Below are 114,336 nucleotides of genomic sequence, written 5' to 3' on the forward strand. Positions count from 1 at the left end.
TGGCATAGGAAGGCACTAAAGTGTAGACGCCAAGGTGGTGGCTTTCAGCACAGCCAACTCCCCAACTTACAACTCCAGCCTGGGTCCAAACACCTTTGAGCTGGCAAACCAAAGGTCCTCCAGAGTCACCCTGTGGAGAAAGAGATGGGAGATAGCAGAGGATCTACGGTGAACACTCTGACATCAGTTTCTGAATCCTGATTTGGTGAAGCATCTGGAATCAGTGCGATAATCAGGGACGGGGGACACTGTGGCCATTGCTGGACTCCACCTCCCAACAGTTCCAGCCTATGGTAAGGGGTGTTGGGAGTTGTAGCTGAGCAATATCTAGGCTCGTCCACCAACTAGGCTTGTCCCACTGCTCTCACCTAGGAAAACCTGCTGTTTACCACTGAATTGGAATGGACGTCCATTTTTTCCCCTGTGGATTGATGTTAGTGGTAAACAGTGGGACAGGGAAGATCAGAAACCAAGAAGACAATAAATTCAATAAAGAATGGGGCGAATTTATAAGTTACCTGGGAGAACACTGTGAAGGGAGGATTTTAACAACACTTGTAATGTAACAAGAATTATGGTAAGAATGAGATTTCAAGGAAAAATAGAGAACATTATACGATGCAGTTGAAAAAGATTAACAATGGAACCCATGGAGGGAAGTCCAAGTATTCAGGGAATCTGATATGTTTATGATTATGATTTTGGTTTGAATGTAAATGCTAATTGTAAAATTGAATAAACAACCTTGAGAAATGACAATAATTCTTTATCACCTCAAGCATGAATGGACAAGATAGTTCTAGTGATTTTGCCAGCCTCTGGCAGCTGCAATATTTGGGGTATTGCCCAAAGAAGCAGCATCACAATATTTAAGATGAAACAAAAGCAATAACTCTTTGAAAAATGGGAGAATCTGAAAAATTGTCAAGTACCATCTCTGTAGATGGAGCCAAATTAGTAAGCAATGGCTAAGTACTATGATCACACAGTATAAGTTCATACATAATAACATAAGGGATTTTAAAATGCCATCACGTCAGAGCCTGCCTTTGTCTGCCACCTGCAATGGCTGCATGAAGAACAGGTCATGGAAGAACCTACCTGGCAGGAATCTTTCCCACCTTCTGGGTAACCAGCACAGATCATATCCTGCTTGACAGGATCCCTGGCCAGGCCTGGCACTGGGCGACTGTTAAAGAGAATATTGCAGACTTCTCGAATTATGAGTGGCACCTTGACTTCCTGGAGGGTTCGTGGGTCTGGCAAAGGCACTGGAGGAGAGAGAGAGAGAGAGAGAGAGAGAGAGAGAGAGAGAAATGGAAAGCGCTCATGGAAGCCAGAGGCGGAATAATTCAAATGCATTCAGACAAACGCAATTTTAGAAGTGAGTGCATGGAGGGGGTGCATTCATCACACCTCAGAGCATGATATGGTGCTTTCTTTAGCATGCACAGTGGGATATCATATTCCACTCAGGGGTGGCATGCCCCAATTTGGCTCCTGAGGAAAAACCGGAACGTGCCAATGCTGCTGCCACCCCCCCACCAAATCCTCTGTTACCTGTGTAACAGCAGCGATGGCAGGTTTGGGTGAGATTTCATCAGATCTTATTGAAAGCTGTTGCCACCACTGCCACTGCTTCTCTGCCAGTGGTGGAGTCTGTGGGACACTTGCAGGGGTGCTACCTCTTAGTGTTCTGCTGCCCGAGGCTGGGCTTCCACTACACCACTACACCTAAGAGCAGCAGGCTAGCTTTGGATAAGATGGCTGTTCCACATCTCTCAGCACTTGCCAGCACTTTTCAGCACTGTGCCTAATCTTAGAGTTGGATCTGGGGAAATTTAAAAATTCGCATTAAAAAAAAACAAATTCTCATGAAAATCCATTTGCATCCCAGTGCAATTTTCTCCTAATATATGCATACATTTTCATTAACCTACTAGCTGGCCCGGCCACGTGTTGCTGTGGGTTTTTTTTAAAATATATATTTTTTTAAATTGTCCTGACCCTGAGAGTATTCTGGACGCTCCTGTTTTCATTTTTCCCTGTCCCTTTAGAGCAGGGGTCAGCAACCTTTTTCAGCCGTGGGCAGGTCCACTTTCCCTCAGACCATGTGGTAGGCCAGACTATATTTTTTTTTTTTTTGGGGGGGAATGAACTAATTCCTATGCCCCACAAAAAAAACCCAGAGATGCATTTTACATAAAAGAACACATTCTACTCATGTAAAAACTCCAGGCAGGCCCCACAAATAAATAAATAAATAAAATAAAAGGACACATTCTACTCTTTTAAATCACACCAATCCCCATTACATAAAAGAACACATTCTACACATGTAAAAACAGCATGGCGGCCATTTTAAGTGAGGGCACTGGGGACCTTAAAGAGCATTCTCTCCCACCCTAGTCCCAAAATTACACAGCCAAGCGGCACAATCCCCTCAGAGCTGGTCTTACTCAGTGCGACCTCTCAGGCATGCCTCCTGCACCATCTTTTTTTCCCCTTGGTGCATGCGAAGCTGCGGCGGCCATTTTAGGTGAGGGCACTGGGGACCACTCCCAGCCCCCACCCCACCCTAAATGCTCAAGAAGGATAATTATTATTATTATTATTATTATTATTATTATTATTATTATTTTATCCCGCCCATTTGGCTGGGTTTCCCCAGCCACTCTGGGCGGCTTCCAACAGAACACTAAAATTTAAATAATCTATTAAACATTAAAAGCCTCCCTAAACAGGGCTGCCTTCAGATGTCTTCTAAACGTCTGGTAGTTGTTTTTCTCTTTGACATCTGGTGGGAGGGCATTCCACAGGGCGGGTGTCACTACTGAGAAGGCCCTCTGCCTGGTTCCCTGTAACTTGGCTTCTCATAGTGAGGGAACCACCAGAAGGCCCTCGGCACTGGACCTCAGTGTCTGGGCAGAATGATGGGGGTGGAGATGCTCTTTCAGCTATACTGGACCGAGGCCATTTAGGGCTTCAAAGGTCAGCACCAACACTTTGAATTGTGCTCAGAAACGTACTGGGAGCCAATGTAGGTCTTTCAAGACCAGTGTTATGTGGTCTCAGCAGCTGCTCCCAGTCACCAGTCTAGCTGCTGCATTGTGGATTAGTTGTAGTTTCCAGGTCACCTTCAAAGGTAGCCCCACGTAGAGCGCATTGCAGTAATCCAAGTGACAGATAACTAGAGCATGCACCACTCTGACGAGACAGTCCACGGGCAGGTAGGGTCTCAGCCTGCATACCAGATGGAGCTGGTAGACAGCTGCCCTGGACACAGAATTAACCTGCACCTCCATGGACAGCTGTGAGTCCAAAATGACTCCCAGGCTGCGCACCTGGTCCTTCAGGGGCATAGTTACCCCATTCAGGACCAGGGAGTCCTCCACACCTTCCCGCCTCCTGTCCCCCAAAAACAGTACTTCTGTCTTGTCAGGATTCAAGCTCAATCTGTTAGCCGCCATCCATCCTCCAACCGCCTCCAGACACTAACACAGGACCTTCACCGCCTTCACTAGAATTGGGGTCTTCCAGTTATCATTTTTATTGTGCATTCCTGATGATTTGTGCTTGTGAAGGTCTTGGAGCAGTTTCAAGGGTTTCCATTTTCAATACTGCTCGTGCCTACAAAATTTTGGGATGAATCAGGATGAGTCCCAGAGTCTGAATGAGCCTTTTGAAGAACATTCCTCACCTGCAGATTCAATATCTCCCCATCCGGTCACCCAGCAGGATTCGTACAAAGGGAACTGTGTAGAGGACTCTGGCAGGCAGATGGGGAGGATGTAGTTGGTGAACTTTATAGGGGACTTCAGCTTAATTAAAGCAATATCTCCACTGGAGGTAGCTAGGCCATTGTAGTCAGGGTGGAGGATAATCTGCTGCACGTCAGATATCACTGCATTATCTGAGAGGTTTGAGAGCTGATAGGCACCTAGAAGGACATTGTATTGGAACATGGGCCCGATTCTGTGAATAGAAGGGGAAAAAATAATAATAAGAGGATCTGGCAATGCTGACCTTTGAGTTCCTGCTGCTCACCCTAACCCTGTATCCCCCAGATAAATTCACTTCCAAGAGCTCAATTCCCTAGGAAGTGGGATGGATTTTGAAACCATTCTGAGAACTGTAGCTCTGTGTGGGGAACATGAATCTCTTAACAACTCTGAGCACCTGTAACATACTATGGTCCCCAGGATTTTTTTGGGGGGAAGCCATGACTGTTTAAAGTGACATGGTTCTGCTTTAAATGCATTGTCCGCCTGAGACATCAGGTACTTGACAGGCAGGGCAAAGGATATTAGCTTGGCCTTGAGCCGTCTTTTGGGTGACGCTTGATAATGGCTGCACAGCAATACCTATCAGATACTCACCTGTTGAAGAAGCAGTGAGCTGCTGAGAGTACCCACTGCTCGGTTATGAGGGAGCCTCCACAAATAGGATAAAAGTTCTCTAAAATGCTGACCTGCCAGGGCCACGACCCTTTTGAGGCTGGTTGGCCACCAACAATTCGTGGAGAGGTTATTGGTTGCCCACACCCTGTGAAGGTTGAGAAGGAAATGAGAGGACTGGAATGGGAAAAGGCCAAGGATAAAACATAAAATACTTACAGATTTAAAAGAAAGAGGAAGCTTTTAAAAATTTACTATGAAGCAACATGTCTTACTTGGATTTGGGATTGGATAAAATTGGAAAAAAGAGGCAATAGAGTTGAAAGGACACAATGACAGATTTGGCTGGCATGCATATCTGTGGTATGGAAAAGCTAGAATACATACAGGATTCCACAATCATATAATAAGAAAATCTTTAATAAAGGTATGGGAAAAATATAAAGAACTACTGGAACCCAAAACTCTTCGCTGGCTATCACCTATTGAAGTATTATCAGTTAAAACGTCAACAATGAAAGAAACATGGCAAACATACAGAGACTTACTAACAGAAAAACAAGGAAAGTTAAAATTGAAAGGCTATGATGAGATAAAGGAAGATCTCCAGAGTTGGTTGCAACACAGGCAACTAAATGAAATTTTCAAAGAAGATAATAAGAAAGGATTTACTTATACAGTTTCAAAATTCCAAAAGGATATTATAGATGATAATTCCAAACTATTAAAGAAGGTGTATAATATACTGTTGGAATGGGAAACCAAAGATGAGGAAGTCAAATCAGTAATGATTAAGTGGGCACAGGATGTAGGTCACAACATACAATTCGAGGACTGGATAAGATTTTGGAAAGTGAATTTGAAATTTACGGACTGTATATTGTTTTTTAAAAAATATTTTTATTAAAGATTTTCTTGGTTTACAGAGGTAGTGCAATGTCTCTCTCGTATTCTTCCATATAACATTTTTACAAATTGGTTGTTGTTGTTGAGATATTAGGGAGAGAAGGGGGAGAGAGGTGGGTGGGATGGAGAGATGGGGTAGGGTGGGGTAGGGTGACGATGTTTGTTTTATTTAATATGTGTAGGGTTTGGTGTCAGCGTTGTCTGTGTAGGTTCTCTGTTGTTCGTTTGCGCTCCTTTGGTGGTGAGAGAGGTTGGGGTTGGCGTGGGACGTGATTGTTCTTTTGTGGTTGGCTGTGGTGTTCTTTGGCCTCCTGTATGAGTGGGGTGGGTGGATGTTTCTGGTCAGGTTAGCCATATTGATTTGTATGCTGTTGTGTAGATTTTTGTCATTATCTTGTTGGGCTGTGTGTGTGATGAAGGGGGACTATACCGGGGTAAAGGTGTCTTCTTCCATTTGTCCCCGTGTCAGTTTCAGCTTACTGGTTAGTTTTTCTAATAGGGTTGTTTCCCATACCATTGGTCCATGCTTATTCCTGACAGGTCTTTCCAGTGTCTGGTTATGACGTTTCTGGCTGCTGAGAGTAGATGGGTTATGAGTTCTTTGTGGTGTACATGGGCATTATTGTCTTGGAAGATGTTTAGTAAGACCAATTCTGGGGTGATTTCTAGCACTTGCTTGTTTATCTTGCATATTTCTCGTGTGGTTGTTGTCCAGAATGTTTGGATTTTGGAGCACTCCCACCACATGTGGAGGTATGTGCTTGTGGTGTTGCATCCTCTCCAGCATTTTGGTGAGGTTCCTGGGTGTATTAACGCTAGTTTTCTTGGTGTTAGGTACCACCTGTGCATTAGTTTCAGGGCAAGTTCTTTTCTTTTCATTGATATGGATTTAAAGGGGGGTTTGGACCACATTTTGGTCCATTGGATGGGGTTGATTTCGTAACTTATGTCGGACTGTATATTGTTGAAGGAGAATTACATGAAAATGATGTACAGATGCTATATCATGCCAGTAAAATTGGCAAAAATGTATAAGAACTGTTGGAGGTGTAAAGAAGGGGAAGGTACATTTTATCATATGTGATGGGATTGCAAGATTATATAAAAAAATTGGGAAATGATATACAATGAACTGAAAAGAATGTTTAAAGTAACATTTGTTAAAAAAAACAGATTTTTGTTGTTGTTAGGTATTTTAGAACAAGAGCTGCTGAAAGAAAAACAGACATTATTTATGTATGGTACAACAGAAGCAAGAATTCTAATAACACAAAATTGGAAGACTGGAGAAGTACCATCTAAAGAACAATGGCAAGAAAAACTGATGAACTATGCAGTTAGCAAAGATAATGGATAAACTGTGAGAAAATGACAACAGGGACTTTCAAAAAGAATGGGAATCTTTTACAGAAGATATATTTACAGAAACACCAAAAACATGTACTTGTTGACAGAATTTAAATAAACATTTACAATCTTATTTTCATAAAACAATGAATATAACACTGTGATAACATAGTGTTGTATATAAACAGCAGAATGTATCATTTGATGTAATAAACCAGAAATGGAAACTGGGGGAAGTCAACGGGGTGTGTGTGTGTGTGAAAAAGCAAATGTTTAGTATTGATATTGGATATTTGTTTTGAAAATAGAAAATCATTAAAATCTTTAACACACACACATACACACCCAGAAATGAGAGGACTTGGTATTATGGTTTGCAGCACAGTCTTGATGGAGCTCTTTGAGCAGAACATGATGAGGACATGGGAATCAAAATTTCTGAATTTGAATTGGTTTTCCAGTCAGTGTTTGCAATTTTCAAAATAATATTTCCAGTTATTGATTCTGCTGGATTTAGTGAACATTTAATCTGGTAAGTAAAACTGACTTACTGTTTCTTTACACAACATTTATTGCCCAATAGTTTCTCCTGAGAACATGTTGGCCCTATGCTGTCCATGTTTATCACAAGTAAGTCTCATTTTCTTCAATGAGACCAAGGACCCAGCTACACGTGGTGTTAATTATGTGGTTTGCCATTGAGTGCAAGATCTTTCGTTCACAGATTTCCAATGTGGGCTCCAGGATCTGGATTGGGACCTTGATGTGTGCATTTGGGAACTTTAACCATTTAGCCTCACCACAGCCATGATCAGGATTAGGCCCTCCTCTGCATGGGGGAGAGGTTACCCTGAAGAACCAAAGTTGAGTGAAAAGTCTTATAATGCCCTTCCCTGCCACACTGGGGTCCCAATTAACACCACCTGTACTTTGGCCTTAATTGCCATGTAAGTGATCAGAGAACTTGAAAAAATTACTGAAGAAGTGAACAGCAAACAGATGTTTTATCTGATAAACCAATATTCACTAGAATATACAAATAAAAGCAAAATGTAAATCTTGAGAACACGGAACACTTAAAAATCTCTTTCCCCTAATCATAGGGCTACAGCCTGTGTGTGAGTGTTTCTGATTGCTAAATCTTGAATTTCTGAATTATTTCTGGAAACCCAGTTGGATTTTTCATTTTCCATTTTAGCATAAGAAGTGCCCATAGTTAGTCACAGACAGAGATGGGCAAATTTATCAATTTCAGTTTCAATTTCAGTTTCTTCCAGTCTTCTAAGTTCAGTTCCACACAACTTTGCACCCCCCCACAAAGGCCTTAATGAAAATTCACCAGCATTTTTGTACAATTTCCCCTAATGTAAACATTTTTGCAAAGCTATTTCCCCTACTTATAATACATCTTTGCATGTAATCAAATTCCCCACCCAGCTCTAGTCATAGATGTGGCAATGGACTCCCTGAGTTCTGGACTCCTGGCTCTCAGTCCAGAACTTTCCCCACTAACTCTACTGTCACCAGAGCCGGAAGCAGAACCTCCTAAAATATTGGGGTTTCAAGTTTCTATGGGTGAGGGATTAAGATTCTTTGTGTGAGAGGCTTGATGGGTGGGCCTTCATTTCTTTAGCTAAGCGGGTGGAGTTGCAGGCAAAGTGGGCAAAGGAATGGGTGAGACTGTTATCTTTGTGGAGAAAGGTACATTTCAGCCACACAAAAGTCCAGCGGTTTCTACACCCCCCCACCACATCTCTTCTGGCAAGGAAGAGGCACCAATATGGTTCAAGGATGCTTTCCAAGCAGACAGAACCACTCAAGGACAGCATGGAGCCTGGCTGGAGAGAGATGTGGCCTTTGGAGGGTACATGGGGAATGAGGAGAGCCTTGAGCCTAGCTTCCCCATCCCTGTTTGTGGCTTGGCTTAATGTCTTAAGGAAGTTGGTCATCTAGAAGACATTTCTTCTGAAAACCATGCAACAACACCTGGAATGGGAGAAACCTCTTGCTCTATTCTTGTAATGTTCTGGAACCAACTTGATTTGGATCTACTGTCTTCATATTAATGTGGCACATTATCTGAGGTGAGAAGATTGGATAACATGACCTCTGATTTTAGCAGCCCTCGTTTCGTTTTCATCAGATTAATTATGAAAAGTATGGAAGAAAGAATGAGAAAAGGAATGGAATGGGGAAAAAAATCAATGCAAAAAATAAAGGATATATTTAAAGAAGACAGAGGAAGGAAGATTGGAAGTCAAGGTTAGGGAATAAAGTGAATGTATTAACTGTAATATAATATGTGACATAATGTGTGTATATATGTATATACCTAAAATCAATAAAAATATATATATGGAAAAAGAAGTATCTTATCTGCTGTGAGGAGATTGGATAACATGATCTCTGATTTTAGCAGCCCTCATTTGGTTTTGATCTCCCCCTGGGTGAAACTCCTGTGCAGATATGCTTCCAATATATTGAATTGCTCTTACCTGCTGTTGAGTTGGCAGCACCTGAGGAAAATGAAAAAGCAGGTACTTCAGGTAAGAAATATTGTAGAAGAAAGGTATAGCATAGGATTGTATGTAGGAACAAGGGGAAGGGACCTGGTCAATGCAATGCAAGCCATAACCAAAGCAAGAAGCTCCCAATTAACTTTTTTTTTTTTTTAGATCCATGTTTTCATGTGAATGTGTCTGCACAAGATATATATCTTGTAAGGAAATGGGCTGGGGCAGAGGAACAGACTTCTAAAGAGGTTTGTGGGGACCTGATGTAACATCCTGATGTCACACACACAGTGTTGTGAGAAGCTAGGGAACAGAGCTGAACATCCTCTAAACATTGAGGGGCCCCACCCTCCTAAAAAGTTTTCCCCTCCACTCTTTCAGTTTAGAATGAGGGACACATGATGAAGCCAGGTAGACTTGAGTCTCAAAATCCTTTGCTCTTAGAAATAAGTATTCTGTGTTATGCTGAGCACTAGTGTAGGAGACGGGGGGACGACGAAGGGGGCGGTCTGCCCCGGGTACCACCCTAGAGGGGGTGACACTCTTGGTGCCCCACGTGACACCAAAGCCAAGCCCTGTGGCCGCCCGGTAAAAAGCCACGCTCAGTGGCGGGGCTCGCAAATCTGCTTAGTGTGCGCTTTGTTATTTCCGGCTCAGGTGGAGATGAGGGGGAGGGGGAAGGGGAGGGGGAGGGTGGAGGGTGGAGGGTGGAGGGTGGAGGGTGGAGGGTGGAGGGTGGAGGGTGGGCCCGCCCCCGCCCCCGCCCCCGCCCCCGCCCCCGCCCCTTGCCTCCGCCTCTGCTGGAAATAGTAAAGCGTGCGCGAAGCAGGTTAGCTGGCGCTGGCTTTGCTGCTTGGGCTCCGAAGGTGTGCTTGGGCTGTGGGCATTGGCGAGCCAGGGAGGGGCGTCAACGGACCCAGGGAAGCCCTCCACCCGCAGCCCAGCTGGAAGGAACGAAGCAAAGCGCTGAGCGGTGCTGCTCGGTACTTTGCATTGTTCCTTCCAGCTGGCCTGCGGGTGGAGGGGAGGGGCGTCGGGCTTCTCTTCGGCCGCTGATGCCCCTCCCTGATTCGCCTCTGCTCTGTAGTGCCCATGCATAGCATCACTACGTATGTGTCATACGTAGCGACGTTGCACATGCGCGCTACGGAGTGACTCTGCCCCCGGGTTTGCTGCTGCGGGTGGCGAAGTGGCTTCCTCCGCCCCGATGCTGAGCATGTGGTTTCCTTTCCTCGTCAAAGCAACAACAACTGCCTGTGATTTTGTGTGAAGGAGAAATGCTGTTTTGATAGCTTCCCACCTTTGCATTGCATGGCTTAAAGGTGCAAGATGCATCAACCTTGCTGAGGTTAAGATGTAGTTAATGTGAGATCACCTACAGAAGCTGCTTTGAGCTACGAGGAAGAAATGCAGTGGTGAGCTTTTTATTTAAAATATGTTTATAGCTCAAGATTTCCTTCCTATCCCTGAAATGAAGGCTGCATGGAGGGGATTTTTGCCTTTCCCAAACCCCATAAATCACCTTGTAGAATGGTCAGCTGCAGAAGCCCCACAGCCAGCACGAAAGACACAGTTGCCATGGCTGTCCCTCTTTGGAGTGGTTGAGCAGCAGTCGGTTCTGGATAAGAGACGTTTTATTTCAGTCTGAATGTCTTCTAGGATCAAATACAGCATCAAGGGTGAAAGGATAATGCTCCCTTCATTGAATCTGGAGATACAGCACACAAACCCCAAGTCCCTCAATCCTCTGGATCCTAGCAGCACCAGCACTCCAAATCGCTGCTGACCTCCTGAGACCTCCTGTCTCCATGCCTTGGGCTATGGTTGCTGAAATATACTCGGAGTCCAGAGTGACTTTCATGCTCTTTATTCAGCTCATAGTAGTGAGGAATACAGTTCCCCCAAAACGTTTGCTTTATATACACTATTTACACAATGGGCCCCACGTGATTGGCTAATTCCGGGATACTCCTGTATGCCAATCGGAATGCGGATTCACTTCCACCTGGAGCTGGATTGGGTGGCTCCTGCGGACCAATCAGACTGCTGCAATCTCAATCCTATTGTTCTGGGACTAGTCAGACTGCTGCAATCTCAATCCTATTGTTCTAGGACCAATCAGACTGGTGCATTTTGGATCCTATTCATCTCAGTACATAACAGTTGCCAAACTGTCTGGCAGTGCTTGAGTGCTATTATGGATTTGGAAGACTTAGATAGAAAGTAGTACGTAAGTGTTTTAAAATAAATCAATAAAAACAACCAATTACCAATTAATAACAGTGTAAAGTAGTTATTGGGGTGTATGGGGTATTAGGGGAGGAGTAATACCTCTGGTGGGGGACAGATGGATGCCAACAACAACAAAATAGTTATTGTTGTTATTATTGTTGTTATTTAGTGGTACTATTGGTGGTAGTTTATATATAGCCCCATTTATATGCATGGCATTTATGAAGAACAAAAGAGTAGGTCCTTGCCCTGAGCGGCTTACAGTCTAAAATTCAGCACAGAGGAGAAAAAAAGTACGGGGAGAAAAATGCAGGGCTAAATAGATGAATCATATTGATGCATACTTCTTGCTTTCCAAGACTGTAAGAGGCAGCACTCCTTTGAGTTTTTATTTCCTTTGGGGGAGAAAACCCTTTGTGTGTGTAATATTTAGCTGATTTACAGATATACAAGCTGAGCATAGTACACCCGCAACCTGAGGTTCCACTGTAGCCAGTCCAGGGGCTGGAAGTGCCTAGATCTCAGTGTTGCCCTTGTAGAACTCAGCAGGGAGGGTGATGGGGACAAAACTAGAATTATTTGGCCCTGCCTGTTATAGGATCTTGCTCCATCTAGTGTTGGTCTTCACCCTGACTTCCACTCTACTGTTACAATCAGCACCAGCTACCTCTGCCTACCCTAAGGCATGCTCTAAGGCAGAGGTAGGCAACCTAAGGTCTATCTCAATCGCCTTCTCAATCCGGCCCACGGACGGTTTGGGAATCAGTGTGCTTTTAAATGAGTAGAATGTGTGCTTTTATTTAAAATGCATCTCTGGGTTATTTGTGGGGCATAAGAATTTGTTCATTCCCTCCCCTAAAATATAGTCCAGCCCACCACATGGTCGGAGGGACAGTGGAACATGGCTGAAAAAGGTTGCCGACCCCCGCTCTAAGGGAAGCACATAATGCAGAAACTTTGGAGAAGGTAAGCAGTTTGGGAGGGAGACCACCAGTAAACCTTGTTCATGCAGTCTCCAGCTCCAAGGAAGGTGGGAGGAGAAATGAACAAACAAATGACCTCAAAAACAGAGGGGCACTCCCCTCCTTGCCTCTTTTAATCTACCAGAGGGAGAAAAATACTAGGTTAACAGAATAACACTGACTTTTCCATTTCCCAATTTCACACACAGAAGCACACCACCCCAGCTGCTAAGGTAGCTTTAGAAAGGATACAGTGGAACCTCGGTTTTTGAACGTAATCCATTCTGGAAGTCCATTCAGCTTCCAAAACCTTCCAAAACTGAGGATCAAAGGGCTGTCAGCAAGTTTAATAGGGGAAATAGAGAAACGTGCCTTGGAAGCCATTCAAATTCTGAGGCGCGTTTGAAAACAGAAGTATTCACATCTGGGTTTTCGGTGTTCGGCTTTCGAAACGTTCGGCAGCCGAGACATCTGAAAACCGAGGGTTGGCTATACACTTAAACTAGCTCTCAGCATAGTTTGGGGGGGGGGGGAAACCAGACACAGATTCCCAGCTCTGAATACAAATGTTTTGTAATGTAGCAAATTTGTGTCAAAACTAATGGGTTTTATCCAGTGCTTTTCTTCTAGGAAAAAAAAGTTGCCGGAACTGTGTACCCTTGAGTACCCCCAGAAAAAAAAGCACTGGTTGTATCTGGTGTCCACCTTACTCATAAGCCCATTGAAGTTAATGGAGATGACTGACTTAGATTCATTAATTTCAATGGGTCTGAGTAAACTGTAGTTGGATCCTACCCATAATCTGTGTCTCTCCATCCTTTCTTTTGAGAATGCCTCTCAGAATATTTAGGGTGTTTTCTGTCCTAGTGTTCAATAGCCACAATTGAACCACCCCCCTTTTAATTTGGAATAGTGAGGAAGGGAGAAGATGTGGCTCTCTGTAAACCCACACACTTTATTCTTGTACAAATTAATCCCATGAACATTGCAATGAGGGGTGGGGGTGTGATGCCTTTTTTTTAAAAAAAATTAAGTATTTATGCATCATACAAACAAGCATTAATTAAATCAAACAATTAATACAAAAACAGAAAAAATACAAAAGCAAAAATACAAGGATATAAACATAATAACATAAACCAAAATAAAATTTTTTATAAACATTATATTCTCCTAAAAAAAAGAAAAGAAGAAAAGAAAGAACATTAGAAAAAAGAAAAAAAAGGGGAAAAGTGACTTCCAACTAACTCCATGCAGATCTTTATTTCTCATATCACTGGTTATCTGTAATGATTAAATTTTTGGAGAGATATTCTAATTACCTGTGAGGTTTTTATTCTAAGCTAAACCACGTATGAATCTGGGAATTGGTTCTCTTCATATAATTTATAAAGACTTCCCACTCTCTCCTTATTTTCTCATTAGAATCATTTCTTATTAAACTTGTAAATTTGGCCAGTTCTAGATATTCTGACAATTTAAGGACCCATTCTTCTTTTGTTGATAATATATTACTTTTCCAATCTTTTGGGATTACTATTCTGGCTGCCATTACTGCATACAAAAATATTCCTATAGTTTCTTTTGATATGTCTATTGTTAAATAGACCCAATAAAAACATTTCTGTTTTTGGGGGGAAAGTGTGTTTTACATTTTTTTTTTAATGCTGATAGATCCTAAAATCTGGCATTCCAAACCCTCCTCTGTCTTTGGTTTCTGTTAATAATTTAAATTTAATTCTAGGTTTTTTGTCCTGCCAAATGTATTTAGCCAAGAACCTGTGCCATTCCTTAAAACAATTTAGGCCATTAAGAACCGGAATAGATTGAAAAACGAACAGCATTTTTGGTAAAATGACCATCTTGATTGTAAAAATTCTTCCCCACATCATAAGTTTTAATTTACTCCAAATTTCTAAATCTTTCTTAATTTTGTTCCATACCTTAACATAATTATCTTTATATAAATTAATATTTTTCATGGTGATCCAAATTCCTAAGTACTTTGCTCTGTTGGTGATCTTAAGTCTGTTTCTATTTCTAATTCTGCTTTTTCTTGTATATCTAAGTTTTTTACCAAGAGTTTTGTTTTTTCTTTATTAATTTTGAATCCTGATAGTTGTCTAAATTCCTTTGTTTTTTCCCAATGTTGCTGCAATACTCTCTAGTGGGTTTTCCGATTGTGATTATTAGGTCGTCTGCGAAGGCTTTAACTTTATAAGCCCTTTGTCCAAGTTTTATTTCTTCTATCTTAGGGTCTTCTCTTATTGCTTTCAAATATACTTCCAAAACTATGATAAAGAGGAGAGGCAAAAGAGGACAGCCCTGTCTTGTTCCCTTAGAAACACTAAAGTCTTCTGATGTTTCACCATTCATAATTAGTCTAGCCTTTCGGGAGTAATAAATCACTTTTATACCACGACATATTTTCTTGCCTATGTTCATCATTTCCAAAGTTTTCTGCATAAATACGCACAAAACATTATCAAAGGCTTTCTCTGTGTCGATGAGGATCAGTGCTGCCTTCTTGTCTGGTCTCATTTCTAAGTATTCTATTGTATTTATTACCAATCTTATGTTACTATAAATTGGTCTTCCCGGTAGGAAGCCTGATTGAATTTTATTTATTATTCTTGCCAATATCTTTTCCAATCTGTTAGCTAGAATTTTTGCAAATAATTTATAGTCTGAGTTTAGAAGGGAGATTGGTCTATAATTTTTAATTTCCTCTAAGTTGGATCCATGTTTTGGTATTAATGTAGTTAGGTGCTCTTGCGATGATTCTGGCACTTGACCTCCTTCTAAAATTTTGTTCATTATTACTTCTAACACTGCTTATATTGTCTCTTCCAATCATACATTATAGAAATACCATCTGGACCACTTTTAGTAGTTGTAATTCTTTCTTTTATTTCACGAATATTAATAGGGGGATTTAGGTATTTCTGTTCTTCCTCTGTTATTTTTGGCAATCTATTGTTTGTAAGAAATTTTCCTATTTTATTTTCGTCAATCTTTTCTGCTTTATATACATTTTTATAATAGTTCACGAAACACTTTTTAATTTTTTCTGAGTCATTTGTAGTTTCTCCTTTTTCTATTATACTGCTTATTATTTTGTCCTTCTGTTTCTTTTTTAGTAACCATGCTAACCATGCATTTTACCTGGTTTATTTGCAGATTCAAAAGTTTTTTGTTTGAGCCATTTAATTTTATTTACGACTTCTTTGTTTAGTAAATTCTCAAGTTGTGTTTGTAATATCCTAATCCTCACTTTGGCTTCCTCGTTTTTAGGATTTTTTGCCAATTCTTTTTCTTTCTGTCTTATTTCTTTAAGCATTAGGTTGAAGTTTTGATCTCTGTTTTTCTTTTTCATAGCAGATTGCTGGATGCAGATTCCCCCATATATGCTTTACTGGCATCTCAAATTATATTAATGTCTGTCCCTTGTTTGTTATTAATTTGAAAATATTCATCTAACGTATCTTTGGCTTTTTAAACTATATCTTCATCATTCAGAATACTCTCATTTAGTCTCCACCTTTTCATATTCTCCTTCTCTGTGTTATTTCCAGCATTGTCGGGTTATGGTCTGACATTACTTTGGGCAAAATTTCTGCTTTACTTGTTCTTAATACTATTTTCTTGGAAACCCAAATATTATCTATTCTACCTCCCGATTTTGAGATTCTGAGAAGTGTGTAATATCTTTCCCATTTGGGTGTTTAATCCACCATATATCGTAAAGATCCAAGATTCTCTACAAATTGGAAGAAGGTAAGAGGTAACTTCCCACCATTCATAACCCTGTCTCTTTCTGTTCTGTCCAAGTCTACAGAGGTCACACAATTAAAGTCTCATACGAGAATTATATTTTCATTATTATGATCCCAGATTTTTTCTTCTAAATTCTTATAAAATTCTGATTTCTAACTATTTGGGGGCATAAATTCCTCTTTTTAAGCCCTTGCCACAAACAATTTCCCCTCACAGGCAACCTGTTTATGGAGCATTCATCCTAATTTTTCGGCAGGGAGGTTCACTGTCACTGTGCTGAGCAGATATTCTCCCGCACTTCCTAGTGCATTTCTCTTCACTCTCATCACAAAAATATCTAATTTTGCTAGGAAGTGGGTTTGTTGCGCACAACCTGATTTTGCTGGTTATGTCATTGAATCCCCCTGCCCCGCAAAATAGTGACAGTCTAGAGCTGTCACTCTTTAAACCCGTCTCCTTTTTACACCCCTGAAAGGTGGGGAAAACTTGAGGGATTGATTCCCACTCACCAATCCATCACATTTTAGCACAATTAGTTGCAGCAGCTGCAGTACCAGTAAGGAGGGGAAAAAAACATGCTCCACTCACTTCTGATTCGGCAGTCCTTCTCTGAAGTATCTTCCGGATGGTTCTTTTCCAGCGAATGCCAGGAAAAGGTGTACTTCGATCTCTATTAACTGTGCTATATAATGTTCCATATTAAGGGGAAAGGGTGGTGCTTCTTAGCATTTCCTCCTCTTTGTGTTCTTGAGAGTCTCTATATGTCTGGAGTGGGGATGCAGCATATAAATCTCAGTTCTTTGAATACATACCCTCCAACATTTCTCTGATGAAAATAGGGATGTCCTTTTCCATAATAATAATTTTATTATTTATATCCCGTCCCTCTGACTGGGTTGCCCCAGCCACTCTGGGGAGCTTCCAACATATAGAAAAATATAATGAAATCAGGGCCTTTTTCAGCTGGAACCAGTGCTTTTTTCTGGGCGTACGCAGGGCTACGCATACCCCTAAACACTTCGTGAATCTAAGTTTGGCCCGTTGAGGGGCAGTGTTTCAATATGAGTAGGAAAATGAGAGGGCCCCTAAACATTTTTGTTGTTGTTGAAAAAAAGCACTGGCCAGAACCCACTGGAACTTAGTTCCGCCAACTTTCAAGTTGGCCCCATTTCAATGATAAGAGAACAAGGGAAGTGTTCATGGTGAGTTCCAGCACCTTTTTTTCTAGAAAAATAGCACTGAATAAAACAATAAACATTTTAAAAATACAGGTGTATGGGGTATTAGGGGTATTAGCCTTCAGATGCCTTCTAAAGATTATATTGTTACTTATCGCCTTGACTCAGAGTTCGCATGACTCCATACCTGCCAACATTTCTCCGATGAAAATAGAGACATCCTAAGGAAAAGTGGGACATTCTGGGATCAAATCAGAAACCAATATAATAATTCTTCCTATCTATGCCTCTCTCCACTGACATGTAAGGGGTATTCATATGGTGAGATTAATATGAATATATTTGGATGTTGAGTTCCCCCCTTTTTTCTGTAAGTACATTCATGCTGGACAGAATGGGCCCTTTGCCTGACCCAGCAGTTTCTTCTTACATTCTTATGGAAACTTCAGGTCAAGAGGCAGTCTATCTAGATTCCTTGGTCCCTTGAGGTATTTGGCAGCTAGACTCGTCTGATGTTCTTATGAGGGCACCATGTTGACAAAGGCTGAATTAGATACTGGAGGTGGGGAGAAGCTGTTCTCTGGCCCCACTCATTTTAGCTGTCCCTCTGTCATTGCTAGTGTTTGCTTTTAATTCATTGAAGACTCTTAGCAGACACATCCCCTCCTTTTGAAGTTATATATATGATGTTGGGAAAGATGGAGGGCACAAGGAGAAGGGGACGACGAGATGGTTGATCAGTGTTCTCGAGGCGACTGGCATGAGTTTGGCCAAACTGCGTGAGGCAGTGAAGGATAGGGGTGCCTGGTGTGCTCTGGTCCATGGGGCCACGAAGAGTTGGACATGACTGAACGACTGAACAACAACAACAACATCATATGAAAGCCTAGCAAGCAATGATTCCTTCCTCAAACATCCCCCCTCACCTTCTCCAACACCCACCCACACCCAATTCTGTTCCATGTTGTGATATTGGGCCTGCCCAACCCTGCAAGGGTGCTTCACCTAGAGAAGGGAATCCAATACAAGCGAGGAGAGCCCTGGGCTCAAGCCTGACTTCTTGGCCAATATGAGATTGGACAGCACCCCCTAGGGAAATCCAACATCACTATCTGCTTTGATCAGCAAGTAGATTATTTTTTATCACTCCCCTCAAATGTCACCAGAGTGCTCTGAGTGCTTCATGTCCATAATCTCTCTCCGCATGCTAGAACTCTATGAAGCTGAATGTTGGATGGTTCAGGACAGAGAAAAGAAAGGGCTCCTTCATAGTTAAACCATGAAACTTGCTCCTGCAGAAGACAGTGATGGCCACCAACTTGGGTAGCTTTAAAACAGGGCTGGACAAATTCATGGAGGAGAGGGCTACCAATGGTACTAGTCACATGCCCTCATGACTAATAATTTCAGTGTTGTCAGGGACAAGATCTTTCAGCCATCCATGATGGGATCCTTGCTATGCAACCTAAATGGTGCCTCTACGTTCGCCCTCTGCAGCTAATTGTAGCTGCAAGTGGATGGGGTTTGGACTTGGGGAATCAATGTAGGAGGAAATTCCACAGGGAGATACATAGATCTCCTATGTAATATCCACTTTGGCCCCCTCAAACAACATTGCCTGTGTATTCCAAACATACAAACATCCTGTCCTAGTTTTGCCATTCTTACCTGGTTCCTTCATAGCTGGGCGGAAAAGACTAAATATTCTAGGAATGGTGGCTAGTTATAGAGGGAAGGAGAAATCACCCTTTATAAATATACCAGATGTGTTATTTTATCATGCAGCATTATGTAGTAGTCTCACCAAACAAACGCATTAGTTTCCTGGTTTGAACAACAATAAACAAAATATTTTGATTTTTAAAAATAAATATAGAAAAACACTGTAAAGGGTGTGACTCTGCATGCAGCATGAGATGCAAAACAGACCACAGAGAAGGAAATGGTTAGAGCAATGCACAGAAGCCGTAACTGGGCAGGATATTGGGTGTGGTCACGTTGGTCATGCTCAAAGTAGATCCCCTGCAATCACAAAAAATAGTTAACATATTAATGTGCATTTTTGTAATTATGTATGCAATTCTACTTAATATGGATGTTTGCAAGCCTCCCAGAGTGGCTGGGGAAACCCAGCAAGATGGACGGGGTATAAATAAAAGTATTATTATTATTATTATTATTATTAGTAGTAGTAGTAGTAGTAATGTAACATATTTTTGCATGTCATTTTCACTAATATATCCACTTTTAATCACACTTCCTCCTAATGTATGTGTTCTTGTATGCATTATTTGTTTGGATAACTGCAGCACACAATTAGGAGGATTTCAAAGGATAGCTGTGTTTTTGTTTGCATGTAGTTTTGGAAGCGTGAATTATGTAGGTTTGCATTAAAATGGAAACTCAACAAAATTTATCCCCCGAACCTATTTTAAGGAGAGGGCACTTGTGAGGCAGTTGCATCAACTATCTGGGCTGTTTCCTCATTCCAAAGCTCAAACATTGTTTTACAGAATCCAGCACCAGCTATAAAGATTTGCATGTCGGTATCGCTGCCACACCTACTGCAATGAATACCAATAGGAGGAATTTATTTCTCTTGCTTTCATTCTTTTACTTCCATTTATTCCATTGTTATACTATCATTCGACGGCAACTATAGACTTACTTTGGTTGTATTCAAAGCACTATGTGTAGCCATCGATGGCTACACAAATAAAGTTCCAGTGTGGTTGGTAACCATACACACTCATTCACCCAGCGTTGTAAATCATGTCAGGACTTCTATTTAACAGGTTTAATGTTAATAATGCAATAGATGGACACAAACCACTCACACCCACTACCCACAGTGGAGGCACCAGGCGAAAACATTCCCCTTCAACCAGGCCTTGGGAAGATTAACATGCGATGCCCTTTTAATCATGGGTTTACTTTGGTTTTGTTCTTGTTTTTATTAAGCACTTTGTGATTCTATTTTGTATTTTTATGCTGTGATCTGCTCTGAGATCTTCGGATGAAGAGTGGTATGCAAACTTAATAAATAATAAAATTAAAAGAAAAGAAGAAGAAGGGAAGAGAAGAAGAAGAGAAGAAGAAGAAGAAGGGAAAAGAAGAGAAGAGAAGAGAAGAGAAGAGAAGAGAAGAGGAGAAGAAGAAGAAGAAGAAGGGAAGAGAAGAGAAGAAGAAGAGAAGAATCTGGTGCACCGGTTCTGTACATGCCAATGCTGTAAAAGGTAAAGGGACCCCTGACAGTTAAGTCCAGTCGCAGATGACCCTGGGGTTGCGGTGCTCATTTCGCTCTATAGGCTGAGGGAGCCGGCGTTTGTCTGCAGACAGTTTTTCCGGGTCATGTGGCCAGCATGACTAAGCCGCTTCTGGCGAAACCAGAGCAGCGCACGGAAATGCCATTTACCTTCCCGCCGGAGCGATACAAATTTATCTACTTGCACTTTGGGGTGTGCTTTCAAACTGCTAGGTTGGCAGGAGCTGGGACTGAGCAATGGGAGCTCACCCTGTCGCGGGGATTTGAACCACCAACTTTTTTTTTTTTTTTAAAAAAATATTGTTTATTGAAAACAAGATTAAAATCAATACAATTTGTCCATACTGACATTTTATCCCCCTTTTCCCCCTCCCCACACCCTCCCTCTCCCACCCTCCTCGGACTTCCCTCAGCTCCCTTTTCTGATTTATTTCCGCATGTTATAAAATTGTACATATCATTCCCCTGTTTATTCATGCTCTACTAATAAAAAAATTATGTATGTTTATTCAAAGCCTGCCAGTGAGTCTAAGTCTCTTTGTTGTCTTTTCATATAGTTTGTAAAAAGTTCCCATTCTTCCTTAAAGTCCCAATTGTCCTTTTCACGTAGTTTATATGTTAGCCAAGAGGCTCAGTGGTTTACACCACAGCGCCCCCCCCCCCACATCTCTCCTCCTCAGTACAGCCTAAAGCAACATTACAGGAGGAGCTAACATGGTGCCTATTAGAAGCTTTCGGTCTTCAGCCCTGATGTGTCACACACAGCCAATAGCCAGAGAGGCTGTAGTTTAATAGCATATGGAGGGCACCTCTTTGAATCCCCCACATCACCTCCAGAATCCCACATATCGTGTATTTCCTGTTCGTCATCCCCTCTTCTTTTGTGTTGAGCTTCTGGCAAGATGACAAGTCTATGGGCAGGGACTGTTTGTTTTTGGCTGTGGTACAGGACCATACCTACCAGGTAAGCAGCATGCCGCTTACAGACTCGGACGAATGTATTTGGTTCTTGAAACTGCACTTCTCAAATAGTCGCTGCTAACATAATTCAATACAGTTCAGCAGCTGAGGAAATTCCGAGACCTCCTGATCTCTGCTGGAAATTTGCAGCTCAAGGAATGGGATTCTAGTGTTTTGACAGCTGCTCTTTCAGGCGGGGGGTTCAATTTTGATGTTGCCCTTTATGCAGTGGAGGACCTTGGGGGGGGGGTCTCACATTTTAGTGGTGCCCTGTGCGATACCAAAATATGGTGGCCCCCGCCTCTTGCCTTTCATTCTACATCATAGTTGCAGCATTCCCTGCAGCGTCCCGAAGGCTTAGTGCCCAGTGCGACCAAAATTTGCCTCTGCTTTATGTAAAGGACTCAGTCTGTGGTTGAGTTCTTCCACCTTCTGTTTCTAGAAGGTTCCTGGCTGTCATCTGCAATAAGACAGTAGGGCTGATGTGACTGGACTGTGATTTCCATCCTGCCTGACTATTCATGTTGCTGTTGAAGCTGATGGAAGTTTTATTCCAACAATATCTGGAAGGCACAGTGTTGGCTACCCTTGAAATCAAAAAATTTCTGAACATAGTTCTTTTCTTCTTCTTCTTTTCAATATCATATTAACCCCCTCCCTCCCAGCATTTTCTGACTCAAAATGGACAGTCTTCATTTTTTAAAGTCCTTATCTTTCTCAAGATTGTTTGGTGGTGTTATGTACTGAGTTGAATAGGATCCAAACTGCAGCAGTCTGATTGGTCCTAGAACAATAGGATTGAGATTGCAGAAGCCTGATTGGTCCTAGAACAATAGGATTGAGATTGCAGCAGTCTGATTGGTCCCAGAACAATAGGATTGAGATTGCAGCAGTCTGATTGGTCCACAGGAGCCACCCAATCCAGCTCCAGGTGGAAGTGAATCCGCACTGCGATTGGCATACAGGAGTATCCCGGAATTAGCCAATCACGTGGGGCCCATCGTGTAAATAGTGTATATAAAGCAAACGTTTTGGGGGAACTGCATTCCTCACTACTATGAGCTGAATAAAGAGCATGAAATTCACACTTGACTCCGAGTATATTTCAGGTGGTATTGGTGTTCTGTCATAATAAGCCATAATTATTTATTTGTTACACAGATGTTTCATATACTTCTACTCTTTCATCCAGGAACTCAGTTACAGGTAGGTAGCCGTGTTGGTCTGCCATAGTCAAAACAAAATAAAAAATAAAAAAAATTCCTTCCAGTAGCACCTTAGATACCAACTAAGTTTGTTCTTGGTATGAGCTTTCGCGTGCATGAAGAAGTGTTCTGCAGAAGTGTGCATGCACACGAAAGCTCATACCAAGAACAAACTTACTTGGTCTCTAAGGTGCTACTGGAAGGATTTTTTAAAAAACTTTTTTTTTTTTTTTGGATCCAGGAACTCAGTTCAATTTACACAGGGCCTTGCTGCTCTCTCAATGATAATACAGCGGCTTAGCTATGCCAGCACAAAAGCATCATAGTTCCAAATAGTTTCGCAAGGTTGCTGTAAAGAACAACAGCTCCATCAACTATATTCTTTGTCAATGGTAAGAGATTTCATTCTATTACTATTCTGATCAAGGTTGAGGCTTTACTTTGGATCAGAGCAAGGAATAGGGAACATCATTCCCACTTAATATGATGGCATACTAATTTTAAAAGAGTGGAAAAAAGTAATCATACAAAGAATAAAAGCTGTAAAACGATTGCAAGCATTCTATAACAATTTATTGATGATTTTAAAATCATGAGTAAAACACAAAGCAATCTTATTGTATCCAGAAAATTGCAAATGGAAGACTTGAGTGAGCTGAAAAAATTCAATTTACTGTATAGTTCATTATGTTCCAGGTGATGAATTTATTCACCACTTGTTTTCATGTCATTTAAAAATGTCAATTTAATAAAAAAAAATAAAAAATAAAAAGGAATTGTGGACATTCAAGCATCACTTTCAGTATTACTATAAAAGTCTGAAGTATCATAGCTTGCAAATGAAGACCATGGATGAAAAAAGTCTCTGCTTTTTCTCCAATTCCAGGGCACTTTGGGTGTAACAGTGTAACAGTGAGGTGTTGTGGTCAGGGTGTTGGACTAGGACCTAGGAAACCAGAGTTCAAACTCCCACTCAGCCATGAAGCTCACTGGGTGACCTTGAGCCAGTCACACTCTCCCAGCCTAACTTGCCTCACAGAATTGTTATTGTGGGATAAATCAGCCTCATATAACCAACGTTGCTTAACTCTAATTCATGCAAGAAGGGGTTAAGACCATAGAGTAAGCTGTCCAGCCAGGTTTAGCTAGGTGACACCCCCTTACTCTGGGAGGAAGCGTTAACAAAGCCTTTGCTCTCTCTATCTTCTACCATTTACAGATGTCTGGGCTGGTTGCTGGTTGGTTAACCCACTATCAGATGTTTACAAAGCAGTTGAAATGTGATAAGGTAGACATGCTGAGATTAAATAGAGAGAAGTAAAGATAAGTATCCCAGAATCCCTACTACATGTGGTAATTTAAATGAGTCCAGCCAGCAGCCTAACTCACGATATTCCATACAATGAGTTGAAAAGGATGTTCAAAATAACTTTTATAAATATATAAAAAACCCAGAAGCTTTTCTTTTGGGAATTATAGGGACAGAACTACCTAAATTGTATAGAAATTTATTTATGTATGCTACTACAGCAGCAAGAATGCTACTTGCCCCAAAGTGTAAAGAAGCAGAAGTCCCAGCAAAGGAAGAATGGATACAAAAACTTTTGGAATATGCAGAAATGGCCACTTACCGGAAGAATAAGAAATCAAGATAACAAACTTTTTATAAAAGAATGGAAATGGTTTATTGAATATTTACAGATAAATTGTAAACAGATAAAAACATTGGCAGGATTATTGTAATAATCTGTCGTTTCATAAGAGTATTGAGCAAATTAATTTAATTAGGATATGCAGAAGATATTAAAAAAATAAATTTAAGGAACCATAGAAGGAGGGGGAAGGAAGTCATATTTCAAAATGTTAAATTGATTGTAAAACTAATGAAATGTATAAATTTGAAAAGTATAAATAAAAACTTTTTTTAAAAAAAATAAAAAGATATTATATACAACTGGTGGGCAGACTGGAAGCCAACAGATTGTTTTCTCACAAATAGGCCAGTACAAACGCCACTGAGGTGAATGTCACAACATTGGGTAGCCCGCCAATTCCCCCACCACCCCCATTTCTACCCTGTATTCTCTCTTGGATCCAGTTGGCATAGAAAGGCACTGAAATGTAGACACCTGGGCGGGCGGGTTGGGCACAGCCCCTTCCCCAGCTCACAACCCCAGCCTGCATCCAACTTTCTTTGAGCTGGCAAACTAAGGGTCCCCCGGAGTCACCCTGTGGAAAAAGAGATGGGAGATAGTACAGGATCTGTGGTGAGCACTCTGATTAGGAATACCGATTAGATGAGGGAGCTGGAATGAGGCCTATAACCAGGGATGGGGAACTTGTGGCCCTCCAGGTGCCCCTGAACTCCACCTGCCAACAGCTTCAGCCAGCATGGCTCATGGTCAGGGATGGCGGGAGTTGGATTCCAGCAACATCTGGAGGACAACAAGTTTCCAGCATCCGATTTAATCTTCATTTACCTCTGGCAGGTACTGACAAGACCGTGATCCTGTCAGCCTCAGCCCCCTTCCACTGCACCTGCAATACCAGGGGTAAAAATATTGCTCTACTTCATAGGGTTCGAAAGACTGCTGAAAAAATTAATAAGGATTATTCAATTAAACACCACCAACAACACAACTAATTTTAACAATTGTAGATGACATGGGCCACCTTAAAAGAGGCATTCAGGTCTGTGTGAGAGAGAAGGGGGGAAAGCATCATCTGTGTTGATATGTGTGGTGTCCATCTTTCAAAAACAATATAAGTAGACTTTCTTGCTTTTAGCACTGTTGGCTTTAATCTCAGATACAAATGTATGCGGATTTTACTGAGTTTCAACATTTGAGCCCCAGGCCATACAGTTAAATGACCAAGGCTGCAACCCTATACCCTATACCCATTGACCTGGAACTAAGCCTCATTGAAGTGAACAGGACTCATTGGGGGAACTAAGCCTCATTGAAGTGAACAGGACTCATTGGGAGTCCTTCAGAATCACCCTGTGGAGAAAGAGATGGGGAAAAAAACATGGAATCCATGGTGGAAAACTCTAGCAACAGATTCCAAATACTGATCAGCTGACGGGGCAGAAATAAGGTTTATAATAAGAGATGGGGAAACATGATGTTGTTGGTCTCTACATCCTAACAATTACAGGCAGCATGACCCATGGTCAGGGATCTGAGACTAACCCCACCAAACAGAAGAGGACTTGTTTCTCAGTTGACTTGTATGGGAAACTTTTATATAATATATATATAAAGAAAGGTGTGCTATACATATTTTTTAAACAGAGGAAGTATTTTTTTTAATTCTTTTGAGTCTGTTTTATTCTTGGTTTTGGTTATATGAAGCTTTTATATTTTTAGGTTTTATTGCTAAAACAAGCAGCACAGAAATATTTTTAAACAAAACAACAATAACTCTTGGGGAAACAGGTGAATCTGAAAAGCTGCAAGGTGCCATCTCCCAATGGTAGACCAAAATTAGGAAGAAATGGCTATGTTCACACAATGTGATCATTCATAGAATTGTGGATTTATAGAATTGTGGAGTTGGAAGGGGCCCCAAGAGTAATCTAGTCTAATGCGCAGCAATGCAGGAATCTCCACTAAAGCATTCTTGGCAGATGGGCATCCAACCTCTGCTTAAAAACCTCCGAGGAAGGAGAGCCCACTACCTTCAAAGGGGGTCTGTTCCACTGTTGAACAGCTCATACCATCAGGAAGTTTTTCCTGGTGTTCAGGCAGAATCTCTTTTCTTGTAAAATTTTCTTCATAAAGACATAAGGTATTTTTCTTTTTATATTGTGATCATACCAGTGTCTGCCTTAGTCTACGTTCTCTGGTGGCTGTGTGAAGAACAGGTCATGGAGCAACCTACCTGGCAGGAATCTTTCCCACCTTCTGGGTAACCAGCACAGATCATATCCTGCTTGACAGGATCCTTGCTTAAGCCCTGCTCTGAGACACTGTTAAAGAGAGCATTGCAGACTTCTCGGCTTATGAGCGGCACCTTCACTTGCTGGAGAGTTTGTGGGGCAGGTAAAGGCACTAGAAGAGGGAGAAAGGGGAAGTGTTCATGGAATGCCAGAGGCATTCAGTAGGACATAATTTTAGCACTGAGCACACCGTAGATATGTAGCTGCCACACTTTGGGACAACATCTCCTCCCTTATTTATTTCTAGGGAAACCTAAGTGCAGCCCAATACGTTTTGCTGTCTGAGGCAAAATACAAAATCCACCCCCCCCCCGAGATTCCATGAAGAATACTGGTGTTTTCTTTAACACTGTACTTGAGGGCACTGGGCTAGTTTGTGAATGCAAGGCAGATCACATGACGCCTACAGTTCTGACTGCTCCACACCCTTCAACACCTGAGTCACCTGTACCATTCTGCCTAATGGTAGGATCGGCCCTGGGGGGAAAATGTTCATTCTTTTTTAAAAATCCTCATGAAAACCCCCCAGCATTTTAATGCAAATTTCATTTTGGTATGCATTTTTCTGTGTTACTTTCGTGAGGGAAATGGATGGCGTATGCATGTGCATTCAACCACCTAATGGCATCCGCGCCGCCCAGGTGATCACAGCAACAGAGATAATAAAAGAAGAGTCTTTCTGTTGTCTGGAGAGGTCACTTCCTGGTTTGTATGGAGAAACAGTTTTCAACAGAGCCCAGTGACGGAAACGCACAGATGTATTGAGGCAGCGCTGGATGTTGAAATATTGTGTCCCTAACAATTTTGGGCCCAGGGCAACTGCCCCTGTGGACACCCCCCCCATGCCACGCCCCGGAACTGTTCATTTGGTTGAGTCACAGAGTCTGAAAAAGTGCTACGAAGAAAACCCCTCACCTCCAGTTTGAATATCTCCCCATCCAGTTACCCAGCAGTATTCTCCTGAAGAGAAGCGTGTAGAGGACCCTGGCAGGCGGATGGGGAGGATGTAGTCAGTGAAGTTCACAGGCGACTTCAGCTTGATTAAAGCAATATCTGCAGTGTAGCCAACGTCGCCATTGTAGTCAGGATGGAGGATAATCTGTTCCGCAGCAGATGCTACAGCATTATCAGAGAGGTTTGAGAGCTGATGGGCACCTAGGAAGACATTGTATTGGAACATGGGCCCGACTCTGTGAATACAAGGGCAAAAGATTTGGCTGACGTTTGATTTCCTGTGGCTCACCCTAACCGTATACCCCGCAAAGAGCTACAATTCCAAGAGTTCAATTCCCTGGGAAGAAGGATGGATTTTGAAACCACTATGAGAACTGTAGTTCTGTGTGAGGAGTAGGACTTTCTTAACAGCTCTCAGCAAACTACAGTCCCCAGGTTTTTGCGGGGGAAGCCATGGCTGTTTAAAGTGGTATGATAGTGTTTTAAATGTATGGTACAACCAAGGCCTAAGACAACAGGAAGCTGACTGGTAAGCAGCTGAAATTAGTCTGGCCTTGTATGGTGAAGCTTTATAATGGCTTCAAAGCAATACATACTGTATGACACTCACCCATAGAAGAAGCAGTGAGCTGCTGTCAGGACCCACTGCTCAGCTATGAGGGAGCCTCCACAAATAGGATAAGAAAACAGTGAAATGCTGACTTGCCAGGGCCACGACCCATCAGAGGCTGGTTGGCCCCCAACTATTCGTGGAGCATTTATCGGCTGCCCACTCTCTGTGGAAGAGGAAATAAGAGGATTTGCCATTATGGTTTGCAGCATACACATAACGGAAGTGATGTAGCAGAAGAGGTGGAGAACACTAGGAAACAAAATTTCTAAATTTGAATTAGTTTACAAGTAGGTTGTTTTTTTTTGCAGATTTTAAAACCATATTTCTTGTCATTGGTTCTCCTGGGTTTAATGGGCATTTCATCTGGTAAGTGAAATTGACTTTTTTATTTCTTAGCGCGTTTACAGCAGTTTTATTTCTGCAGTGCAAAATTAGGAAAAGGGTGAAGTTTGAAGGATGGCTGTATTTTGCTTTACATATACTGCTTCAGAAAGTGCAAACTAAGCCTTTAATTACCTTTAAATGTGAACCAAATTAAAATTCTTGCTCATCCTTACTCATACAGTATACGCGGTAGTGGAATCCATGAGTCCTGGACTCCTAGCTCTCAGTTTTGGCATCCCTTTCCCCCTTACGTCTTCCATCACCATAGCTAGAAGTAGAACCATGTAAAACCTTGGGGGTTTTGGTTTCCATTGGTCAGAGATTAAGATGACAAGAGTCATTTTAAGATTCTTTATGTGAGATGCTTGATGGGTGTGCCTTTCTTCCACAGCTTAGTGGGCAAAGGAAATGAGACTGTTACCTTTGTAAAGTAGAGCACATTGCAGCCACACAAAAGTCCAGAGGCTTCTGCATCCCCTCACTGACACCCCTCCATCCAGATAAGAAAAAGGTAGCAGCACAGTTGAAGGACACATTCCAAGCAGGCAGAAGAGCCCAAGGACAGTATGAATGGCTGCCTGGTGAGGGTGGGTGACATGGGGAAAGGAGTGGAGCCTTTGGAGGGAGCATGAACTGAGGAGAATCTTGAGGACTGAATATTTCCTTCCCCCTGGCATTACAGCGTGCAGCTTGGCACCATGGCTTAAGGAAGTTGGACACCTAAAATCAATTCTTACTGAAGACCATGCAACCACATATAGAATGCGATACCTTGTTTGCTCTACTCTTTACTTGTGGTGTGGCTACATCAGCTTGATGTGGGTTTATCTTCCTCATATCAATGTGACATATTAAGGAGTATCCTGTCTAAGGTTGAATTAGAAGACCTCTGGTTTTTAGGAGGCCTTTTCTTTAGTTTCCCCCACAGAGAGTCCTGTGCAAAACTCCTTCCAATGTATTGAACAACTCTTACCTGCTTTTGAACGTGTAGCACCTGGGGAAAATAAAGAAAGAAGATACCCCAGGTAAGAGTCATTATAGAAGAAAGACACAGTGTAGGATTGTATGTATGAACGAGGGAGAAGGAACCTGTTTAGCCTGGCCCACTTCAGACAAACATGTCTTGATTTAACAAGCCAAGAGCTATGCACAAATTCTTGTGAACAGAGCCCCTTCACTCCTCTCTGTGGGCATGCCACACTCAAAGCAAGGATTGAGGAAGCAAGCAAGAGAGTAAGTCCCCTGGCTCGTGCCCTGGTTTAAACGTGTCCCAGCCATGCCCCCCCAGCCAGCCGATTGGCCAGTTGCTGACGACATGGCCAGGATCCTCCGGGAAACGCAGGACAACGCCCCCCGCCCCCGGAGCGGACACTCCATGTTCTGAGAACCAGGGTAGTATGGTTATTCACTTTTAACTTTTAAACAAACCAGGTTATAAAAAAGTGGGTTGATATTGGTTTAATTGCCTGGCTAGTTCTGAATTTGGTAACCATAGTTCCCTGGTTGGGCAAAACATGAAACATGAAGATTCCTTAGAAGCTTCCTTCTTTAATCACAGCTTGCGGTGAGGGAAGGAGCAATTAGACTGTGTGGGGTGGGGGTGGGCAAAAGGCATCATGTTCATATGTCAGCTTAATAACCTGACAGATGATTGTCTGTCAATGCAGCCAACCTTTTCCCAATTAGTTGAAAAATTAACACCTTTGACAATTGTGCCACGAGTTCATTCTGAAACATGGTTCTTAGGGGATGTGTTCAGAACCACATTTAAACCTGGGCTCATAAGGACTTTAGCTCTTTTAATGTTATGGCTTTACCCTGGAACTATCTAAGTTGGGAAGAACAGACGTCCTAAGGAAAAGTGGGACCTTCCAGGATCAAATCAGAAACCGGTACAGCTTCTGTAAATCTGGGGCTGTCCCTGGAAAAATATGGGCACAGAGAAGGTATGATTTCCCAGGAGCCCTCACAACTTTTAATTTTTTTTAAAGAAATGAAACCTTGGAGTAACTGTTCTCCAAGCACTTCCCCAACTCCATCAGTCACCTTGTAGCATGGTCAGCTGCAGAAGCCACACAGTCAGTGCGGAAGTAACAATTGGCATTGCTGTCCTTCTGAAGTATTCTCTGAGTGGTTCAGCTCCAGTCAATTCCAGACAACAGATGTTTTATTTCAATCTGAATGTCCTCTAGGAGCCGTACTATTAAAACACAATATAAACAAGGAAAAGGTAATGTTCCTGTCATTGGACTGTCTGTTGCTGAGTCTGAAGCAGCAGCACAGAAGCCCCAAGTCCTGGCAACCTCTGGATCCCAGAAGAAGCAGCATCCGAAATCTCTGCCAACATCTGAGAATGGAATGCCCACAGGTGTGCAGGTTGTGCATAGGTGGAGGAAAGGCATATATGCACTTCTCCGTTTGATATCCACATCTGAACCAGCTCCCCACTTGTTTGGAATAGGGAGTCCTAAGTCTGAACAAAATGCTTGTGTAACATGAAGGCAGGCTGTCTGTGTACTGTTTTGTAATGAATTGTTGGGTCTCTGGACCATAATAAAGATTGTTGTTGTTGGAATAGGGAGAAGGGGGAGAAGATGAGACTCTCCAGAAGTCCCCACCCACCTTTTATCTTGCAAATTAAGTCCACAAACATGGAAATAAAGGTGGAGACCTCCTTCTTCATACTTGCCGCCAGCTATGGACACTTACAGACAACCTGTTTGTGGAGAAATAGTCCTAATTCTTATGGCTGGGAGGTTAGACGGCATTGTGAGAAGCAAATGTCACCCCACGCTTTGTAATGCATTTCCTTTCATTCTCCTTATCACAAAAACATCCAGTTTGGGGGGAGTGGGTTTATTATGTACAACCTGAATTTGCTGCTTATGCAATTGAATCCAGCCTGCAAAATAACAAGTGTAGCTGTTGGCCTCCATCCGTCTTGAGAGACAGCCCAGGACCCCTATCCACACTGCCAAGGCTTGCGCCCCAGGGAGGTCACTTTGGTGCTGCTATTGCAGTGGTTTGACTTCAACTTCATTGTCTCTGGAGACAGACAGGTGCCAACAATCTGCTTATGTATTTATTACTGCTAGATTGTACTCTCTATAAAGATTTGAGGAGTGAGGTTATTACCCCTCTACTACTACTCAAACCAGGTCGCTCAAGCACTGCTACTGTGTCTTTCTTCTGGTAGATCAAGATAACCAGGTGACAGCAAAAAACTGCAAAAAAATTTTAGCAGGGGAAATTAGAATAAGATCTATTATTTGATTAACTTTCTAACATTCCTCAGCTTGGGGGGGGGGAATAAAAAGAAAGCCTATTGGCTCACATGTTTTATCTGTGGGTAATGTATCAGTTCTGTCATTTGTACTGATGTAGACCTCCAGAAGGAGAGACAAGAGGGCCTTCTTAAACGAGCAATGCAAAGAAATGGAGGAAAACATCAGAATGGGGAAAAACCAGAGATCTGTTCAAGAAAATTGGAGATGTGAAAGGAACATTTCGTCCAAAGATTACCATAATAAAGGACAAAAGTGGGAAGGACCTAACAGAAGCAGAAGACATCAAGAAGAGGTGGCAAGAATACACAGAGGAATTATACCAGAAAGATATGGAGGTCTCGTACACCCTAGGTAGTGTGGTTGCTGACCTTGAGCCAGACATCCTGGAGAGTGAAGTCAAATGGGCCTTAGAAAGCACTGCTAATAACAAGGCCAGTGGAAGTGATGATATTCTGGCTGAATTATTTAAAATTTTAAAGGATGATGCTGTTAAGGTGCTACACTCAATATGCCAGCAAGTTTGGAAAACTCAGCAGTGGCCAGAGGACTGGAGAAGATCAGTCTACATCCCAATCCCAAAGAAGGGCAGTGCCAAAGAATGCTCCAACTACTGCACAATTGCGCTCATTTCACACGCTAGCAAGGTTATGCTTAAAATTCTACAAGGCAGGCTTAAGCAGTATGTGGACCAAGAACTCCCAGAAGTGCAAGCTGGATTTCGAAGGGGCAGAGGAACCAGAGACCAAATTGCGAACATGCGCTGGATTATGGAGAAAGCTAGAGAGTGCCAGAAAAACATCTACTTCTGCTTCATTGACTACGCAAAAGCATTTGACTGTGTCGACCACAGCAAACTATGGCAAGTTCTAAAGAAATGGGAGTGCCGGATCACCTCATTTGTCTCCTGAGAAATCTCTATGTGGGACAAGAAGCTACAGTTAGAACTGGATATGGAATAACTGATTGGTTCAAAATTGGGAAAGGAGTACGACAAGGCTGTATATTGTCTCCCTGCTTATTTAACTTATATGCAGAATTCATCATGCAAAAGGCTGGACTGGATGAATCCCAAACCGGAATTAAGATTGCCGGAAGAAATTTCAACAACCTCAGATATGCTGATGACACAACCTTGATAGCAGAAAGTGAGGAGGAATTAAAGAACCTTTTAATGAGGATGAAAGAGGAGAGCACAAAATATGGTCTGAAGCTCAACATCAAAAAAACTAAGACCGTGGCCACTGGTCCCATCACCTCCTGGCAAATAGAAGGGGAAGAAATGGAGGCAGTGAGGGATTTTACTTTCTTGGGGTCCATGATCACTGCAGATGGTAACAGCAGTCACGAAATTAAAAGACGCCTGCTTCTTGGGAGGAAAGCAATGACAAACCTAGACAGCATCATAAAAAGCAGAGACATCACCTTGCCGACAAAGGTCGGTATAGTTAAAGCTATGGTTTCCCCAGTAGTAATGTATGGAAGTGAGAGCTGGACCATAAAGAAGACTGATTGCCGAAGAATTGATGCTTTTGAATTATGGTGCTGGAGGAGACTCTTGAGAGTCCCATGGACTGCAAGAAGATCAAACCAATCCATTCTTAAAGAAATCAGCCCTGAGTGCTCACTAGAAGGACAGATCCTGAAGTTGAGGCTCCAGTACTTTGGCCACCTCATGAGAAGAGAAGACTCCCTAGAAAAGACCCTGATGTTGGGAAAGATGGAGGGCACAAGGAGAAGGGGACAGCAGAGGATGAGATGGTTAGACAGTGTTCTCGAAGCGACTGGCATGAGTTTGGCCAAACTGCGGGAGGCAGTGGAGGATAGGCGTGCCTGGTGTGCTCTGGTCCATGGGGTCACGAAGAGTCGGACATGACTGAATGACTGAACAACAACAAAGACCTCCAGCATGTATTTTGTATACCTAAATATTTAGTTCTATTCCCAGTATATTTTTTTGTTATTGCTTTGGCTAGTGGGTAATGCAAATAAAGTTTCTATCTATGCATGCTTTTATTAGTTATTTTAAAAGGGACCAGGGCAGCAAACACCCACAATAATGTTAATACAGTATAATGAAAATACAATACAAATAAAAAATAAAGTAAATGTATATTTAAAATGTTAAGAACAATGTAAAACATTTAAAAGGATCTAAAAAATACGAAAAAGGGTCTAAAACATTTAAAAGACAAATGCATATCATCACAGCTCCTAATTTCATGATTGCCAGGAACAATATATTTCAGCCATCCAGTACTGGATATTGCCATTTAACCCAAATTGTGCTCCTACTTTCACCCTCTGTAGCTTCAAGGCACTGTGGATTTGGATCTGGGGAATCAATTTGGGAGGAAATTATGCATGGAGAGACATGCATGGAGTCATAGATCTCCTACATAGCATCTAGTTTGGCCCTCTAACATGACTCTGCCATTGCGTTTCAAATATACAAACATCCTTTCCTAGTATTTATCATTCTTACCTAGCTTTTTCAGAGCTGGCCAGAAAAGACTCTGTATTTCTAGCAGAAGCAGTTAGTTTTGGAAGGAAGGAGAGATCACCCTTTTTAAATGCACCAAGTGCATTCTTCATGTGAAGTAGCACTATGTTCCGTCACTAAAACAAACATATTAGTTTCCTGGTTCCCCCCACTTTCTTTGTCACACACATGCCGTAAAGGGTGTGACTTTGTATGCAAAGTGAGAAGGTTGCAACAGTAGAGTTGATTCCAAGAAACAGACCATAGAGAAGGAAATGTCTAAAGCAATCCATACAGGCCATAACTGGGCTGAATATCAGGTGAGATCAACTGTTAGTCATACTCAATCTGAAAACGAGACCCTGCTTGTTCTCCTGGACTTCTTTGGTGCCTTTCAATACCAGGACTGGCCTAGGACATATTGTAGCCTGAGGGAAAGGAGAAGATGGTACCTTATCCCATGGGCAGAAACCAACTGGACAGACACTTGAATCTTTCTCAACAATGGTGATGGGGAATCATACAGTACTTCACTTTTTACAAGGGCAGCAGGCTAGCTTATGAGGTGTAGGCTGTGCTTTATTGATGAAAGTGCCATGGCTGTGTATGAGAAGTGCACCTGGAAAACAAAATGTATCCAGGAGTTATTGGTCTGACATGGAGCCCTTTCTGCCTCTGTCCCCCCCCCCCACTGAATGTCAATATGAATGTTTTGAGAACAGTCTTAAATGTTTTGGGAACATTGGGAGGAGGTGAAGCCCTCCCCAGCTCCCCACAGCTGCCTTATCAGTTGTAGACGATAGTGCTACTGGAGGTTACCACCCACGCACTTCCGCTGCGCCTTCTGCTTGTGTGGTGGCACCTCAGCAAAACCTCGTCTTACTGTTTGTAGCAGAGTATTTCCCTGGCGGCAGAACAGTAGCCATAGTCAAAGTCCCTAGTCAAGAGCTTCTTTATTGCTTGCATGGTTACACAAGCATTTCTATTACAAACATATACAAACTATTTACATCCCTTCTGTATCTCTCCAGCATAGTATGTATAAACTCAGTGTGTGTGTCTGTCTGCTTTCTTCGTGCCTCACATTGCAAACTCCTTTTTACTGCATCTTCAGCTGACTCCAATTAAACTGGCACTCCCACACATTGAAGAAACTTCTGGAAGGCTTTTTAAAGTTTAAAGGAACCTTATCTGTTTCTTTAAAGAATGCATTCCTAACAAGCACTGGGTACCTTCTTTCATGTTTTGAGAAAGTGAGGCTTTGGGAGGAGGTGGCTAATGGATGATTTGCACGTTGTTAGTCTTGGAAGCCACACAGGCTTTCTATAAAATTGGACAGTTTGGGCAGAGTTTCTTTGAAGCTCGTGCACAGACTGATCTGCTGCAGGGCCGTGCAAATTGAGGCTACCTGGGGGGAGTCGCTTCGCTGCTTCTTGAGAGCTTCCAAGTGGCAGACTGAAGTGCTTGCTTGTTATGTATACATTGCTTGCTGTTTTAGAATAAAATCTCTAATCTTCCCATTCACTTGTGTATTTTGTATTGCTTCTGAATCTCATTTTAAAAGAACCACCTTGCATTTGGCAAGACAGGCTGCCAGCACAAAATGGCTGCCATGGGCAGCAAGGAAAGGGGATGACAACAACAACAACAACAACAACAACAACAACAACAACAACAACAACAACAACAACAACAACAAATTTATACCCCGTCCATCTGGCCGGGATGGTTCACTATACCAGTGAATAGTGTCACAAAAAAACTCAGGGCTTTTTTTTGCAGCTGAAACTCGCAAGAACGCCGTTCCGGCACCTCTCAGGTGTGCACCATTGCCATTAAAAGAGAACAAGGGGGGAGTTCATGGTGAGTTTCAGCACCTCTTTCTATAGAAAAATAGCACAGGGTAGGACAGAAGATACAGCAGTGGGGGCTGGGGACTAGTGGGATAGGAGCAGGGAGCCCAAGCAGTCTGTGGAGCCTGAGTCAATGACTAACAGAGCCAACTAATTCTAAAGTTGTCCCCTGCTCCATGCTGAGTTCTATAAGACCAAGAGGCAGCTGACAGCCAGTGGCACCCCATGGACTGGTTGGAAGTAAGATGATAGGCATATGTGGGCTTGCTGAGGGCAGATTGAGGTTGGTGGGGCAATGGGCCATTTGGCGTAATGGACCAGCATCCACTGAGCTCTAGCCACTCCACACCCATCGGCATCTACCACCTGAATTGGCCACCTTACTCTGCCATGAGTACTTATTCCCAGGTAAGTCAAAGTAAGATTGCAGTGTTATTCAACCAAGAAAAAGAATACACATGCACATAGCTTAGACTCTGCAGAACAACTAATAGCCTTTCTTTGGTGCTGACCATTAGCCGTATTTGCATAGGTTTTTTTTGAGTGGGTAAATATGCATAAATAAATCATCAGCTTCGGCAACACCGGACAAAAGCTTTATTGATACTTTTGTACTGTATACTCAGTATGGCAAACAGGAAGAAAAATAAATCTAGTCTCTGTTTGGTAGAACAAAGAAATTGAAAGGAGGATAATACTGCACTTATGGTTCACTTCAGTGCATGACTGAACCCTACTTTTTATGGGAGTATCCAAATCAGTAACTCAATTAAAGGGCAGCATCAAAATTTAACAAATCAACCAATAATTAGAGGATTCCTCAAGGGTGCAGAAATATATTTATTGATTGATCAGACCCTTCATGGAAAGGTCCTCCAATGGTTAACAACAATACAGAGACACAATATTAAAGTCAGTTAAAGCAATTAGCAATCAGAGGAACAAGGTGGGTCCTGAAAATATATTTAGGTATCAGAGGCCAGGGCAGAGAGGTACATCTTTAGCGTATGAATTGTATGTGCAAATTGTGAACTTGGTGGCATCAAGCCTATCAGTGAAATAGACTAACCACAGGCAAAGTAGGGATTTTTACATACTTCCGAGATTCCCCCACTAAGCAGATAATTGTATGCATATGAAAATAAAAGGGCAGTATACCCTACCCTGAAGCAAAACAGCCACTTACTTACTTTCCTATTCTCCTTTCTTTCTCTTGGCATTTCTCTCTCTAACAATTGGTACCCAGCTTTATTGCAAGGGCTGGTAATATGCCTACTTGCCAGCCCAACATAAAAGAGTATGCCACAAACAACTGAGATCAATCACACAGGAATGGATTTGATGTGTAATATACAATGTATAGGTAAAGGTAAAGGGACCCCTGACCATTAGGTCCAGTCATGGACCACTTTGTGGTTGTGGAGCTTATCTCACTTTACTGGCCGAGGGAGCCGGTGTACAGCTTCCAGGTGATGTGGCCAGCATGACTAAGCCGCTTCTGGCGAACCAGAGCAGCGCAAACACAAACAACATAAAGTATCACTGTGGTGATAATATGAACCATAAACAACAAAACCACCACACAATGGCTGAAAATGTAACGAAAGATTTACTGTAACACTCTTCTAAAACGCCAATGTTCCTTCAACTAAGCCACATGATAAACAGGGCCATGTATAGGTCATATAACTGAATACATAATATAAGATAAAATGTTCATGCAACCGAACCATTCAGCAGTAGGTTGGGTATAGCAACAAAATCTTAATGCCACCAAAAAGTTCACAAATAGTTGATGGTGAGATGATGGTAGAATTCTTCAGAGGTTAGGAGTAGCGCACAGAAACACTGTTTACCTTCCCGCCGGAGCGGTACCAATTTATCTACTTGCACTTTGACGTGCTTTCAAACTGCTAGGTGGGCAGGAGCAGGGACCGAATGTAGAAAGTGCCAAAAGAAGGTACTTCCTCAAAAGCATGTGTGCACACCCCCGCCAATAGAAAGTTGGTCCAATTGCTCATTTTAATAATCCTGGGTATTTCTGGGTACTTCTTTCAACATGTTCAGCGAAGCAAAATGTACAGCAACTGTATATACAGAGTAACAGCAAGAAAATATTCACAAATATTTATAAATACCAATTATTTGATCAAGTACAAACAAGCAGAAGTATAAAATTATCTGAATTAATATTATAACATTGAACTGAAGATAAATTACAACCTCACTACTCCGGGCGCCATATTTATTTGCGGCTTCTTACCACATCGTTTAACTCTTTCAACAGATTAAAAGAATATTGAGCTTTGCATCCAAAAGCTCTTAGGTTCAGTCAGGGCCAGAATAAGGGGTGTGTGGTGGGGGTGGGCCGCCCTGGGTGTCACCACTGGGGTGTGTGTGACAAAATGGCAGGCGGCACTCACTGCAGGGCCTGCAGCGTGCCTGAGCCACATGTCTCTCCTGGGAGTGACGTGGTGGCTTGGGTGCCTGCAGGCTCTGTGCTTCCCCAAATGGTCCACCCGCCTCCTCCCCCTCAGCTGTAGCAGACTCCTTAGAGGCCTCATGGAGCGTCCTGCCCTGGCTGGCCCCGCTCTGTGGGCAGCTGACCCCACCCCCACAGGCGGCTGGCCCTGCCTCTGGGTACAGGGCATGTGAGCCGCCCCAGTCGCCCAATTGGTTTGCTGCCCGCTGGGTTCAATTCCCAGCATCTCCCAGTAGGGCTGGGAAAGGCTCCTGTCAGAACCTTGGAGAGCTACTGCCAGGCAGGGTATAAAACCCCAAACTTGATGAACTGGCAGTCTGTCTTGCTATAAGGCAGTGAGTGGCCTGTGTTCCGGCTGCGCCCCCAAACCAGACCCATTGGTCGAATAAATTGTCAGAGCATATAGGACTTAAATTACTACTGATCAGTAAAGCAATTTAAATGCGGCTGTGCCCAAATTCTGAACAAATTCCACATAGTTAGTAGATAGGCTGAAAGCAGAGAGAGGAGCATCTCACAGAAGGGTCAATGCAAGAAACACTAGGAGGAGTGTCACAGCAGGGGAATTCTGTTCTCTGCCATTCACCCCACCGTTCCTACACATCACAAAGGTCATATTGGGTACATGCTGGGAAATCCAAGTGGCATAAAAAGGGGTTGAAGAATAGACACCAGGGAGACCAGGGCGGCCACAGCCTATTCCCCAGCTCACAACCCCAGCCAGGACCCAATGTCCATCACATGGGCAAGCCAAGGGTCCCCCGGAGTCACCCTGTGGAGAGAGAAATAGGAGTCAATCCACGGTTGCAGGAAGAAGGTTTTGGAGACTGGTTTCAAAACAGATTATGTTTATTTACTTTACAGATCTGGTCCTGTCCTCATGTATAGTTCAGGAACCATCTCCCAGCTAGACTAAGGTAGTGAAGAAATGGCTAATGTATGGAGGAGAAATTATGCATAAGGCTGAAACGAACAAATTTGAATTTTTCAAAACAACATGGGAACTGAAACACAGCTATCAGTTGAAATTCGCACATATCTGAATTTTGTGATTCAGTTCCCCAACTAAACAATGTTAACAAAGATGCATATATTATTAAAATATTGCTTGCACAGATATGTATATGTATATTGTGTTTATTGGGAGAAATTCACACTAAAATGCTGAAAGCCGAAATTGACAGATCCTTCTATCCCTGGTCCAGACTTTCAGTTTTAGTTTAATGAATATATAATGCAGCTTTGTAAAGAAGTCTTCAAATGTTAAAGTTAAAGGTAAAGGGACCCCTGACCATTAGGTCCAGTCATGTCCGACTCTGGGGTTGCGGCACTCATCTTGCGTTACTGGCCGAGGGAGCTGGTGTACAGCTTCTGGGTCATGTGGCCAGCATGACAAAGCCGCTTCTGGTGAACCAGAGCAGCGCACGGAAATGCCGTTTACCTTCCCACTGGAGTGGTACCTATTTATCTACTTGCACTTTGACGTGCTTTCGAACTGCTAGGTGGGCAGGAGCTGTGACCGAGCAATGGGAGCTCACCCTGTCGCGGGGATCCGAACCACGACCCTAGGCTTTGGTTTAACCCACAGCACCTGGAAAAACATATGCTAGCTTGCTGTGGGCCTGCAAAAATGTATGCTTGCTGTAGGCCAGGAGAGGAGAGACAAACAGCTTAGTCCTTATCGCAGCAGGCCACTGCATTTTAATGCAGGGCCTGGAGCATGGAGACTGCCTCCTCCAGCAGACCTCTTGGCTTCTATGGTGGGCACAGATTAGAGATGGAACAGAGCACCCTGTCTCTCCTCTGCCAGCCTGCTCACTAGCTTGCATGTAATGCCTTGCCACCCATGTCTACCACCCCACTGCTAAAATACAAGCTGACATATTGCATTTTCATGTCAGGTCTATTTAAGAGTGAGTAGACCTGTACTCATCTTCTGAGAAGGCTATGTTTCTGAACTGCTGGCCCTGTGAATAAAACCAAGACAAAGGATGGAAAAATCTGTGGCCTCCCAGCTGTTGTTGGACTCCAACTCCCATCAGCCCCAGCCAGCAGAGCCAATGATTGGGGGGATGACAATGTCTAGAGGGCCACAGGTTCTCCATACCTGAGCTAGACCTTTGGAGCCAGTCCCCTCCTTTTCTGGGGTGCTCCTATCCACCACAGACAACCACACTTATGGAGCATCCTACCTGGCAGGAATCTTTGCCACCTTCTTGGTACCCAGCACAGATCATACCAGGGTCGACCGGATTAAGGAGTGGTAGTTCATGTTGGGCAGCGTTGAAGAGAGAATTGCATTTTTCTCGGTCTATGAGTGGCACTTTCACTTCCTGGAGGGTTAGTGGGGGTGGCAATGGCACTGTAAGAGGAAGAACATGTATCATTAGGGATGTGATCAGGTGGATAGCCACCCATCCCAATTATATCTCTTACCCCAATGTATACTCTAATAACTGCCTGTTTTACATTGTCCATTCTGCATTTATTACAGGCGGAGGAAGGCAAAAGCAAATAGTGACTGTGTCCATCTCCCCTGACCACTGGTTTCTGAGATTTCACAAAGCACTGCCCAGACATGTGCCAAACTTTACAGCATTAAGAGAAAGAAATCTGCATTTTAACATCAATTCCTGATTTAAAAAAAACCCAGGGACAATAATAAGATATGATTAAGTGGCCAGCTGATTGCCTTTTCCTTCTGCTCTGCTTATAGAATTGTATAAGAAGGTTCACTTTCACCATCTACTGGTGAGAAAAGTGGTAGCACTGTTAGCTTCCAGACTGTTGTGAAACTATGACTTGGAGAATGAGGAACCTGTGACCCTCTGGAAGTTGTTCCGACTACAACTTCCACCATCCCCTACCCTTGGCTTCATCCATTTTCCAAGGGGAGAAGTTGTGCTGGAAGTTACATGCTTGGATTTCAAACCTTGCCTCCTCATCTGTCCTATTCAGCTGTAGTTACTTTGAGGTTAATAAAAGCAGCAATAACACATTTATTATGGCATAAGCTTCTGTGGACAATTCCACAAAAGTTTATGCCATAAATATATTTGCTAGTTTTCAAAGTGCAAAACAACGAGCAAAGAAAATTCTTATGCAGAAAGAAACTAGATTTATTTTTCTACTTGACTCTTTGCATCACTCAGGTTTGAATACTGAAACTGATTATAGTTGATTTCTATGAGTCATTACTAATGCTTGTATGTATAACACTTGTGTATGGATAAAGTTTGTTTTACATTAGTTGTTTTAACCAGGCAGAGGGCCTTCTCGGTAGTGGCGCCTGCCCTGTGGAACGCCCTCCCATCAGAGGTCAAGGGAATAAACAACTACCTGACATTCAGAAAATACCCGAAGGCAGCCCTGTTTAGGGAAGTTTTTAAACTGTGATATTTTAAATGTATTTTAATATTTGATGGAAGCTGCCCAGAGTGGCTGGGGAGACCCAGCCAGATGGGTGGGGTACAATTAATAAATTATTATTATTATTATTATTATTATTATTATTATTATTATTATTATTTAAAGGGGTCACTTTAAGAAGAAAACCTTACAGCTGTAGATTCCTGTCACCTGTAACCAAAATCTATGCTGCGCCTGTCTATACAATCTTACATGGTAACAGTTGTTGTTCACTGCAGAAACCACTATGTTATAAGTTCTAGTATTTTGATACTTCATATATGGTATGTACTTCTGTAGCACAACTGTATATATAATTTCAGTTTGTTAAAATATGTTGAATTACGACATTATATTCATTTATATTACTTAGAATATGTACAACTGATGAAGCCCATGAGAGTGAAACAAGGCATTATTCCAGAAATCCTTGTCAACTCTGTGGAACTGTAGTGGGCTCCAATTTGGACTTTATGAACATATGTGGAACAGAAACTAGCAGATATTTGGTCTTTATGAATGAACTGATCTATTGGGACTTCCATCTATATTATTGCACTTTATGTGTTGTTTATGTGCAAGATACACATTTGATATTGTGTTAAGAATGTATGTAAGAGTATTTTTTATACGAATACACAGCCGGTTACGTCTTGTGTGTTTGTCGAAAGTTTTCAAAGTGCTGCACTTGGCTGGCTCTCTCTCTCTCTCTCTCTCTCTCTCTCTCTCTCTCTCTCTCTCTGTGTGTGTGTGTGCTGCAACAAAGTAACATGATTACACTCTCAAAAGGCACTGTCTGACAGACATTCTGTCTCACAGACATTCTTTCTAATGCATGGCTCTGAAGGCCATTTTTCTACCATTACAAGGCAGCCCAGAAGTTGAGCTCTGGCCTGGCCTGGCCTGGCTCAAATTCAGGCCTGTAGATACCACCCCACTGTTGCAATGACATACCCTCCAACGTGTTGAGTCCTAAAAGCAGGATATGTGTCTTGCCAGCTGTGCTCCTGTGCGAGACATGTGACTTGCGTGAGTCTTCCGGCGGCGACGCCATTGCGGGTGGTCGTGGGCTGCTTCGGCTGCGAAGCGCCCAGTCCATCCCGGGGGTTGGAGCCCCGCTACCGCAAAGCGGGGCTCCGGTGGGGTGCGGGAAGAGCGTCCCACACCCTGGGCTCCCCGGCTGTGCCCGTTGTGGCTCCGAACCCTTCCCTCGCTCCCCCTGTAAAGGGGGAGTGGGGGTGAAGGGACAACGGAGCCGGGCTATAGGGGACATGCCCCAACCGGGATGCAAATGCGGCGACAAATCCCGTGACGAGCGTCTAAGTTCTACCTGTCTTTAACGATCTGAAAGAACCCGGTGGTTGTGAGTATTTGACTGACTTTTATATTTTTGCAACGATCCGGGGAAAGAGGAAAGGGAGCCTGCCTCTTTCCCTTCGGGAGAAAGAAAGAAAATAACCAGTTTAAGTGACTGCTGCTACAATAATGGATACAAAGTGTTTGAGATTTAAAGACTGAGACTGCTGAGATTTCCCTCTGGGGATTAAGTGGGCAGAAAGTATCTCCGTATAAAGTTTTGGTCTTTACGCTCTGGCTTCAGAAAAATGGCGATGGAAAATTTGGACTGACGTGGGAAACAATTGAAACAAAGGAAGGAAGAGACAGGAACTGAAATTTGACACTCACCCCTTCCCCCAACATGCTGGACTTTGTGTTTGAACTTGTTTTGAACTCTGGACTAACGGAGGAAGAAATGCTTACTGTCTTGAGACTGGAACTGCTTAATCGGAAATTGAAAGTCTTGAGTGGGATAATAAATAAAAAAAATCTACTTTCCACAGAGGAGGCTTTTCAAAAGTTTTACACAATGGAAGAAAACCTTGGCAAAGAGTTAGAAGGGATGCTTGAAGGATGGTCTGAAATGGCTGGGCGACTCCGGGAAAAAGATCCGTTCTTTGGGGGTGGCAGCCCCGGAACGGTAAAATTTGCAATATCCAGACCCCGAGGTGGGAGCTCGGGGGCAAGGGACATGGAATTAAGATATTTACAAGAAGAAGAAGTATGGTACAAAGAAGCGGAGGAGCCCAGAAAAGAGGTGATGTGTATCCTGATGCTCGATGCAAGGTTTGTGGTGAACGTTGTCTGGATCTGTGGACAATTGGGAAAAGAAGATAAATGGAAGATTGGTTCCGGCGAAAGACAGAGAAAGACAATGGACAGAGGGGGTGTGGAGTGAAGTATTAAATGTAAAATTTAAATGGTCTGCTATGGTATCTGAAATCGGAGGGTGAAGGTTGTTAATTATAAGTTTATCTTGAATAAATAAGGAGATATTGAGATTTTATGTTAATAGCAGCATGATAAAGGACAGAAGAAATAAGTTTAGATTTTATAAGAAATTTTTTGTTAAGGTTTATGATAGAATATGATGATTAAGATAATTGTGTTATCTTTAATGGAAGTTAATATTTTTGGTTTTTTTAGAAAAAAAGTTGTTAAGAAAGTAAAATATGGATTTATAACCGAAGGGGAAAAGACAGGGGAAGTCAAACGTCAAGATTCGGAAATAGAATTTTTTTCTTTAGGTATACAAACAAGAAGAAGAATCCTGGCAATATATGTATTTGTTTAATATTTTGTTTAATATTTGTAGGTGTGGGTTTGGGTGTCTGTTGTGTTATGAAAATGCTAATAAATTCTTCATAAAAAAAAGAGACATGTGACTTGCGTGAGATCACGGAGCCCAAACGACATGCTTTATTCAGGGCTGTGCTGTCACACAATAGCCTGACACCCCAAAATGCATGTTTTGGGGCACTGCATGATATCACGGACCTGAAGAAGCACTTCTTTCGGGGATAGATCATGGCGCGAAATCGTGCAAGATTACGGCACCCAAAATGTGCTCTCGCAGGAAAAAAAGGAAGTACTGTTTTTCCCCCAGGACACTTGTCGGGTATGTAATGACTGCACCAGATAACATAGTGGTGGTCGGTGTGAGTTGCATTCTCGGCTTAGCCCCCTTTACTGCCTTCCTGTTCACTCTCAGCTCTAGCACAAACTCTTTGTCTTCATCTTCAAAGTAATCCATGGTCTTGTTGTCCTGCTTTTGATCTCTCTCTCCTCATACCCAGCCTGAGGCCCTAACTATTCATGGTTTGCAGGTATTTATAACCCTTAAGGGTAGGGTCTTTTTACAGTGGCCCCTTGTCTCTGCAATACTTTACCATCTAAGATCCATTAGGCCTCATCACTGGGCTGATTGGAGGTTGTGATGCCCTCCAGATGTTGTGGACTATAACTCCCATCCGCCCAATGGTCAATGGTCAGGGATGACAACTTCTGGAAGGCACCTCCTTGGCTACTCCTGGCTGCAAATCATACCCGCCTCCATCATCCAGCATCTTCCACCTGAGGCAGCTTGCCCTATAAAAGTGCAGTGTACATTGCTGGCATGAAAGTAAACAGAGCCTGAAGGAGAACTCGAAAAAGCACCTCTCCATTTCCTCACCTCCAGGTTGAATATCTCCCCATCCAGTCACATAGCAGCTTTCTTCCGCTGAGAACTGTGCAGAGGTCTCTGGCAAGCAGATGGGGAGAATGTGGCCGGTGAAACTCACAGGGGACTTCAGCTCTACTAAAGCAATATCCCCTCTGGATCTATCACTGTCATAGTTGGGGTGGAGGATAATCTGTTGGATATCAGATGTTACTGTGTTACTTGAAATGTTCAGGAGCTGATAGGCACCCAGCACCACATCAGAATGGGTAGTTTGGATCTTGATGCTGTAAGTGAAAAAAAAAAAAAACAAGAGCAAAATGCAACAAGATCTTTGCCAAACTGGTCTCCAAGAGGTGAGCGCCCTTAGACCTTGTAATTCAGTCTCATGTCAACATGTCTAGTTTAAAGGGGAGACTAGGGCCATAGCAACCCAGTGGAGAAAAGGCCATAGCTCTTTCCAAGCAGAAGATCCCAGGTTGACCCCTCCATGTCTCCAGACAAGTCATTAGCACCCATTCATTTTTGCTTTCCCTCTGGGTTTTTTTAAATTGTGCATAAGCATAAGTTCTTGCCATTTTTTTGCAACCAGCCTATAGGGCAGGGATGGGGGACCTTTGACCCTCCAGATGCTGGACTTAAACTCACAACATCTCTAGCCACTGACCACATGGGATGGGGCTGATGGGAGTAGGAGCCCAACAATATCTGCAGGGCCATTGGTTTACATCCCTGACCATTGGCAAGTCACCTTGCTCTCTTTACCACCAAGAGGGAGCTCCTGGCATCATTTCTGATGTGTTTTGTTATTTCAGTCCCCTCCCAAAGCAGGTCAGGTGACACAATAGTACAAAAATGGAGATGAGTGCCCCACCCCATAGTCGAATTTGACTGGATTTAACCGCCATGGGTTCCTTTACCTTTTACCATTAATGGCATTCAACTTGAGCCTATAAAGTTTGTGATTTGAGTTTGGCTCTGGAGTTTGAACAATTTACCACTCAGGCATAGACAGAACTACTCTGTGCATGCCTGTCTCCATTTGCATGTTTTAAAATATGCAATATGCATTCAGAGCTGCATGGCTTGAATGTAGCCTACTGTACAAAGGTGAGAGCTGCTGCTGTTGCTCCACTGACATTCGTCTCTGGCCCCAACCACCTTCAGGCTGAAAAAGATCCCCCAGCCCCTGTATACCTTCTGTCAGCTATCTGCTACCTTTAACTTTATTATTCATTGCTCTGTCAGGCTCTGCTTTGGCAAGGCCAAGGCACTGAGTAGCTGTTAGGCTAGCCGTGGGCCAATGGGCCCATTGGGAATGTTGAGCAAGTGCTTGGGTGCTAGTCACAAAATGGCTGCTCTGGGCTGTGAGGTACAAAACAAAATGGCCACCACATCTATAAGAGACAGGAGATGTTATTTGCTGAGACATTTTGTGGATGCCATAGGGCGTATTGGCAGGGACACTGGTGCCTGTGGGTGTCACATTGATGCCCTCTCTGTTAGGCATAAACTATTAGTTTGGTCTTGCAGCTGCCTCTAGGGTGAAATTGAATGATGCCTTCACAGCCAAGTACACCAGAAACTTACTTAGGGAAGCAGTGAGCTGCCGACAGGACCCACTTCTCGGCTATGAGCGCGCCTCCACAAATAGGTTGGTCCCGATATAAAATGCTGACTTGCCAGGGCCATGACAACCCATCAGAGGGAGCTGGTTGGCCCCCAATAATTCGTTGAGCTGGCTTCCCACAAACTGTGGAAGGAGGAAAGAGGGTTTTAAAAGATAGGTCACAATAACACCAGCACTGAAGCATACCAGGAAACAATCAAACATAAAAGCCTTGTCTGAAACAAAAAACAAATATTTGTATGCGGCCTTTTAAAGAACATTTCCAGTTGTTGATAATGGTTTCCAGCCAATCATATTTAGATCCTTAATGCCTCTAACTGCAGCAAGGCTGGCTCACCATATATTGAAGCAATATTCAGTTTGTATATATATTTATTAAGTATATTTCTAAATCCACCTGGAGGCTCCTGTTTGATCATTAGGTTTGTAGCAGCCCTACATTTTGATTACACTCCCCTTTGGTTCAGCCCACCCATGAGCCTATGAAATTGTTGAGTAAGAAAGTCAAAATATACAGGGGTTCCTACCTGCTTCAGAGCTGGCAGCATCTGTAGAAAACAAAAATGAAGGGAAAACATTTCAGTTTTTCATATACTGGTAAGAGACACAAATACTGAAAAATAGGTGACTATGTAGGAGAATGAGGAAGAGGCTCAGGTTACAATCTGTTACCAATGTTTTTCAGCTCTGTATTGTGACACATACCTGTATGTTATGAGTATATTTTCCTAGCCAAATTGGTAGAGCTTATTAGGTAAAGGTAAAGGGACCCCTGACCATTAGGTCCAGTCATGTCCGACTCTGGGGTTGCGGCACTCATCTCGCTTTATTGGCCAAGGGAGCCAGCATACAGCTTCCAGATCATGTGGCCAGCATGACAAAGCCACTTCTGGCGAACCAGAGCAGCGCATGGAAATCCCGTTTACCTTCCTGCCGGAGCGGTACCTATTTATCTATTTGCACTTTGACGTGCTTTCGAATTGCTAGGTGGGCAGGAGCTGGGACCGAGCAACGGGAGCTCACCCCGTTGCGGGGATTCGAACCGCCAACTTTCTGATCAGCAAGCCCTAGGCTCTGTGGTTTAACCCACAGCACCACCCGTATCCCTAGAGCTTATTACAGGGCTTCATTTGAACAGAGACTCATTGGGATTTTAGCTTTGGAGCATGTTTCTAACACCAAGACTCTACCCTGAAGCATGTTAAGTATTTTATGTATGTAAGTAAGTAAGTGTTTTGCATAGTTATCAAATGTCAGCCTCATGTGGTACATACTAGGGAGCAATAGCCCTCAACTCATTTACCTGAGATCCCACCTTCCAGCCCAACATTTTCCTCAACATTCCATATATGGAATAAGGAGGGGGCACCATCTTGTTTTTTGCCTCAGGTGGTTACATGTCTTGGGCCAACCTTGGGCCCAGTGAAGGCTAATTGTCTGTTGTCAAGTACTACTATGAGCAAAAACAAACAAACAAACAAACTTCCACACACATACACACATCAAGTCAGCTATAACACAGTGAAAGATGGGCCAGAACAACTAGAACTTTAATGAAAAAAGAGATTTGGATTTCAAATTCTGCTAGTCCAACTTGTCAAAGAGAAAGAGCCACAGGTAAGGCAAATGAGCACACCTTAGAGTAGAAGGGGGTGGGGGAGTGAGGACCAGCTTTGGTTAAGCAATCCTGTCATTTTTCAACCAAGAATCACTATCCAGGTTCACAAGTAATGCTAAACTAGTTAAGCCAACATCAAACCACAGTTTGCTAACAAACCATAGTTAACAAACCATAGTTTAACATTACATGAGATGAAGGCCACTATCTGCTGACATACCTTTGTCTCCCTAGCAGAAAAGAATATGAGTTCCACTTGAAAACCCAGTGTGTGAGAAGCTCCTTTGTTTGCATCTCCTTTTTTTTGGCTTAGTGCATCTCCCACTCCCATTTTAACTCCCCTGAGAAGCGACTGATTCTCTCATCCTCAATTACCTTCCCTCCATTGTCTCCCCACACCATAGAAGCCAACTCCTAGGGACCAGGGTCCCTTCAGCTCCCCCCCTAAAATATTTGAGGGGGCCACCTCGCTTCCCAAGTTGATGGGCATTGCCATGCAAATGGTGCCTGTGCACTGAGTCTTGTGATCGATTATGCAGGGTGGGGTTTACCTGGCTCCCCAATATTTTCAAGTTGGCACCCCTGCTCCACACCATCACTCACCTTGTAGCAACATAGGCAGTAGAAGCAGCCACACAGCTAACAAGAAGGGCACCGCTGACATTGTGGTCGCTGCTTCTGTAATCCTGCTCTGAAGTGTCCCCTAAGTAGTTCTGCTTCAAGTCCAAGCAACAAATCCTCTGCTTCAGTCTCAATTCTTTTGTTATCTGTGCCGCAAAATGTAATATCAATGGCAAAAAGTATTTCCACCCGAATCCACTTGGTATCAGCAGGATGGCAAATGCTTGATCTCTCTTTGTATCTGAGATCTTCTATCTTCACCAGCTGTTGTGTTGCTAGACTTGCTGGTATAGCTCAGGTGACCTGAATAGATGCACAGCAGGATGATGATGTTGATGACTTTGTTTCAGTTATCATTGATTATGATAATACGTATTTAGTGTTATCAATATGCACGACACTTTTACAAAGTGCAAGGCGGCATGTTTCTACCCCATGGAAACTATAGGGTGGCATTCAATCTTATGCTGGCAAATTTAAGTTGTACAATTAAAGTGGATTTGGAGGCCTTGTACAAAGAGCCACTGCCCTCCCAAAACAGAGCCCTTTTGCAGTAAGGAATGCAATGGGATAACATTTTTCTGGTGATAAAGGAAGTAACAGGATAGAAATGCCCTGGGAAGTGTGGGATAACAACTGCTTGATGCAACATTGTCTAACCTCCCCAGAAACAAATTTAGAACGAATGCTCAATAAGTAGCTGATGCCATCTAATCTCCTCCTCACAAACTTTGTTCAAATATATCAGGATGAATGCTCAAATAAACAGGTTGCCTCTGAAAGTGAGCTTAGCTGGGGAGGAACGTGAACACTGAAAGATTACAAAGCTAGCAACTCACTATAAAACTGTTAATATCCCCAAAGGCAAAAGCTAGAGGCACTGTTCCCCCCCCCCCCAGGGTAGATACAAGGAAAGAGAGTTGCCAGCCCTTTGCTTAAAGCAGAAGATACTGCTTCCCTCCCACAGCTGCAGTAGAACCCATGATCATATCTTAACACTCCTCTGACCATAAGAGCAATAAAGCTCTATGGAACTGCTTTACAACCCCTTTCTTGACTGTGGAGCAAGTCTGCGGTTTAATACTCAATCCGAAGATGCAGTTTCACCTTTATACAAATAGGTTTTTGGCTCACACTTTGAAGTGGTAGGAGTTGATTCTGGAATTAGTGCACACATCTGTTAATCACAACCCTGTTGAAACCTCTTAGACTATCCTCCCATCCCTCTGAATGTCCTGCTAGGGCAGGTGTGCTGAAGCTTTGGCCAACCAGATGTTGCTGAATAACAACTTCCACCATCCCTGGCCATTGACTGATGGGAGTTGTAGTTCAGCAACATCTGGAGGGCCAAAGACTCTCAACTCCTGTTCTAGGGCCTAAGCAGACATTACCTGGGAAACGCGGGATTGGATACTCTTGTGTATATTTAATAAATCCATATAGTAGAGATACATTTGACCCTCTCCAGCTAAGAGCAGCTTAGGAAGGGAGGAGTGATTTACAAAAGGGTAGCATAGAATGTTAGTGTTGGAAGGGACCGTGATGGTCTTGTAGTCTAACCCCCTATCCCAAAGCATAAAGCAGCTATAGGCTGTCACCCATCCCTGTATGAAACCTCCAGCAAAGAAGAGCCCGATCCCTCCCAAGGAAGTCTGCTCCACTGTAGAACAGGTCTTACTCTTAAGAAGTTGCAATTTCCACCCATTGGTTCTAGGCCTGTCCTCCTCGTCAGCAGAGAACAAATCTGGTCCAACTTCTTCATGATAACCCATGAGACATTTGAAGACCACCACCATGGCTCCCCTGAATCTTCTCTTCTCCAGGCTAAACATACCAAGCACTTCCAACCATTCCTCACAGGATTTGGTTTCCAAACATCTCACTATCCTCACTGTCCTCCTCTGGGCACCTGTTCTAGAACTGGTGGACGGGGAAACGGTTGGGCTCCACCTTCCCCATGCAGCGACTGCTTTTAGATGTGGGGAGACCCAAGCATAGACCTCCCATGTAATATTAGAATCATAAAATTGTAGAGTTGCAAGGCATCCCAAGCATCATCCAGTCCAACCCCATCCATTGCAGGAATCTCAGCGTAAGATGGCCATCTAACCTCTGCTTAAAAACCTCAAATGCAAGAGAGTACACCGCCTTCCTAGGGAGTCTGTTCCTCTGTCAGCTCACCTGTGGAACAACTCTTACTTTGGCCCTTGGTGCCACCTCTGAACTCTACCCATCTCTTATCTTCAAATATACAAGCATCCATTGCTGTTCCTACCTGGTTCTTTCTGGGTCCGTTCAAAAAGAGTCACGTATTTGACGATTTGCTCCTGCTTTTAAAGAGAAAAATCCTCTACACAAATCTCCCCGATGCATTCTTTCTGTGAGATAGCATTATGTCTTAATCACTCAAAATAAACACATTAGCTTCCTGGTTTCAACAAAGGTTCAATACCATCTTTTGATTTTTAAATTGTTTAAAACAGCTGTCTGTGAAAGATGTGACTCAACTTGCACAGAGTGATGTTTTTGCGAATGTGGGATTTGAAAAAGAAGAAGAGAAACTAAGGCAGAATGCCTCTGTGTATACACCATGCCTCCCTTCCCTGAAGGGAAACACGTAAAAGAGAGAGCGAGAGAGAGAGAGCCCCAAAGTAGGTTAAATAAATAACCACCTGAGAGTTGAATGGTGTCTACAGAACGTAGATTTTAAATGTGAACTGAATCAAAGTTCTTGCCCATTCTGAGTAATAATGCATGTTATATAATGCATCTAGTACTAACCTGCTAGATTCAATACTGTTTACCCCCACCAAACCCCAAACCGAACAGTTTCTATAAATACTAATATGGAAAAATCTTCTATTTTGGGAAAAAATGTATTGGGATATTTTAAAACCAAACATTATTCCTTATTATTTTGTTCCTGCTCTAGCTGAAATAGATTGAGACACTCTCCATTGAAGCTAGGGGTAATGAAGGCCAGAGGTTCCCAAGACTTCATATGAAAAGAAGAAATCAGCAGATTTTCTACAGTTTTTATTGCTTGAGGTTCTCAAAGTTCTGAGTTGTGCTTGTTGACTTACAATCATTCAATTAAGAGGCAAACATCCATGGATTAATGGCTGCCCCACATCAATGTGCATAGTGCCCACAGCTGGTCTAATTATTTTAGCAATAGAGGTACAAAATTCCATATATGGCTTAAGGTTTTGGTTTTTTTAGACAACAACAACAACATAAAAACCCCAAACCACCCAAGAGACACAGAGCCTAGGGCTTGTCGATCAGTAGGTCAGCGGTTTGAATCCCCGCAACAGGGTGAGCTCCTGTTGCTTGGTCCCTGCTCCTGCCCACCTAGCAGTTCAAAAGCACGTCAAAGTGCAAGTAGATAAATAGGTACTGCTCTGGTGGGAAGGTGAATGGTGTTTCTGTGTGCTGCTCTGGTTCGCCAGAAGCGGCTTAGTCATGCTGGCCACATGACCCGGAAGCTGTCTGTGGACAAACGCCGGCTCCCTCGGCCTATAGAGCGAGATGAGCGCCGCAACCCCAGAGTCGTCCGTGACTTGACCTAATGGTCAGGGGTCTCTTCACCTTTACCTTTTTAAAGATACAATCAAACAAGCTGTTAGTTCCTTGTTAGCCTTTGAACATAGTAAGAGCCCAGGTGTCATAGTAATATAAAATTTTTAATAGCCTTAGACAGAGAGGACTTTGTCAGGTTGGAAACAAGCTGGGAGGTTGATCTACATACTAAGCATGATGTAGCCAGATGGAATAATATGTGGTAAATTCCTCTCTCTGTTTTATGTAAGCTCATATACAGGAAACCATTAAAAAAAACTTCTTAATTTTTATTTTATTTTTGTAAATCCTTTTGTAGCCAAGGGCAATATAAATGTTGCGAAATACTTAAACTACAAGCACTATTTAAATGTCACCTTACCGTGACTGAGATTTCCTATTTTATCCTGAATTTCTCTTTTCAGTGTTGGTGCTGCAGATCCAGGAAAAGCCTATACTACCAGTTAAGGTGGGCCTGCCCTCCAGTGGCCAAATTTTGGGACCTGATTTTTATGAAAATAATTTAATTACAAAACAGTAAGTCTTTTCTTTGGGGTGTTTGGGACTGACCGAATTAAGACTGTTGTGACAATACTCTGGTCCAACACCTACTAGCTGCAGCACAAATGCTTTTAGCTAAAAGTTGGAAATATTTGGAGGGGATTAGAAAAGAGACCTGGTACAGACAGTTCTTTTTTTTTATAAAAAAAATAGTGATAATGGAAAAGAAAACAACAACAACAACAACAACAACCTCTATTAAAAGAGTTCCTCTTTTTTGGGGACTCCTATGACTGCACTGTATGGCTCAACTGCAAGGGAATTGCAGGCAAAAGAAATGGAAAAGATGGGGCACATAGGCCACGCCCACACTGTACTTTTAAAGCATGGGGCGCTCACAAAGGATCATGGGAGCTGTAGTTTGTTAAGGGTGCTGGGAATTGTTGCTCCGTGAGGAGTAAACAATAGGTCCCAGAATTCTTTGACGTAAGCCATATGCCTTAAATGTGCTTTAAGAATAGTTTAATGGAAATTTAATACTGAAATTGTCAAGGCCGATGGCTAGTACAGTTCAGCTGATAAAACATACCAGCACAGAGATTAAACTGGCATGCCTGTAATCTCCTCATTCTCAGTGACCTACTTTTTACGGTATTACCTCTTTGTCAGTTGTAAGGAGCCTTACCGTAGAGTCAAGATAATAAGAGTATTATTATTTTTTAAATCTCCAATAGGCGATATATGTATTTATTTATTTTTTAAATTGTGACACTGGAGTGACTCATTTTTTCAAGAAGACAAGCCTGGGAACTTCTGGTTGAGACAGTTTTTCAGAAACCTGCAGCAACTTCAATGATTTGGATAATGGTATCTTTCTCGCACTCACATTAATGAGGCCAATGCAAGGGATTTATTGGACTTACCTTCAGTTTCCTTGTCCCCCAGGGGATGGGCAAATCTGTACATTTTGGTTTCTGTCAGTTTCTCACTTTTCCAGTATTAAGTTCAGTTCTCCACATTTTTACACCAGTTTGCATTAAAAAAAAAAAAATGTTCTCAGGAAAATTCACCAGCATTTTTGTTAGAATTTCTCTTAAAATACATGTTTGTATGCAATTTTGCCCAATATACCCAATTTTGTAAAAAAAACAACAACACTTCCCCATATATAATGCATTTTTGTATACTCCCACCCCCTAATCTATGCATTCTGTGCACACTTTGCCAGAGTAGTTGCATTTTTGTACACATTGCTTGGTTGGAGAATTGCATTGCGAAATTCAGAGAAGCATGAATTTTGAAGTATGGGGCTGTGTTTGGGTTCACCTAGGGGCAAAGGGTGCAAGATTCCCACTGCCTTGTTATGATCCCTAGGGGAGAGCTCTGCTGCTAGGCAACTTCAGCCTATCTCCCCTCCTGCTTCTCTAGGCATGTTAGCAACCAGTAACGTAGCCCAACTGGTCTATGCAATTTGGGGGGGGGGGAGGACTGGGACAGGAAAACAAACCCTTGACTGTTCAGAAAACAGTATGTGCAGCCCAGAAATGCAAGTGAGCAGTTTATTTCAAAGGAGCACATAAAATACGGAAATGGGAGGGGGGGAATAGTGAGTATGTAGATCAACATGGAAATGAAGCACTGTGGAATGTTGGTCCAACTGTTCCTACACTGGAACAAATTCAACACAGGTAACCCTATTCTCAACTGCATTGGCTGTTTGTGATGTAAGTTTGTTTATTCATTTGATTCCATCTGACAAATCACTTCCCATAAAATATTTCAAAGTGATTTCAGAATTCCATATACAGTGGTACCTCAGGTTACGTCTGCTTCGGGTTGCGTTTTTTCGAGTTACAAACCCCGCAAACCCGGAAGTGAATTTTGCCACGCAGACGCTTCTGCGCATGTCTGCGCGGTCTGCGCATGCGCAGAAGCGTTCTGCACAGTTTGCGCGTGTGCAGAAGCATGATATCGCATTTTGTGCACGCGCAAAATGGATGCTCGGGTTACGTACTTTTTGGGGTGCGAACGGCACCCTGGAACGGATCGGGTACGTAACCCGAGGTACCCCTGTATTAAAACAATTGGGTATAAGCAAACAATTAAAAACAATTTGAAATCCAAATTGCATACAGACTGGCATAAAGAGCCATGCTGCTGGTTGATGAGGTCAAGAGGGATGAGGAAGTTGGCAGCAATCCCATTCCAAAGGCTCTTGGCCCTGTTGGGTTTTGAATGATTGACAGGGAGCTCTGTCTAGCCAATGGATTTGGGGTCTGGATCACAAGACAGAGTATGTCTGAGGGAAGCTTTTCATCCAACCTTTAAATTGGTGCCCTCCAGAAGTTTTGGACTAGAGCTGTCATCATCTCTGACCATTGGTCATGGTGACAGGAGCCAATGGTAATTGTGGACCTTGGCATTTGTACAGTTCCTAGTCAGGGAGGGCTGCTTTAATCCTTTGCCCTTCCTGGTCCTGATCAAACCGAGTATCCAGAGCCCTGAAATTTGCAGTAGGAGGAAACAGCTAGTTGGTGTTCCTTTCATTTACCTAATAACTTTTTAACGACCGCTAAGCAGAAGAAAGGTTAGCATTTATCCTGACGCTGAATTGTTTAATGTTTATACAAGGAGGGGGCTGAGACTGGTGAGAACTGGCTCCTGATGTGAGATGCATGAATAATTGCACACACTGCCCCTGGCACAGAGCACAGCAATGTAGGCCCATAAAAATAAGCACACCTATGGTTCCTATTTAGACCATCTCACCCCCTGCCACCCACAAACCCCCGCTCATAATTCTGCCAACGGGAATCCACCCAAACCCTCAGGCTTTTCCAGCCTAGTTTCCCTCTTGAGTCCCCTAATCCTTCTCCCCGCTATTAAGTCTAATCCAGGTGGTGACAAGGCTCTTCTTCTGTAAGATCATTGTTACCTCTTCTGGTTCTGTTCCCCACTGCAATATTTATATGGCTGAATGACAGGTGGAGGAGAGGTCTAGGGAGCAGAACACGTGTGGTGGTTATGTGGTGTACAATGTGGGTGGGATCTAGAGGGCTTTGGGTAACAGGCGGGACTTCTGGGTCCTTTCTCCAGCTATCGCTCAGTTGCAGTGAGGATTTGGTTCTGCAGCCGGTCCTAGTAGGGGACCTCTAGTGGGTTAGATTAGAGCAGGACCCTTGGGTTCTCTTAAAGGAAACAGGATGCCTAGTGTTTGGAAAGGCTAAGAGCCAGCGTGCCTGAATTCTCAGAAGCAGATTTAGCTCATAAAATTTCATAGATTTGTGGTGGGGTCCCAAGTGAGTTAAAACTATGTTGTCCAGTGGACTTTAGACTCTCTACAATCCAAGTTGGTTCGCCATGTTTTTTTAGGGAGAAGTAACAGAAAGAGTGAACCTGCTGACACTCTGGAGTTTTCTACCCTACTTGTGGTTGGACTCCTGGGTTCTTCCTGTTTTGGGGGGAACATTAGTTCCCTCTCTGTTGGGTATGGTAGCTTCTTAGACTCCTTCGTAAACCTGATTGTCTGCCTGGAGACATCTGCTTGTCCTGTCCTTCCCTAAACTGAGGTCGCCTGACAAGAGGGACAAAGTCTACATCATGGCCACAAAAAGAATGGGGTTCTTGTTTCTTCTGATGCTGCCCCTGATGAACAGTGAGTACAAGAAATAGTTCCTGCCTTTCTCTATGCTCCCACCCCCCGTATGCTTGATTATTGCACACATCTTCATCCCCATTCTGACTTTATTTACCGGTATATGAAGCCAAATTGGATACAGTAGGATTTAAAGAAAACACATTTATTAATATGAAATATTTGTAGACTGCATTTGTAACACATCACAAAGTGGTCAATAGGTAAACATTTTTTAAAGACAAAATAATGAAGCCGTTTAAAACAAAGCAGTACAAGGGGCTATTAAAAAAAAGAAGCAAATAAACATGCACCTAGATTGCAAGGGGTTAAAATACCATTAATTCAGGACTTTTTAACAATTTCTCTTTATATGTATACACATTATGTCTGTGTTGGGTAGGGAAAATGGTCATTAACTACAAATTAAACATCAGAGAAGGTAAATTATCCCTGAAACACACCGGCAATGGTTTCTGTGCTTTAGCCTAAAGTTTTTGTGTTATCTCTTTTAAAATACTGTTGTACACATGATGACCAATTGGAAAATATAACCTAATTCGGTTATATACTGTTGCATTATGAGATGACACTTGGTGATATGAAAGTCCTGTCTCTGGTGGTATTAAATCAGGGATGAATTAATTAGCAGATGGGGACTGTCACTGGCAGCGGCGCCTGGGGCGGTGTGCCCAGGGGTGGGACGGTGTGAGGGTGGGCGAGGGTGGGGCGCACTGTGGGGCCTCTGAGGCGTTTGCCTGCCTCCTCCCACTCAGCTGCCCTACAGTTGAGGGGGAGGCAGCGGGCGGACCGCTTGGGCAGTGTGGAGCTTGTGGGCGCCCAGGCCACTGGGTCTCTCCCAGGAGAGACGTGTGGCTCGGACGTGCTGCAGGTGAGTGTTGCCTGGCATTTTGTCACCCCCCTCCAGTGGTGACACCCGGGCAGCCCACATCCAGCGCACCTCTCTTCCTCCACCCCTGGGCACTGGACTGTGTAGTGATTAAGCAATGAACGAGCAAGTATGATCCTACTGAAAGGGCATTCCTTGTGCTGGGAAGTGTCTCTAGCATTTTCCCACGAGCCCCTTAGAATAGAGGAGTGATGTTTTTAACCAGGGATGGTACATGGGGGCACAGCTAGGCTGCAGTGGAAAACTTTATGTATTCCCACATCATGGTTGTGATTGAAGGTGTGTTGTGTGATTAGGAGACCACAAACAGATACATGTACACCTGCAGGATTCTTCCCCCCCCCAGGGGAGTGGGGAGTACATGGTGAAGTGAAACACTGAAAGAGGAGAGCAGGGCAATCTCTTAGAAAAATGGGAAAGAATAGCGCTGGTACATTGTGTTTCATATCTTGGTTCTATAAAGATTAGAAACTTATTATTTTTCTTTTAAATGAAAGATGGAATCTGGGGTTATATTTATGGGGGGGGGGAGAAGGAAACTGCTCCCAGCCCTTCTTTGGGGGCACCCATGCATGGATGAAGAGTTCAGATTTTCTTTTTAAAGCACGATGCTGAAGAAGTGTGCATGCACACAAAAGCTCATACCAATAACAAACTTAGTTGGTCTCTAAGGTGCTACTGGAAGGAATTTTATTTTTTATTAATTTGCCGACGTTTAGCACCTTTGTACGAGATAGCTGCAGTTGCAGTTAATATATGAAGCGGTTGGAGAGAGAAAGAGTGAGATTTGGTTCAGCGCTGCCCCTTGATGGATAGTTTGTGTCGCCTCTCACAGCCTCTTTCCAAACACTGTGACTTTAGGATGCAAATACATTATCTAAACATTATGAAAGGATAGCTTAAGAGATATCTGCAGTGGCCGCCATGAGTGTTACGGGTGTTATGGTGAAGTTACATTTTAATGCTACTTTTTTTTTGAGGGGTGTGTGCGCAAGGCTCCCCAAAACAGAGCGCAAAGGTATTACATGACATCACAGAAATGGCACGAGCAAATGGCAAGCAAGCAAGTGGACAGTATTGCTATAAGCCACATAAACGAGGCAGCCAGCAGAGGCAGCTCATTGCAATGGTGCACTTTGAAGCCTTCCAGTGCAATCGGATACAGGTGTACTTAGATGCAGGCCTCATTGAGTCTATGCACACACCATACATTTAAAGCACTTTCCCACCTCCCAAGAATCGTGGGGACTGCAGTTTGATAAGGGTGCTGGGTCCCGTGTAGGACCTTAAGGTCCTCAAATAATAATCTTTTGGAGGTCCCGAGCAACAAAGATGCTAGGTTGGCCTCAACTAGGGCCAGGGCTTTCTCGGTATTGGCACCGACTTGGTGGAACAGTCTATCACAAGAGACCAGGGCCCTGTGGGATTTGGCATCTTTCCGCAGGGCCTGCAAGACGGAGCTGTTCCACCTGGCCTTTGGGTTGGTTTCTGTTTGATATTTATGCTTCATTCTTTTATTGGTGGGCTATTTGAAAACGAGACTGCAGTTTTAATATTGAATTTTGAATTTTAATCTGTATTTTTAAATTGATTGTTTTTATGTTTTTGCTGTGGTTTTAATTAGTGTTAGCCGCCCTGAGCCCGGTTTTTGGCTGGGAAGGGTGGGGTATAAATAAAAAAGGGCAAGCTACAGTTTCCAGGACCCCCCCCGCCTTCATTTATGCTTACTCCCCAATCCAAGCAAGTGTGCACAGGACTGCAGCCTCAGAGTTTGGAGGATTTTTGAGAAATAAAAAGATAATCCTCTTCCCAATGCTAATAATAAACTAATTTACTTCTTTCTCCCTCCACCCCCCCTTTCCTGAATTCTTTCCCCAGGGGCAGATGAATTGTTTTCAGGTAAGAATGTCACCTGTGCAATACAAAGCTAACTAGCCACCTGGGCTCTGTCCTCAGATTCAGCTTCAGAGTGGGTTCCTCAATTTGAGTGGAAGGGAAGCAAGGGGCGTGTGCTCTGAGAATTATGATCTGTGGATTCTCCAGAGCATGGGTTGGCAAACTAAGGTCCGCTGGCTGGAAAAGGCCCAATTGCCCTCTGGATCCGGCCTGCGGACAGTCCTGGAATCGCCGCTTGGATTGGTGTGATCATTCAGGCTGCGCCATTTATCTTTTTGCATTTTTTTTGGAGGGGTGCCATTTCCCCCCTCCCCCCCCACACACCACGGCAGCGCCTCCTCCCTCCCTCCTCCTGGCTTCTCACCCACCCTGCAGAGGAAGGGAGCTGGGCTTTGACTGTTGCCAGCCAATCCAAAGCCTCACTGCCCACGCACTGGCGTGGCCCAGACTCGCCACCCGCCTGCTGGCCTCTCCATCCATGGCCGCGCTGTGGGCATCATGGCAGGCTGGAACTTGGAACGGCTGCTGGCCCCGTGCCTGGTGCCCAGGAAAGCTGGCCCAGAAAGGAGAGGCAGCGGCGGTGGTGGCTCCCAACCGCAGGCAAAGCAGAGGAGGAGGTGGTAGGAAAGCAGGGGGGAGGGGCTGGGGGAGAGAGGGGGAGAGAGGGGGAGAGAGAGAAGCCCCCTCCACCGCATGCGTGTGCGCACGCAGTTCAGCCCGCTACAAGGTCTGAGGGGCAGTGAACCAGGCCCCTCCTAAAAAAAATTTGCCGACCCCTACTCCAGAGAGAAGTGGGCTGTAACTGTGGTGAGCTTTTGACAGCAACAAAGCCCAAGCAAAGTACTTTGCCATATTGTCTCAGTAATCCTGACCAGAAGGTAGGTCAGTATTTCTTATTCACATGCTTGCTTTAGATATCTTTCTCAGAAACACCACATTATGTTACCACATGGTGCATCTACTGCTAGGATGTTGTTGGATTTGGACCAGGGAGACAAAGCTTCTCTAATCTTGACTCAGCTAACAATGTCTGCTAGGTGACTTAGACAGTGAGCTAGTGACTGTCCCAAATCTGTACCTGTACCTCTAATACAGCGATATGTGGCCCTCAGGATGTTGTTGGGCCTCAGTTCCCCTCAACCTCAGTTAGCATGGCCAATGGTCAAGGATGATGAGAGCTATAGTCCAACTGTTTACGGATTGGGTAGAAATTCAACTCATTTCTCATTTAAAGGAGAACCTACCCAATTTACATTTTCTAAAAATATATGCAGAGGAATCTTTCAACATTTGTACTTCTCTAAATTTTGCAGTGTGGTGCAATGTGGGCAAAAATATATACCGTATATACTCGAGTATAAGCCGACCCGAATATAAGCCGAGGCACCTAATCTTCCCACAAAAACCTGGGAAAGTTTATTGACTCGTGTATAAGCCGGTTCACCTTTGCTGCTGTGGAGGAGGAGGAGGAGGAACAAGCAGCCCGAAAGCAGCCCTTTGGGCTGCTCCTTCCTCTTCCTCCTTTGCCGCTGTGGAGCTCACCCCGTCACGGGGATTCGAACCGCCATTCTTCTGATCGGCAAGCCCTAGGGCTCTGTGGTTTAACCCACAGCGCAATGTTCCCTTGTGTTATACAGAGAAGGCTGGGATCCTGTCCTGTTTAAGCAGGAGCCAGGGAAAGTGAGCACCTGTGGGGTTTTAATACTTCCTTAACTGATAGGCTTTCTGTCTTCTGGGGTCTAAAGTTTGCATTTATGTGAGCAGTTCAGGAATGGAACAAGCTGCCTGGGGAAGAGTAAAGAACCGCCATTCTTGTACGCTTCTTAAGGAATGGTTGACTGGGGTGAGCGGGCGACGGCGGCATGAGTGGAGAGAAAGGGCTTCTTTCTCACCACCCCCACCGCCTGCCTCACTCGAGTATAAGCCGAGGGCAGCTTTTTTCAGCACAAAAATGTGCTGAAAAACTAGGCTTATACTCAAGTATATATGGTATATTAGATTACGGGAAACTGGTTTGCAAAAATTGTGTGTGACATTTGCACCATAAACCTGATGAATTTTCATGAGTGCTTTCCTCTCTCTGTTAAATCGCAAACCGATGTGTAAATGTGGAGAAGTGAACTCCAATTTCGGAAACAGAGAAACTGAAACTGACATATTCACACTCATCCCTGCTACAACATCTGGAGGACCACAGGCTCAAATTCCCATAGTAGATGTTGGGCATCCTAGTGTAGAAAGGTAGTGTGACCTAGTACTTTCAGGCAGTTAGAACCCAAACAGATGTGATGTGGGAGATCTGAGATTGGCTTTCCTTGCACTTGATCTTAGCCAAAAGGCCGAGAAGCGATTGGCTTTCCTTAATCCTCTCCTTTAAAGCTGGTGTGGGGAGCCCTGATTTTGACAGGAGCAATGGCATTGGGATCAAACCTATTAGCAATTTCAGTGTGTGTGTGTGTGTGTGAGAGAGAGAGAGAGAGAGAGAGAGATGGAGGAAGGGAGGTTTAGAACATGAAAAAGGATGCTAAAATACATGCTGCCTCCCTTTAGGTATTATTAAGCAAAGAACTAAAAGAAAATAAGATAAGCTGGCCATGTTTGCTTTAGCTCCCAGGAGCTAAAATATCACCAACCTTTTGGCAAGGAAACAATCAAAGTGCACTTTTCCAGCTGTGTTGTGATCTATGCATTTCCGTGTTCTTCTTTCCTCTTCAAGTCTGTGGTCAACCAGTGTTGTCTGACCGAATTGTGGGCGGCCAAGCCTCGCAGATTGGAGCCTGGCCATGGCAGGTCAGTGTCGGTTGGAGGGGGAGACATTTTTGCAGTGGGTCCCTCGTGGCACAACAGTGGGTTGTGTCAGCCGCTCACTGCTTTAGGTAAGTACCAGCAAGGAGGTAATCACATTTCACTGGTGTGCTTCAGAAATGTTTCAGTCTTTCTGCGTGGTGGGGCCAGCTAGAGGCAACACGAGCAATTGCATCAATATCATGTTAGAATGAAGAGCTGGTGAGTCCCCTGATTTGGATTGGGACTCTGGTGGTGGTGGTGTGTGTGGCAGTTAACTCTTTGGCGTTTAACCCTTTGAACCCCTGCTGACGCCCCAGTCTGAATCAGGCCCTTTGCACCTGCTAATAATGCTAAAAAGGAACTTATTCAGTGCAAAGGCTAATAGTGTGAAGGTGTCATGGCTAGTATGGACCACTATTGGCTTTGAATCACAGCCTGGAGGTTGCTGGACCTTGGGAACCCCCCCTTTTTTAAAATGCTATTTGACTGCTGATCAGTGACTCCATCCCTTGCTGCATTATCAAACCCCAATGCATTTTATTTTTTGTTTCATTTCTGTTTCTCAGACAGAATCCTTTCTCAGACATCACCGTGACCTTGGGAGCATATCAGCTTGCAAATCGAAGCTCCAAATCCCAGACCGTTCCTGTCGCCCAAGTAATCCGTAACATAGCATTTAATAGGACTGGGACAAGAGGGGACATTGCCTTATTGAGGCTCCAAAGACCCATGAACTATACCCCATACATCCTCCCTGTGTGTGTGCCATTTCCTTGGGCTGTGTTCCCTGAGGGCATGGCGTGCTTTGTGACTGGATGGGGAAACATTGGATTTCATGGTGAGAGCCTGGTGAGAACATGGGGTTGGAGGTCAATCTGAAATGAATTCTGACAGAGAGTGGCATGTTTTGGGAGGGTTTATCCTTTTTAGTTATGGGGATCCCCTGAGCCAGAGGTGGCTCACTGGATAGCACAGATGGCTATTCTAGCTTATTGACAGAGTGGTTGCTTACCTGGTAGGGAGAGGAGGATGACTGAGATGGCAGGGAATGGATCTGCTGGTGTTTGTGCAATGTCAACCTTCCCACACCTTGCCTCTCCCCCTCCTGGTGGCCACCGCTGATAAGGCCCTGCTCTAACTGATGTGAGTCTAGTTGTGAATGATGGTACCTGGAAGAAGCCTTCTTCAGAGGTGGAAAGGTGGAATTTATGCTGATTAGATACTCGCGTCCTAAGCTGCTTACAGCTTTAAAGGTTGACATCAGTACTTTAATTTAGCCCCTGTAACTATTTGGAGCTAGCTGTATTCACCCTGTATTCTCCCTGTATTCACCAGAGAGTAGCCAGACCATCATGTTCCAGTAAGGCTTATCCCTTTTGTGTTGCCTGTTGACCCTTGACTACTGATTCAGTCACCATGCAGATATTTACAGTGCAACAGGTTTGTTAAGCAGAGTCATACAGAGGCTCTTAATTCAGGCCTGCAGCAGAGTTTCTCTTTGGCCACAGGAAGAAAGGGAGGCAGCAGCCTTGAGGCAGGGTTGTACAGTTCATTCACCATGCCTGAATGCAACTCACTTTTCTTCTCCTTTGCATTCTTAGAACCACTTCCATCCCCTCAGACACTGCAACAAGTGCAGGTCTCCCTCATAGAAGTTGACAGATGCAACGAGATGTTCAATGTGCCCCCAACTGGGTCCAATCCTGTCATAGACGACATGATTTGCGCTGGATATAAAGAAGGAGGAAAGGATGCTTGTCAGGTGAGCAACTTGACAGTTGTCTTGAATGGTTTCCTTGATGTTTTCAGATGTTCCTGGCCTATTTCTCAGAGACTTCTACAGATGCTCAATAAGGTTGCTATGTGGTCAAAGGAGCAGGCACTGAGATACTGGTTGCCTGGGGACAGATTTCGAGGGGGCATTATTATTCCCTGCTTCTGCTTGTTTGTTTCTAGGGTGATTCCGGGGGGCCCTTGGTCTGTGCCCAAAATGACTCCTGGTTCCTGGTTGGCATCGTGAGCTGGGGACAAGGCTGTGCACTCCCATACCGCCCCGGCGTCTACACCAGAGTCACGTCCTATGGCGATTGGCTGCAGCGTTACGTTCCCGGCCTGCGGTTTGGAATTGTGCCCATTGCTCTGGAGGGGGGAGGGAACCATTTCGGACTTTTCACCTCCACGCCTCTTGTCACTTCCTCTCTTTCCCTCCTCCTGCCTCTCTTGCAGTGGGAATTCTTGAGGTGAGGAGTTCCTTGCCAGCTTGCCGCTGTAGAATCAGTGCTGAATTTGGGTACACTGTAGGCAGCCCCCAGGTTGTGGGGAACCTTTGGGCCTCAAGATGTTGCTGAATTATGACTCCTGCTGGCCGTACTCACTGTGACTGATGGGAGTTGTAGTCAAATGTTTCCCACACCTGGTTTCCTGCTTGAAGGATGATTTGGGTTTGCAGCTTGAAGATCAGTAGGGCAAAGCATTTCTGTCCCATAGTAAGTGAAGGGTAGGTGCCATAATTGTTCTGGTTCCTGGACAAGAGATTACCAAAGCGCCCTAGAATTCTTCACCTTCTGCCTTCCAGCATTGTGACAAGATCCTCTCATTTGAAAAGTAATAATATAATCAGGTTTCTGGTCCAAATAGCAGTGGAGACCATTGTGAAAGCACGTTGACTATCCCAGGGGAAATCTCAGAAGCTAGGAGACCCCCTGTTTGTGCGTCTTGCATGGGATTCTGGTTAGCTATTGTGAGAAAAGAATCCTGGTCTGGATAGGCTAGTGGTTCTCAAACTTTTTTCTCTGGGCCACACTTTCAGAATAATTTTTTTCTCGTGTCACACCATTTTTTAAATTGATAAGCGATACATTGGAAAACAAAAAGAAAGAACTTCTAGCAGTGCTTGATTTATAACATAGAACACAACTACTTTGTAATATAATCATGGGACATCCAGAAAATATAAAACAAATAATAATAATAATAATAATAATAATAATAATAAATAAATAAATCACTTGTACCCCGCTCATGTGACTGGGTTGCCCCAACCACTCTGGGCATCTTCCAACGGAACAGGAATCATTCTCAAAACATAATATTGATTGTCCTTGAATCTTCCTGCCACACTTGCCATCCTCTCCTTGTGAGGTTTGAAATCCAAAGAACTAAGTTTTTTTTTGGGGGGGGGGAAGCGGATGGGATAATGGAAAGTTTGTGTGTATATGTGTTAACACTGTGCTGAAATCTGTCATCCAATTCCCCCCCCCCCCCCAAATATTTCTTTGTTGCAATAAAGGCCTCTGTTTATTTGCCTCATCACAGTTGCTTTCAAATTACTTAATATTTCAGCGAGTTTGGGCTTAAGCTTTCACCTTGTCTTTGTTAGGGGGCTGAAAGTAGTGTGTGTTCCCCTTGACACAGAGGGTCATCAAGTCCGACCCCCTGCAATGCAGGCATCTTTTTGCCCAATCTTTTGTGGGGCTTGAACCCACAAAACCGCGAGATTAAGAGTCTCATGCTCTACCAACTGAGCTATCAGCCAGGCAAAAGAAAGCATCTGAGGATGGCGCAGAGCAGGTCTCAGCAGGGCTGTGGCTTGGAGAGAGTCCTGAGAGTCAAATAAAGGGGCAATACACCTACAATAAAACATGTTCTTGACACAAGTGCATTCATGGCATATTTATTCTGCTTTATTGGTTCTGGGATGTTTTCCCAAAGCTACCACATTATTGCTGCCTGGTGGGGCTACAGCGCAACCAAAATGAAATACTCACCCCCCCCTACCCCTGCACCAGAGGACATGTATGGTACAAAATGTTGCAGGATTTCAGCAGGTAATTACAGGATATACCTTGATTGGAAATGAAGCAGTAGAATGTCCCCCCCCCCCAAATGTTTTGCAGGAGCAAATATTACTGAAAGCACGATCACTTATGCAGGCATGAATATAAATACTAATGATGCACAATTAAAAGGTCATCTGGCGGGTCGTTTTGCCCTAAATTCTGGCGAATTTGCTCATGTGAATCAGGGCCTGCATGCTCCCTTTTGAGTACGCCTTCCTTGGCTCGCAACAACACCATTTAGCAGTTCTACCATTGAGAAAATGGAATTTCCTCACAATGTAAGCTGCTGCGGTTTTTCATTTATTCCACAATGAATAAATCCTGAAAAAGGCACGCTAACAGGTACCCTGTTTTGTTTATTCAGGCCAACACAGCACAAGATGGATTTCCCCCTCCTTCCCTTGCCTTCGCCTCCGCCACTCTGCTTGGAGAAGCACCTTGTTTCTTGGAAGAGAGCCTTATATCTAGGAATCTAAGTTGACCAAACTCATATGAATATCACAGCAAAACCTGACCAAGCTGGGAGGGGGCAAAAGGCCAGTAAGGCGTGGTTACCTGGAGGGGACAGAAAGCGTAGTGGGTGGGCAGACAGGTTGGGTCACATTCTCCCAGGAGGCTGCCAGGAAGTGCCTGCCTGTTTCATGCACACCTAAGTTCTCGCAGAGGCAGAAGCAAACCTGGAGGTCTGTGGGTTTGAGATTGCCCTGCTCCCCTGGAGGTGAGGCAGGGCCTTTTCTGCACTATGAGAATCTTGTTCCTCTTTTTCTGCCTCTCTATGCTACCCCTGATACAGGGTAAGTCATTTTGTGTGTGTTATGTACTTAACAGTGTGGATAAAACTAAAGTGGGTGGTAATTTCCATTGGGGTACCTGGGCTGTTTGGGAAGAGACAGAGGTGATAGCAGGGAATTACTACTCCAGAGTTTTACTTTAGAATATAAGAAAGGAGGTGACACTAGGACTTGGTTAGAAAGTATATTATCTTCCTCCCCCACATCTGCTTTGAAGACAAGTGATTATATAGGACTGTGTTTTCCATTCTGTGGAATCATGTCCCTGTGCAAATGATGTTCCATGCTAGATACTGTGCCCTTGCTGACTCCGCTCACCAGCCCCTTGTCATTCCTCCAGATTCACCCCACAGAACTTCCCCTTCACACCCCGTGCAGCTACTAAGTTTGCTCTTCACTTTCCCAACCTCATTTCCCAAGCCACTTCTCCCTTCTATCCTACAGCCCCACTTTGCACCCTGTTTTCACCTTCACCCCATGTCCATATCTTCCTCTTTCTTTTGTGCAACCCCACTTGCACACAATCCACTTGCAGGGTTATCTCCTGCATCTTCTCTCTCGCATTGCAAATACGGAACACCCTTTTCATTTTTTGCCCAACTGTGAATCCACCACCAGCTCCTATTCTTTAGACCCTTTCATGCCCCGGCATTCCGTTTCAACCCCATTTCCATGCCTCCTTCTGCCTCCTTTTTTGCAACCCCCTATGCACTTTCCATTTTCTCTCCCACTCTCCCTACTTTTCTCAGCTCTCCCTTGTACACAGATCAACCCCATTTCCATGCCTCCTCATCTTCCCCATTCTGCAGCCTCTTTTATGCCAACACTTTATGCGGATATATGTTACTGTAGATTCTTAAGAGCAAGTACGTTGGCTTATTCTGCTAGAGAAGGCTAAATTCTGTTGATCAATGTTGTGTGTGTGTGTGTGTGTGTGTGTGTGTGTATATGCGTGTGTGTGTGTGTGTGTATATATATATATATATATATATATATATATATATATATATATATATCTGTATATTGGTACAAAAGTTGGGCGCCACCCCCAATTTCTATTCAACTGTGCCAAGATTCTAGGAGGGTTCCAGACGGTCACCCAGGATCTGTGTTCCTTTGAGAATAAAGGAGTGGCAGAGACTCTCTTGGCTTTAGGAAATACTATTCACATACCGGTATTTACACCTGTGTTTGCTCGGAGGGAGTTCAGATCTTACAGGATGGTCACCTCAAGAGTGGCTTGTTCCCCGCATCTCCCCCAGCCTCCCTTCAGCCAGCCTGCCAAAGATGGATCTCTGTCTTTGTTTCCCCCTTATCGTTCACAGCACACCTTGCTAAAGGCACTCTTTTCCTGTCACCTCACATGCACACCCTGTCACATTGCCAACCTCTGTCTGCTCAGGCCCAATGATTCCTCTTAGATGGGCCATCAACCCCTTTTGTCATGTTAACACCTCTATCCCTGGTGAGGCGGCTTCGAAAAGGAAGATTAACCTGTATTTTTCCACTGGCCTGGAATCTTAATATTAACAAGGTTCCAGAGGCGCCTTTCCTATAGGGCTTAGTGGTTCGTTGCACCAGGGTGCTGGCCTCTCAGGGGTGCCCCAGAAAGTGGCGGAGCTGTGCGGCTTTGCCGTCAGCCTCCCCTTTCTCTGCACACCCGCCAGCTGCTCCTCGCCAACTATATGGCTGGCGTGCGTGCAGCTTCCTTCCCAAGCCTCCGTGGGAGGAGAGTGATCCCTGCAGAGGCTTAGGATGGAAGCTGCGCTCCGCCAACTATATGGCTGGTTGGCATGCAGCTCTTTCTCTCTCTCTTTTACCCACCTGTCCTGTGGGAAGAGTCAGGCGGGCGATGGCAAGGGGGAAATGGAGTGCAAGGAGGAGGAGGAGGAAGGAAGAAGAAGAAGAAGAAGAAGAAGAGAGGCGCACCGACTTGCCCCCTTTCTTTCTCCTCTAGCCTCCACACTGGGTTTGCAGCCTTGCTTGCAGGGTCCCCTTGCCTGTCCTGTTCAGCTACATCTAGCCTGAGCCATGAGTAGCAGCAGCTGCTGCCTTGGTTTCTCTCTCTCCCTGGAATTGTGCCCTGCGTTTAATGTTACGGGCAACTCTATCCCGGGGAAGAAGGGAAGCCTCCTCCCTTTGCTCTTCTTCTTCTTCTTCTTCTTCTTCTTCTTCTTCTTCTTCTTCTTCTTCTTCTGCTTCTTCTTCTTCTTCTTCTTCTTCTTCTGGCTCCTTCTCCGCCCCCCCCCCCACCAACAAGGTCCCTAGGAGTTGTAAAGCACGCCAGACCATTTAGCACCGACCCCATTCATTGCAGAAGCTGGCCATCACCCACTCACCCCAAGCCCTGTGAAAAATATTATCACAATTACTACTACCACCACCACCACCACTACTACTACTACTACTGCCCTCCACCCATAGATATCAGGGCGGCTCATAGCCTGAAACAATGGTACTAAGCGAGTGCTAAAAACTAAAACAAAGGCAAACCAAACCAAGCCAGCAACACTCCTTCTCCCTTATTTGTGAAACAAGCCTGTTAATTGCCCATCCAACTAAAAAAAAAAAAAAGGCACTGAAGGTTTTTGAGATCAATGCAAGCTAAAAAGCATTACAGGGGGTTGGGCTAGATGACCTGCAGGGTCCCTTCCAATTCTACATTTTTCTGAAAAACACACATGCACAACCCAGCTATGGTTCCTCTGCAGTCCTCGCCCCAAGCTGTGTGTGAGACTTGCTCCCCAGAAAGTGTGCCTTGTCTTGCTACCTGTGGTTTTTGGTCTCTCGTCAGCCACCTCCCCCCAATCTATTCATCTCCAATATTACATTTTCCTCTGGTTGAGACTTAAAACAGAAAGCCCTAATTCCCAACTGTGTTTATTGCTGCAGTCCTACTGTCTACTCAGAAGTAAGGTCCTATTAGATTCAGCAGGCCTTACTCTCAGGTAAGTGCAGTTAGGGCTGCAACCTTTGTGACCTTTTAGGTTCAGGATGTCACTGCTTTACACCCCCCCCCCACAATATTTGAAAACGTCAGCTTTGTACTTAAACGCAAATTGGCCAGGAACTTCATTCTCTGTGTCTATATTAATTTATTTAAAGAACAACAAACTGGTGATTGCTTTAACTTTTTGATATGTGGTGATTTGTATCATGAGGATGAATTAGAAGAACTGATGAGTCCTGAATGAGTCTTGCTTTGGAATTGAGGACTTCATTAGATTTTCTTCTGCCTTTTCATTTCATTTTCATTTGTTCTAAGGGCTTGTTAGAGATAATGTGTAAGTGTGGTATCATCTCCCTAAAAAAATGTCAACAACTCTGGGGAACCTTTCCTAAAAAGGTCAACAACTTTGGGGTCCCCCCTTAAAAAGGTTGACAACTCTGGGAAATGGGGGGGGGGCGCCAGAGGGATCTTTGCACCACAGCACCGGATATGCTTAAGATGGCCCTGCAAGGTTCTGACATTCATTAATTTCTTGGGTTTAGGGGGGTCTCTCCCCTCTGATTCATAACATCTTCATCTCTCTCTCTCTATGGGTGTCCACTTTGACTTCACCCCCAAAGGCTTGTTCCTTCATTGTCTCCTGAGATAGACAGATGCCAATATTTTTTTCTCTTGTTAATGAAAGATGTCTTCGAAATTACTACACTGAATCTGGAACTGCATGTTGAAGACAACACATGGTATCAGGAGTGAAATAAGTACATTGTGTGAAACTTTTGAGGGCTATTCATCCTTTATTCTGTCACATGAAGCAGCTGAGGAATGACCAGTTTTTGTCCCTCGACTTTTCCTTCTCACTGTACTCAAACAATGGCAGAAGTGTGAGGGGGTGGTGGTGGAGACCATCTGAGATGAAAATTGTGGTTTGACTAAAGCAAGGATGGAGTAACACAGGGGGGGTTTTATTAAAAACAACAACAACCCCAAACCCCAGTTTTAACAAAGAGAAGTAGCAGAGATGTGTACTGTGTAAAGAGATGAGGAGATGTCATGGAGGGGATGGTCAGTTCCTGAGGAGTGGGAGGAGATCAAGGGTTTGGAGTTAGATGACATAGGGGAGGGTCCAAGCAGGTGGTAGTGAAATTGGGGCCCCAAGAAATATCTGAGCCACAGGAGGGGACTAGGGATGAAGAGAGGAGCTGGATCTTGGGGAGGGTCCAAGCAGGTCAACAGAGAGGTGTTCTGTCCCTGTGTCACTGAGCACCTCTAGTCAGGCGTCTCCTAAACTTGAGCTATTGTTTGCCACACTGAGGGTTGTGTCCACCCGACACTCTTCAATTGGAAGAGACAGAAGGTGTGCCGCTTCTTGGATCAGCATCTCAGCTTTTGCTCAGCCACGTAATTTGCCTGCTGTGCCCTTTAGCTATTGCCCTGCCTCATTAAAGATTTTGGGAGAAACAGAAGCCTAAGTTTGAATTCTTCAGTGAGGGCCAGGACAACAACACAGAAGCTAACACCACAGAGCTGTTGCCAACTCTTTCCTCTGTACTCAGAGGCAGTTTAAAACTGCCACTCTCCCTGCCTCAGTGTCACCCTCTGCTCACTCTATTCAAACCTCCGCCATTGTTTGAAACTATGAATTCCCCACTCGGTTTCCCCCATCCCTACTTTATTCAAACCTCTGGTGTTGTTTAAATGCCATTTCCCCATGTCCTTCCACTCCTGCTCTACTCTAACTTCTGCTGCTGTTTTAAACCACTATTGAGAGCCAGTGTGGTGTAGTGGTTAAGGGTGGTAGACTCGTAATCTGGGGAATCGGGTTTGTGTCTACACTCCTCCTCATGCAGCTGCTGGGTGACCTTGGGCTAGTCACACTTCTCTGAAGTCTCTCAGCCCCACTCACCTCACAGAGTGTTTGTTGTGGGGGAGGAAGGGAAAGGAGAATGTTAGCCGCTTTGAGACTCCTTCGGGTAGTGAAAAGCGGGATATCAAATCCAAACTCTTCTTCTTCTTCCGCACCCTCAGTGTTGTTCCCTTTTTGCTCCCATGTCATGGCCGCTGCTGTTGTGCACCCTGCCTTCTCCTTTGCTCCCCCCTCTCACACCCTGATGCCAAGCTATCCAGGTTTGTGATGAGGCACTACAAATCCTGCAATGGGGGTTGCACAATTGCAGCCTTGCATTTTTATGAACACAGGAAGAGAAATGGGTGGGATGACTGCTAACCTTCTTGGGAGGGAGTAGGGCCTAGTGATTTGGGCAGATGGGTTGGGAAATTGGGGGCTCCCCAGTACCATCTCCAGTGGTGGAATGGGAGTGGGAGGCTGTATAGATGTTTGACGTACCGTAATTGAATGCAAGTGTGTTTCCTTCTCCAGACTTCATGTAGTTGTTATGTGGTAGAGATTAAACAGGGCTAAAAGAGGTGGCATTTCATCACTATTACAGGGCACACTCCTGCACAGGCTTCCCAGTTGTGTGTGAGTGACTGTGGGTCACGTCCCCCAGTTACCTGGATCCTTGTCTGTGTGAAGTTAGCATTTCTGGAATGCATAGAGATGTGTGCTTGTGTTTGTGGGAAAATATGGAATTAGGGAAGAGGATCAGGATTCCTGGTCTCATTCCCTCGCTTTGCAAGGGGAATGCTGTCAAGGAGCCAGCACTCCTGACTTGGGGGTGGGCAACCAGAAATTTCTGGAAGCAGACTAGAGTGCAGTTTGCATAAGAGCAGGTGGGTATGGCTGCCAATTGAGCATTTTCTGGCTGGCTTGTCGGGGCGTCTGGGCTGGCTGCCAGAGTGTAAATGGGAAGCTCTAAAAAGAGAAAAGCTTTCTTGTTTTGTTTGTTTCCAGTTCTGGTTTCTTCCCCTGCTTGTTAGTTAATTCGTTAATTCAAAAACCAATTTTCAACATGCATGCATTGTGCATGCAGGTACGCTGTGCAGAAGAAAGTTCGCCTGTAAATTTTTTGGAAGTGTGTGTGCACTTGGGAGGCATCATGTGCAGGAAAAGGTCTTCCTACTGGTGGCACCCGATATGTGCAGGTGTTGTCTTCCATTTTTCCAGTGTCCTGCCACTATTTGAAGATTGTTCTTTTCTAGTGAGGCAGACCCTCCCCACCCCACCCCCCCACAATGCCCCTGGGCACAATTTGTATGTGATGACATTGCATCATTCTTAGTGACATTCTGTTCCAGGAACGTGGACAGGCTCTAAAGAGCAGCTTGAAGTGAAGGAAAGCCTTTTGTTTACATATATAAAAAGAGGGGGGGGGAGAGAGAGAGTATATATTTAATGCATTTTCAGTTTTACAAACAGTAACAAAAAAGAAATAAAATGAAACAGAATACAAACAATGTATCCCTTTGACTTCCCTCCCCCCCTTTTGTGGATCATTATGTTATTATTTTCCTTCTGCATCTTCTCAATAATCCCAATTATTATAAACCCTTAATCAATCCATAATTCAATTTTTTACTACAAGATTTCTGTCAATCCTACTGATGCCTGTTTACAATAATTTTCCAAATACGTTATATACTTTACCAATTACTTATTATAATTTGATTCTTCCTGGTTTCTGATTCTTCCTGTAAGTTTTGCCATTTCATTAGTTTTAACTGCCACTCTTCCTTGGTCAGGACTGTATCTTCTTTCCATCTATGAGCTAGCAAAGTCCAGGCGGGCAGCTGTGGTCTCATACATAAACACTTTCCTCTGGTATTCTTGGTTTCCTTGGAAGGTTTAATGAGTCAGGAACTAACCAGACTCGCTTTTTTTAAATTTATGACAAAGCAGTTGCATGCTGTTTGATTAGGGTACCAGCACAGAGGGAGGGGACGTTTAACCCTTTCCTACTCTGTCATTGTCATGATCTAAATGGCTCCCACCAATTCCAAATGGATCCCTAGAAGGATAGACAAATACAGCAGCCTTTTTTCCAGGGGCAATTGAGTAACAATGTGTATGCTAAGTGCCCCTCTCCCAATGCCACTACTTCAGTCATATCAGAAGTCCCATGTAGCCTCTATGAAGAGAAACTGCAATTAAATAACAATTTCAATAGGAGCCTTGCTAACCCTTTTTTATTTCCATTTGGAAAGAATGCGCTCACTGTTTGTGGGGACAAGGTCTAAGATAAGGAAACCGCAATTGCTCTGAACCAGAATCTCACAAGAGCCTATGTGGGGCAGATGTTAAGTACACAACAAGCATTCATATCTGAAGCGAGTTCTGTTGGAATTATGTGATTTAAGAAGCTGTGCCCATAAAAAGGTGTGGCTTGGAATGCACAAATGGCTCCCCGGCTCCCCCTGGGCTTCCAAAAATGGCAGGGTGGGGGAAACAAAACAATCAGATATACTTTTGCAGGACATGACTTGATTTTGATTTGATCTGATGTCCTGTTAGCATTCCACTTTTCCAACAATGTTAGGCTCAAAGCTGCTCACAATACTAACAGGAGAATTAAAAATTGGTAAGAATTACAATCACTGTAACCATATTAGAAACATATCAATACCAGCAAATTTGAAGGAACTGTTTTGTAAAATTATTTACCCCCCCCCCGCAACCATTATCAATTGGATTTGATAATGGTTGGAGATGTATAAAGCAGATTTTATACTTAACTTCTGGAACTGTCCTCAAATATAAACTTGTTGAATACCTGTACAGACAATACTGGAATAGTTAGGATGTCCTATACCTCTGGGACCTGAGGTACTTTTACTTGATTTTAAAAAAAGATGTTATGTCAGAAAATGATCCTAAGTAAAGTTACTAAATAAGTAACCTTATTGCTGCTGCAAAGGTAATGACTGAAAAAAAAAAAGGAATGGCATATAAAACACAACAGCATATAAATAAGGCAAAAGGACAAATTCACCAGGCAACTAATACAATTTAATACAAACACACCGTGGGTCAAAATATCAGAAATGGCTGCTGAGCCCCCAACCGGGACCAGTTGATTTGGGAAGGGGATTTCTTGCTCAGTTCAGCAGCTCGCTCCTAGGCAGCAAGACCTTCCATAGTTTTAAGTCTCAACTTTGTTTATTTTTTAAAATTTAATTTTTATTGGAATTTTATTTACAGCATAACACAACCCCCCATACACTGTGTATTACGGTAAGTCTCAACTTTGATTTCACCCTAAATCAAAGAGCTCAATCACTTCTATGTTGTTTTTGGAAGGGAGGGCAACAATATTACAATGGGGGGGGGGTCAATGTTGTAACAATATAATACGGGAGTAAATATGGTAACAGAGTTCACGAGTTGTTGGCATCCATTTGTCTCAGGAGACAAATGGGCGCAACTTTGGGGGTGAAATCAAACTGTTGGGAGGTTACAGTGCCTGCTATAGCTGTAGAGACCAATGCGGGAGAGACATGTTTCGTTGTAGCTGAGGCAGATGAAGGTGTCTGGTTGTGGTGCTGCAGATGCACCAGGGCATTTCTTCTCTTCAAGTACTGCAGGATTCCACTCCATTCCAATGCGTTTCAGATGACCATCCCCCTGAGGCAGTGGTAGGGACGACCACAGATGCCCCCATGAACCTGGTGCCCCAAGTTGTCACTTGGGTTGTCTTGGCCCTGACTCACCATTGTTCCTTCAAGGACACCTTCTGTTTACCTTTTTCTTTTTTTCAGTGTTATGATTTTATTTGGTTTCCTCTTCCTGGTTCTTGTTTATAACTAAACAATCTCGTTCCCAAGCTTTGCCTCTGATGATGTCATTTAATAATTTTTTTCACTCAGGTGTCCTGAAACATGAAACTCAAAGCGGTGAGTATCTCTTTCAGCTGGACCATGTGCAAATGTATTCACTTTGAACTGTGCAATAGATATGCTAAGCAATGTGTGCACTCAGGCAGTAATCCTATAATCTACAGTACAAGGAAATGTTCTCCCCCCTCCCCTGCAGAATTCTTAACATTGCTGTTGTTGTAATGGCAGGGGTTAAGGCAAAGGCTGTGTACACACCACAAGCTATGTTCCATCAAAATTGTTGCAGTGTATGCACTTAGGGTATATGATTTATCGAATTCTTTCCTAAAGCCGGGGATTTTATGGAACACAGTCTTGTTTTTCTTTGATAATTGAGAAATATTAGAAAAAACCACCACATTCAAAAGAAAAACTGGGTAAAAAATATTGCTTCTTTTGAACATTTCTCACTGTTTTTCATTTTGGGAGGCCCATATGACCTTTTGCTTGCTGCCCAATATCAGCCTTGCTGATTCGGGAAATTATTTGGGTTTCTCAGCTCTGCGTCAGTAATCTATATTTTAGAACTGTAATGCTAGCACTTTATGAAGTTTCTCATGGTATAAACTTCATTTATCTTATTTTCTGTAGTGCTCAATTAAGTTGCATTAATTAAAGAAAATTGATTTTCTGTGTGCTTGAAGACTCATAATTGAACACTAGATTTTCTGTGTGCTTATAAGGTATGAAGGGGTCTGACTTCCCCCCTCAATGTGGTAGTTGCTACAGAGGGAACCATTTCTGCCACATAGAAATCACACTTAGATTTGTCCTCTGAATGGAGCAAACTTCTCACAATGGAACAAACATGTACTCCTGGAGATGTAAATGAATGAAAGCAGATTTCATATGCATTTTCTGGAATTGTAGCAAAGTACTGTAAAAAGATTCTGATCTATGATATTTGACACAATACAGGAAATGGCAGGATATGCTTTATCTCCAAATTCTAAAATAATCCTTTGAGGATATTGATCATCAATTAATACAAACTCTACTAACCATATCAAAACTATGTATTGCCAAACTTGCAAATGTACCACCATCCCAGCTGTTACAGAATGGCTGAAGAATACTTGGGAAATAATACTGCCGATAAAGCAAATATATCCTAGACAAACACTTTATAATAATTATCAAAACAACTTCATTGAAATACAGTCTACACTCATAGAATTCTGGAAAGACAAATTAGCACACAATATATCTCCTTATAACTCATTTATATTAATCTTATTTTCTATCTGTTTATTCTTCACTCTTCCTAATGCAACTATGCTACTCATATTTTCTCTTCATTTTATTCTTTCACAGTTATACTAGAATTAATTAAAAAGATTAGCAAGGAAACAAACCTTGCTTGATTTTTCAGTGCTTGAAATCAGCACCTACGTTTTTAAAAATCAAATGTTGAAGCCTCCAACCTAAAATAACGAGATAGGGTACTTGTTTGCTTACTATTTTGTTCATCACTGGTTTTGCTTTTAAATATTGCTTACGCTTTACTGAAGACTCACACCTCCTGTTTCCTCTCTTCCTCATTAATTTTTAGGAGATGTGGAAAATGGCACTCAGACAGGTAAGAGATCAGCAAAAACAGGTTCTCTCACTGAAAATCACAGGGTCATGGCCCTTTCCTTCATCCTGGGAGTTTTCCCCTTTGCCTGGACATATTGGGGAAGAGGTCAAAACCGAGATGTTTGTCAATTTCCTGCCAACTTCTTTTTCTCTCTGATTTGCCAGTGTGTGGCCGGGTGATGCCCCAAAGCCGTATTGTGGGGGTGCCCCAAAGTCGTATTGTGGGGGGAACAGATGCTTCTCCTGGGGCTTGGCCGTGGCAAGTCAGCCTCCAATATAATGGACAGCATGCCTGCGGAGGGACCCTCATCAGTGCTGACTGGGTGCTGACAGCAGCCCACTGCTTCTCCAAGTGAGTAACAGGGAGACTGGCCTTTGAGTGTGTAATGGGAAAAATGAGTAGGCTAAAGATCTGACATAGCATTTTCAAAGGACACAGAAGCAGGACATGTGAGAGCCTGCCTTACACACCCTTTGAAGATAGTACAGGTCCGTCCCTGCGTGTTTAGTGTTTGTTTTCTTAAAAGCAAGTCACTAGCCCTCGTGGAGGAATAAGGAGAGGCATGCAGGCAGAATTTCCCCTATTTGTTCACTATGTAGTAACATATATTTAAACATATTAGGCCTCTGGAATTATGCTCTGGCTGTTTGGCAATGATCTACTGCCGTGTTAGCTCCTCTCCCCACAAAGTGCTGTGTGAAGCAGAACTTTGTGGTGAGAAAGGCCTGCTCACAAGCAGGGCCGTCTCAAAGGGATCGTGCGCCCTGGCGCGACGATCCCTCGGCGCCCCCGGTGGGCCGCCTCTCCGCCCACCTCCCTCCTGCGCTGGCCGCCCCTCGGGAGGGGGGGTGGGCGAGCGGGGGATGGGGGCGTGGCGCTGCAAGCCGGCCACCCTCCGGCGCCCCAGCTGGAGCGCTGGGAAGGGCGCGCAAAGCCCCGCGCTGCTCCAGCGCCACGTCCATCATCCCCCGAGGGGCGGCCAGCGCGGGAGGGAGGTGGGCGAGCGGGGGATGAGGGGCGTGGCGCTGCATGCCGGCCACCCTCCGGAGCCCCAGCTGGAGCGCTGGGAAGGGCGCGCAAAGCCCCGCGCTGCTCCAGCGCCACGTCCATCATCCCCCGAGGGGCGGCCAGTGCGGGAGGGAGGCGGGCGAGCGGGGGATGAGGGGCGTGGCGCTGGAGCGGCGCGGAGCTTTGCGCGCCCTTCCCAGCACTCCAGCTGGGGCTCCGGAGGGTGGCCGGCTTGCAGCGCCACGCCCCTCACCCCCCACTCGCCCACCTCCCTCCCGCGCTGGCCGCCCCTCGGGGGATGATGGACGTGGCGCTGGAGCAGCGCGGGGCTTTGCGCGCCCTTCCCAGCGCTCCAGCTGGGGCTCCGGAGGGTGGCTGGCTTGCAGTGCCAGGCCCCTCAGGGCGGGGGCAGGTTGGGGAGGGGGCGCCCGGTATGCCGGCGGGCTCGCGGGGGCGCCCCTGGGGGGCCTGGCGCCCTGGTGCACCGCGCCACCTGCCCCTATGAATGAGACGGCTCTGCTCACAAGTGCGGATATAAAAAGACAATGTTTTCCATTCTGCCCTTTATTTGTAACATACAGCGCTGTTTCTTAGACTGAAGTTCGTCTTTACTCAAAACTATGCTATTTGTCCCTCTGCCCATTGGGGCAAAATTATTTAATTTACATAATTAATTACACAAATTATGTAATTTCCATTGGAATTATCTGATATTCCTATTCACAAGTCTTCAATCCTGTCTTTCTCTGTTCTCCCCCTTAAGAAAACCCAGGAGCTTCAAGAGACAGCCTACCTGATATGTCAGCTGAGCTGAGCTTCTACCCCATTCCCCTCCCACCCAAAACACAAAATCCCCCCCCCAGCTTTCTCTTGTATTTCCTGTTGCCACTGGTCCAGCAGTGCCTGCCATCATCATTAATAAAATTTCTATCCCACCCTACATTGCAAAGTGATGTGTGTATGATATTGTTCATGCACAATGTAAACCAAAGTTGCCGCCTCAGGTAAACAAAAATGGTGACTAACTTTCTGTTTGCATATGCGATACCTCATGTGTTACTACTGCGGAACAGAACAGGGCTGTGGGGAGTGCCTCTGCCTCCACCATGGTGCTGGTCTTGTGTTTGGCTGCTGTTTTTGAAATGGGGAGTCTCCCCCCACATGGAGGCTCCCAATGTATATTTGAATCCTATGCTGCCCAGGTATTCACTTGTACATACATGCAAAGTGACCAACTATGGTCACATTCACACTAGGTTAAAAAAAAAAAAGGTAAAGGACCCTGGACAGTTAAGCCTAGTCAAAGGTGACTATGGGGTTGTAGCGCTCATCTTGCTTTCAGGCCAAGGGAGCTGGTGTTTGTCCAAAGGCAGCTTTCTGGGTCATGTGGCCAGCATGACTAAAGCACTTCTGGTGCAACGGAACACTGTGACGGAAGCCAGAGTGCATGGAAATGCCGTTTATCTTCCTGCCACAGCGGGACCTATTTATCTACTTGCACTGGCATGCTTTCGAACTGCTAGGATGGCAGGAGCTGGGACAGAGCAACCCTATCTTGCGGATTCAAACCTATGACTTTCTGATTGGCAAACCCAAGAGGCTCAGTGGTTTAGACCACAGCGCCACCTGTGTCCCCTACATTCACACTATCCATTTAAAGCACTGCGATAATACTCAAAGCAGTCGTAATTGATAATTTGAGTAAAGCTGGCAGAGGGACCCTGGGCTTCCAGATGTTGCTGAGCTACAACTCCCATAAGCCCCATCAAGCATGGTCGGTGTCTAGGGATGATGGGGATTTTAGTTCAGAAACATCTGGAGGCCACAGTTTCCCCACACATGGAGAAAATGATACAATAACCCTATTTTTAATTCAGAAACTACCCCACCCCATGTCCTGACTCTTGTTTGTTTTTCCTAACAGGGCGTCAAAACTATCTCACTACAAAGCAAACTTGGGGAACCACCAGCTCTTGAACCCAGAACCCAATGCTAAGTGGCTGAAACTCTCCCAAGTGATTGTGAACAAGCACTATGCTGGAGATGGGACCAGTGGAGATATAGCTCTGGTTCAGTTAGAACATCCCGTACGCTTCACCCAAAGCATCCTTCCAGCCTGTCTCCCAGATGCCAAGGTCCAGATCCCAAATGGCACCCTTTGTTGGGTGACAGGATGGGGAGCTCCACAATATGGAGGTGAGGTACTGAAGCTCAGTGGCAGAGCAGCTGCTTTGATTGCAGAAGGTTCCAGTTTTAATCCCTGGCAAAGATCCTTACCTGAAACACTGAAGACCTGCTGATGGTTAGCGCTGGGCTAAAATGGTTCAGCTGTGTGGCAGTTTTGGAATGGATGTGGATTAAGGTGCTCAGTGAGGTTCATGTTTGCTTTTAACCTGTCTTTTAATAGGCTTTCTCCCCCACCCCTTTGTACATAAACCACGCTGGGACTTTCTACTGAAGGGCAGTATAGAAATGTCTAGAATAAATAATAAATAAATAAATAGGAGCACAGAGAACACATGGTTCAGAAGGCTTGGGGATTTAAGGGGACAGATAACCACTGTAACCAATATTACCACTTGACTGGAAGTATGGTGTTGTGAGATATAGCTGCTTGGAATAATCCAGATTTGTGCCTCTGAGGGTGGGATATTAAAAAAATACAAAAGAAATTGTTATTGTTAATAATAACAAATAAATTGGAGTTCACATGGTTAAAAGGGCAGATAAGGAAGGGGCTTGATAGGGTCTGGAATCTGGATACTTAGAAGGTGCAAATCAAGGGGAACTGAGATGTGAATTACTTCATGAGGGATACCTTTAGCAGCTGGGTGCCAATATGGGCCGCTCTAGATGTTTTGGACTACAACCCCCCATCAGCCCCTGATGGGCAGCTTGTGGCCCTTTAGATGTTATCCTCCAACTCTCATCTGTGGCAAGGTTAGAAGCAAGTGTCCCACATTTTCTAGTGCATTTTCCTATCACTTTCCACATCACAACAAGTCAGATCTTTTGGGTAAGTGGATTTGTTGCGTAAGACCTCCAATCAACTATATTGTGCGACCTGAATTTGCTGGTATATTTTGAAACACCCACTGTTGTTTTTGAGGTGGATTTGCACCCCTTTCCTCTTGCAGTATTTAATTTATTCTGAATTGCTTGATTTCTCATTCCTCCTCTTCCTCCACCCTTGCCATCTTATTTTTGTCTCAAGCTACCCTCCGGGCTCCCAAGACCCTGCAACAGCTCCAGCTGCCCTTGATTGACACAGGATCCTGTGATGTCATGTACCACATTGGCAGTGGTATCGCCCCAAGTATCCGACAGATTCAGGATGACATGATGTGCGCTGGCTATGCCAAAGGAGAGAAAGATGCATGTTTGGTAAGAAAGGAATACTAGTGGATATGCAAATGATAGAGCAGCAGTGAGGGCATAGTGCAAGGGTGAGGAACCTGTGTCCTTCCAGATGTGGTTGGATTTCTCCTAAACCCAGTCCGTCTCACTTATTCCCTCCACACCCTCCACTTACAAATAACCCTGTAACTGTGGGCCACAGCTGTGGCACAAAGCCAATCAAATAAGATATTATATTTAACAAAAGTGTTTACATTTATTTATATCAAGATTAGAAAGTGAACAACCTTATCTGGTTTTAAATAGTACTGTATCTTTAAGTGAGTACACACTTTGTTAGCTTGTTACTGTCACTTTAAATATCAACACATTGTATCCAGCTATTAATGTTAAACTGAGACAGCTTTAAGCATGCAATTGCCTCCATCCCCCCCCCCCCCCCCGCACGCCAGTTAAGTCTCACCAACAGTCGTACCTTGGAAGTCGAACAGCTTAGTTCCTGAACGTTTTGGCTCCTGAACGCCACAAACCCGGAAGTGACTGTTCTGGTTTGCAGACTATTTTTGGAACCTGAATGTCCGGTGCAGCTTCTGCGGCTTCTGATAGGCTGCAGGAGCTTCCTGCAGCCAATCAGAAGCCGTGCTTTGGTTTTTGAACGTTTTGGAAGTCAAACGGACTTCTGAAACAGATTCTGTTCGACTTCCAAGGTACGACTGTAGTTGAGGACTCTGTTGGAAGCCTCTTCTCCCAACCACTTACTGACTTATCAAAGTGTAGGCTTGTCTTGCTGTACTGCTTGGAAATTTCGCCTCTGGGATTCCAACTGCTCATCAGAAACCAACATGCCAGGTTGCTTCTCATTTTCCCCCTTCCGACAATTCTCCCCTTGCCTCTTCTGCCTAAGCCAAGCAATTCAGTCAGCCCAACAAGTATTTGGCCACCAAACTGCTCTACCTCCATCTTAGGTCTGCTTTCTTATTCCATTATCCTCATCCTCTGCTGTCTTCTTTTTCTGGCTCCACACCAAGCACCAACGACTCCAACTGTCCCTCTGCTGACCAGCTCATGGCTTTATATATACTTCCTCTGGGCCCTCTACTTCAGTCCCAGCCAATCAGAGTGTCCAGCTGAAAATTCTAAACCTGCACCTACCAATCAAAATGTGCAGGCATTCAATACTTCTTTTGCATACTGAGAATTCTAACACTAGCCTTTCCTCACAGTTGTCAGTTAAGGCTCCTTTTGGCAGTTAAACTGACTTTGGCCATACCAGACAGAAAACTTCCCACCTCAAATACATTCCAATCAGTGCTTTTCTTCTAGAACAGGCATGTCCAACAGGTAGATCATGATCTACCAGTAGATCACTGGACGTCTGTGGTAGATCACCGGTAGATCAGTGGCTGCCCCCAAAGAAGCTAAAAAAACTTTGGCTCCCCTAAAAAAAAGCTCAACACCTTTGCCCCACACCCCTAAAATGACCTGAACCACCAAAAATAGGGCTTTCCTTCCTAAAAAGAAAAGCTCAGTGTCATTTTCCTCTTCCCCAAAGAAGCTCAACAACTTTTACATGACCCCCCCCAAAAGGGGGTAGATCACTGCCAGTTTTTAACTCTGTGAGTAGATCACAGTCTCTTGGAAGTTGGCCACCCCTGTTCTAGAAAAAAAGGTGCTGGTATTGCATGCCCTTGAGCACACCCAGAAAAAAAGAACTGATTACAATGTATATTACAATACAAATGTATTGTACACATTACACAATGCTCATTAAAACCTGATATACCTGTAAATAGGATTTCCCTCCATACATTCTGAAGAACTATGAAGAACCAGATGTCAGCCACTAGGGGGGAAATTGCTGTTACTAACTGTCGAGACTCCAAGGAGTTTTGTCGCTGTTGCTGTCACAACTACAAAACACATGGCACCTATAGTGCAAAAACTGTGTTTGTGTGTAGGGGGATATTCAGGGAAACTTTGTGCTCCTTCCTAAAATTTGCTGGAAATAGTTCCAGTAGGAATATTTAGCTCAGCTTTTATTACACCTGTCTGGAAGTCCTTTAGCCTAACTCCCAAGGTAGGTTTTAGCCTGGTTGTTGCTTCCTAGTGTGGAGGAGAGGGTGTTCTGCCCATGCTCAGGGGCAGCCTGGAAAAGGGACTTTTTATTCTAGTTATACCTTTAGTAGGCACAAGACATAGGTCACGGAGATCTTACCCAGGGAGATGGCTGTGCATGTGAATGGAAAGTCCTGGCAGTGGTTGCCTGGTAGCACCAGGTTCAACATAAAACAGATAATGTCTGGAGCAAGGGGCATGTTACAGACTCTCACCATCTGCTTTTCTTAACTTAGGGTGACTCCGGAGGTCCCTTGGTCTGTCAACGGGATGGTGCTTGGTTTGTAGTGGGCATTGTGAGCTGGGGTGAAATGTGTGCCATCCCCAACCGCCCAGGCGTCTACACCCGTGTTGGCTTCTACGAGGACTGGATAAAGAGGCACTATGCAGGAGCTCAGTTCGGCCTCGTGAATGTCACTTATTACCGAGACGCTTCATCTGCATTGGCCTCCAGCCTTGTCCTCAAAGAGTTCCTGCTACTGCTCACTGCCTCCTGCCTCACTGCCATCCTTCTGACATAGAGGGATATGAGTGTGTTCCATTGTTTCCCTCACTCAAACAAAGTGTTATGGAAAGCAAACAAACCCAGGTTATTTTCACCAAAAAAAAGTGTCTGAAGTTTACTGGTAGTGCAGTAGCTTCTGCTCTTCTATCATATACCTCGGGGATATATCAGGAATGCAGTTCTGAGTGGATGGATTCTGGAATGTTCTGGAAAGTTCCATGTTCTGATGAAGAGAACAAGAAGAACAATGCCAGACTTTATGGACTTATAGAACATTGGAGGTGTGGGGAGCGATATTTTCTGGTGAGGGAGCAGGACTTCTTCACTTGGAACACTGCCCTCTAAGCTCTCCCCCTCTCCGCTGCTTAAAATATCCCTTACATTGGAACAGGGGTTCTTGCATCCTGCCCTAAAAGGTGCTAATTTTGTGAACTGTTGAATATACATATGCACATTTGCACAGTCTATGCAGACCACAACATTTCTTACTTCATGGAGTAGAATTTGAATTCTCCTATTGAACTCTCCTAACAGCTATGGCTGTTGGGGGGAGCCCATGCATTAAAAGGAGGAAGTTGTGGGGCTGTATGAGCAGAACACCCCTCACTGCCACCTCCATGCTCCCTGATGTCTGCGTCTTAAACGTTTTATTCATGTAGTGATACAAAGGACACGCCATACATTTCAAGCTATAGGATACCACTTTAAACAGTCTACCTCTGTGAGGGGAATAGGGGTCTCCTAACAAATCAGTTCAACAGCATGTCAAAGTGCAAGTAGATAAATAGGTACTGCTCCAGCGGGAAGGTAAACGGCATTTCTGTGTGCTGTTGTGGTTCGCCAGAAGTGGCTTAGTCATGCTGGCCACATGACCCAGAAGCTGTATGCTGGCTCCCTCAGCCAGTAACGCGAGATGAGCACCGCACCCCAGAGTCGGACACGACTGGACCTAATGGTCAGGGGTCCCTTTATCTTTAACAAATCTCAGCACTGTTAACAAACTACAGATCCCAGGATTCCTTGGGGGGGGGAGCCATGACTGTTTTAAAGGGTATCATACTGCTTCAAATGTATGGTGTGAATGTGGCCAAAATGAGCCTCTCTTTGAAAAGGGGCCTTGATTGGGCCGGGGCCTTGATTGGGCCAGGGCCTCTCATCACAGAGAAGAGCACAATGCACATGCACCACTACACAAACAGCATTCCTCCTGTTGTAGTTTGAGCACATGGATGCCGTGCATGTGTGGCGGTGCTGTGTGGGGTATGCAGGGCTTGTCAGCACAGCCTTAGAGTCCCCAGCACACCTTCTTTTGACACATGAAGGGAATCATGTGAACCCTCATAAAGGGAATCGTGTGAACCCTCATAAAATCAGGGGAGTGACTCGAAGGTAGTTTTGTACAAGGGTGTGTGGTGTGGTGAGCGACAGAGATGGCAAACTCCTCATTTGATTAGTTTGGCCTCTCTCCCTCCTCCCCTATGTTTTCCAGGGCAAAGCAGGCCTCAGAGTCCAAAACTCAGCAGCACACCATCTTGCTACCCCCTCCCTCCGGAATTCACTGCTTTGTGGTGTGTGAAAAGCTGGGGATGGATGGGGAAGGGTGTCATTTCAGTGTTTTGCAACTTGTGCCTAAAAGTCTAGGGAGAAACACACCTCTACTTCCTTACATGACATATTTACAAGAAAGAATTTAAACAAGGAGGAAATTACAAAGCCTATGCCAGAGAGCCACATTCAGAGCAAAGAGGCTAGTCCCCATGGTGCATTGATACTTCTTGCCACCATCATCATATTGTTCGGCTTTTAGCTGGGCATTGCTGTGGAGCATTACCTCTTCTTATTTGTGGGGAACCAGAAAATAAGCATCGACTGCTGATTCACCAAGTGTGTGGAGGGATTCCTATTTTGCTCCCACCATAATATGTATCTTTCAAAGCCTGTTACCCACTGCCACCTTATATCTGTAACATGCTGTTTACCAAACCTTTCAGTATAATCCAGTGGCTGTGGTACTTTAGATGTGATAAAAAAATCAAGCAAACAACTTTATTATTAGTAAATAGAAATAACAAGATGTTCTTTAATTATCTACTTGCACTGCGTGCTTTTGAACTGCTAGGTTGGCAGGAGCTGGGACCAAACAACGGGAGCTCAACCTGTCACGGGGATTCGATCCGCTGACCTTTCGATCAGCAAGCCCAAGTGGCTCAGTGGTTTAATCCACAGCGCCACCTGCATCCCTGTTTTGTAATGCATAGTTCCTATTAAATTTATATGCCAGTTAGTCTCTTTTCTCACCACTGCCAGGCAGATAGGACTTCTGCTGGTTTCCTATGAACCAGGCATGCAGGCACTTCTCTCTCTGGTCAGCTTCAGAAGCCTCTCTGCTAATCTTTGGCTTAAGCCAGTGTTTCAGCTTCTGGAGGGCAAACACAGTTTCAGACAATGATTCTTTGTGAAGTGTTAAAACTAGCCTATTTGTGTTCCAGCCACACTACAATTCAAACAGATTCGAGTGGCACATAATTCTCTCCCATCACCTGACTACTTTCCCCATCCAATGAGTGACCAAGGACTTAAAGCCCATCAAGGAAAACCCGCTCTTTAGTGCTAAATTGGAGCAAATCTCAATCTGTAGAAAACCTGAATTACCGGTTTGCTCTGACTAAGCACTAAAGAGCAGTTTTCCCTGGGGGTGGGGGGAAAGAGGAAGTGTAGATAAGCCCTAAGCAAAGGTTGGCCACCAATGGATACTTAGCATTTTAAATTTAACCGTTCACATGACCCCCAAATGCACAATATTGCAAAAGGTGATTTCTCCACAATTGCAGAGGCATTGCTGCTTCCCCACTGAAACACATGGCAAAAGATATTTGTTGCTCGTTGGGTAGATGTATAGCAGTTGACAGCTGACTCATGGCACTTTGTTGTTTCCAACCATTCTTCCCAGTTTAAAGTATGACAGGAATTTGTTGGAGTTCTGGTTGTAACTGAAGACACACCTGCCTTTTGACACTTGAGATGTACGTTTTTAGGACACACCTTAATTCTGTGAATGTAAGTTGTTTTAAGCTATTTTTAAATATTGTGTTTTAATTGTTGTAACCCGCCCTGCTGCTCCTGCAGCAGCAGCAGCAGCAGCAACAACAACAACTTCCACATCCCAGCCCCCAACTCTGAAATCTACAAGTGAAAGAGGGAGTTTTTGCATTGGATTTGATCACAGACCAAATGTATTTTGATTTCCATACCGCAGAGAGTATCGTTACACTACAAATATTGGTTTGATATCATTTGAGGGGGGCTTCCCTGAAAACTGTAGTTTGGCTCAGGTACTGAGAATTGTCTCTGAAGCACCTGATATCTCCTTGCCCGCCACCCAAACTAGGCATTGCCTGAGAGATGTGAGATGTCTCCCACTATGTGTGTTCATAAATCTAAAGTTGTTGTGCAAGTTTTCCTGTTTGAGAAGAAGGAAGAAGTGGAGGCTGCTGGACAAGGGGCCGTGTGGCCTGAAGGGCTAACTTAACCCTTTCCTTTCCTGTGTTTGTCAGTTCATGGAACTGTGCACTTGTAGGTTATTTGCACGTATCATTCAATTAGTGTACTGTGTACCTTTATTTCTTTAGCGCTTTTGTAGTAAGCTCTTCAGCCAAAAAGGCTCTCTGAGTGGTTTATATACCACCCATTAGAACAAGACAGTTCCTGTCTATAGGCTTACAACCCATTTTTTTTTTTTAAAAAAAAGACATACAAGGCAAAAGGGAGAGGGAGGGAAGAGGAAAAAAGCAAACCCAGGTGCCAATTCCTAAATAGCCGCTCATATAATGACCAGATGGCATAGGAATAGTTCAGGGGAAGGAGGTGCATGACAGAGTTGGTCTTTCAGCAAAGCTTATTTCTCCCACTGAGGCAGCCTGATGGAAAGGCTACCACTGGGTGGCAGTAGAGGGAGAGGGTGCCCTATTGGAGTAAACAGCCATTTGAGTTTTCTCCGGTTTGGCTGTTTGCTCCAATTTAGCACTAGAGAGAGTGGGAAAGGAGCAGGATCAGGGGAAAACTGCTCGGATCCATACCTAGAAAGTGTGGGTCAAAGGGAAAACTGCTCATACCTGTGCTTTCTCGGCACGGGATGAGTGGAAGTATGAACGAGCCCTAAGTCCTATTCCCCATTTCTTCCACTGAAGTAGCCTAATGGAAATAGTTGAGCTGTACACATTAGCAAGTGTACATTCCTTCACACAAAAATACTTGCATATGGGGTGTCAAGAATCTGGTGATAGAGGTGAATGGCTGCTTTGTGTATTTAAGAGCAGAATTATATATTTATTACATTTCCTAAGAGGGTGTCACAAGACTATTTCTCTCCTAACCCCCCCTCCCGCATTTGATGCTATCACCTAATAAAGGCTCGCAGAGCAACATCACTCAAATTCCTCTCAATTTAAGAGTCACCTCAGGTCAGAGAGAAGTATTTCTCAATCCAGGTCTCAAGGTTCAAAGAGTTTATTGTGAAGGGAAGGAAAGAGATAGACAAGGAAATGCGGGAGCCCACATACCAGACGGGGCTCCTTTACTCACATGATGGGTGGGGAAGAGGATTTCACCAAGGAGTTACGTGCGTGTTACAAAAATATGTCACATGATACACAGTACAAACAATAAATAAAGTCATAAATATATACACTTGGCACCATGCTAGTAAGTCACCTTCATGTCATGAAATAAACCAGGCCAGAATGTCTATAGCAGCTGAGATTTTGCATTGGTGAGAATAGCAAAACCCCACGAACAGAGGTAGCGAATGGTAGGTTTGGTGTATCTGATATATATGTTGTTGAAAGGAAGAAAAGGCCCTTGGGTACAGGGCGGTATATAAATTCAATAAGTAATAATAATAATAATAACTCAAGAATCCTGTGCCCCCCCTGAACATTCACACCATACATTTGAAGCACTCTTCTATCCCTTTAACAGTCATCATGGCTCCCCCCAAAGAATCCTGGGAACGGTAGTTTATTAAGTGTTCTGAGCCCACAGACCTACAGTTCCCAGCACCCTTAAGAAACTACAGTTCCCAGGATTCTCAATGACTGGTATAAGAGTGTTTTAAAGGTATGGTGTGGATGTATGTTGTAACAGACTTCTTATTCAGTAGCAAGAAAGAACCGGTTTATCCTGAGTGTGAGGCTAGCTTTCCTCCTCTGCTATATCTTTAGGCAGTATAATTCCCAGAGGAGGAAACAATTTTGGGCTTTTGACTATCCACCCCCATCTTTTAAGACACCGAGGATCAAACTGCACATGCTGTTCAGAGATCTGTCTAATTTCTGTGGTTCTCAAAGAGTTACAGCAACTGCGGAGCCCCCCGAAATTGGATCACAGCCACGGGAGAGACAAGGGGCAACCTTTGCTCCTCTCCATGTTCCCTGCTCTTTCCAAGAAGAGGTCTGCTCTATACAACACTCTGCGTTCAAACATCTCTTGCCTACCCGGCAAGCTTTCCCCATGAAAACCCACCCCTTAAAGCTGAATGAGAGCAAACGTCAATTCGGGTTTTCTGTGGATTGGCGCTTGCTTTAATTGAGCTTTAAAGAGTGGGTTTTCACAGGGAAAGCTCAGGAGCATAAAAATGGTGCTCAGTTTTAAATCACAGACTGTGCCTGGAAAGAGCAAAGGAAAAGGTAAGTGTGGATAAGCCTAGAGTGTGTGTAGTCCCATCTATGTTTGGCTCTGACTCCCTGCACTCCTTTGACTCTGAGCCTGAAGGCTTTGAAAGATTACCCCAAGGGAATGAAACCTGCAACAGCAAAAGGTTGCCCATCCCTGCTTTAGTAGCTGCGTGACAGGCAGAAATCACATGGTTGACACGAGTCATTAGCTTTTTTTTTTGCTGCTGCATCACATGGTTGACATGAGCCAACCATGTGATGCAGCAGCAAAAGAAGCTAATGCTATTCTAGGCTGCATCAACAGAAGTGTAGTGTCCAGATCAAGGGAAGTAATAGTACCACTCTATTCTGCCTTGATCAGACCACAACTGGAATACTGTGTCCAGCTCTGACTGCCACAATTTAAGAAGGATATTGACAAGCTAGAACGTGCGCAGAGGACGACAACCAAGATGATCAGGGATCTGGAAACCAAGCCTTATGAGGAACACATGAAGGAGTTGGGTATGTTTAGCTTGGAAAACAGGAGACTGAGAGAAGACATGTTTGCCATCTTTAAATATCTCAAGGGCTGTCACATGGAAGCTGGAGCAAGCTTGTTTTCTCCTGATCTGGAGGGTGGGGCATGGATCAATGGCTTCAGGTTACAAGAAAGGAGATTCCAACTAAATATCCAGAAGAACTTTCTGACAGTAAGAACTGTTTGACAGTGGAACAGACTCCCTCGAAGGTGGTGGACTTTCCTTTCTTGGGGGTTTTTAAGCAGAGGTTGGAATCCATCTGTCATGGATTCTCTAGTTGAGATTCCTTCATTGCATGATTTGGACTAGATGACCCTTAGGGTCACTTCAAACTCTACAATTTATGATTCTATGAAATCAACAACAGGTGATTCTCTGTCCATTGCATCTCCTCTATGCTAGGAGGAAGGCCCACCTGCTGATTTCAGCCTGCTTGCTAGCTGCTAGAGGTGATGAACCCTGAGGGAGGGGGCTTTTGCTCAGTGAGATATAACACATGCATGCAGAAGGTCCCTGGTTTGACACCTGAAATTTATTGATAGGGATGGGGAATGTTCCCAGCTGAAATCCTGGAGAGCTGCTGCCAGCCAATCAATAATGAGATAGATGGATCTGACTTGGTATGAAGCCACTTCTTGCACTGACCTGCTAAATGACAGCAACCCTATGGCCTTTTCCTGGAGCTTAAGACAGAGCTGAGCATGGATATGAACATAAGAAGAGTCAGCTATATTAGGACAATGGCCCACCTTGTTCAGCAGAAGATCAGAAGAACCATTCTTGGGAACTGGAATCCTGCCTGCATATCCTCACATTTTAAGGAGGCCTCTGATAGCCACAAGAGCAGAGCCACTTCCAGATCTGAGGGGTCCCCAGGCAAAGTGCCTTCTGATGGGCCCCCTGACATTAACCCCACAACAAGCTTAGTAGTGGAGGGCAGCAGGAGTAGTGTGATCTGTGGTGAATGGACCACAATTGTAACTACCCACATTGTCCCAATGGAGCACCACTTCATAGCCACTATAGGCAGTTTAAACCAGCAGCTTCCCGGCCACCGGATAGCTGTTTTGTAAGCCTGAGCCTGGGCTGAAGGAGGACCAGCAGGGCCATGACATGTTTTAGCATTGATATGGCTGAGGATGCCAACTGAGTGTTATCGCTGGGCATGCTCAGTGGCTGAGAAAAAACAAAAAATCCAGGTGTTAAATCTTTCTGCTCCAATCCCCTGCAGCAAAACTTGTTCCTGGAGTGGAGGACTGAGTCCATGAAGAACAGACGCAAAATAAATTTCAGAAATGGTAATAGGGATGGGATATCCCCTTAATTTCTGAATGTCCACAAATTTCTGCATCAGAAAGGCCAAGGAGGACTGCTTTAGCTGACAGTCCCTTCTTAAAACCGTACAGCAGCAGAGCCAGAAGTCTCCTTGATGGCCTCACTGGCAGTTCTGATGATCTCCATCCTTTTCCAAACTAAGCCTGCAGGATTGGCACAAAGGTCTCCCCAGGAAAAAGGAGCAGTCCTCCTTTTCCAGAGAGTCTACTCAGAAGATAGTAGCAAAACAACAGTGGCTATGATGATGGAGATGAAGCTAAAACTTCCAGCTGATGCTCCATTGATGGTGCTTCTGTTGTTCACCGTTGACCCATGGCCCTTGGTTTCCACGCTTGTGAATGTCAGCTCTGGTATCAGGCTGTGGATCCATGACTGATAGGATGTCACACGGGCATAAACGCCAGGGCGATTCTTCTGTGCACACCCTTCTCCCCAGCTCACCACACCTGCGAGGAGCCAGGAGTCCCCCATTCGGCAGGCTAGTGGTCCTCCTGAATCACCCTGTGCAGAGAAAACCCAAATGGATTATGGGAAATGCAGGCACAGGCAGTGACGGAGCAAGCCGATTGGGAACCTGGGGCGGCGCATGTGCCCTGCGCCCAGGGGTGGGGCAGGGCAAGGCAGGACAGGACGCTCTGTGGAGCCTCCAAGGAATCTGCCTGCCTCCTCCCACTCAGCCGCTCTACAGCTCAGTAGCAGAGCATCTGCTTTGCATTCGGAAGGTCCTAAGTTTAAATTCAGGTAGGGAGTCTTATCTGAAACACTGGCGAGCTGCTGCCTCTCAGTGTAGGCGAGATTGGATGTACTAATAATGGACTAAAACTGATCTGGGTCTCACCTGGCAGGCATCCCGTTGTCCAGCAGCAAAGCCAGCACATATCATGTCATTTTTAATGTCCCGCGTGAGTTTGAGCTCTCCGGAGTCTTGGTGATAGAGGGCATTGCATGTGTTTGTGCTGATTATGGGGACCTCTAGCTTTTGGAGTATATCAGAGGTTTGTTGTTTATCTGAAACAGGAGCAGGATAAGAGAATCAGTGCCATTGTATAATGAAACATTAAAAATGGTGATACTCTGCAACCAAAGGGATTTCATTTCTGTCTCCCTGGAGTTATTGGAACAGACTGGGAATAATTGCAGACTGCATTCTTTGCAAATACCCGTGTAAAAGAACTTGATCAATAGCTCTTGGCCTAATGCATGGATCAGGTCTTAGCTACCTACCAGATTTTGCATGTCACAGAATGGTCACTGCATTTATCAGAAATTTAGAGGTATGCAGATTGCAGATTTAAATTTCAAAAGACTATATAGATAGATAGATAGATATAGATATATAGATATATAGATATATAGATATAGTCTTTTGAAATATATAGTCTTTTGAAATATATCCGCTTGAATATGTACCTGTATTTTGAGAGAAGATACACTTTAAATCCATTTTTTGGAGAGGATTTCATAAAACAAACAAATTCAAGTGCAAAATGGAATTATGGTTAAAAGCATGTGAGTGACAGGTTCTAGGAACAGACAGATATCCCTGTTTGTATAATTGGCTTACAAGTTGTCACACATCACCAAAAAGATTTCAAAGAGAAACTCCTTTGTTAGCTGCAATTTATTTGCAGATCTGACACTAAAAAGACTTTGGAGTCAATAGGGGATTAGGAGTGGCTCACTCACCACAAAAGATAATTGTCCCTGTTTAGGCGTTAATGCACATTATTCATCTTGCTCGGCCAATTCATCACCAGTTGGGAGCGTGTCACACCCACTCTTTTTCCTCTTGATGGGATCTCATTTTCATTTCTTCTTGGCATACGATTGTGGCACACCTGTCTCTTACATTGCTCAGCTTTCAGGCCTCACTTTCTAAAGACATTTCGACACTCACTCACTCACTCTATCTATCTATCTATCTATCTATCTATTTATCTATCTATCAGAGGCGTCTTAGCCATAGAGGCTACTGGCACAAGGTGCCATGGTGCCACGGCCTGGAGTGCGCCTCTGCTATGCCACGCCATGCCAAGAGCCTCCTTCCTGCTGCCAAAGGAGCCGCCCTCCAGCACCACTGGCAGCACCGCTCTCGCCCACATCTTCTCGGGCTGCGGACGCCATCGCAGGGAGGCCATGGGCAAGCCTCCTGTCAGTGAAGCAGCCAGGGATCCCTGGACGGCAGTGCCGCTTCGGCCAAGGAGGCGGAGGTGGAGGCGGAGGCAGAGCACAGCTGGCAGCATCCCCTCCCGCCATGCTGTGCCCTCCAGCTGCCCGCCGCGCCCTCCGGCTGCCCACCGTGCCTGGTCCTCTTGCATGGGAAACGGGGTGTGCCCGAGGGATACCATCACGGGGAGGCCGTTGGCGAGCCTCCCGTTGGCGCGGCAGCCAGGGCTCCCTGGACGGCAGCGCCGCTTTGGCCGAGGAGGCAGATGCGGAGCACAGCTGACAGCATCCCCGCCCACCGCACCGTGCCCTCCAGCTGCCCGCCGCGCTATCCGGCTGCCCGCTGCGCCCTCCAGCTGACCTAGCAATGATAAAAATTACAAACATTTTATAGGTGATATAGAATATTTTTTTGATTATACCTGTAGAATGCTCTTATGAACTAAGCTGGAATTATCTCTAGTTTGTTGCCCTGTTTGTCTTTCTCTTATTTTGGGGAAACCTTCGCACCATGTTGCATAAATGAAAGCCCAGTTGTGTGGCAGCCATAATTGTGTGCTTGTCTCCCCACTGCCCTTGGAACCAGGCATTCAGAAGGAAAAAATGGTAGCTACCAACCAAACTTTTTAAATAGCTTGACAACTTCTCTCCTTGCCTCTACCCCTGGGCACAACTTTAAGAGCTGTATAAATAAACAGGAATCCAGCAAGTAGAGCATTTCCTGACCTGCAGATGCTGTTACGGCTGGATTTCTTCACTTGCAGGACTTCTGCCTGTCACAAAATTGTTAGAGACACAGTAGCCAAAAATTACAAACTCCAGACTAGTCCTGCTGCCTTGTGTCTTTGAACTGCTATTGTTAGGGATTAACTGGAGAAATCAGAGAGAGATAGAGAAGCTGGAGCGTTAGAGACTCAGGCGTGCATAGCTAAAGTCTCTCACTGCCTAAGGGCATAGCAGTACCATAAAGTATATATCGGTTTCATAACACTAGAACTTCCTGACCTTCTTCCAGAAGATCTTGGGAACTGGAGTTTGGTGAGGGGTGATGATTCTCTGTTAAACATTCTTAACTCCTCCCACACCCAGAATTTCAATTCCCAGGACTCCCAAGAAAGAGGGAATGGCTGTTAAACCACTTATAGTCTGTAGCATAAATTCCCCTCTAATGCAGCCTTCTCCAACCTGGTACCTTCTAGATGTTTTGGACTACTCTTCCTATAATTTCCTCACCATTGGCCATGCTGGGGTGGCTGATAGGAGTTCCACCCTGTTTGTTTGTTTGTTTCAGCAGAGGGAGCTGATCTGCCAGAGATTGGCTTCTTTCTCTCTCTCTCTTTTTGAACTTACCTCTGCCTTGCACATCTCCCCAACCCGTGACCCAGCACTTGTGTCCTGGGGGGAAGACGACATCGGAATCAGGGACACAGATGGGGACGATCCGTTGAGAGAAATTCACTGGCTTGTCCAGCTGCATCAGAGCAATGTCTCCAGATTTCAGGTCCCCCTCGTATGTAGGATTGAGGATGATGCGTTTCACAGCGGTGGTGATAGAATGGGGACCAGGACTGGAGAGTTTCAGTACTCCGAGCATCACTGTGAAGTTGGAAGGTGTGCTGAGCCTAGAGAGACACAATGGGGTTGAGGAGACAGAGAGAATGTCAGAGAATTCTTATCCTTAGGGTTATGTGGATGGAACAGGATAAGGAGTGGGGTTGTGTGAGACAAATCCCAATATTTTCCATTTTTAATTCGCACCCCCAATTTTAAAGGTAAAGGTAAAGGTACCCCTGACCATTAGGTCCAGTCGCAGATGACTCGGGGGGTTGCGGCGCTCATCTCGCTCTATAGGCCAAGGGAGCTGGCGTTTGTCCTCAGACAGCTTCTGGGTCATGTGACCAGCATGACTAAGCCACTTCTGGCGAACCAGAGCAGCACACCTTCCCGCCAGAGTCGTACCTATTTATCTACTTGCACTTTGACGTGCTTTCGAACTGCTAGGTGGGCAGGAGCTGGGACCAAACAACGGGAGCTCACCCCATTGCGGGGATTCGAACCGTCGACCTTCCTGATCGGCAAGCCCTAGGCTCTGTGGTTTACACCACAGTGCCACCCGCATCACCCCCAATTTTAAAAAAAGTTCAATTTGATTTTTATCAAATGATCTTTCAGGATTATCCCTAGATATCTTGATAAATAAAATTATTAAGTAAACAGTCAAAATAATGCTGTTACTTTAAAATAATGATTTAAAATAATTTAAAAATCGGCTAAAATCTATTCAAAAACTAGTTAAATAAGAAAGTTTTAGCCTGGTGCTGAAAGCTTTTCAAGCTCGTTGGCAGGCAAGCAGCCCAGGAAGGCATATTCCAGAACCAGGGAGCCACCACCGAAAAGGCTCATTTCCCAATCACCATCCACCAACGTTCTGAGGGTGGGGGCACCGAGTGAAGGGCATCCGAGACACATCTTGGAGCATGGGTAGATTCCAATGGAAGGCTGTAGCACTTTGGTTCTCTTCGTTGCAACCTCCTTCAATACCCCTTCAATTACTGTTGGTTTTAGAGATTTGGAGAGAAAAAAACACCACCAATGTGTAAAATGGTGCATAAAGTAGGCACGGGGAACCTCAGGCTTTGCGGGGGGGGGGGCTACTTTCACTGGCTTTCCTCCAGTGCTTTTGCATGGCTGTAATGTGCCCTTGAATCATGAAACTCTCACTTGCCTGGATGGACAACAGGGAGATGTGTCTATCTGCATATAGAAGCCTCCATCTTCAGTGTGGCTGCAATGCAGCCCTAGTGTACAATGGTAAGCATCACAGCCTTTGCCTTGCATACTTTTGCCTCTGCTCCTCTCCCTGCTGACATGTGTCCCACCACAGGAGATTGTCCATGAGATTATGAGACCCTCTGACTGGTTCACCATCCCTGCTGTAAAGCACTGGGCTGGTCCAACCCAAGTTAAAAACTTATAGATAGTACTGGACTCAGTGCTGTCCACCAGTGCTGTCTACAGCCATGCACAAGCCATTGACCAGTGCACGTAGCTTAAGTTCTTCATTTTGTTCCAAACAAGCCATGATCTGAAGGTTCATTCTTGGCTTCCTGCTTGCTGTTCCGCATCTATTTTCACACAGCTTTCGCTGAAACCGATGCAGTGAAGCCAATGTAGACAAAAAAGAAAAAGAAAAAAACCCAACCAACTGAATTAGGCCAGTTATGATTAACATTATTGTCCTGAGAAATCTGTGAGCATGAAGAGAGGTCTTTTAAAATGAATATTTCAACATTCAGCATTGAAAGCTGACTTTGTAAAATGTGTGTGAAATCTGATTTCAGTGATACTTGAGGGATGGATGGGATTGGAAAGGCATACTTACAGTTTAAAACAATGTGAGGCTGTGATGACCCACTGGTCAGTGATGAGGGACCCTCCGCAGTGGTACGCTCCATCCAACCTTATGCTGACCTGCCAAGGCCATTCCCCATCCTGCGAGTCTTTCCCCCCTATGATCCGGCTTAGGATTCCCTGTTTTCCACATACTGAGGAAGATATCATTATTAGGACAGTCTCTCAATGGCTATTAAGCATAATTGTTGAATAGAGCTTCTGCGTTCTGATGCAGCAGACCAGCATATATGGCATACCAGTTGCTTACTAGTATAACTGTGCACCAGTTGCTAGAGGACAAGGCAATACAGGATGCTTCTATGGTCCCAAACGCATCTACTTGGCCACTGTAGATTGTGGTGTGGTTCAGGGAACCAGCCAGCCTGCCATGCCCCCTTTCAGGCTACTCCATTCCATCTTCTTTTCCCTAAGTTTTCCACCTATCCTGACATAGTGAACATACCATTCTGTAACAGGTGGGTAGCCGTGTTGGTCTGCCATAGTCAAAACAAAATAGAAAATTCTTTCCAGTAGCACCTTAGAGACCAACTGAGTTTGTTCTTGGTATGAGCTTTCGTGTGCATGCACACTTCTTCAGATACACTGAAACAGAAGTTTCTACTAACAAGTTTCAGTGTATCTGAAGAAGTGTGCATGCACACGAAAGCTCATACCAAGAACAAACTCAGTTGGTCTCTAAGGTGCTACTGGAAATACCATTCTGTAGCCATTGAAAATGTCCAGTCCTTATTATAATATTTTTTTTCAGCCCTTTCTGCAAATCATGGGATTCCCCCAAACATGCCAACATCACCCACTTGACAGTCACATTCTGGCAGCATAAATAATGGCACTCAGAGAATCAGGCTATGTGCACACTATACATTTAAAGTATCCGTCCTTGTAAGAGCAACAACTCCCGATACCCTTAATTAACTACACTTCTCAGGTTTCTTGGGTGGGAAACGTGCTTTAAATGTATGGCATGTATGCAGCCTGTGTCTCATGCTCATCTATAGGGTGATATTTCAATTTTAGGGTGCAGGTCCTTGTGAGGCAAGCCACTAGTGCTACCGGGTATTCTAATTTGATAGTGTTATAACAGCCATGATCGATAGGGCTCTGTGACCAAGACCGCCCTTCTCCACAGCATTCCTTATCTCTAAACATTTTAATTGAACAATTTTCCTAATTAAAAACTCATCGGCTTCAAGCACAATAAAAGCATATAGAAATAGTACTCACTTCTGCTTGCATAACTTGGGTTGGCATCTAGAAAGAAAAGAAAAAGGGGTCAGAACAAAATCAATGTATTGGAACTAGAATCTAGAGTCACACCACGAAGGCTGCTGAACTATCATAGGCTGGCTTTGGATCATCTGGGATAGGAGCACCAAGTGATCTCTTGGATCATCTGGGATGGGGCACCAAGGAATTTCTTTGGCAGCCTGTTAGTGCTGCTCCCAAATGCTCCCCTTATTACAGTTACCCAGCAACCCCAACACACTCTCTTTTGGCCCTTTCAAAATGGTGGGAAAGTTACGTTGCACATGCAGAAATCCTTGGACTTGCAGATCTGTTTTGTTGGATACTGCCCCTTATCTTGAAATGACTTGCCAGATGGTTATATTAAATGTTAACATTGTGGCTGAGAGCTATACATTCATCCCCCATGACTAAAAAATGTTGTTTTGGATTCAGAACTAGCCTGCGTTGGGCATTGTAATTGTTGCAAGTAAGATGTGCCTCCCTTGGTTCTGCCAATGCATTTGAGGAACCAGCCAAATACTCAAAACGTGGCTCATCTTCCTGACTTTCAAGTCCATTCTACTCTGTTCGTGGTGAGAATGAAGCGAAAAAAGACAACACAGGCATTTGATCATCACATTAATTTATATCAACACAGGAAATTGCTTTATCCTAAGTCAGAACCTGGGACAATTTGCAATCAAAACAGATGCTCTACCGCTGAGCTACAGCCCTTTAGACTATATACTAACAAGTATATTTTTTAAAAAAATATTTCAAAATAAAGTGCTTTAAGAATGAGCAGTTGATTGCAGTCGTCATTAGTTCTATTTTTTTTTTAAAGCAATTCTAATGTAATCATCTCCTATTTCGGTTGAAAATATAGCCTACTTGTAAGACCTTGGAACTGGGCCCTCTAGAAACTCAGATTCAAGATGGCTAATTTTCACTAAAGCAGTTAAGGTCTTGCAAAGTCTGCTTGCCACACATCGATCAGCCACCAACTGGCAGCTCTGGTTTGGCAAATGATAACTTGACTTCAAGATGTATTGTAAACAGTTTGGTAATCTGACACCTCAACTTTTGAAACAATTATTTGAATTATATTTCATGGATCTATTTTTCTATACAATCATTTCTAATCCATTTCTAAACACCTAAATGCCGCCACTAACAGCTTACAATACCCTAAGCCAATAAAACCATTAATCAAACTAAAACATTATAAGTAAAGCTTAAAAGCAAAGGCATATAGAAATAAAAACTTCAATTTTGTAATTAAACCCCACTGAAATTCAGATAAAGTAAGGCACTTTTTTTCGGCCTACCTAAAAGTCATCTGGGTGGGACTAATCTAACTTTTCTTGGGAGTGAATGCCATAGCTAGGAGGCTTCCAAAGAGAAGACTGTCTCAAGTTTCTATTAACCAAGTCTCTTTAGGTGGTAAGAGAGAGAAAAATGAACGTTGATGATAATTGTAACCCTTGGGCAGGCTCATATGGGAAGAGACAGTCTTTTGGATAATCTGGTCCTAAACCATTCATGACTTTATAAATGATGGCCTAGGTCTTGCAAAAATGACTTGGTTTGCTTTGTTTTGGAAAACTTAGCTCAAGCAAAGCATATCTTAATTTCAATCCATTGAGTTTAAAAGAAATTTAGGAAGGCTTGTCCTATTGTCCAATGACCAGGCTGATCCAATGTGGGGAAGTCCTCTCATTCTGCAGGGTGGAATACAAAAGGCCAACAAGCCAAGTGAGGCTCATTCTTACAGTCTTTCACAATGCAATTCACCACCCATCACACACTTTTAAAGTCGGTCCCCAGGACAGGCACTGGCGGTGGTCCCTCCTGCTGAGGTGCTGACCATCTCCCCCAGATTACTGTGTGGTGATGTGGGCTGGGGGTCCAGTGTGCCCCCTACTGGTGGTGAGGAATATTAACTCATGCAGCAAAATGTTCCACTTACCCATCAACACCTGCAGAAGCATCAGTACCGTCAATCCCATTAACCTTCTTTTCCCCCCTGGCACTTGTCCTTGATGCCCCATATTCTTCTTCTTCTTCTTCTTCTTCTTCTGCCTTTTTAAATTGATTGTAGGTAAGCAGAGGTAGAATATGGCACTCTTCCAAGAAGGAACATCCGAGACACACTTTACTATTTATGTGGTGCAAGCTTTGGGTGCTTATATATGGCACCCCGGGAGGGCGTATTCACACTGGGAATGCTGCCAGATATGGGAGTTTGCCGGCTGGGAATGTTACGAAACCTGTTGGGTAAATGCTGCTTGATGCTTCTCACCTGCCTCCTTCCTTCCAAGAGTCTTCATTTCCCTGTTTCTAACTCTATTGTATATCCATTTCCCTGTTTCTCATGACTGCTATGTGGCCTTTGTGTCAGAATCCTTCCTTCCCACTCATCACAGTGGTTTCTGCATGCACCAAAAGGTCAACTCTCTCTGTCTTCTAAGACATCTCTACAATGTTCAGTCTGGTTTTCACCCCCTGCAGCTAGGAGTTCATGTATTCCTTCCAGTTTTTATGGGAAAGTGCCCACACAGTGTCATTTCAGCTATACCTTAACATGTTCTAACCCACCTCTCTATTCAATAGAGGTGGTTCAAGACCTGTGTTACTGATCAGGGCCTATTGCTGACCAGTGTGTTGGGACGCGGGTTGCACTATGGTCTAAACCAGGCATGTCCAACAGGTAGATCGTGATCTACTGGTAGATCACTGGCCGTCTGTGGTAGATCACCAGAAGATCAGTGGCTCCCAACAAAGAAGCTAAAAAACGTTGGCTACCCTAAAAAAATCTCAACATCTTTGCCCTGCACCCCAAAAATGACCTGAACCAACAAAAACAGGGCTTTCTTCCCTAAAAAAAGCTCACCGTCACATTCCTCTTCCCTAAAGAAGCTCAACAACTTTTACATGAACCCCCCAAAACAGGGCTTTCCTTCCAAAAAAAAGCTCAACAACTTTGACCAGAACCTCCCCAAAAGGGGGTAGATCACTGCCAGTTTTTAACTCTGTGAGTGGATCATAGTCTCTTGGAAGTTGGCCACCCCTGGTCTAAACCACTGAGCTTCTTGGGCTTGCTAATCAGAAGGTTGGCGGTTCGAATCCCCACAACGGAGTGAACTCCTGTTGCTCTGTCCCAGCTCCTGCCAACCTAGCAGTTCGAAAGCACGCCAGTGCAAGTAGATAAATAGGTACCGCTGCGGCGATCTGTGTGCTCTGGTTTCCATCACAGTGTTCCATTGTGTCAGAAGCGGTTTAGTCATGCTGGTCACATGACCCGGAAAGCTGTCTGTGGACAAACGCCAGCTGCCTTGGCCTGAAACCGAGATGAGCATCACAACCCCATAGTCACCTTTGATGGAACTTAACCACCCAAGGGTCCTTTACATTTTTTAAAAACCTTTTTATTGGGTGTTCATGGACCAGTCATTGTCTCTTAGCCTATCCCACCTTACAGGGTTGTTGTGATGATAAAATTGAGGGTGGGGGGGAACCATGTATGTCACCTGGAGCTTATTGGAGGAAAAGTGGGATATACATGTAAGAACAATGCGCTGTGTCCAGTACTAATCCTCATCAGAGTAGAACCATTGAAATGAGTGAACATGAGTAACTTAGGCCCATTAATTTTAGTGGGGTGTCCTTTGAGTAGGACTAGCACTGAATACAACCCATAAATATGATATGACATTTTGCTGCAATAGAAGGACAAGATGGTGTCCTCCTTCATTCCACACACAACTGACTAGATTGGAAGTTGTATCTCATTTCAGCACCGGCAATGGGACAGCATCCACTACACTTGAAAGCTGCAGGCTAGTAAGGGTGCAGGCACACATAGGGTGAGATGTGACTAATAAATCCCATCAGTGGAAGTCTGCACAATGGGGCTTCCTCCTTCCTCCCTCTGCTCCCTCCAAAATTGGCTCTGGCAGGGTGGGAGAATGCCCAGAACGTCAAAGGATGGGGAGAGAGGGATATGGAATTGTTCCATTTGTCAATATGAAATCCTTGCTCTGATGGAACGATAGTCATAGCACAACACAAAATTCCTCCCAAAACTCTGCCCTCCAATAGAAGAGAATATCCAAGGGTTCTGGAGGAACAGCACCTGCAGCCTGAGGCGACCACCTCACCTTGCCCAATGGTAGAGCCAACCCTGTTACTGATAGTTTGTTAATGTATTGGCAGATGATAAACACGGCATTGCCCAAATAGTCCTATGCCCTCCCAAATAAACTGAAAAAATTAATCCTGTATATTGACTCCAGTAATTAATACAGTGGTACCTCAGTTTAAGAACAGCCCTGTTTATGAACGATTCGGTTTACGAACACTGCAAAACTGGAAGTAGTGTCCCGGTTTGTGAACTTTACCTCAGTCTAAGAACAGAATCTGAATGGTGGAGGGACATCGGTAGGCAGGAGGCCTCATTAGGGAAAGCACGCTTCACTTTAAGAACGGTTTTGGTTTAAGAACGTACTTCTAGAACGGATTAAGTTTGTAAACTGAGGTACCACTGTATGCTTTGTTTTTAACTGCAGGCTTTTACCCCATCCTGATTTTATTTTGATGTTCTTTTTATTGAATCTTTGTAAAAAGCCTTGCACACATTTTTTTGGGGTGGTGGTGGTGGAGGAGAATGCATTTATCTTCAAACATTCACATGTTTTAAAGGTATAATCACCTGTGACACATGTTTAGCTATGGAGAGGTCTAATTCAGCAATGAATTACCATAATGTGTACTTTAACTATACCAAATGTTATCGACAAATTGCCGCAAATTGAACCCCAAGTTGTTGGGTTTTTTTTTTGTTCCTCTGTGGAAAAACCAATAAAATATATATTTCAAAAAAGAAGTAGTATCAATTGTCTTGAAGTCCAGACTGCAGATAAGAGTTATGATGGATTTCAAAATTACTCCAGTTCAACAGGGGTAGTAGTTGTTTTAAAGATTGTATTGGTATCACACTCCAAAAAAGTACTCTGGAAAGCTGCTTGGGGAACGTTTGGCCCCACAGCGTTAAAAACAAAAAACAAAGAAAGAGCAAAGTTAAAGTAGATCCTCTGAAATCAAGTGACTTCATTTACTCATGACTAGTGCTCACTGGTTTCAATACATCTAATTTGAGTTGCCTACAACCAGGGCTTTTTTTTCCAGTTGGAGCTCAGCTCCAGCACCTCTCAGATGGGTGCCATTGCCATTGCAAGAGAACAAGGGAGAAGCTCTGGTGAGCTCTGGCACTACTTTTTCTAGAAAAATAGCACCGCCTACAACCCAAAGTAAATAACTGAAGGGTTTCAATGTGTCTTGATTTTTCATTGACACCATACAATTAAAATATGTCAAACCCCCCCCCCCCAAATCATGGGAACTGTAGTTTGTTAAGGCTTCTGGGAACTATATCTCTGTGAGTGGTAAACTGCAATTCTCAGAATTCTTTGGGGGGAATCATATGCTTTAAATGTATGGTGGTGTACACCATACACCTGTCTGGAAGTGTAGATTATCAGGAACAGAACTGTTACATTAAACCTCTATAGCTATCTAGAGTTATAATGTACTTTCCGTTTAAGCAAATAAAATCAAGAGTGGACGTTTGTGTGAACATCAGTTCATGGAGTTTCCTTCCTCATAAAACACAATGCCACAATTACATCAGCATTTTTGATCTGACCTCTGCACTTATTTATGCTAGAGCGTTGCTGACCTGGCTCATCTCACTGCATGCTTCAGTTGACTATGCCCATCTCTTTGCAAATTACAGCATCTGGATGCACTTGGTGAGGATTGCAAGCTGAACTGAAAACCAGAGAGGCCAGGCAGGGCTCCTCCTGACAGAAACCCCCCCCACTTTTTTTTCTTTCAAAAATAAAAAAATAAAAATAAAAGGAAGTAGGAAGAGGCTCTTCCTTCCTTCCTGCCACCCACAACAGTCCAAGAAAAGTGTGGGTAAGTATCATTCACTCACACTTTTCCATGTTTCTGTGGAAGACCCAAAGCAAGTGGTGAAACCTTCTCCATTACGGGTTTCTAAGGAGAGGCTGGATGGCCACCTATCAGGGATGGTGTTGCAGCAGCAGATTTATTGCACCAGAAGACGGCTGGACTAGAGGACCTCTGAGATGCCCCTCAAATCTATAATTCTCTGTATCCCCCACCGACTGGGGCAGTCAAGCCTTCACGAGAGACAGGGGAATTGGAAGCACAAACACACACAATTTAACACACACAGGTTTATCTTTTAATAGCTTCATTTCAACCAGAAGGAAAAAATAATAATAATTCCATCCAGGTTATTCAGCTCTCCTTTGTGTGATTCAGCCCTTTGAATATTTATGCCTGTTCAACTGGCAAAGGGTGAACTTGTAAGCTCTGGGTGTGGAAATACATTAAGAAAGAAGTTTTCATGACTGTCTTCTCCAGTAAACAGTTCAGGGGTGATTCATTGAGGGAAACATCTATTGCTGTTCCTCATGCCCTGAGCTTTACAAAATCAGGACAAAGGTGATGTCATGACGTTATAACCGTGAATCATGCCCCCGAAAAGGACCGAACACAAAAACGAGGTAATAAAAAACAGTTTTGTTTTTCTAAATAAGCAATGAACACCCTTAAGGCAGAGGGCCTTCTCGGTAGTGGCACCTGCCCGTGGAATGCCCTCCCATCAGATGTCGAGGAAATAAACAAATATCAATGTGGTGTTTGCCTACTCATTATGGAGATGTCGTACTGGGGGGAGAGAGAGAAAGGGTTAATAGGCTGACCAATAAGAAAGCCCAGGGGCAGAGCCTAACTGTGTTTAAGGCTCAACACAAGGGTTTTGGCAGTTAGTTCGGTTGGTTTCTTGTGTGTGGGAGGCATCAGAGTCAGAGTGAGTTAGAGACAGAGGGGAGACAGAGAGTGTGAATTGGATTACAGTGTTTCAAAGTATTTAAAACTTGTTTGCGTTCACAATAAACTGGAATCTTTGTTAATACGTTACAACCTGACTGAGTCTGAATATATTACCGAGGAAAGCTGGTTGGTGGCAGTGGAAGAGATAAGCCGTGGTGGTGCAGGGTCAGTAGTCTGTGGAACGACCGGGGGTTCTGTGCGAATGCCACAATCTGACTTTTAGAAGACACCTGAAGGCAGCCATGTTTAGGGAAGTTTTCAATGTTTTATGTTTTAGTTCTTCTTCTTCTTCTTCTTCTTCTTCTTCTTCTTCTTCTTCTTCTTCTTCTTCTTCTTCTTCTTCTATTAATATCAATATTCTGTTGGAAGCCACCCAGAGTGGCTGGGGAAACCCAGGCAGATGGGTGGGGTATAAATAATAAATTGTTGTTGTTGTGACAGTTTGTTTACTTTATTGACATTTGTACCCCACCCTTTAGCCCAAGATGGCTTACAAAGATTAGTCTGAGATTCTCCCTGTCCTGGGTTCACAACCTAAATGATACACAAGGAAAAAGGAATGGGAGGGAGAAGGGAACAGCAAGCTCAAGCAGACGCTCTCTAAGTTACAGCCAGTGTCAGTGGTGATTGTGGCTGCCTTCACCTTGATATAGAATAGTTCCACCCCCCTGATGCTCTCTTCATGTTCGGATCAGATCCAGGAGTAGACAATGGCCTGGTGTTAATGTCCTTGGTTAGCTGGATTTCTGGTCAATGACTGTTTCTTGTGTGGGGAGCAAATGGTTAGAACAGGGCAGTAGTTCAAGCGGCAGATAACCAGAGCATGTACAATCTGGCAAGACAGTGCACAGGCAGGTAGGGTATCAGCTGTACCAGATGGAGCTGGTGGGCAGCTGCCCTGAACACTGACCTGTGCCTCCAGGGACAGTTGTGAGTCCAAAATGACCCCAAGGCTGAATACCTGGTCCTTTAGGGTCACAGTTACCCCATTCAGGACCAGGGAATCCCCCACATTTGCCCCCACAAACAGTATTTCTGTCTTGCCAGGATAAAACACAAATGGCTTGAAATAGATGAAGTCCACTCATTGTACACTTTTACAGATTCCATTATTTTAAAAACTGGGAGACAAGTTTTATCCTTTAGGATTAAGACCAGATTCAAATTTTCTTATAAGGAAATTTTTGACAAGAGCTGCTCGGAGTCTCCTTGTCAGCACATGCTACAAAAGAATAATGTTTGTGTAAATGTGTGATTATTTCCCTAAGAGCAGATCTGAGTTCATATTTCCAATTGATTTTCAATTAAGGGAGTATTGATACTAGAAGCCTTTATACAAGGGAACTGCTGAAGACATGTGTGCAAATATTCTATTATAAACACAGAAAACCACCCCTTCTGATTTACAAATCATAGCAAAGGACAAGTTTTCTATTTCTTTAGTGTTTCTTCCTTATTAGCTGTTCCCTGCTGTTCAGCACAGTTATATAACATTTTGGGGGAAAATGTGAAACCCAGCAACCCAACACTGAAGGCTAAGATAGAGAAGTTCTCCACAGCTGCCATGTATTTTCCCTTGGTGCTCAGGTAGGATGGAATAAAGGACAGCCAAACACTGCAAAAGACCAACATGCTGAACATGATAAATCTGGCTTCATTAAAACTGTCTGGTACCTTCCTGGCAATGAAAGCCACAGTGAAATTGCCAGGTGGCTCATGTAGATAAGGACACAGTAAAGCATTGTCACAGAACCCTCATTACATTCTAGTATAATTTCTTCAGTCATTGAGTGCATGTCAACATCTGGGTATGGGGGAAAGGTTGCTAGCCACACAGTACAGATCCCTGCCTGGACAAAGGAGCAGGAAAGGACAATGGTGTTGGCCAGTCCCTTCCCTACCTATTTCCGCATCCTGGATCCAGGTTAGGTGGCCATGAAAACCAGAACCACAGTGATGGTTTTTGCCAATACACAAGAAACAACAATTGAGAAGATGATGCCAAAAGCGGTTTGTCGGAGGAGACATGTCACCGTCTCTGGTTGGCCAATGAAGAGCAGTGCACAAAGGAAGCAGAGCAGGATAGAAATGAGGAGAGTGTAGGTGAGGTTCCTGTTGTTTGCAATGACAATGGGAATGCCATGGTGCTTCATGTAGCTCCAGAGCTGTGATCAGAGAAAATGAAAGCAAAAAACAGACTAAACTGATACCCAAAGGTTCTTCATAAGACAAGAAGCTTATATCCTTGGGAATGCATGTATCCTGATTCTTGCTTGGATAGTCTTTGTCTGAGCACTTATTACACTCATTCATTTCTGGAAAATACAGAAAACGGCTCTTAGGTCATATTCATACAATCAATCACATCAACTTCCCGAAATGTTTACTCTCTGTTTCGCTGAGAAGAAAAGAGCTATGCTCAATTCAAAACACATGTTTACTGATGTCTGATGCTAGGTACTGTGGTATAGTCTTGTTTAATCAGTTTGGAGCCATGTGGTGTTGCAAGGAAAGCGTATCAAGAGGGAGGGGGGGCAATGCCACAACCAAGATCATTCATGTTCATGCTATCTGAATGTATATTCACTACAGCCTGGGTGGAGCCTGTGGAAGTCAGAAAGAGTGAGAAGTCCCCCTCTAGATATGAGCTGAACCACATACCATCTGACTACTCTCAATGCATTGTCGTTTTCTTTTGGTTAACATATTTAGAATATCCCAAGGGCAATGATCAAAAAGAGGCACACACACACACACACACACACACACACACACACACACTTATCATATCTTCTGAAATTTAAACCCAGCTGTCCTTACATCACCTGTTCATTCATAAATACTGAGTCTGGATCCAATGAGTCTATTTATATCTCTTACCATCCTGGTTTGCAATCTTCCCCTCTGGGCATGGGATGCAATCGTGGCAGCAAGGTGGCTGTCCCTCCTTCACATCTTTGAGATTTACAACACTCAATACAGACAGAAAGAGGCTGGGTCTAATTCATAAATGAAACAGCAGAAGGGTCATCATGAGAATAACAAGTTTGGAATCCTTCAGGTTCTGGGGCTCTTCCCTATGCTACTAAACTAATGCAGCATTTCAGTAAGATGTGGAACTGCTCTACGGATAACTTTTTTTTTTTTTTTTTACTAGTAGTAATATTTGAAGTGGTGTGATAGGCTGGATCTAGACACATCCAAAAAATGTTTCAGGTAAATGCGTTCTAAAGCTCATAATGGGAAATCACGTTGCCAAAGAATTGAACTTTACAACGCTATTTGGTGTCACAGTGTTTTAATGCATTTTAAACTTTTTTTAAAAAAACAACTAATGTAGCTGAGTCCATAGTCCTCTATTGTTCTGCAATATGCATAGTGTTGTACGTGCATAGCAGTGTCTAATCTTTTCCACAGAGATTTCTCTGCCGATTATTTTTGTCTTTAAGTTACTCTAGTGACCCTGTTAAATTTTGTTACAATTGTTACTTTTGAGTAGGTCCTCAACTAGCTCTGGAATTGATTTTGGTGCTGGAGGATACATTTATCCTTGGACCCATCAAATGCTGCCTGGATAAGAGATCTGAATAAAGGATTTTTGAGAATGTAATCCTGTGAATTCCAGTTAAAAAAAATAACCTGGACAAATACATGAACTGGGATGCAGCTATCTAACACATGTAGCACTTCTTGGAATGTTGCAACACAATTCTCAGCATTTTAAGAAAATTATACACTATTGGAAACATACTGTGAGATATCTCTTACCTTGAAAACTGGTGCATCAATTCCTAATGCCCTGCCTCTTGCTCTTCACACCTTTCCTGTCAGACCTCACCTTCACTCTTTCAATCCTCACCCCTTCTCCTGCTTCCACCTTTTCCACTAGTCCCCTTCGAAGTTTATGAGTCTTCTTCATCTGCTCCTGCCTGTTCTCAGTTTCTCTCTCTGGAATTATTATGCCTCCTTCTGCACCTCAACACTTCCCTCAACCAGTGCTTTGTTGCTAGAAAAAGAATAAGTGTATTTATGCATTTTAATTCTTAATACTTCTTGTTTATTTATTTTTGGATTATATCTAACATTAGCTATTTTCAGAATGGTTCCATTTAGATTAAAGAACCTAACCTTAAATCCATTACAGTGGTACCTCAGGTTAGGTATGCTTCAGGTTAAGTACGCTTCAGGTTACAAACTCCGCTAACCCAGAAATAACGCTTCAGGTTAAGAACTTTGCTTCAGGATAAGAACAGAAATCGTGCTCTGGCGGCACAAGCAGCAGGGGGAGGCCCCATTAGCTAAGTGGTGCTTCAGGTTAAGAACAGTTTCAGGTTAAGAACGGACCTCCAGAACGAATTAAGTACGTAACCAGAGGTACCACTGTAATTTCAAAGGCTACACTCCGAATAAAATGTGGTTGGATACAGTGCTCTGTTTTTTACTGTTTGTGACAGCTCTTATTTATCAGGTTTCCCCCCAAGGCAATCCTATGCATGTTGACACAGAAGTAAGCCCTAATGATGCGACTTACTCCCAGGTAAGTGTGTGATAGGATTGCAGCCTTGGCCACCTTCATCTAATTGTCCAGGAATCTCTCAGTTCGTGGCTATTTGTTTCCTGTTGTTTGTTGCCAGGGGGTTGTGTCATCTGTTGTTGTTTTCTCTGTTGCAATTTCCTAAACTGGGTTTCCTTTTACTCACTTTGGCAACATGACAAATTCAGAAAATAGATACTTGATGAATGATACGCCATGCCAAATTCCTTCCTTCTTCCCTCTTGCAGTGACAGGAGTAGAACCCCAGTCCAGAGGCCCACATAGATTGCGAGTTGCACACACACCACAAAGGGTTACATTGCCTCTCTCCTCAACACCAGCAACGGCAGTCTGAGTCCTCTCACTCTACAGCTGCTTTTTACAAAAATAAAATAGAAATAAATACCAACAACCCATATGGTGTTAGACCTACAAATATTTCTGGGGTGGAGGACGGATATACACCTCTCTATCAGAACAGGGGTGAGGGACCCATCTTAGATTGAAGGTTACATTCTCTTCTGGGCAATTTTTTTGAGGACCATATGCCATTAGTGGGCAAAATCTCTCCTGGCCCTGCTTGGAGATGCTAGGGGTTGAATCTGGGCCTTTCTCTACTACTGAGCTTTGGCTCTTCTCCTAGCCTAAAGGAGAATAAGATTTGAAATAGGTGCTTTGAGACAGAAAAAGAATGAAGGCTGAAAGGATTTTGCTTCTGCCCATCCAGACGGAAGATTGAATTGCCTCCATCCCAACTTTACAGGGAATGGGAAGGAGCTAGGTTGGGTATTGTTGCTCTCACATGGCATCTTGATGCACCAAGTGACCTCAGAGTAGGCAAATACTCTGCAAATGGAGATCATGGGTTTTGTTTTGTTTTTGTTTTGTTTCTCCCTCCTTCTTCTGGACCTCTTGTCATGTCCAAGAGGAGCAGCAGCAGGGTGCATTATAGGCAGCTCTTTAGCAGTTATGGTGAGAAGTTGGCAGGGAAAATGGGATCACAGACTTGAATCACACCAAATGTTTTGCAATAGTAAAGTTATGAGCAATTATTATGGGGCACAAGGTTGCCCTCTGCAGGGCAGATTGAATGTCGCGGACGGTGTGTTTGTATGTGTGATATCCTGATAGATGATTTGTTGTACAGTACAGTGTTAATGGCAGTGGACCATGGTAGTGGAGCATGAATCCAATTTTGTTTTTTGGTGGGGGAGTTACAACAGTTTAATCCCATATATCAGTTGTCTCCCACCCCCAACAAATGTTTTGTTTTGTTTTTTGAAAAATTGGTATAAAGGTTGCAAAGCAAACAGTCTCTTGATCTTAAGACCAGTGGGCGAATTTTGAGAAAATAAAGTCTTAGTTTATGGCATCATCATACAGGATCTTCAGCAAAATGTTGCAGTAGGCAGTGCTCTTGTTTACGGTGCCAGCTAGCGAGCCCATTCTCCATTCTATTTTCTCCCTTCCACCCAGTTTTCTGAATGCCCCTCTAAAGTCAGGTAGTCTGTATTCTGTGGCCACTCAGTGCTCTGTTGGCTGTTTGGGCTTTCCATCCTCCTTAGGGTTTCACCCTACTAAAGTTTTTGTTTGTTGGTTGGTTTTTCGGGGTGGGCTATATCTGGCTACTTGTTAATTTTAAATTTGTCAGAAAACTCTGGGTCTGGAAGTTGTTACCACCCAATCCAATCCAACCCAATGCTTACCATGTTACCATGGTTTGTTTAATTTAGGAATTTATACCCTGCTTTTCAACGTTGTTGCATGCCACCCCATTCTCTGAGTGGAACTAGAATCCAGGGCTTCCAGGCACTTACCCAGGGTTTGGTTTCCTTGGAATGAGGGACAGCAGAGACTGTGGTGTCTTCATGATATACAGTTTATTGACACACATATATACAACCTGAGCCTACGATGGAGGGGTTCACAGCATTAACACCCCAGAAGGTGTTACTTCTCTCCAAGGCTCTCACTCTCAGGTTTCTGTCCTGCTTCTTGCTCAGCTTCGTCATACACTCTGGCTGTGGTTATTCTCCCTGCCACCCAGGTGAGGGAGGGGCCATCTATTTGCCTTCTGGCACGGAGTAACTTTCTTTCTTATACCAACGACCCATACTTAGGGGCCATTATGACCCTTGCCTGGCTAATTCAAGAAGTGGGGTCCTCCATTAGATTTTAACCCCTGCTGGATCCAGGAATTAGAAGAGACTGAGGCATAGGTTCACCACCTTTGTTCTGGCAGAATACAGGACAGGGCGGGGTGGTTGGGGTTGTCCCCCCCCCCATCTAGTGCTGAAGTGACTTCAAAGCAACCCATTACAATTTATTGCAGCCTAACAGGATGGCTCCTCTGGAACCCCCCCCCCCCCGAATTTGTAAAACTGCTTGGCTATGCAGAGCTTAAATACATGATCTTTCACACACCCTTTCAAACATGCATTTGGAGGGGATCTATAGCTTGGGAGAGAGAGCGAGAGAGAGAGAAGCTGAAATGCAGGACAAAACTGTATCAATACAGGACATAGCATTTTACAGTGAAATACGGGACAATCCTGTATTATACAGGACAGGTGGCAACACCACTCAGGCATCATACACCATACTAACCCCGCCTCCCCAAACGTACCACAATATCATCATCAATACGTTACCAGTGTGTGGCTGATAACAGCAACAATGCAACAATAGCTACAACAATGCTTTTCAGCCATATATTTTTTACAATTTCAGTTCAGGGCCTTGGGCACTAGGTGGGAGCAGATAGCCGTGAATGGAGAAGCAAAGCCACTTTTGCTGCATTCCCCTGGAGTGAAGGAGCTGGGAAGAAGGAGAGGATAATGATGAATGAATGCCTGTGTTTCCAGGCTAGCAATACATCTGTTGTTAGAAAGAGTGGTGGGAGGGAGCGACCTCGTATTACACAGGAACTGATGGGAGGGGGTGGGTGGAGGAATGCATCTTCCAGGGCTGGTCAGCTTCAGGACAAGTGTGGTTCAGTCATTCAACAGCAGCTGTTGAATTCTGGGAAATGCAGCATTCTCAGACAACTCAGAGTGGGTGATGGAACACAGCCAAAACTTATCTAGCTGGTTTCGGTAACATGTCTTGATGTCTCAATTTGTGGACTAATTACATACATTTTATTCACTATGATGTTTTTTTTAAAAAAAATGTGTGGTGCCAGTTTTAAATCCAGTCAAACTCATTAAGACATGCCGATGCCTTGAGTTGATGGGTACCTTCTGAACAGCAGTAGGAAATATGGAATGAAAACAGCAAAGATGAATGTGTCTCTGAACACGGGCAAAGTGCCAGTGGAAACTTACAGGAGAAAGGAATTCCAGTTCAGGAGGTGGTTCTGACCCTCTGTGATAGGTCTGACCCTCTGTGGGTCTTGGTATAGAAAGCAAATCCTCTGTAGGTGTGGGATGGGATTCAATCTGCTTCACATTTTAATGCAAGCCTACCTCATTTGCATTTCCTGAAACAATGCACAAAGTGCAATGCATTCACACTTCTCCAAATGTTGCGATGCACTTCCTCAAATAAAAAGAATGGGGTGCAAAAATGAATATATTAGGGTCAACTGTGCACAATAACGCATCTATTGCTGCAAACAGCATACAAAATGCATCACATTAGGGAAAATAGCTTGCTAGAATATGTATATCGGGCAACACTGCATACAAAAGTATGTTTACAGGTATTAGTAGAAATATGCTCTAAAATGCTGATTTTTTGTGACCACTTTTTAATTATTAAACTGGTGCAGAAATATGACTGCACTCAAGACTGAGAGAAACTGAAACTGACAGATTTTTTCCACCC

At 44.0% G+C, this 114,336-nt stretch overlaps 5 protein-coding genes across 5 annotated transcripts in view; 2 read left to right on the forward strand and 3 right to left on the reverse strand.

Moving 5' to 3' along the window:
• Positions 1 to 10,743, reverse strand: part of LOC117057553 (serine protease 27-like) — a 13,203-nt gene extending 2,460 nt beyond the window's left edge. The window contains exons 1-6 of the mRNA XM_033168403.1: positions 10,686 to 10,743; positions 9,146 to 9,166; positions 4,380 to 4,545; positions 3,701 to 3,975; positions 1,102 to 1,271; positions 1 to 130 (exon numbers count right to left, since the gene is read on the reverse strand). The exon at positions 1 to 130 is cut by the window's left edge and continues 107 nt beyond it. Coding sequence (XP_033024294.1) covers positions 1 to 130; positions 1,102 to 1,271; positions 3,701 to 3,975; positions 4,380 to 4,545; positions 9,146 to 9,166; positions 10,686 to 10,743 — 820 coding nt within the window. The remainder of the gene's footprint in view (positions 131 to 1,101; positions 1,272 to 3,700; positions 3,976 to 4,379; positions 4,546 to 9,145; positions 9,167 to 10,685) is intronic.
• A 13,988-nt stretch (positions 10,744 to 24,731) lies between these two features.
• Positions 24,732 to 49,556, reverse strand: LOC117057554 (serine protease 53-like). Its single transcript, XM_033168404.1, has 11 exons — positions 49,496 to 49,556; positions 47,235 to 47,397; positions 45,657 to 45,931; positions 40,930 to 41,099; positions 39,256 to 39,509; positions 29,610 to 29,630; positions 28,888 to 28,904; positions 28,250 to 28,415; positions 27,601 to 27,875; positions 26,628 to 26,797; positions 24,732 to 24,971 (listed from the first exon to the last, which is right to left on the reverse strand). Exons 1-11 carry the CDS (start codon positions 49,554 to 49,556, stop codon positions 24,732 to 24,734), a joined length of 1,812 nt encoding a protein of 603 aa, XP_033024295.1.
• Positions 49,557 to 57,161: 7,605 nt separating this feature from the next.
• LOC117057555 (serine protease 33-like) lies at positions 57,162 to 65,209 on the forward strand. The gene is made up of 7 exons (XM_033168405.1): positions 57,162 to 57,230; positions 59,998 to 60,018; positions 62,732 to 62,891; positions 63,300 to 63,671; positions 64,214 to 64,242; positions 64,404 to 64,564; positions 64,759 to 65,209. Exons 1-7 carry the CDS (start codon positions 57,176 to 57,178, stop codon positions 65,044 to 65,046), a joined length of 1,086 nt encoding a protein of 361 aa, XP_033024296.1. The 5' UTR covers positions 57,162 to 57,175; the 3' UTR covers positions 65,047 to 65,209.
• Positions 65,210 to 67,406: 2,197 nt separating this feature from the next.
• LOC117059422 (serine protease 27-like) lies at positions 67,407 to 84,795 on the forward strand. Its single transcript, XM_033171158.1, has 7 exons — positions 67,407 to 67,435; positions 76,143 to 76,169; positions 77,704 to 77,730; positions 77,895 to 78,081; positions 80,663 to 80,934; positions 81,953 to 82,122; positions 84,447 to 84,795. The coding sequence occupies exons 1-7, from the start codon at positions 67,417 to 67,419 to the stop codon at positions 84,729 to 84,731; spliced, it is 987 nt and encodes a 328-aa protein (XP_033027049.1). The 5' UTR covers positions 67,407 to 67,416; the 3' UTR covers positions 84,732 to 84,795.
• A 7,495-nt stretch (positions 84,796 to 92,290) lies between these two features.
• LOC117059410 (serine protease 27-like) lies at positions 92,291 to 101,098 on the reverse strand. Its single transcript, XM_033171144.1, has 6 exons — positions 101,020 to 101,098; positions 99,048 to 99,074; positions 97,792 to 97,954; positions 95,760 to 96,031; positions 93,082 to 93,251; positions 92,291 to 92,744 (listed from the first exon to the last, which is right to left on the reverse strand). The coding sequence occupies exons 1-6, from the start codon at positions 101,057 to 101,059 to the stop codon at positions 92,448 to 92,450; spliced, it is 969 nt and encodes a 322-aa protein (XP_033027035.1). The 5' UTR covers positions 101,060 to 101,098; the 3' UTR covers positions 92,291 to 92,447.
• Between the last annotated feature and the right edge of the window lie 13,238 nt (positions 101,099 to 114,336).

The sequence above is a fragment of the Lacerta agilis genome, chromosome 14, assembly GCF_009819535.1.
Source record: "Lacerta agilis isolate rLacAgi1 chromosome 14, rLacAgi1.pri, whole genome shotgun sequence".
Classification (NCBI taxonomy): domain Eukaryota; kingdom Metazoa; phylum Chordata; class Lepidosauria; order Squamata; family Lacertidae; genus Lacerta; species Lacerta agilis.

What these genes read in the sequence shown, in the direction of transcription:
- LOC117057554 (XM_033168404.1), bottom strand. Translation starts at nt 49,556, where the DNA reads ATGTCAGCGGTGCCCTTCTTGTTAGCTGTGTGGCTGCTTCTACTGCCT. An exon ending in ACTGCCTATGTTGCTACAAG is followed by an intron (nt 47,398 to 49,495) that starts GTGAGTGATGGT and finishes CTCCTTCCACAG; the next exon opens with TTTGTGGGAAGCCAGCTCAA. An exon ending in GTGGCAAAGATTCCTGCCAG is followed by an intron (nt 39,510 to 40,929) that starts GTAGGATGCTCC and finishes CTCTCTCCACAG; the next exon opens with GGTGACTCCGGGGGACCCTT.
- LOC117057555 (XM_033168405.1), top strand. Translation starts at nt 57,176, where the DNA reads ATGGCCACAAAAAGAATGGGGTTCTTGTTTCTTCTGATGCTGCCCCTG. An exon ending in TCAGCCGCTCACTGCTTTAG is followed by an intron (nt 62,892 to 63,299) that starts GTAAGTACCAGC and finishes ACTGCTGATCAG; the next exon opens with TGACTCCATCCCTTGCTGCA. An exon ending in GTGAGAACATGGGGTTGGAG is followed by an intron (nt 63,672 to 64,213) that starts GTCAATCTGAAA and finishes CTACTGATTCAG; the next exon opens with TCACCATGCAGATATTTACA.
- LOC117059422 (XM_033171158.1), top strand. An exon ending in GGAAAATGGCACTCAGACAG is followed by an intron (nt 77,731 to 77,894) that starts GTAAGAGATCAG and finishes CTGATTTGCCAG; the next exon opens with TGTGTGGCCGGGTGATGCCC. An exon ending in GAGAGAAAGATGCATGTTTG is followed by an intron (nt 82,123 to 84,446) that starts GTAAGAAAGGAA and finishes TTCTTAACTTAG; the next exon opens with GGTGACTCCGGAGGTCCCTT.
- LOC117059410 (XM_033171144.1), bottom strand. Translation starts at nt 101,059, where the DNA reads ATGGGATTGACGGTACTGATGCTTCTGCAGGTGTTGATGG. An exon ending in GCCTCACATTGTTTTAAACT is followed by an intron (nt 96,032 to 97,791) that starts GTAAGTATGCCT and finishes GTGTCTCTCTAG; the next exon opens with GCTCAGCACACCTTCCAACT. An exon ending in GACAACGGGATGCCTGCCAG is followed by an intron (nt 92,745 to 93,081) that starts GTGAGACCCAGA and finishes TTCTCTGCACAG; the next exon opens with GGTGATTCAGGAGGACCACT.